Source organism: Dermacentor variabilis, chromosome 5 (genome assembly GCF_050947875.1).
Source record: "Dermacentor variabilis isolate Ectoservices chromosome 5, ASM5094787v1, whole genome shotgun sequence".
Taxonomy (NCBI): domain Eukaryota; kingdom Metazoa; phylum Arthropoda; class Arachnida; order Ixodida; family Ixodidae; genus Dermacentor; species Dermacentor variabilis.
Window position 1 is genome coordinate 59,405,933 of NC_134572.1, and position 144,179 is coordinate 59,550,111.

Consider the following 144,179-nt stretch of genomic DNA (forward strand, 5'->3'; position numbering starts at 1 on the left):
CTACTCAGAGCCCCTACAAACCGCAAATCCGACACTGCGCCATCCCCAGAAATCACTGTGCGAGCCGGAGGAGGCACGATCCCGGTGGTGACCACCATCCGTGTACTAGGCCTCTTCATGCAAGCTCACGGGCGCAACGGCAACACAATTCATAAACTGGAAGCATGCGTTCAGCAGACGATGCGACTCATTTCAAGAATTGCCAACCGACACTCTGGCATGAAAGAAGCCAACCTCATAAGGTTGGTACAAGCCTTCGTTCTCAGCCGCATCACCTACATCACCCCGTACCTCTGCCTCAAAGCGGCTGAGAGAGAGAAAATAGAGGGGATTATCCGGAGGGCCTATAAACAGGCTCTTGGGCTACCTATAAGAACGGCCAACGCTAAATTGCTAGCCCTAGGTGTGCACAACACCCTCGATGAACTAGTAGAAGCGCACCTTATATCTCAATACGAAAGGCTAGCTCAGAGTGCCGCCGGGCGAAACATCCTCCAGAATCTCGGCATCAACTACGAGTCGATGCAAAGCATTAAAGTAGACATTTCTCACGATCAGAGGCGCCATCTCAAAATTAATCCACTCCCTAAAAACATGCACCCCGAATTCCACAAGGAAAGGAGGGCCGAGCGGTCCAAAGCCCTACATCAGAAATTCCACTCCTTCAAAGACGTAGTCTATGTCGACGCAGCAGAATACATAGAACGCAACTGCATGTCCCTTGCAGTGGTGGACTCCTCAGGTCAAATACGCGCTGGTGGTTCAATTCGCACCAGAAGCTCCGAAACAGCGGAAGAGGCGGCTATCGCTCTGGCAATAGCCTCCACACATTGTCATTACATTATTAGCGATTCCAGAGCAGCAGTACGCAATTTTGCGAAAGGTCGGGTCTCGGCTCCCGTAAAACACATAATAGACACAAACCAACACCCACGACCAATCCAGATCATTTGGGCACCAGCACACTCCTCCCTACCCGGCAACGATGCCGCCCACACCGCCGCTCGAGGACTCGCCAACCGAGCACCCGGACGGCTCACGCTAGGGTCAGGGAGGGATAGCATGGTCAGTTACCAGGAAATAACTCAGCACTACAGGTTAGCCAGGGCAGAGTACCCGCCAGCACACAAATCGCTTAACAAGCGACAAGAAGTAGCTTGGAGACGACTTCAGACGAACACCTACCCCAACCCCGTAGCCTATCACTACTACTACCCGGACCAATACCCTAATACATGTAAGCATTGTAAGCAAAAAGCGGATCTATTCCATATTATGTGGTCGTGCCCAGCCGAAAATCACGCAAATCACGAAATAAGTAGTACTGAGCAGTGGGAGGCCGTGTTGCTCAGCTCCGACCCTGACCTGCAGGCCAAGGTCATCGAGAGAGCTGAAGAAGCCGCCCGGGCCCAGGGGCTCGTGGCTGCCTAACAACAAGGTCATCCGTCAATACCTTGTTTTCAAATAAAGTCTTTACTCACTCACTCACTCTCCCTCCTCGTAATGCTTACAGCCAATATTTAAGTGATGCATATTCTTTGAGACTGTGATTGGGTTCTCTTTGTGATAAACACTCAACATGTCTTAATAAGCCCATATTTAATTACTTTGTAATTACGAAGAGTTATCACAAGATGAACAAAGCAACATATCACCACTTTTGCTGTTTGTCAACTGAGTGCGCAGGACCATGAAATAAAGTTGTGTAGCATTGACATATGTATCAACAGGTCATCATACTTCGTGACTGAAGGAGATAAATGGGTTTAGCCTCTGCAGCTATGCCGACTTGACGTTCACTTCGCCTTCTGTTACTTTTATGTAACCATTGTCGTTTCCATTCGCTTTTTTTTTTCAATTAGCAACGCTTCGTGGCAACGTCGCCCCAAAAAAACATCTGATTTCTTCTCTTTTATTTTTTATTTTTGTCTTTTTGATCAAAAATTACGAGCGCCTGAAGCGAAAGCAAATGCGTGACCTCACTTGCGGGTGATTGTCGACATTCTACGTCTGTGTAATATATATATATATATATATATATATATATATATATATATATAGAGAGAGAGAGAGAGAGAGAGAGAGAGAGATGTGTGTTTGTGTGTGTGTGTGTGTGTGTGTGTGTGTGTGTGTGTGTGTGTGTGTGTGTGTGTGTGTGTGTGTGTGTGTGTGTGTGTGTGTGTGTGTGTGTGTGTGTGTGCGTGCGTGCGTGCTTGTTTGCTTGCGTGTGTGCGTGCGTGCGCGTGTCCGGTAATGACTTCTATCTGCTGATAAATTGCATATGTCCAGCCCTTACGGAGGTCCTCGGTGTCGGTCTGAATGTTTTGTGGGGGCCGTTGTTTGCCCTCGCATTGACCGAAGGCCGCTAAGTATAGGTACAGGCATATCATATCGATGCGGGGGAAACATTTCGAATGACGCTTTTGCTAGATTGGCCTTCCTTTATCTCAGTTTCTGTTTCTTCTGACTAGAAGCGTGCTAAAAAACGATTGAAGTCGCGATTTCATAGCTAAATATGTTCTGCTGAAATAGCCAATCCACTAATAAAGTTCCTTATTAGCAACAGACAATGACGGCAAGAAATATTGCCGGCACTACTTTTTTTAAGCAAGAGGTTGCAGTCTCTGTCGTTTGACTTTTGAATAAAATGTTCGAATAACAGCTTTAACAACAAGAAAACAACTTGAGCATTCGTGACCTTCCCATTGTGGACACTGCCACTAATCTTCCTTTCGTTTACTGACAGGCCAATTCAGTGCAACTGTCATATCGATTTTATGGTCACCTGCCTCTGAACCGTTGTGCTTATACGGTAAACACGTTTGTAGCCGCAGGCGTGCCCGATAGCGCTCTGTCTCAGTGCTCGCACAACACATGCTTTTACTTGAGATTTTATCAGGCTAATGATCAGAATAATTTTATCAGATTTCTAGAGACAACCAGAGTATGTCACACAAATTATGTTCGAATGGATAGACCCAAACTGCAATTGCACATGAAGATATCAGGTTTTGTGCCTTCCATTTTAGAAACAAGATGAAATTAAGTAATGCTTGGTGCTATACGTCATATACAGGGTGTGCGAGCTAACGTTAGCCAAGCTCTTAAAAAAAAATATAGAATATACGAGGACGCAACCAATGGTGTTCTGTCAATAGTTCTGTGCCGCACCAGGAGAATTTCGTTTTTCATGATAGAACTATCGATAATTATACTAGATTATTTAAAGAACTGTTTAATTAGTGAATCTAGGGCGCGAAGCTTGATACAAAAGCATTATTTGTTTTTAAACACCCAATTTAGTTGTTTGCTATGCCTCGCGAAATTATTTTTTCCACGTTATAAAGAAAACGTGCGAAATATGAAAATAGCCGCGTGATCACGCTTCCACGCGCCGGAACACCAGCGGTCCCAGGCGTTATACTTGGATCTGCTCGATGCCTGGCTCGGCTGCCCCGCGAAAGTGGCGAGCCATCGGTATCTACTCGGGTCTGCTCAATGCCTGGCTCCGCTGCCACGCAAAAGTGGCGAGGCATCGGTACCTACTCGGATCTGCTCAATGCCTGGCTCCGCTGCCACGCGAAAGTGGCGAGGCATCGGTATCTACTCGGGTCTGCTCAATGCCTGGCTCCGCTGCCACGCAAAAGTGGCGAGGCATCGGTACCTACTCGGATCTGCTCAATGCCTGGCTCCGCTGCCACGCGAAAGTGGCGAGGCATCGGTATCTACTCGGATCTGCTCAATGCCTGGCTCCGCTGCCACGCGAAAGTGGCGAGGCATCGGTATCTACTCGGGTCTGCTCAATACCTGGCTCCGCTGCCACATGAAAGTGGCGAAGCATCGGTACCTACTCGGATCTGCTCAATGCCTGGCTCCTCTGCCACGCGAAAGTGGTGAGGCATCGGTACCTACTCAGATCTGCTCAATGCCTGGCTCCGCTGCCACGCCAAAGTGGCGAGGCATCGGTACCTACTCGGATCTGCTCAATGTCTGGCTCCGCTGCCACGCGAAAGTGGCGAGGCATCGGTATCTACTCGGATCTGCTCAATGCCTGGCTCCGCTGCCACGCGAAAGTGGCGAGGCATCGGTATCTACTCGGATCTGCTCAATGCCTGGCTCCGCTGTCACGCGAAAGTGGCAAGGCATCGGTATCTACTCGGGTCTGCTCAATGCCTGACTCCGCTGCCACGCGAAAGTGGCGAGGCATCGGTATCTACTCGGGTCTGCTCAATGCCTGGCTCCGCTGCCACGCGAAAGTGGCGAGGCACCGGTATCTACTCGGGTCTGCTCAATGCCTGGCTCCGCTGCCACGCGAAAATGGCGAGGCATCGGCATCGGCGTTGGTCACGGCGAACTGCGAGCGGCCTTTTCCGCGTGACGCGCAAAGCAGATGCAGCCCACAGCGACATTGAGGAGAAGCGCGAAGCATTCAGCAGAGCTAATTCTCCCGAGTAGCGCCTTGGAACGGCTGGTGTCACAGCGCGCGGACGCTTAATCTTGCGGCTATTTTCATATTTGGAGCGTTTGCTTTGTAACGTGGAAAAAAATATTAACGCGATACTTGGCACACTGAAAACAACTGAATCGGGTGTTTCAAAACACAATGATTACTTTTCTATCAAAATACGCGTCCTCAATTTAGTAATTAATGTAATTTAATTATCGACACTTCAATTAAGCGAAAAATCCTCCTGGCGCGGTGTGTCATTGCTGACAGAATACTATTGGTTGCGTCTTCCTATATTCTATAGTTTATTTGTAAGAACTTGGCTGACGTTAGCTGGGACCCCCTGTATTTTATGGCTTCCTTGTAAAGGCGCCAAACGAAGAGTGAACTGAATGCGTATGGGTATGCCCAAGAGCTGTAAAGTAATTTCATGGCACCAATCAGTCCTTATTTTGTTTATCAAAGCACATGAAAAAATTCTTCTTGCTGCTCGTGACCTAAAGGCGGTCCACTGGATATATATGTTAGTCAATACGAGTGCAGCTTATTGCCTGGGTATGCATAATGCGAGGGAGTAAGGACACATTACGTTGTTTTGATTCAGTAAGCCAAGTTTTCTTTACAGTAATTAGCGTCATATATCGCTATCTGAGGGAAAGTTTTCTTTGCCTTGTGATTCATAACGCTATGGCACTAGCAAATTACGGCAGCGCGCAATGTTTAACCTGTGCATGTGTCTGGTAATTACGGCATTTCGGCTTTTGAATCATATTACTTAGGCACGTGTTCGAAAGCGTTAAAGAACCGTTGCAGGCAATGCTTGTTCCCCAGTATCCTGTGAGATATGCAACAGTCAACTACTTCATAATTGAGCGAATTATCTGATACCGAGTTTAATTTGACACCGAGTTTAAATTTACAGATCATCCTAGTCATGTAACGGCGTCATATGCGGGCAATTTTTCAAAGTGAATGGCATAATTACAGGCATTAAAAATTCTTAACACAGCTGCTGGAAATAAACAGCTTGACTGGAAATAGGGCTGTTATTCGGCTAGATCATTCAAGTGCACCGTGTATTTTTATTCCGAGCAGCGTACTTTAGCGACATCTGCTTATGTTCATTTCAACGTTAATTTACGCCGTTTATTAGTCTGTACACACAACCGTCGCATATGTTACTGCATGGACAGTACTGCGAAACTTTCACTTAGGGGCACGCCCCAATAAGCGTCTTAAGCTGGATGCTAGTAAACTATCCATAATGTGTCATACGCTAAGTCAGTGGCGCAGTGTACGATATCACGTGATACAGGGGCCCTTCGTAAAGAGGGCATCGGACAGCGCGTATACTCTTACGGATGTTTCCATTTATTTGAATTGCTTAATGCTTCCGAAGTCTCTGTGTCGTATGGGCGGACATCATATCAGGATCAGCGTACACAGACTCATTGTTCCAACAGCCTTGGCGACATGGTGCCAGTTAAGGCGCTCGAGTCATTATCGATACGCTGAATGGGAAACACAGTGCACGCAGGGGCGTATGCAAATAGGCGCAGGCCAGTGGACCGATGGCTCGCTAATCACTTAACTAAATGTCGTTGCTATCGGTGGCCTTTGCACACGCCCGTTCAGGCAGACAACAGCCAAACTCCGGAGGCAAATAGTGTGCGTTTCTTTGCCGCTATATCGCGTAATTCGTGCGAGCAGCATAGAACGTCTAAGCCAGCTCGTTGGCCAACGAGGAAGAATAGTCTAATAGGCTAGCGAAGGGCACAGAGTCGGCAACGGTACGACGAAACGGGAAACGAGATCGCAACGACAGACGGTGTGTAAACACACACTGCCCTGTTGGCGCTCGGAATAGGCGCTGACCTTCTCGAATACAGCGACACACGGTATCTTTAATGCGAAAGCATTATCGTACATGTGCCCCAGTACGCAAAAATCCGTCGGCGTAGCCGGCGTAACCGAGAGACGGTACAAAATATCGCCGACGGCTCAAAGAATAAAAACAAGTCGCAGAATGATCGGATTGACGTCAAATTTCTCGTGGAGGTTCCTGTAAACAAAGCAAATTAATAGCTTTGAAAATTAATTTGGTAATCTTCGGCCTGGGTGGGACTCGAACTCGGGCCTGCGGCGCGCGACAAGAGCACGCTTCCCCGACGCCACGGGGACTTTTTTTGTTTATTTTTGTGTTTTTTGCTTTGTTTATTATTTCTTACAGCTTTTTTTTATTTTTTAGATATAGCAGGTACGATGCACTGAAGCGTTCTTCTTTTACAGTTTTTCTAACACACACACACACACATACACAGAGAACTGCACATCTATATAAGTAGTCGTACTTGCTGCAGGCGCTTCTGCCATACCTGCCATCTCTTGCTAAAATCATCTTCGCCGCCCAGCAGCGAACTTGCATACGCAAAAGCATCGTAAAAGTGCGCCCACGCAGGTTTCGCGTTTTCTAGAGCTAGGACACAGTCAGTTAGTGATCTCTAAATTGCATACAAACCTAGTGATAACAGGGTTTCAACACTGCTGTTATTCTTGTCATCTTCCAGTGTCAGAAATTTTACGTCATCCAAGTTTGGGTATATCTGCACGTCAAATACAATTCGTATGTTGTACCAAAAGTGTACTGCGTTTGCACAAAACAAAAATACGTGCTGCAACAATTCTGGATTGGGGCAGAGCGGGCAGCCGTTGACCAAGGCACAAGAAGAACCATTGTTACGTAACCATGTTTTTACAGGCAAAACTTCGACATGTAACGTCAGACTCCAGCTGGCTTTCAGCTTGAGACCGATATAGTGGTGGTGGGAATAGCATATCTATAGTGTTCCAGTAGAGGCTCTTCCGTTTTACACTTTTCAGGTGCACTTGAGAAAAACGCTGCTCGAAGAAGTGAGCTGCCTGCTCTACCTCCCTGTAGAATCTTAGGGTGCGGGCTCGTGGGACTCCCTGGGCATCATCGAACCACTCGTCTAAGTACTACCCCTCCTAATTGTTTTAATGAATGACGTATAAGATGATGGGTTTGGTTTTTGAAAAAAGGTACCTGTGAACTTTGAGTTTTACCTTTGCGTTTACCAGCCCTAGGCCTCCTTTTGCCTTACTTAGGAATAAATTACTGCGTCTCATGCACTCAAACCGTGACTCCCAAATATATGTTGCGCAAAATCCATGCACTCGATTCACCTGAGCCGGCAAAAGGGAGCACCACCTACTATATATGAGTACCCTATAGCTGGAAAGAACACAGTGTTACACACAAAGGCCCTGTTCATAAGCGGGACCGTTCTCCCGTGCCACTGTTGCACTTTTGCCGCGAGAGTACCACTTCGAATTGTAGTTTGTCCATTCTGTAGGTTGGCAGTATCAAAACACACACGGAGGTAGCGGATGATTTGAGACGTCCACTTCACCTCTAGGTAGTTGGTTTTAAGTCCCATGCACCTAGCCATGCACCCGCGCACTTTTCTCGATTCACTTTAGCACCAGAAACTTTACAGAAGTCCATGAAATGCTGCACCCCTTGGCAGATTTCCTCTCTAGAGGCACCCACAAGCGTAAGGTCTTCGGAGTAGGCGTGGACTTTCAGACGAGTATCTGCGAAACTGAAGCCTGGTATTATGTCGCTGTTGTTCAGAGTTGTTCGGCACAGGAGTTCCAAGTACAGAGCAAAAAAAAAAAAGACTGGCGATATGGGGCATGCTTGCCTAACGGACCTGTTGAGCTCTATTGTGAGAGTTGTTTGCACGTTTATTACCAGTCGCGTCGTCACTTGTCTGTAGCAGACACCAATATATTTTAGAAGTCGGTCCCCAATGTTGCAGGCCTTAAGCAAGTTGAAGAGAAAGTCATGCGTTACTCCATCGAAAGCCTTGTTCAGATGCACTTGCAAAACCGCTGCCCTAGATCCATCAGCGTGGGTAGCTTCGCACAGTATCATCATGGCACGTAGGTTATCACTGATGCGACGTCCTTTGACGCCATAAGATTGATGGTTGCCTATAACTGATCCGAGAGCAAAGTCCAGCCGTCTAGCTATAATTTTAGCAAGAATTTTGCAATCGGTCGTTCAAAGGCTAATGGGGCGGAAATCGCTCACTGTCGGCACTTGCCTTGATTGCTTCTTTGGCAGTAAGACAGTAAGACCTCGTCGCATAGATGGCGACAGCAATCCTCGTTTCAAAATGTCATCGTACACGTCGCGCAATATTGGGACTAATTCCAGTGAAAACGTCTTGTAAAAGGCAGGGCTGAGTCCACCTACTCCTGGCGACTTTCTTGGTTTTAGCTTCTGTATGGCCCATTCTATTTCGCCCTTTGATATACACTCATCCGTTTGCTGTTTCGCCTCATCATCTATGCAGTTTAACGTTGAAGCATACTTTTGCAAGGGTTCGTGGTCGCATGTGTTACTTTCGTATTCGAAGATGTCCTTGTATGCTTGAGTAAAAGCAGCCTCGATGTCGTTTTGTGATTTGAGAGTGCTGTCCCCACTCTGTATTGCTTCTATTCTGTTTTTACTGCCGCGCTGTCTTTCTTTTGTCTGGAAAATCTTGAGCGGTTCCTCATCTCTCTGCTGTGATTCCGTCCTGGACCGGATCATAATGCCTTTATATTCCTTCTCCAAGATTGACAGCAGCTGGCCTTTGCACTCTTTGATATCTTCTCTGAGGGTACCCGGGTGACAGTTTTCGGCTTCGATTTTTGAGAGCTCGTATCAAGGTCAGCTTTTCGCCCTTCTTCAGTGCTGCTTTTTCCTGCCCTTTTACAACTAGAAACATCTTACATTCTTCTTTTATCTCATCCCGCAATATCGCGTCTACCTTTCCTCCTTTCGTTTTTTCTTTGATTAGATCCCTAATTCTGCCGAACATTTATTTGTCATCCAGCAGACTCTCATTCGGCTTCCACAAGTGCCACTCTTTGTGCCTCTTCCTTCTTGCATTTTCTTCAAATGTGGCCGTGACAAATGCATGATCTGAGAATGCGACAGGTTGCACCTTATAACGCACGTTGTACGATGAGAGGTCGCTAGACACGTAAAACCGATCAAGCCTTGAATGACTGTCCCCTGGCCAATGAGTAAAACCGTCATTATCTCCTGGCGCAAGTTCGGCAACATCCTGCAAGTCATAGTCTCTAAAAAGCTTCCTGAGCTCTGCAAGGCTGGTATCTGGAGATCGCTTTTTCGAACAGTCATAAGGACATAAAACACAAAGCCTCCGGCAGATATGGTACGGCATGGTGAGTCAAGATACTGCCTCAGGTCTGAGAAGAATTCTTTTCGTAGCGATGCGTCATTCGTAGCATGAATCGAAATAAGCTTGTATGGTTCATTCCGGTATAAGAAATCCACACTACATACACGGCCGTTTCGGTCCTTGCTCCACTCGGTGTATACTAGTACCGCTGAGTGTTTCTTTACCAAAACTGCCGTCCCTCCACCGTAACCACAAGCAGGCAAAAAATTAAACGAGTAATGGTTGCGAACAAAGTGGTCCATCTCTTCCAACTGCACACTCGGTAAAAGTTTTGTCTCCTGAATAAACGCAATGTCAACATTTTCTTGCAGTAGCAGATTTATAAACCACTGCTTCCTCCTGCGTGCGACCAAGCTCACGCAGTTAAAGGTTGCTAGCTTTAAGTAAGCCATAGTGATAAAACTGCCGTTACTCCAGCCAATGATGCATACCTTTGAGGCGTCATCTTTACAGGCCACATGGGGCGCTTGTGACGTTTCTTCACGGGCGGTATCCGAGGAGCCGTGGTAGCACGGTTCTTCTTCATGACCGCTTTCAACTTTTTTTTTTGCACCGTGCTTCTCATCTCTGTAATGCTCCCTGACGTGCCTTCATCCTCATCCGAACCAAGCCCAGGCATCCTTGTAGCCCCACTGCTTGAGTCGTCCGGCTCAGACTCCAGGGAATGGTACACCTCTGGCGTCTCCGCTTCCATCGGAAGGTTCGGGGCTTCAGACGCCGCTGGCCGTCTTGGGACTTTCCGCTCCTAAGTCCACAACTTCTGCTTCCATCGCAGAGATTGTGTCGTCAGACGCCATGGGTGTCTCCGGGCGTTCTAGTTTTGCTGGGTACATCACTTCAGACGCCGTCGGCGACTCCACCGGCACTGAAGGGCACGGAACTTGAAACACTACACTGCAATCTCCTTCCGGCTCCCTCGAGATTTTATCCGTTGTTACAGAAACAGGCGATACAACTACCACAGGCTTCACTGGAGAGTCGGGCTCCTTAGTTTCTTTTGCGTGGTTGGTGTTTCAGGCTCAGGCACCCACGGGGGAAGATTAATATTACGAGGCTGCAATGCTTCTACAGCTTCATCCTCGTCCATGAGCGCATCTGCATAGTTGTTCTCGCAATCTTCCCTTGTCATGGTAGCGTAAGTTTTCCTGCAGTCGTCAGCTTCATGGCCAAATTTTCAGCATGCAGAACACCGCGAGGTACGACAATCCTTTCATATATGGCCCGATTTCTTACATCTCAGACACAGGGGTGGTCGTCCAGGCACAATTACAAGAGTATTGCTGCCCTGAATACGAATCTTATGCAATGCGACAGCAAATCCGTGTTTCAGTCTCAAAATCACCGGCCTAGATGAGGTTTGCGCTCCCTTGAATTTTACTGCCAGCCACGTTTCCCTACTCATTTCTTAGATTTTCCCATATGGTTCCAACGCTTTTCGTACGGCGTCGTCACTGATATGGTAAGCAAGCCAATGAAGTTTGACTCTCACCTGACTGTTGTTGGGATCGATGACAAGGTATCTTTTACCTTTGATGCGCAGTTTCTTTGCTTCTACGAGCACTTGCTTTGCGGCCATGGAATATGTCGTTAGTGCCCAAACATGATTCATTTGGTAGGCACCGATCAACGTTATATCCTTGACTACTTGTAGGCGCACAATTTCTTCTTTGAAATCGTTGATTCGGTATGGCCTGGCATACACATCACAATGAAGAAAAACTGTGTTCAGGGAAGCGTTTCTAGTTGGCAGTTGGAGCAGAATAACCTTGTAGTTCTCAGCAGATACAGTAGAACCACGGATCCCAGCGTCGGACGCGCACGAGAGCCGACGGAGGAATAGCCCGACGCCACGGGGTCTTCACGTTTCTCCTTCACTAAAGGTATACCTAGTGCGTGCGTCATTGTACACGTGACGGCCGCAGCCAATGGGGAAGAGGTGGCGCCACGTCGTGAGTGCATAATAACGGCTCGATTACCGGCCACGGCGGCCGCATACGTAGGTGAGTGAAACGCAAAAACCCTCGCTCGTGTACTTGTACTGAGGCGCACGTTAAGGAATCGCAGTTGGTCAAAGTTAATCCCGAGACCTCCACTATACTTCTTCTTTGGTTAAAGCACGTTGACAGGCTAGTTGGTTAGAATCCATGATAGAGCGTACAAGCGCGACTGAACGCGGTCTCTGTGTATCTGTTTCTTTCTGCGTCCTCGTTCAGTCGCGTTTATACACTATATCATGGGTATACTGCCTCCCTCAGAATACGCTATGCAGTTTCGAAACGTTAAGCCCCATAATTTAAAGCGCTCGAACTCGGCCATCTGGCGTCGGACGCGGAGCATCTTCCAGAGCCCCCGCGTCCTGAACGCCGCTGAGCATTCGTCGAATGTGTGCGCATATTCAGAACTTTTGGATAAGCAATCGATTATTGTCCCATTCTATTTGAAAGCTTGAAAGTTTGAAAGTTTATTTAACATAATGAACGCATACAATTTCAATGTGTACACACTTTTGGGACCCAAAAAATTTGGGTCCGAAATTTGGTTTCCTTAATAATATAATCGCTGTTGGTAAATACGGATATTTTTCGAATAGCTTTCAAACATTTTAAAGCATCAAGTGTGCACGATCAAACATAAGATTGCATTAAAAGTGAGACACATTCTATGATAGTGTCACAGTAAACATGAAGCACGAGAAGTTACGTAGCCGGATTGGACCACGACATAGAAAAGCTAGTACAAAGCTGCCAGCAATGTGTGCAGTGTTGGCCCATGCCAACGGAACAGGTTCCTTTAGGCTGGCCGAAGAACAACAAACTTTGGTCTCGCCTGCATGTCGACTAAGCAGGACGAGTTGAAGGTCACGTGATCTTGGTGGTAGTTAATGCGGAAACGAAATGTATGGAAGTAGTACCCCTCAAAACAGCAAGCACAGAAACCCTCCTTCACAGCAAGCACAAATTCCCTCCTTAAGGGCGCTGTACGCGCCCTTAAGGAGGGAATCAAGAAAAGTAAAGCCGGAAGTCTACTCAGTCGGATTAACAAATTCTTGCTGCGTTTGCAGGACGATGTCAACTCGAGAAGGGAAATCGACCTCCGAGATGTGGCTCGGTTTTCAACCAAGGATCCGCCTAAGTGCACATTTTCCAGAGGAGGCGGTGGCACCACGGGATTCCACGGTGAGCACACGCCCGGCACCGACGCCGCAGTTGCTTCCTCCGGGAACACCTGTTTGGTCACGCCAGTACAATCAAGCCGGCCAGACATGGTTACCCGGCACGGTGACGTCAACAAGAGGTAGGCGCTTGGTTATGGTGGACACCACAGAAGGATTGCAGTGCCGTGACGTGAACCAAGTGTGACCATGAAACGCAATGACAGAGTTAAAACTGGAACTCGGCCCAACTCGGCCTTCAGATCAACACACCTCGCACAGTGATAGACCCTCAGACGACCAAGCCTCGCAGCGGGACCAACACCCAGCAGGAGAAGACACCGAACCGCCATCAAACTTGGTACAGTCTGCTTGGTACAGCCCGGTCTACCAATGGGACAACTTCAAGAGAACAGACAGTCTCGAAACTTCCCAGGCATTCTACGCGCACAAGAAGACCTCTCGCTAGACTAGGCTTCTAAGGGAAAGGAAGTGCCGTGTCGCGTTGTTGGAAGCCCATTCGTCGTACGAAATGCGCATACTCGACCAAATGCGCACTGCTTAAAAGCAGCCATGCTATCTACCGTAAAGCATTACTTGGCTTGCGCCTACTGCGTGTGTTGTCACTCGCGCTACTACACAATCACGCTACGTTGCTCAAGGAGCAATACTTTTCTGTAAACTACGATCATTTACACTGTCCTAAAGTTCTGGGTATGGAGACAAACTGTTTATTTGTGCCTAAGGCTCCATTTCTGTTTTTAATAAACAACGCTCGATAACATGCAACGTAATGGCAAGAACTTGCCTTCATTGTGGATACGAGGGTGTGTAGTACATCGCTGTATAATAATGGTGAAAACGGCTGTTCTTTATCCCAGAACTTGTATTCAGAACATACTCGATTTGATTTGATTCGATTCGCTTGTCATCGTATTCCATTCGGGCTAAATATTTTATGCATATTTCGCACATCCCTGCAGTGTTCGTTGGAGGACGCGCGCGAAGTTGTTCAAGACGCGCTCAAAGAGCGCGCGAAATACGCCGTGCGGCAGGCTCCCGAACTACTGGCGCTGCTCTCAGTTCGCTCGCTGGGCCCGGAGAGGCAGCGCAGAGCATCCGCGGCGCGGGCGACGCCGGCCGCATAGCGGGAGCCAAGGCGAGAGTGGTACCGGGTGGTACGTGTGTTCGTCCACGCCTTGGGAGGTGCTGTCGCGCCGCCGCGGCCGCCGCCGCGGCACCCACCGCTGAGCGGCAGAGCGAGCAAATTCGGTCCACTAAGCAACGTTACACGTAGAAGGAAGAAGCCACGCAGCCATTCCAACCTCGCTGTGATGGCGAGCGCTGCGTAGCACACTGCTGCGCGTACGAAGCAACGGTGTTGTGCATACGATAGCGAGCAGTAATATCGTATCGCAGGCTTCGGGCGGCCGGGAAGTGAAACTGGTGCTGTAGGATGCTGGATGGCGCACGTGCAACGATGTTACTGCTTGAAGCTTGCGTAGTGCCCGTGATGGCTTTGCTTCTCCCGGGTAGCTGATGCGTCGGGAGCAGCGGATCGACCAGCTCAGGCCTTCTTCGCCGTCGTCGGCGGCGGTGGCGTCCTCTTCCGAGCGGAGGCAGGGCATCGCCGGAGCCCGTCGTGGTGACGCCGGACTTCATGCCGCCGCTGGGCGCTTCGCAGCGAGGACGACTCAAAGGTGAGGGAATCCTGAGCACGGTTTCTGAGCGACTGGGCGGAGCGCCGCTCCAACTGAGCTGATGGCACACAAGTGTGATGGTCTTGCTTTTCCTAAAACATTTCCAAGCTGGATGCGGTGTCAAAAATAATATACAAGGCGTGCCTACGGTTTGGTTTTCGCCGCTCCTCCAACGAAAACAAACGAACCGAGGCCGGCCGGTCAGCATTCCCACGCAGTGCGAGTGGAGGCGTGCGTTTGTTTGCTGTAAGCACATGCTAGTTCGTGTCGGTTATCACTTGCGCCTCCCGTTTCCTTTTCATGCTTCTTCTCCGTTCTCTGCACACAAGCGTCACCATCGGTGCCTTCCAAGTCGTTAAATTTTAGCGCGATAGTGTTAAGGGCTCCGTGTCTCATAAGATCCGGCGTCGGCGTTCCGTGTCCAGCGTCGACCGTTCTTTCGGCAAAGATCATTTCGAAGCACGCATACCCAACCACTCTTTTTATCACCGAAATTGCTCATACCTTGTCTTTCATTCTTTAGAATGTTATTCCTCGGAATGTTGAGAATGACAGCCCACAAACAAATGTCAGGTAAAAAGAAAAGGCACCGACAGCAGATACCTTTTATCTTAGATCTTCTCAGACTGAAATATTAAATGTGCGAAACAGTAACGAGAAATTGGCCCACACAAGAGGCCGCGATTCTGCCAGAAAGTTCGCCTTCGTGCACAGCGTTCGCCTCCAGCGTTCCCCGGTGAGCATTATACGGTTACTTAAGTTACAGTTGCCGTGAAGCGTGAAAAGCAGTCAGGGACTCGGGGATGTTTGAATGCTATCGCGTTCCACTCTTAAAGGCGAAGCCTAAGCGTCCTACAAATTTTTACAACCCCTGTCTATTCTTGCAAACGTAGAGGCGTTCCTTTCTTTTCTCATTATTTTCTCTAGCAGTTATAACGTGGCATGTGCGCTCTAGATTACGTCGCTTTGCGTGTGTGCCTTCTATTTATCTGAAAAATCACCGCTACAGTGGTATACTTTCACATCAGTTCGGCGACTATCTGATCTCTTGAGTTAGACACTTTCATTTTAGCTGTCCCACATGTTCGAATGACAGGTATGTGGAACGATGTTCTGGATCACAGTGGCTATTTCACTTGAACGTATTTTCACATATTATTATGTCAATTCAAAAAGTTGGCATCATCGTCAGCTTATTTTTGTGGCCACTGCAGGACGAATGCCTCTGCCAGCGACCTCCAATCACCCTGTCTTGCACTAGCTGATTCCAACTTGCGCTTGCAAATTTCCTAATTTCATCAAATCTAATGGTCTACTGGTTATCTGCCTTACGCATTAGATGGCCTGCTAAGCTCCAATTTTTTCTCTTAATTTAAACTAGAATACTGGCTATCCCCGTTTGCTCTCTGATTCACACCACTCTCTTTTTATCTCTTAACGTTGCGTCTAACATATTTCGTTCCATCGCTTTGCGTGTTCCTTAACTCGTTCTTGAGCTTCTTTGTTAACCTTCAAGTTTCTGCCCCATATGTTAGCACCGGTAAAATGCATTGATTGTACACTATTCTCCGAAAGACAGTGGTAAGCTCCCCTAGTCACGATTTGGTAATGCCTGCGGTATGCACTGTAGCACATTTTTATTCTGCTGTAACTTTGCTTCCCATGATCAAGGTCCCCTGTGAGTAACTGACCTGCATAAATATGCTCCTGCACTGACTCTAGTGACTCACTAGTGATTATGAATTCTTGCTGCCTCCCCAAGTTATTGAACTAATATTAGCTTTGTCTTCTGCATGTTAATCTTCAACCCTACTCTGACACCTTCTATGTTGAAGTCCTCACTCATTTTTTTGCAATTCATTCCCAGTGTTACTGAACAGGCAATGTCATGTACAAACAGAAGGTTGTTGAGATATTCGTCGTTGATCCTCGCTCCTAAGCCTTCCCAGTCTAATAGCTGAATACTTCTAAGCATGCAGTGAATAGTATTGGGGATATTGTCTCCTTGCCTGACTCCTTTTCAGACAGGTAAGAAGCAAGGTTGCTGTGGAATGATTGTAGATATTTCCCAACATATTCACGTATATCTATTGTACTCCTTGATTACACAATGCCTCCATGACTTCTGGTGTCTCTACTGATTACGACGAAGGCGCCAAATAAAACGACGGATGAAGGAAGACGACATGGGACAACCACGTAAGCGCACTAACAACTGAGCGTCTTATTTCTTGACACAGGAATAAATAGCTGCTGCCAAGAGTAAAAACATCAAGAAAAAACAGTGCCGTCATCAGCATCACACATCGAAAACACGATACAGAACAGCTTCTTAAGCGCCGCTCCCAAGATACGCCAGTTCCTTTGTGGATAAAGAAACTGAGGGTTCACTGATAAGAACATCACCTCGCTTCTTGATCTCAAACGATTTCAATATCTCCCTTGTCAGTTCATCATCTGCTCTGTTCAAAACACGGGTTCTATCAAAATTTGGAGAGCCTTACAATGAGCACTAATGGGACCTGAGAGCTGGTTTTCCATCTTATATCGATGCTCATACAATCTGTCATTCAGACATCTGCCAGTTTGGCCAACATATGATGAACCACACGATAAGGGAACATAATAAGCTACTTTCTTTACACAGCCGACATGCTTCTGCCCTTATTTTTTTTGTGCACACCTGTTTATTTTCCTGATGTCCTGCGCTCACCTTGCTTAGACAGCTCAAGCAACCTAACATTGTAGACCAAGGTCGAGCAGGCCCTTCTGGAACCAGCTTTGCTATCATCCCATATGTTCACCGCACACCTCACAATTTGAAAAAAAGTAGGCAAACGAGCAGGTGTTCGGGTTTTATTTTCCACTCCCAAACGTCTTGATTTGATGTGTGCCAGGGTGAATGCAGGATATCAGGAAATTAAACAGGTATGCACAAAAATACATCGGCCGAAGCATGTAGGCTGTGTAAAAAAAATAGTTTATTCTGTTCCCTTGTCGTGTGGTTCATGATATGTTGGCCAAGTGGGCAGATGTCTGAATGACAGATTGTATCAGCATCGAGATAAGATGGAAAACCAGCTCTCAGGTCACATTAGTGCTCATTGTAAGGCTCACAAGTGCACTCCAAATTTTGATATAACCTGTGTTTTGAACAGAGCAGATGATCAACTGACAAGGTAGATATCGGAAGCGCTTGAGATCAAGAAGCGTGGTGATGCTTGTATCAGTGAACCCTTAATTTCTCTACCGACAAAGGAACTGGCGTATCTTGGGAGCGGCCCTTGAGAAGCTGTTTTGTATCGCGTTTTTGTTGCGTGATGCAAATGACGACACTGCTTTTTATTGATGTTTTTACTCTTGGCAGCAGCTATTTATTCCTGCGCCAAGAAATAAAACGCTCAGTTGTTAGTGCGCCTACGTGGTTGTCCCGGGTCGTCTTCCTTCGTCCGTCGTTTTACTTGGCGCCTGTATCATGTATGACGAACTCGCCCACCAGCACGTGCTCAGTCTCTACTGAATCAAATACATTTTCATATTCTGTAAAAGTCACATGGAGAGATTTATTGTACTCCGCAAATTTATCAATTACCTGATTGGTGACATGGACGTTATCTATTGTAGAATATCCTTTCCTGAAGCCAACCTGTTCCCTTGGCTGAATGAAAACAAGTGTTGTCTTTGATTCTGTTACAAATTAGCATGGTGAATATTGTTCCAATACTAAAAGCAAGATAAAGGGCTTATAATTCTTCAGTTATTTACCGTCTCGCTTCTTATGGATTAGTATAAGGTTGGCATTCTTCCAGCTCTGCTTCACTTGAAGTCGTGAAGCATTGCGTATAGGGGCTGCAAGCCTTTTCAAGCTTAATATCTCCGCTCTCTCTGATTAAATCGACTGTTCCATATTATCGGGCCACTTCTCCCCGGGAAATGTGCTGCAAGGCCCTTCTAACTTCGTCGTTTGTAATAAAAGGAGCCTCTGTATCCTAGTCATCACTACTTCCATTCAAGCTTGCATGACTGTTGTGTGTACTGTACAGGTCAGTATAGAATTGTTCTGCTGCTTTTACTATATCATCGAAATTGCTGATGACATTACCCTGCTTATCTTTCAGTACATACGTCTTGCCTTGTCCTGTGCCAAGCTTTCTTCTCATTGATCTCATGCTGTGGCCATTTTTTACTGCTTCCTTAATCTTTCCGACGTTATAATTTAGAATATCTCTTACTTCTCGTTTATCAGCTTTGACAGTTCAGCGAATTCTTTCTCATCTCTTGAGTTAGACACTTTCATTGTAGCCGTGCGTAAAAAGACGTATTCGGGACACAAACTCGTAACTTGGTCGCGACGCTTGTTACTACATTTTAGAGAGAGAGAGAGAGAGAAATGGTGCATAGAAAGGCAGGGAGGTTAACCAGAGGTAGTTCCGGTTGGCTACCCTTCATGGGGGTAAGGGGTGAGGGGGGATAAGAAGAAAAAGAGAGTGGCAGGGGGAAGATAGAGAGAGAGAAAGAGAGACGAGCACAAGCAAACCGCGTACACTATGGAGCGGTAGGGGCCGGCGTTCTTAAAGTCTATCGTGAAGCCCCGTAGGCGGCAGGAATCTTAGTAACGCTAATAAAGCCTTCAGCGCGAATTTTCTTTGAGAGCACTGACATGAAGCTTTTAATTCTGGTAGCGGACAATTGTACAATCGGTCCAGCACTCTGCACATCACTTCTCTTTGGGCACTATATCGCGGGCAGACATAGATAATGTGTGCGAGCATCTCATCGCTGCTGCATGTGTCGCACGTGGGGCTGTTGGCCATTGAAATAAGAAAAATCTATAAGTTTGTAAATGCAACGCCTACCTGCAGACGGTATAGCATGCTCCGTTGACGTCGTGTTAATCCAGGTGGTAGATGCATCCGTATATCCGGCAACAACGAACGCAAACGACACATGGCGTAAACGTTCGAATCCCACTGGGGCAAAGTACATTCATGTGAGATCAATCGCAGCCCAGCCGCAGTGTCTGTTCGCGAAAGCGTAACCAAGACAACTTGGCCATTTTCGTGTGCAGATCGGGCGGCTTCGTGTGCGTGGTCGTTCCCGTTGATGTTACAATGTCCTGGAAACCATTGAAAGATTATGTTGTGTCCCTTATCATGACCGCGATGATATATCTGTCGAATTTCTGTGGCCACTTGCCTATTGCGCCCGTGGCGCATTGGGCTTTGTATGCACTGAAGGGCTGCCTTGGAATCACTAAAGACTATCCATTGTTGCTGTGATTCCTGATTAATGAAATCAAATGCACCACGGAGTGCCGCATGTTCTGCACCTGGCGAGGTGGTAACATATGAAGTCTTCAACCTGATTTCTTCAGATTTTTCCGGAATGATGACTGCAGCAGCAGAGCTGTTGAGTTTTACGGACCCAGCTGTTGCCGTTGACAGCTGTTGACACATGTTGCCGGACTCTGTGCACTTTGTAAATGTGTTCTAAAGTTGCTTGCTTCAAAGCTCGCAACGGCGCTGCAGCTTTCTTTCTGATGCCCGGCATTGTCAATTGCACTTGCGGCCGGTGAAGACACCACAATTGTTCTGATAATCGTGTAGCGGGCGTGCATTGTGAGGGCAAGTAGGACTGATGTCTGACAATACTTTTGACAAATGAAGAATGTGGCCTTTTTGCTGGCAATCAAGCAATATTATGTGATGGAGTCCGAGTAAGGTTTCGGATATGTGCTCTGAGGACATGTGTAGCAATGCAGACTGCCAAAGGAGCGTCTCTGGCGATGGCCCCTGTCATAATCGATGAAGTAGTTTTTGGGAAACCAACACAAGTTCTGAGTGCGTAGGCTTGCGCACTCTGGAGTCTGCGGATGTTTATAGCGCAAGTATTTTCTAGTACAGGTATAAGCTGTACCACAGGAAGCCCCAAAATAGTGTTTTATATAGTTGCAACATCGATGGTACAGTTGCGTGCGAGGACTTCCCTCCGAAAAATGAGAGAAGATCCACAATGGTGGCCAAATGCTTTGTCATGTACGAGACGTCAGGGCTCCAAGACAAATCTCTTATCAATTATGACACCAAGAAAACAGTGCGTTCGTCTATATGGTACATTTTGGTCACTGATCCGCAAAGCATACGGGGCCATCGCTTTGCGAGTTAAAGCTATGAGTGCGCACTTCTCCGGTGAAACTTCGAGGCCTTGCGTTCTTAGGTATGTTGAAAAGGCCGTTGGAGCCTTCGGAAGTCGTGCGCGGACTTGGAGACGTGTCGCTCCTGAAGCGCATATGCAAATGTTTGTCTGCATATATGGAGAGCTGTACGGTTTGCGGTAATGAATCGGCGAGACCAACGAGCACCAGGTTGAAAAGGGTAGGGGTCCAAAAACGATAGGGAATTGTGTATAAAACCTGCCGGTTGATTCGTAATGTGCGTTCTCGTTCCCTATTCTGTGTTGTGCACAAAGCAATCCTAAATGAGACCCGTAGCAGAGCGCGCGCGTCCCACAAACTTTCTGCACGCCTCCTGAGGTCTCATCCACGTATATCCATCACGACGTAGTTCAAGCAGCCGCATTATTGGATTCAAATGCCCATTACTGTGCTTGCCATTATCGGCGATGTGGTATATTAATAAAGCACGTTGATGGGCCAGTTGTTGCATGATTAATTACCAGAACTGCGGAGCAGTGTTACTGTAACCACTATAATGAATATAACTTTCTGGGAGATTGCTTTTGATTCTTCCATTTGCGCATGTGTTGCACACCTGTATATGTTTGGTGATCATTTTTGGGTATTCCGGAATTTCTAAATCTCGCCTATGGCAGATAGCATAATTTTTGTTGTTGAGCTCGATTATTCGAAGAGGCGGACATTACTATCACGAGAAATCAAAACACATTCAAATAATTGAAAACATTCACTAATCAACTTAATTGTTTACGGCAGTTACTGCAATTTGCGAATTGTAGCCGGTGAGTTTGCAAGACGTATCCACCTCAAGTGAAGCTCCTGGAGGACACCAATTTCGATATATTTCCCCCAAAGCGTGTGGGACAAAATGGACGTTCTAATTACCTTTTTGTTTCAATACATAAAATAAGTAGAAGTAGAATAAGTAATAAGAATAGAATAGTAGTAGAATAAGTAAGTAGTACAACAGTGCATTTTTATGGCGAGTTTGATGACGCCTTTCTCCAAACAGGCGTCATTCTGGAGATTAATTCCAAGTGGATGCACCTTGGAGACTCACAGGCTACAATTCGTAAATTCCGATACGCGCCCTAAAGTAATTAATTATAAAGATAATTGGTTATCTTTCCTTTTTTACATAGCTGAATATGGGTTTCGATTCCCCGTGAAAGTAATGTCCGCCTCTGAATAATTCAGCTCAAGGACAAGGACTATGTTATCTGCGACAGGCGACTTTCAGGAAATTCCGAAAAATATAAAAATAATCACCCCGTATAGTCTGTGTTCTTTCAAAAATGAATGAGCTGGAAGTGTACGACTGTCACGTCGTCTCTAGTCTTTTTCTGTATGATAATTTTGGTAATATAGCCACGGTGTGCTATATTTTGTTTAGTGCAAATAGCGTTCTCCTAGGTGGTTTGTTTCAGTGCTTCGTGTGCAGTCAGAGCCAAAAGTTTACGCACCATGGTATCTGAGAACAAGCTGAACATTTGCCGCAACCTGTGCGTGGCGTAGCCTGGTGTTCGCGTTTTCAGGCCGTACTTGCACATGCGAACAACATGCGCTTGTACAGTTTCACTGGCTACAGTCAGACTGCTGGAAAATTCTCCGTTTTCTCAAATCGCGTGATCCCTTGAAATTCTGACGCCGTCTGTACATATAGTCTGTACTGTCCTCATACCACCATAGTGCACCGAATTTTTTCATAATTTATATTGTTTGCGAAGCGCACAAATAAAAGCTGCCTGCGTCTGCGCCAACCGACGGAATATGAAAGGAGCAAAGTGAATCGTGCTAACAGCGTCGCGGTTCAGTTAATGTACGCAATCTTTGAGTCTCTAGGCGGCGTCTCTAAACTTTAATTGCAAAAAATGTGTCATTTGTTCCATAGCATTTACAAAGTTGAGCATGCGAATAACGATGAAGATTTCGTATTGGTGTTTACAAGTCGGATCTATAGTGTAGGTGTACACGCAGCAGTATGCCACTAGGAAGAAAGGCGAAGGCACGCATTTCACTTGCTCCGGCCGCCGCAATCTGTTCCTGTTTACTGACTCGACTTATGAACGCCAGCGCAAACAGTTGGCACACGCATTGCTTCAAGACCTTCTGCCTGTGGAAAAAAAATACAAAACGCGTGGGCCGTGGAGCAAAATTAATTGCAATCGGCCCGTGTTTTCCGTATGCCATTTCTGCTCACGGCGCATACGACACGTGATTTGAATACCGCTATATTTTGATGTTTACGGTCATTTCTATTATATATATATATATATATATATATATATATATATATATATATATATATATATATATATATATATATATATATATATATATATATAGTGTGTGTGGGGGGGGGGTGCGTCTGTGTGCTATTTGAGTCTATGCTGTCGCTGTGTGCGCCATAATTATAATCCAGCCAGTGGAGTTGGGCGTTGTTTGTGCGGGCGGCTGCATGTAAGGGTCACGTGGGGTGTTCAGAAGAGACGTATGGTTCGACACCGAGACGGCGGCGGAGAGGTATAGCGATCGGGGCTGGGCGATCCGCGGTTTACGAAGAGCACGTGAGCGAATTGACTGTGAGTCGGGGCTTTCGCGGTCGGCTCGCAGAAGCAGGGCTGTGGCTTTCAAGTCAACCCCTCGCCGCTGAACCGCACCATGCCGAGACATTCCGCAAACGGACCAGATACCCCAAAGGGGCGTGCAAGTGTTTTCTGCGGTGGAGTGTGTCTTGCGAGTTTGTGAGACAAGAGACTCGTTGCACTGCAAAGGATTTGTGGCAACGGCCTTGACGTATTGGAACTCCGGATAGCGTCACCCTGGAGCCCCGTTGTGAGCACAGTACGCGCACGGCAGTTTGATTGGACGAACGATGGAGCGAGGAGGTTGTTGGGAACGCTTTTAGGTACGTGCAGGGCCGTTGGAAGGGGGTTCGGTGGAGATTCGGCTAAGAGAAAGAAGACTAAAATTCTAACTTTTGACTTGTAGTTGGATGTCCGTGTAAATAGTTTCCATTCTATCGCTTGCCTGTTTTATCTTACTAAACAGTTAACCCCTTTGCAATCAGCGTCACTGCCTTGCCTATACTGTAATGTGACTTCGCGACATCCACCAGATCTTCAAGTTTCCCTCACTAACATCGAAACGAACATCAACTCAGCCCCTGCTGCATAGTGCGCCTACAGCATGCCAGGCGATCATCTAGCACGCTAAGATCTACAAGACAATCAGTTTGCATCTCTCTTTTTCGCGTTCAGCTTGATGTTGCGGTTGTTCCTGACTTTCTCAGTGCAGTAATCTCGTGCTCCATTTAGTTATATCACGAATTTCTCAAATGGTGAAAGTTCGCAACTCTCCTTGAACCGCTGAACTTACGCAGTAGACGTTTTACGTACTGAAGCCGGGTATTCAATTATGCCTTACTAAGGATAGCGCGATGAAGAATGGACGAGAAAGGTGACGGGACACAGGCGCAGTGCGTTCGTGTAGTGTTTCTTTCTCGTTTTATTTTTTATTATTTAGAATACCTCACAGGCTCATTTCACGGAATTTAGTAAGCACTGGGCAGGAAGGGGGGAGGGGGGGGGCGCGGAGTGTTGTAACAGGAGTAATCAATATAAATAATAATACAGGCTGTCATAAGATAAGTAAAACAATAAAAAGGAACGGTATCGTGCTAGTCTTCGTCAGAACGTTTTAACCTCTCGTATAGCGGTTGTCGCGACTTCTGCACGCACCGATTCGCGTCTTCTGAGCCGGGACAGAGCGATTTGCGCGAGAGCACACCACATTTCGGTGTCCATGTGCAGGTGTCGCAAAACAGCACGCCACGCGTGCTGTCGTCTTTTGTTCGTGAAGTCATGTTCTACACTGCTATCGATCTCCATCCGTTCAAGTCCTCAAATTATCAGGTTTGCTCGGGCGACACGGACTGTCCCGCGTGCACTGAGAGGATGTGATGATATGGAGACCCCTTTATTTCGTCTTTTTTCCACTCCACTTCTGTTGTTTTGCAGCGACTGTTCGCGTAGGTGTTGCAAAAAACTGTCCGAGGTGGTGAAAATCTCTCCGGAGCCTTCAACTACGTCGTCCCTTATAACACACGTGTCTTTGGGTCATTAAGCACCGACGATTAGCTTTTTTCATCTCACTCTGTAATGTGCATTCCGTGCGAATATCGTTCGCCTAGAATACTCGGCTCGAAACGCATCAGTGTTTAATATTTGGTCCATGGACGCGTGGTATGTAAGGACCCTTTCCTCCAATTCACATTTATTTTTTTTTTATCGCCGTCGCATTCAATGGCCGATACAGGCGATAACTGAGGCTTCGCGTTACGCCAGTCAGTGATGAAGGGCGAAAAGAATTGTCACGTAATACGAGCCCCCTCCCTTTTTTATTTTCTTATTTTTAACGGGTATAAGAGAGATTTAGTCGCCTTATAAAGGTGACGACTACTCCAAATTACGTATTGGTTATAAATATATACGAATAAGTGTCAGAACTTAGGAAAATCAAGAGTGGAGTGAGCCATAGTGTGTACATGCATTACAGATTAAAGATAATTATATTCGCGCGCGCGTCAGGGCAGTTTTCTACACGCGCCAAGATACGCTCGAATAAATTGGAACCCCTGCAGCTGCAGTGAGATTTACGCTCGCTTTTCTTGCGCGGAAAACATCACGCTTGCAGAAGAGGAAAGTTGCGACGAACGTCTGTGAAGGCATCACCGACGCGCAAGCCACTCTAAGTCGCTCTAACACCAGTTCGTGCCACTCCATGTGCCTTCCCGCCGTCATCTTGGCCACTTACGGGCCCTTTTTCTTGGTAACGTGACTTTGTGCAATATTTACTTCTCGATAAAAGCGTCGCCGCTTTTTCTTTTTCTTTTCTGCCTTTTTTTTCTATTTCATCCTTTCTGTCTCTAGTGGGTGCCGCGAAGGCGGCAAAGACCTACTCGGTTTGCCTTAAATTGCGCTGTGCCCTCGCTTGGTGAGATTACCAAGGAAATGCGATAGTCGCAGTTAACGGATGCACGCGAGACTGCCGTGCGCGAGCCACTGGTGGGCCTTTCCCTGAAGCCGGTTCTCTTGCGACGACCGTTTAGCAATGGGCGCCGATTGGTCGCCGACTGTTAATGCGTGTCCGTTGCCTTTAGAACGTCAGCAGGCGTGGAAAGGAAAAATGCGCGTCAACTCGCGATTCTCCGCCGCTCTTTCTTGACCGGATTGACATGTGCTTGCCTGACCTTTCCAGCAGACGAGGAAAAGCGGCGAAGCCTTCATTTCCTTGCAACGATGCGTATGGAGGCGCATTTTCAATGCTCCTGCTTACGCTGTGCACTTCTAGGCCTTAATGGAATTTCTTGATCAACACATGTGTATGCATACGCAGGGCGCTCGCGACGATAACGTTAAATCATATCGTTGATTGTGTGGAGGCAGCATGTAGTGCATGAACTGCCATGCTCATGTGGTGTAAATACATAGGATAAACGGGACGATGCCTTAATCGCTGCTTAGCAGAATATAGTTTAAGTGTTAGGAATTAGTGCGGCGGTCATCTGTCCGCTCACAGTCAAGAATGTGGCTGGGCACCCTTTTCCTTTATTTTTTAAGATTGCGTTATTCTTGCCAGACACAGGGACAAAGAAGTGCGTTAAATTATGCAAACACAAGCTATAAGGCGGTATAGCGAAGCTTGTGTTAAGACGGTGTCAGTCGACCTGCTTGATAGAAAGATGGCCTTTTAGGAAGCAGCGGCATGAAAATTAGACCAGAAGTGGGGCTGTTGCTCATGACGCTTAAATGTGTGCACGAGACTAAGTTGTTCAAGTTAGCGCATCGTAGTGCCTACGCCTCCCTTTTGTCCTTGTCCGCTGGTGCAACCTCTTTAATAACCTGTTTAGTCTAATCAGGTTGTCGCAGGCTCTATATATATATATATATATATATAAAATGTTTGTGTTTGCTTGCGTGCTGCATTTTGAATTTACATCGACGTACGTCTAGGGCTGAGAACCTTGCACGAATGCAATGCTTGCAACGATTAAACGATTCGCTTCCGGCAGGTTATTCAGTAACCGTAGCGGTGGCTGCACTAGGCAAAGTCCACTGTGAAGTATTTGTGCTTGTTTTTGAATACGCAGCATTTTGGTCACTTCTTCAGGATGTTCAACTTTTATGAGCAAATTAATATATATTTGCAGTGAGCAAATCAGGTTCAGTTTCTGACGCTATATAGACGGGATCCTAGAGGTCTTAACCGCGTCGTCTATGATTTGAAGCTCGAGTGATCTTATGCTCGCTATTCCGTGTTGTAGCTTACGAAGGTGACTGGTCCAGCTTATGACCTGTGTCGAATGTTTAGCGCAGGAAAGGGAACAGTTTGTGTCGAGTAAGTCAGCAGCTAAAACGTTGCCTCACTTTACATGTACCCGCCGCTGTGTGCTAAAGGCTGTTTCGCATGCTGAGACTGCAACTATGAAAATCGGTGCTGTCGCACGCGTCGCAATGCGATTTTTAGAGGGTTTATTTCACATGATTGCGATTTCAACGATGCGACTGGTGCGACGCCCAGGGTTGCTTACTGCCAGGTTTCGTGGCACACGTTGCATAATTCTTTTATTGTAATCAATAAAACGTTTACACTATAATATTATTGACTTCTCTTGATTAGAAGCAAATAATATGTACGTTTACTAATTTAAAAACGTTAGTTAAGATTTGTCTTGGGAGTGCGCGACGGTGGTTTCTGCAGTTCAGTGCGACATCGCGCACGTCAAAAACAGCTGTTCGCAGGTGGTTCAGCGGTTCTTTATTCTACGGTTCAGCGCTGTGTGTTGTCTTATCTACCTTCTATGACCGTTTCGTTCTGCCTGCGCTACAACAATCTACAAGATGACCTATCGACGAGTTCATATAGCTACCCTCACCGCATATGGAGCATTCGGAATTCGGCTGCCACGAAGTCGTGTCAGCCCAACAAGATCCTCGCGCTACCCGTGCTCGGCGTCAGCTTCTGGAGAAATGATGCGTGTATATTGCCCGTGATTGCGCATATGTGGTGCCTGCTCCTAGCCATATTCTTACACCAAACGCAACGAGAAGCGCCAACCCAAACGCCCGCTTGTGCCCCTGAACGAAGCCTCAAACGATCTGTGTGATTACGACGTGGAATGAAAATTGTGTTGTGAAATTCAACCTTAGCGCTAGCCTGGTTCGTCCATCGCCGTGCTTGCGCTGCGAATATATATATGGGAGCCCTCTGTAAATATTTCTAAAGGCGCAAGAGCCGACGCATCAAATGTTTCGAGCAGTTACCGTCACTTTTGTAGAAACCTGTACGTTGTAAGATAGCATTCTAAAAGACACGCTTCTCTTCCATTTGGTGGTTCTGTGTCTCGCGCTGGTAGTATACTCGGAACTTCTAGCAAGAATACCATATCAATACGCGCTATCCATAATGCAGGATCGTAGGCCCACGGCAGGCGCATTTGCCGTAGAATTTTTCAGCTTTCTGCTCAGCCTCGCACGCGTCTCACGGTTAGCCTGTTTTGTGGAAATAAATATTATTATTATATTATTAATGTTATTAGATATTATAGTTTCTTCACTTTAATTTACAGCAATCATCCAGATTTCTTAAGCTAGTCATGCATTTGACCTGTATTAGATCAACATTGTTACGACGTGCTTATGGGAGTCATTTCAAACTAGATTGCTCAGCCAGAGAAAGTACAAATGAAAGTCTCAATCTTTATTCCAATTTGGTATTCCTAAACAGATTATATTGGCAGAATTTTATGCCTGCTTGCATTTTCTGCAATTCAATGTTCAGAGCTGGAAAAACTGATTCATTTTCCTGCTGTCGAAAGGCAACTTCAACGTCGATAGCAAGCTATAATTATTCATTTCGAAAGTGTTAACCAACGACTATATGTCTAAGCTTATCAATGCGTTTTTGTTCCACGAACACAATTAAGTTTTTCTCTCCCTCTCATTGACAGCCATGGAATGAAACCGTTCACTTTCATAAGTATCAGGATGCAAACATTCTGGAGTTTGTCCTGAGCATTTGTCTGCATCCTATAGTGTGCATGTTTGTATCAAGTTCTGGTGTTACAATCGCAGTGATCTACACATATTGTTATATTGCAACAAACAAATTTATTTAACTTTGTTTTCAAATCTACAATGTGGCCATGCAGTAACGACTACATTAATAAGCAAACAAAAAAACTGCAGATTCAGTGTACGTGTTGGAATCTATGTGAACTGAAGTTTTTGTCAAGTGGTCAATTAAATGCTGTTAAAGTAACTGCGATATATACAATTTGTCTTATTTTCAACAATCCAACATGTCATCTTTTTCAAGGTTTGCTTATGCACCGCATAGGTCACAACCTTAATGTCATGTAATCTTTATGCATTACACTGTTCACAAACCATACCGAAACGCAAACGACAGTTAATGTAGATGCACGCTGCGAGACATCAACACAGTGACGTATGTTGAGCAAGGAATGGTGCGAGGTGTATGCAGATGAATGAATGACGTGCTTATGTACTTAATTATTTATATACCTCGCAGACTGCAAGGTTGAAGTATTATGCAAGGGGGAATAAAAAAGTTGTTACAAAAGGAAGAAGGGTACAACATTAAGAAAAAAACAGCAGAAGCAGTACCAATACATTGCAACAACTAGCCCAACGTCTTTTACTGGCGCAACATTATACAATACTTAACAAACAATAACAGAAAAAATTACTGCCCATTCACCTTTTACAGACAGTAAACCAGCGAAGCTGAAATGTTTAGATATGTACAAATGTGTCTTTGTATAGCCATGTATAGTAAGTATAATGTATAGCTGCTCCACATATTGTGTATAGTTGAAATGCAGAAATTTGTTCTAAAATCCTCGGGTGATATGTTCTTGCAAGTAGAATGGTATTTCATTTCTTATGAAGAGTAATCACAACAGATATCGTTATATGGGTTTACACACTAATATATGTGATCACGAACTTATTAGAAACATGTAAGGCATAAATGCTTCTGCACACTTGATCAGCTGTGAACGTGCAAGAACTGCTTGTACTGGCTGACTTCACTGCACAGTTTTGATTTACTTTTCTTCAGCGTGTCGTTTTATACTGTTTTATCTCCACAAGAACCGGCCGTTTGCCTGCTTTTCGCATTGTCGCACAAGTTTTACATGACGGTGCAGGAGGGTACGTTGTCACGGTGCCACTATAGCAAGCAAGTAACTTACTTAATCTACTAGCTGTAGAGGTAATTACCTTTCAAAGCAAGTGTTATTACAGATGCAGTAAGGATACAAAGTCTGCAACATAGTTAATGTTTATTGGTTTCTGTGCAAGAAAAGAAAATTATCCAGAGAAGAGGTGCAACTTAACGTGCATGTAATATTTATTCAAGCCACGGATTTAATGCTATTGTAGCAAATTCATTACGATAGCCTACACTTTTTCTCTATCAAATTTAATAATAAATAATCTTTCAAGATGCACCGGGCAATTCACGCTTGAAAGGCGACAAGAAAATGCAACTGAACGGTACCGCGTTCAGCACAGCGTTGAAACTTCGGGTACTTTGTTGTCTTGTCATTTGCCCTTATCGAGGTTGAAATAATTCAAGCTGCTCCGTAAGCGCGATTTTTGCATGCTACTGAACAAAAGAAAATTGTGGCGACCTCGTCGTCTGGTGGGGATCGAACACCTCCTAGTACTGACAACTCGCAAAGGCGTACGAAGCAAACGTGAAATTGCACTTCATTTGCTGCGTAGCGTGTCAACAAACGCATAGAAACGAGAATGGAATCTGCAGGACCAGCTTTTTCTTCTCCCTTCCCGTACGTACCGAATTCGGCAATCCACCTCTCTGGCATGGCACTTGTTGTGCGAGACGCCATCTTTCAAAACAAACCGGCGAAATAGCTCCGCGATACCTCTCCGCGCAATTTCGACGGAAAATCGCAGTGATCGCTGCGACGGTGCGACTGTGCGACCAACCGGTTGGTCGCAGCCGAGAATCGGCGGGTTGGCACTGCGACTGCGATTTTCATCGCAAACGACGGAAATCGCACTTCCGGTACGACGAAAATCGCATCATGTGAAACAGGCTTAAGACGTTTTGCTGCTTAGCGCATAGGTCGCCGGTTCGATACCCAGCCGCAGCAATCGCATTTCAATGCGAGCGAAATGCAAGAACGCTCGTTTACTTAGGTGCACGTTAAGAAACCCCAGGTTGGCAAAATTAATCCGGACCACTCTACTGCGGTGGCTCTTCAAAGCGCCACCGTTGTTTTGGGACGTTCAACTCCATGAATCACAGAATCAGTCATTTCACATCTGTCCTTTCTGACGCTATATATATATATATATATATATATATATATATATATATATCGTTCGTGTGTGTGTTAAAGATACATACGCTGTACAAATTGTTAGCAAGGCGGGGGACAGGCTACGACTCAAGATGCTTGACATGCGCCGTCACCCCGGCCGGTCGACCGAGCTACAGAGCGGCGCTATTTCACGTATTTTCCACAGTATGAGAACACACTTCTCATTTCCGATAAAGTTGTGGAAATTCTGCACATATCCTAGCATATAGCGGTGATATACGAAAGAAGCTCAAGTTCAATCGATGGCACTAAGGGATGCTGGTGCGAAGCACGCATCTCACATTCGCTCGGCGCATCCGCCGACATCAGCCGTGGTGTCGCGTTCGTCATCGCACAGAAACGCAAAGAAAAAAAACAATGCTCAAAGCGACGCTCGAGGCCTCACCTACCCTGAAGGCTGCATATTTGGACCGCCGCCAGCACGGGAGCGGAGAAATCAGTCCGGTTCCGCCCGCTCAGCCATCGATGTAATCTCGTCGCACAAGAAAGGTCGGTGTGTTCTGTACGAAGCGACAAATCTTCAAAAGGATGTCAAATGACATTGATGAACGCGTTTCTTTCTTATATTTTGAGTGTTCTAGTAGAAGCGCGATACACAATTTTCTTTTTCAAATTAATTATTGCGTAAATGAATTTCATGTTGTGTGCTGTGTACATTACGCACTTTGTTCTCTATGATAGCTGTTGGCATCTTTTTGCTGTAAGCATAATACTTCGTAGTCTGTTTCATTCACTGCTCGCTGAATAATTCTCAGTGCTTTACTGCGCACGAAATATTATCTCGTAAGTGTAAGGAAGTTCACGAGTATCAAATATAGTCTCAAGTATCGCGCGTATGTAAATTCTTTTTTCCCTCTGCTTTTCTCTGTTCTGTTACGGGGGTTCGATGCCTCGTCTGTAGTGAACTAGTTCTCACTTTGTGTTTAGGCCCATTCTATATTGTGCAACGTATACAATAACAACTCATCATGGTGGCTGAGTGGTTGTGACGTTGTGCTGCTTAGCACGGGGTTGCGGGACGGATTCCTGGCCGTGGCGACCCAGATTTACGCGCACGTTAAACTCCGCGTGGTTGCGGTTGGTACGGAGCCCTACACTTAAACCTCTGGGCAGTTTGTGGACATCAAGCCCCACAAATTGTGTTTTTCAGTGGTCAAGAATGAAAACGAAATTTGTCATTTGTAATTAAACTGAGTCTGTTGAGGCATTAACAACTGAAGAAACAAAATGACCAAATAAGGCGATGAGCAAAGTATAAGATCCTAAAGCCCGAACGCTTCAGGACTCCATAAAACTTCACCGCTGCGCACGCTAAAGGAAATCGTGCCCAACAATTTTCGAAACGTTTTGTACTTGCGTGCTTCTGGGGCAGTGTTGTTCGATCATGCACTCACGCTGGTACGATCACATTCGAGGGCAATCGGGCGAGTCGGCACAAGATGCGTCGGCGTCTACGGGCGACAGCATTCCTCCCACACTGCCTATGGCACGCTGTCTCGGCATTGCCACTGTCAGGAACGCTGTCCCCCTGTAGGCACCGACACACATTCTGTGGTAATAGCGCGAAATCTCGCGTAAGTGGTTATAGCAGACGATCGACAATACTACCGCTGGAATATTTTTTTTTCCAAGTGCGAGTGACGTTTTACGCACCGAAGTTGCGCAGTCACCAGGTTACATCATGCGCTGTCATTTGCAGAGTACTTCATCCCGGCTTTCTGGGGCTTAACCTCGCTCCTCGTACTCGTAAAAAGTAAGTATTCACTGTGTATAAGTTTCCCATAAGTTTAGCTCTCAGTCGCTTAAAGATATAGCTTTCTTATAAAAGAAAAGCTGGGAGGTCGCCTCAAGAGGAAGTTTTAGCTCGAGTCCAACTACGACATCCCTTTTTGGATACATCTGCGAAACAGAAAATGTTTATGTGGCAGAACCGGCGGGCCGATCTGAATTAAATTTATGGAATTTGATAGAGAATCTAACCACTCTAGGAAGCAAATTTTTTTTAGAATTCCTGAAAATTGGTAAGCTTAAAAAGATGAAACACGTAGTTTACAAACCCGCAACTCTACACACACAAAAAAAGGACAGATATCGTATTTGTATAAACTTCATCTGCGCGAATATCAAATTGGACAAATCTTACGTATTAATTTACACCTCACATGGAATTGTTTCAATGCTTACGAGGGTGATTTGCAAAAGTCCTACGCTAACAAATCAGTTGTATATTTCAGAGCGGCGTATAATACACCAAGCTTGTCCACTTCAGATGTCTTAGTAGGCGCAGTTTAGAGATTGGTGATATCAATATCTTTTACTGCACTACGGAGTTGAAAATTTGATACTTGAGTTTTGTAATTTTCAGCAATTAAAGAAAATGCCTGCAGTTACCAGATTTCAAATTCCTTTTAAATGGGAAACACTTTATCAAATTGTTGCAGGGCCACGCCAAGTCTCAATCAATGTAGAAGGCTTGCGTAGCTTCTTTGGATGATGCCTGGTACAGCCAATTAGACGGGTCGTAGAATCGCAATACGGTTGTAGTTAACAGTTGTTTTGTGTAGCGGAGCACTGTTGAGGTGTCGACAGCCGTTCCACGTTTTTTCCAATATCCTCGTTGGTACATTGCGCTTCCATTCTCTATGAACAAATACCAGCTAGCCCCGGCTACCGGTTCTTTTGTCTTTGGTTCATAGATGGCTAGAAAAACTACTGTCTCATTGTGCTGCACCCATACACACATTGCTGAACTGAAAATTGGGAACTGAAAAATCGGGAACTGAAAATTCTGAGAGTTGGTGCTTATTAGATGGTGGGTTCTTTGTCCTCTTCGTTCAGGTTGCGCCTTTACCGAGAAATAAAGGTATTGAGAAAATACGGTGATGATTTATCGCGAGGGCACGTACAGTAGGGGTGTAGGATGTTTGGGTAGCCCCTGCACTATAGGCAGGACGGGTGACCTCGGCAGTGCCGCATAAGGTGGGTCGCGGCGTGGTTGGCCAGTGAGAGTGTTTTGAGTTTGGCATACGAAGGAAGCGTCGTGGTGGTAAAATGTACGAGGTTGTTCGGGAATGGTGCGTGTCGACTGTCGCACGTCTCTCAGTCTGTCTGCAGATTTTGATTGCTCCGGTTTGGCGGACGCCACAAAGAGAGGTTCAATAAACGCGGTGCCCCAACCGCAGACAATTTGGTCCCGCTGGCTCAGCCTATCTGACTTCGAATTAATAACGACGCGATTGCATAGGCTTCTTTTTCAGGCGTAAAACTTCAATTTTAAGTTTTAAGCTAGAAGAGCGCGCGTTCTCAATTTCATTAGTAAATTGTTGCCACGCGCGTTTAACGTCTGAAAGCGTTGGTTTGCACGTCTAAAGCTGGTAAGGGTGGTATGTGCGATTTCTAGGCGAGCGTCGACGGTCTTATGCTTGCGTATAGCATAAGGCTGCTGTGCTGAGGGAACTAGATTCGAAGTCAACCACCCGGCATGCAATTTCCTTTTTTGTTTCGCAAGTCAAAGCGACACTTCAACGGCTAGATAGCAGACTGCAGCAGCCTGCCATAGTGGGGGAAGTTGGTTGAAAATGCCAATTGCATTTCAAAACTTGGAGGACGCTTGAGCTTCGCCTTTAAGAGTGGAACATGATAGCGTTATCCGGCCCCGTTGATGTCGACACCGACAGCGGATATCCTGCGAACGGGGCCCGATTGGAAACAGTGGTTCCCCGATCCCGGCGGCAGGGCAGGGCAGAGCAATGGCTCATATCCCCGTAAGGCAGAGGCTACAAGCAGTGACTCATCAATGGCTCACATCCCCATGAGCAAGGATTGGGTTCGAGTTTCCGCGTAAGAAAAATTGTTTTCGCGTATATTCAAATTACAATCCGACGATATCATGTCTGTAGGTTGTGTGTAAGTCGTACTTTAGGAATTTCCTGACGCATCTTACTTTGAGAAATTCAATTAGTTCGTCTGCGCCACGTGGGAGGCCTGCGTGGCTGTGGTTCGGGATTATTTTTTTTCTGATGGACAACGCCGCCGACGGCAGACGCTGACACCGGATTTTCTGCTACAGGGGTTCAGACTATCGCGTTCAAACGCTGCGAAGCACGGACACGTTTTCCTCAGTTAGTTCAGCATCGGTTTGAGGGCAGCGAGCCGTTTTCCTCTGTCAGCATTGGCGCTACCGCTGAGCGGTTGTGTACAATTTTTTAGGGCGCATCAGTCTGAGCGGAGCCTACTACGAACGATTAGCTGAAATGTCTATAGTATTTCATTCCTTTAGCTATTTGATTTGGTCATATCCGCATGACTGGAATTGAAGCGGAATTCGGTAGCTACCGTATACTGTATAGTTCCCAAAGAAGGGAGTTCGCTTCCAATTCGCTCGTTTTCACCGCCACCGCGTAAGCCTGCGTTTTAAAGGGGCTTAATCTCACGGGAGGCAGATTGTTTTAACAGAATACGTGCAGGACAGGCCTTCACTCCAGTTTGGCCGTTCGAAACATGACACTGTATAGGTGCGGCTCTGTCCTGCGTACAATTGCAGTTTAATGAAATTTGCGACGCGGAAAATTTCATTGACTGCGCATCTGTGTCGGGCGGAATCTAAATTATCTTTTTATAGAAACAAGCTTTTGTCTCTAATTGATCATCTTGTACCTAAAAGTTTCGTCGGGTACTCACTCTCCATTGTTTAATAACATGTTAAAGCGCTTGCGTAACAAGAAGCGGATATTTCGACGCGGAAACTTAAAAGCCAGACAAGACCTCTGGTATTGCTATCAAAAGTTAATCGAGAATTCCGTACTGCTCTTTAAACATCCAAGAACAAATTCTTTGATGAAACTCTTCCTTTGATACTGCGTTCTAAATTTTGGAGCATTATTAACGGTACTAAAAGGACACACATTCAATTAATGCAATGTTCCAGTAGTTCAAACCGAATGCTGCGATGTTCTGAATAATGTGTTTGTTACTCATATTCATAAGAGCCCCCCCACAGTATTTTCGCATATACCAAAAAACAACTCTTACCAATGAATTCCATCGCTATTAATGCAGTTGGTGTCGAAAGGCTGATTGTCAACTTAAATGTGTATTCATCGGCCGGTCCACATTGTATCTCATCAAAAATGCTGAAGTTTAAACAAGTTTATTGTTCACTGATATTGTCAAAGCTTTTTGAACAGTCATTACCGATGTCTACACTGCCCCCTGATCGATAGGGGTGGTGGTCCCTGTGCATAAATCTGGTGATGTACGTTCCCCCAATAATTACGGTCCCATATCGTTGACATCAATTCCAGTATAAATCCTAGAACATAAAATATACTCAGACCTCATTGAATTCCTTGAGTCCAATTCCTTCTTCAGTGTTTATCAGCATGGATTCCGTAAAGCAGTTTTGTGCGAAACGCAATTGCTATGTTTTGCCAACATCTTGTTTATTAACAGGGATCATGACTTTGATACTGATTGCATATATTTAGATTGTGCAAAAGCATTTTGCTCCGTCTCACACGATCTACTTATCTTCAAGCTTAGTGAACTTAACATAGACCCCAGTGTACTTGCATGGATTAAGGAATTTCTCTCCAACCGTGGTCAGTATGTGACGGCTAATGACTGTTGTTCACTAATTCTGCAGTAACATAGGGTCCGCTTGGGCTCTCTGCTTTTCTTGATTTATATTAATCATCTTCGTACTTGTCTCTTCCTCAACTGTCCAACTGTTTGCAGATGACTGTGCAGTTTGCCAGAAAATTACTAACCATGCCGGTTATTACAATCTGCAACGCGATTTAGATAGGTTATTTGAATGGTGCAGGAAATGGCTCATGACATTTAATACAACTAAATGTAAAGGCATGCAAGTTTCTTGCCACACCACTCAATAATATACCATTACCATCTGCTGACAGTTATGAATACCTTGGTCTTCACATTTCTTCTAATCTTTCTTGAAATACGCATGTCGAATATGTAACGAACAATGCGAATCGCATGCTTGTTTACCTGCGTCGAAACTTGTTTGATGCCCCATCGTCCCTGAAGCTAACACTTTACGAAACCTTGGTGCGTTCTAAATTAGAGTACGCATGCGCCATATGGAATCCTGCTCAGACTACACACATGCAAACTCGTGGAGCCGTTCAGGATCGCGCAGCACGTTTCATCTTACCGAATTATGTACGTCATTCCAGTGTCACATCTATGGAGAGAACCCTAAACCTGCCTGTCCTTTCGTTGCGTCGAAAGTCACCGCACTTTAACCTTGTTCACAAAATCTATTATAGTAAAAACGATTTGAAGGACGTCCTGTTTCATCCACCTCATTATATATCAAGGACCGATCATCTCTTCAAGGTGGGTCTACCATCTTGCCGCAAAAAAAATGTGTAATGACAGTTTTGTTTCAAGAACAAGCGTCGCATGGAACCACCTTCCCGCCACAATCGCCAGCATAACTGATCACCATGGCTTCAAGATCGCTTTGCAAGATACCGTGTATTTTTTTTCTTTTTAGCTGCACGTCTTGTCACTATTTCCCCACTTCTTTCTGTACTGTCTTTCGGCCCTGAAATTATTTTTAATAAACAAATAAATAAATAAATAATAATTTTCTCTCGCTATTTTTGACAACTTAGGCGACATGCGGTTGTTTAACATGCACCGAATTCTCTGCGCACGAACCTTCGCATTTCGCCCGCATCGCAATTCGCCCTCCGTGGCTGGAAATGGAACTCGCGGTTTAGTGCTCAGCAGCGCAAACCCTGGGCCGAACGCCATTAAGTGGCACTATCTGTACTTTGAAGAGAAAAATGTTGTTGCTTCTTCGTCGTTAGACTGATCGTGGCCGAGTGAAACCTTTGCGATTTTTCTGCTTTTGGACATGTGTTGCTGTTCTTTGCTACTTGCAGGTAAATTATGTGTTTGATGTATTTGTGCAGTGCGCTGATACAGTGATTTGGAATATCATTCCCCAATATTTATTTGTCAAATTCGAGTTAAAATAAACATCGCATTGGTTTGCAAACTTCAGCACGCATTCTTTTGCCCCATCCTAGATATACACTCAGTAGTGGGCGTAAATTTTTGTAGGTAAAAAAAAGTAAACAAAAAAACTGCCTTTATTTGCGTTTCCATATCGCACTGCATATTCGTGAAACGTGCCCTAGAAAGGCAAGGGCGACATTGAGACAGGATGAGGCCGCTTTTGCCGGATGAGTTGTTCATTTCCGCGCATGCGTGAAACATTAAAGTAGGGGAGTAGCAACATCTTGTGTCGCCTAATGACCACAGAACGGCTGAGGCCGTCATCGTAGCTACTGCGATGCGTAATCTAGCCGGAGGCGCAACATCCGCGAAAAGCAGGGGGGCGGCTGCTCGCGTATTGTTCAACGGAAATGAATGCGGAAGGCGTTGTTTAGGACTTTAGGCTGAGCTGTATAAACAAATTCAACTCGTGTACCCATGTAGTCTGAGGACGATGAAGTGAACAGCACTCAAAATAATTTCTGAAGTAACTTTCAAGGGCATGGGGCCGGGGGGTGCAACGGGAAAACGAATATTTTTTTTTCACTTGCCAAAATCACGATATCATCATGAAGCGCGCAATTGTGGGGGTCATCAAATTGATTTTGACCACCTCGGTTTCTTTAACGTGCATCTAAATCTAAGTACACGAGAGTTTCGTTTTTCTTTCTTTTTTTCCTGCATTTCGCCTTCGTCGAAATGGGGCCACTGCGGTCGGGGTCGAACCAGTCACCTGCAGCTCAGCAACGCAACGCCATAGCTACTGAGCTACCGCGGCGCGTTTTCGTGCAACGGAGCCGCAAGAATATGTTTCTTTTTTTTTCTTTTTTTTAAGAGAATGGTGTTCTGAAGGTTTTTCCGGTCGGACAGACAGCAACGCGAATGTAAAAGGATCCAGCTCCCTGTTTCTTGCTTTATGCATTTTAATTTGCCGCTCGACTTAATCCAACGCAGCAATTGTTTGTTTGTTTGTTTGTTTGTTTGTTTGTTTGTTTGTTTGTTTGTTTGTTTGTTTGTTTGTTTGTTTGTTTGTTTGTTTGTTTGATTTGAGGGAGTTCCCCGAAATCCCTAAAAAGCAAACAGCAGGTTCTTTTGTCCATGTCGAAATACACTGCGGAACTTGAAGTGGGTCTGCAGTGTTGTGCCAAGCGCCGCTAGCCATGCAAGGAGACCAGCCAGCTGTCATATGTTAACGCACTTGTGTCTTTAGTGATTCTACTTACGCCAGCGCATTGAGCATTTCACTTACGGCCGCCATCTGGGACGTCGTCGCCTACTTGCTCGCTTTCTGGGTTTTTCCAGATCGATAATACTTGCAAATTTTGCGCCCGTCGTACCAGTTTAGCGCCCGTGTTACCAGTCTACGTTGTCTTAGCTTCCTCATTTCTTATACTCACGCATTGCGACCGCATGAAGTCAACAGAGACAGAAGCCAGGAAAACCAGAAAACGCTGTTATTTTTTTTTCTTTTATTAATCGTATAATCTATCATTGCTATATATTACAATGGTAATGTGCGCCGCACGACAACACAGGACACGGACATTTTTCCTTCATCTAACAAAGAAACCGAGGTCGTGAGTCAGAGCTCTGTCTGTCTGTCTGTCTGTCTCTCTCTCTCTCTCTCTCTCTCTCTCTCTCTCTCTCTCTCTCTCTCTCTCTAGCACATAGGTATATATATATATATATATATATATATATATATATATATATATATATATATATATATATATATATATATATATATATATATATATAGTATATAGCACATAGGTTTAATTTGCTAATATACGACAATTTAAGACCAAGTGCCCGAAGCGGCTCTTTGCAACATCACAGATTTTAGAAATAACTAGCCAGAGTATTTCATTCGTTGGATTATTAAGTGAGCATTCATCCTGACTCGCTCTTGTAGACGTTTCTAGAAAACTACAGGAAAAAAGAAAAAGGTCTATCCAGATGGGCTCAAGAACCTTAGGAAACTGTGAAGTTCCATAATCTGCCAACGAAGACGCCGTAGGGACAGTAATGAAGCGTATGCAGAGAAGGACGTTCGATTTTCTGTTGATACTTCGTCGCTCTAGTCATCTTCCTCGCGAATAAACACGGAGAGCAATAAAACAGAGTAGTAACTCATCAACTGATTTCGTTGTCATGACATGAACGCATCGGTGGGAGCAGGGTGCAAAACATGACTAAGTGCACATGTTTAGGCGTGCGTTAAAAAAATTCGGTTAGTCAAAATTCACTAAGAGCCCTGCAGTATCAGTGCTATATATCGCCAACGCAGTAGCTTTGGCAACTGAAGTGCCAATAATTGCTGCTGTAACGCTGTAATTGCTGCTGTAAGCCTGAATAATTGAATCAGTGGTTGCCTTCTGTTGCCTAATATGGGCACAAGATAGTCCGTGGAACACGCAGCGATCTCTGGAATTATGGATGCGTGGCGTGTTTCAACCGTAACACCATCTCTCGAGCAGGCCGTACTGGGCACCAGAAACCGTAGAAGCGACTCGAAGCTGAGCGTGTGGCGAAATAGATTTGGAGACCCTACGGTTGCGTCAATTTGCGCCAACCGCACGTGCGGCCCGAAACGGCAACACATTATAGAACGCATCTGCTCGATACAGCGGTACAAGACACATTTGAGTGAAACTAGATGGGGCGAAGCGAAGGGAAGAAGGGGCTGTTCGTTGTCGGGTCTTCGTCGCATGTTCACTCGCGCCAACGAACAAAAACGAAGCACTGTGGTCGTTGTATGGCTTAATGGGTGCATGCCACAGGGGAGTACATCTTTGTGGCTTGTCTCTCCCCTTTTTTTATTGCTAGAAACGACAACGACGAAGACAGAAAAAAGAGCGTTGCAGGTTGGATGGCGTGTTGGCACAGGCGCGTTGGGCTGCCGAGCGCCTGGCGTCACGCACACGGCGCTGCTCCCGCTTGTACGACGAAAACAGCGTGGTGCAAGAATGGAACGGCCTGAAATTCGCGTTCTCTGCCTTCGTTTCACGCTCGGTGTTATTGTGTTAGAAAAGGGAGAGAATAGATTAAGAGAGTAGGAGTCTTGTGAACCGTAATCGAGTCGAGTTCACTGTCGTGTTCTGAAGGAGTAGTAATATAAGAAAAAAGAATGTTAGGGAGAACTGGGGTGCAACTAATCGCACAAGTTATCCTGAGGGGGGAACCATGGAAACGCTAACTTTCATCGTGGCCTTGCGTCTGGCCGGAGAGCAGTGTGTTTGTTTTGTCAAGCAGTTCGTTTATCGACGTCTGTTGATAACTCGAGCACGGCGCGGGAACATTTCAGCGACCCGTGCAGTACGCTGTCTCTGTACTTGTCAGTTCAACTTTTTGAAAACAGCCTCGGGACTTCCCGTTCACTTTACCCTCAGCGATGACGCTAGAAAGACACAGTTGAACGCATGAATAAGAATTCAATGACACGGAATGGCAGACACGAGCAATACAAGTACACGGGTAGAACGCGAAGCAGTACACAAACGCCGAATTAACTAATTTGGAGCGATGGAACATGGATCGTCGACCGTTGGAACACGATCGTTGACCGGGAAAACACCGCATAAACTTTCGATGCAATGTCCCAATTGCAGATTTGCTGCGAAATTAGCAGAGAGTGTAGCTCTGTGCGGACACATTAAGTTCACCATGTGCCCGCCACGGCAGCTCTGTGGCTATGGCGCTGCACTGCTGCGTACGAGGTCGCGATTTCGATTCGGGCAATGGCGGCCGCATTCCGATGGGAGCGGAATGCAAAAACGCTCGTGCACCGTGCACCTGGGTGCACGTTGAAGGACTTGCGAGTAGTCAAAATTAGTCCGGAGCACTTCACTGCGGTTCCATTGTGAACCACTGTGCTGTTTCTGAACACACAATTTAATTTAAGTGCGCCTTACGGTCGAGGCGTGTCATCGATGAGAGCGATAGCGTGTGCTGGCCCTCTTATATCCATGTCTCGCACATCTGCCTTTCGGTGACATAGTGATGCTGTATGAGGCATAAGAGACGCGTTTGGAAGACAAACACGAGGAAACAAGTCTCTTCTATTTAGTTACACTTTCTCAACTGTTGCTCTGCAGTGGCATTGGTCATGTCGCGCGAGTTCACGTCGGGCTGAGCGTGCTGCGTGGCACCTGTGCGTCTCGCGAGCCTCGCAATTCGAGACGAGAACGGACGAGATCTGCAGTCCCCAGCAGGCCGTTAAGCCTTCTAGACAAATACTGCACGTACAAATGATAATATTTCAATCAGATCAAATGCAAAGATCGAGCAGAGATCGAAAAATTCGTTCACAAAGTGTGCGGCGAAGTTCGTTGGTGCCCCAGTTATTTTTCAGCAACAGTGCATAAATAGTCATGTTGTTTAAAAAGTACGTGAGACAAGAGCGCATTTCTTGCGGCCAGTTTGACAACGCTTATCTCGACACAGGTGCTAGAATCAAAATATGGAGTGTCCAAATCCACGCCCCAGCTGCGGCTCTCTATGGGTGACAGAAGCCGATCTCGAAGGTCATACTTTTTGCTAACTGCACGCGCCAAAAGTAATTCCGGAGGCGGAAACACGCCATAGACGCCATGTTTTGCGCACCACCTGTTCCTTCCAAGCTAATGTGCCTTGCAATGTTGCCTTTTTTTTTTCGAACATGTTGCTAAACTGAGGCAAGGAAATATTTTCGCTAAATATTGCTCCGAATTCGCTAAAATATTTGCTTAAGCTGGTGAGTGAACTTCAACACGTGCGTTCTTGGAACACTATATGGGATGGACACATACTAAGTTTCGTTTTCGTATCTTGTTGGGCAACTCTGTGCTCCGGTAATTGTCGTGCAGCATTGTGCACCAATATTTCCTTGTACCCTCAGTCCTTTGTGTGTTTTTGTACAGGCACTGCACGAATGCGGCAGCACCTCATTTTGCTATTGGTTGGCAAGTATAAAAAAAAAACTTTAAATCATCATGTCGTATCTATCATCTGCCCGAGGAGCGGCCGTTACTTCCTACGCGCGCCATGAAATCGGAACGCTACAATATAGGCTAAAATGGCGTAACGAATCTACAAAAACATTTACCTTCGTCTAGTGTACCGTGCGGGTGAGGAACAAACATTCAGTTTATTAGCAGTGTGTAGAGAAATTTATGTACTACAGTAATGTTTTTAAAAATTATGTTTGACGAAAGCTGAAATCCATCGTTTACCTTCAGATTTTAAGATGAAACGTTTAGCATGTTTCAAGAGATCACGGATCACCTGTTCTCCCATCAAAAAGACGCACTGCAAACTTTATAGCTTTTGGCGCTCGAGAAAGGAGGTGAAATAAATTATGCGACTCGCTCTTGCTCATAATCACACGGTCATAAAAATTACGCGATCGTTATACAGGTCAACTATTACGTTATCACATGGCAGGTCAATACTGCTACGCCCCTCGAACCACCTCAATACTCCGTGCAGTATTGATTTGTTCGGAAACGGCGAGAAACGGATTCGGTGCATTTATTGCATTGATTGCATTGATATCTGAGTCCAGACGCTCTGATATGTACGCTTTTCTACAGTTCATATGTCGTGTTAGTCACCTGCTGCGTTCCAAACTTCACCATTCGATTTGAATTTAGCGCAATGTGTCTTCATAATTTTATTTACTGCTACGCTTTCCAATGTCCACTAATCGAGCGTGCTCAGTGAAACGGCAGCACCCACCGCAGCCTTAGAACCCTTACTAATGGGTTTCCTAAAAAAGTTTTTAAAAAACGAGCATTTTGTGAGTATAATTTGAACTCCGCTTGCCTCGGTGCTATTACCCGCCGCGCATGACCTCCGTGAGTGAAGAACAACGTTAAGTCATCATGGTCACAAAGCCCACGTGCCAAACAACAATTGCGGCTGCCTTCTTCTAGGTTTTAATTTTTAGTAGGCCTTCTAGAAAATCATTTCTGAAAAAACTTTAACTTCTGTGTCGCCAAAATGTCGCCATTTGTTCTGTCGCGTCGCTAAAAAAGGTAGTTGGTCATTAAAGAGAAAATTTTGTCGCTATACAGACCAAGAAGTCGCTAAGCCTAGCGACAATATCGCTAAACTGACAACACTGGTGTCTTGTGGCATCAATAGCTTCAATTCGTAAATTGCAATATTTGTGCCAAGGTAATGCGTTAATAGTATGATTAGTGAAATTATGTTAATCAGTCAATTATGTTTTCTTTTCAAGTATAATGTCCGCCGCATCAAGTAAACCTACTCAATGAGTAGACTTGTGCTATATGCCATGGGCGATCTTTTAACGTTCTGTTAGCGTTAAAAAAGAAAACCTGCTATAGTGGTGATATATGCATACTGTTAGTTTATTTCTGGCATTTATAAAAAGATCTGTTTTAAGTTATTCAATGTTTTTATTTGCAAGCTGACATTTTCAGTTCCCTTTTTCCTCGCTAGCCGTGACAAGCCACACTTCGCATTGGCAAGTTGTTTCTAAGCGTGGTCTACTAACTTATTTATTTTGATCTTCAGCTGTTTTTCTAGCGCCCTCGAACAGGTGGCTGAGAAAAGGAATGTTAACTGACGCCTGCACTTCATCGTGGCAGATCAGGAGCCGATGCAGCAGCAGTATAGCTGGGGGCTTTGTAAGGATCTGGCGAAGACTGCATGGCAATGTGGCCGTGCGCGTTATTTCGGTGAATAACTGCTGTTGTCCACGAGATCACCCGCCAGGGATGCTATTCTTAAACAAGTCACATGCTGTCATATTGTCGGCTTCTGCCATGTTGGTGTTTAGAGCCAATCGGAGAAGCCGTAGCCGCCCTGCTGTCCAATCAGAAATGACAAAATGGTGAATTAGACAACATGGAGGTATTTATCCTAAATATCGCTTCTGTTTGGTCTCACACTCTTACTGCGCGCGAATCTGTAGAAAGCCTCCCTGATTTTCTGCATACGTGGATGGGAAATAGGTCGAGTTCCTTGCAAAAACTGCAGCTCCGTATGCTCGGCTCTGCCGATAACGTCGTGTTAAAGTTGGTCCTGCCCATCGCGATCGCCGAAATCGCTGCGTGACTGACATCCGATGACAGAGCGTGAAAAGAAAGGCGAAAAAACGCTTAGGGTACGTTCATCCGAAGGTTTAGATAGACTACATTCGGTCACAGAGGACTGTAGACTTCAGGAACTGCATTAATGCACATGTTCCCTGGGCTTTCGACTTCGATAATTAGGTCATCGTACGGGATACATAGATGAAAGTGTGGATCGTATTAGCGGACACAGATGCAGAGATGTTCTTTACGTTCCTCACACCCGCAACTGTCGCATGGAAGGTGTTACACCCATCCCAGTGATCAATGAATAGGCCTTTGTGTGATAAAAGCAACACCATTTTTCAGTGGCTGCGAGGCCACTTCGGCATTGTTGACAGTGACTTCGCTGATGGGGCCTCTGGGTCCGTTGAGAGCACACGACGGTATCTAAAAAATTCGAATAGCTGTCCAGCGCTGACCCTGCATGGCAATACAGATCACTGACTGGTAACGCCAGACTACCTGGCCAATATGCTGGGCATATGTTTACGTTGGCCAAAACAGTGGTCAATATGTTCCTCCAATTTGCACTTGATGTAGTCTTGGAGGCGTTTATAGTTACCCCAGAGCAGGAGAGTAAATTCTGTGTTATTCTTAAATGTACTTGTAATGGTATTTATTGATTTCGTACGTAATTTATTGCTAAGACCGTAACTTGTGCTCACTATGCATTTCGTCTACACATTATCCATAACCTGTCCCTCACATTAAACAAATATAAACAAAGTGTCTTTTTAGTTTACCAAGAACACCGGGGGAAGCGTACTGCTAACCTCGTATAACGCATGAAAAAAAAGGGTTCTGTAAATATTTGAAGCACTTTTAATAAAGCCTCAAATGTTAGTTTCGTCACATATTGCACTTGACACGATCCCCATTTCCATAACGTGGATATATGTCAGGAAATTGGTAAGGCATAGCTGATAACTGTCATATTACACCTTCAAAGACTTGCGTAATAATTTTTTCAAAAGGCAGTATTAATGCCATACACGTTTCTCTTCGCAAACATATTTGCCGTAGCCTTTCTCCCATTTTCTTTCAATTTTATCTTGATAGAATTTGTAGTTCTGCCAGAAAAATGAGGTTAATAACGTAGGGTTATTTCGGGACACTGGGAAACCTAGCATAAAAGGGTCATATAACGCTTTTGAGCACTTGTTAGTATTGTTTCCCATAGGCTGTATTTGATTCACACGCATATTACATAGTGTTTCCCCGTGTTCGACAAAATTTATCCCAGTGGCGTAGTTACCCCGTAGTTACTTTTGTAGTTACCCCCGGGAGGCGGGCTAAATTTTGCGCCGCTTGTGAAACAAACTCATAACGATGAGGAGTACTTTAATACGTAATTTTTTGCAAAGGTCACAATTATCTTACACACTTGGAACTTTGACTACATATTGCCCGCAACAAATGCCCTTATTTTTTTGCCAAATATAAGCAAGCTCCCTTGTTTAGCTTACCGATGACATTGGGGAAATAACTGTGAACCCCTTATGACGCGTGTATATAAAGCATGTACTCTTGTAATCACTATGCAGCTATGCCGAATCACTATCTCAAGTCATCACCCGTAAACGCTATCCCTGTTTGTTTTTGCCGCCGACGGTTCACTACCTGCTTACGAAATATGAATAAGTGAGCGGTTCAAGGCCGACGAGCCTTATCGCAAATGTTTATCGAAAGCGCCAGATATCAACTTGCAGCATATTTCTTTAAATTTTTTGCTTTGCTGTTTTTACAACTTCCATAGTTTGGTTAGGCTGCAGGCGCCTAGCAGACGGCGACGACACAAGAACACGAAAACGCTCACCCCACGTGCCCATTTTTTTTATATGTTTGTGTTTACGCTCAAAAAGCGTCCAAACAAATAGTCTGAGAACAAGCGGTATGTCTGTACTTATGCATACTTCTTATTACGCACCAGTACAGCATCCATACCTTCTTTCTTAATGATTTGCACGTGGCGACATGTGCGTGAGTCGTGAAACTTTATCCTAGTCAAATACATGTGCCCCTCCCGACACAGTAAGTAACATGCACTTGGGAATTGAAATCGGTAGACACCGCAAATGCATATTTCGAGTCTGGCAGAGCCGTTTGAGCACCAGCGTGGATGTGAGAGAGAAAGAAAAAGCTTGTTAAAAACTAAGAGAAACGCCAGATGCTGTGGTGTTTCCGGCGAGATTCCTAGATAGAGTTGACTGTTTGGCTCCTAGACAGGAACTGTAGCTAGCTGTGGGCAGGGGTCTCACTTGAACGGATCTCTTTAACGCGAGGCTGGGCTAGTTGGTAATCCACGATGATGTGCGCAGCGGACAAGGGACTGCCGCCCGCGAACTATGTCATTTCACCAAGCCCGAAGGGTGGTTCAGGGCCCCTTTAGGATGTGCTCCCCGTGCACTTTGGGCACTTTCAAATGTCAGTGTGCTACCCGCATTATCACGTCCGCCCAGTCATTCCCTCCTGCGCCCATATGACTCGGGTGTCCAGCGAATGTGTGCCTCAACTTTGTTGTTCTGAACTCCGGCTTCGTCGTTGACAGCGGTTGCCAGAAAGTGCGTGTCAATCTTTCTGCATTCGTACGGTGTCCTGGAGTCCACGTGTTTGTGTGGGGTTATGCAATGTTAGAGGCTGCCTTTCTTGTCTTTTTGTTTTTCCCTGCTTGGACAGCCTCCAGAATCACTTGCAATTATTCACCGGTAGTGCTTGATTGTGTGCCATGAGCAACTTGTTGCCTCCTTACTACCGTTGCTGTTTGTCCAGGGAGTGCTGACGTGATTACGCGTGACTGCGGCGTCCGTGTAACTGCACTGAGCTGCATTGTCGCTAAAGAATGCTCTGTGACAATGGTAACGCCGCCGACTTTGTTGATTTTTCTCCCGCGTTGGTCGGAAGGGGATGTACAATGGCCGCCATTACGGGCAGCCATGGCGCCCAAAATTAAAAAAGAGGAGCTTGCATATTGCGACCGAACTGGGCGAGGTTGCTTCGATCTGAATACATAGCGGCCAGCCGCGCAGCAGCTGGGCGCGTCGTTCGCCCTCCCCCAGTTCTTCATGTGTGTTAATCTGAGCCTCCGAGTAAAGCACGTGATGTGGAGTATGCGTCGGGCAAACCAAGCGCTATGCGTATATTTTGAGGATGAGCTGCTTCGAGGAGACGACGCATTGTTATTTTTATTTGCTATGAGAACTGGTCTTTTATTATTATTATTATTATTATTATTATTATTATTATTATTATTATTATTATTATTATTATTATTATTATTATTATTATTATTATTATTATTATTATTTGCGTCATGTCATGCTGTTTTTCCCGTTTCTCTTTCTTCTTTTTTTGTTATGGCATCTATGTGCAGCTGCAGGCCTCTGTCACCAGCGACGAGGAATACCCGTGTGACCGCGCAGCTCTCTTTTGTGGGCTCGTGTAGTTTGAAAGATAAATCGCCACTTAAGCTCTTCGCTCGAAGGCTACGGAGACGGACCATCGTCCCTAGTGTTCCATTCTTCGCTGCGACAAGCCGGCCGGAATATTGCTCTTTTGAGCTGCAGTTGGCCCCCATATAGCAGCCCTGTTCTTCCCCGAGGGGGTGAGATGGTTCTTCAATAACGGAACAGTGTCCGATGTGCCGGCGCTGAAAAGCACTGGCGAACACGTCTGCACCTTAACTACGGAACAAACACAATAGCGCGCCGCAGATTGCACTGCGGATTCCCTTCGTTGAGAAACAAATGTGCCAGCAGCGAACCAAGGTTTCAGTCATCTTGTATGCACAGCCAGTGCAATTTATCGTTTTGTTTTTATCCATCTTGAATGCATCAAACCCCACGTTTCATGCTTGGAACCGCATGCACATGATTGATTGATTTTAATTAATTAATTAATTCATTCATTCATTCATTCATGCACAGACAGACCGACAGACAGACAAACAGACAGACAGACAAAGACAGACAGACAAAGAGACAGGCAAAGAGACAGGCAAAGACAGACAGACACAGACAGACAGACAGACACAGACAGACAGACACAGACAGACAGACACAGACAGACACAGACAGACACCGACAGACAAAGACAGACAGACAGGCAGGATAAGAAGGAAGAAAGAAAAGCAAAAGAACGAAGTTCAAAATACTGATACAGTCAGTTATCGGGTCGTAACTGTCTAGCCTTCTTTCACAAGACCATCGAACTATAAGTGCTAACGTTTCCGCCTCAATATTTATTAACGCTGCATGCCGAGTACCGACTATTGTATGCAAACAGATGTATTTTTCGATTAAATACAAGAAGACTATGCTTCTACAACGCCCGAGTAAGGGTGGTGTAAGAAACAAACACGTGATCTATACTGGCCTTATTCTTATCATTATTTTTCATTTTGCGTTCATCCCTGCGTCACACCAACGCTGCTGTGTAACGACGCGTGGGTGTTCTGCTTATTTTCGTTTTCTTCTGCTTTTCGTGGATAATTCAAGGTGCGCGCACACAGTATGCATCGGACAATTCGAAGTGCTATCAGTTGCGTTTGGACGCCAAAGGCAACTAATGAAGTCGTAGCGCTTGCGTCTCATGCGATTCGCCTTTATTCGTACTGAAGAAGACTGGCACAAAGATGTTGCTAAGCAAAATAAAGGCCAACAGGCATCTCGAAGCCTTAGGCTTCCAATTGAGGCCTCAGCGTTGTATGCGTAACAGGGTTTCCCTTAAGGTCGATATTGTACTTGTATGGAAGTTAGCCGCCTGCGTGCGTCCGGCGTGCGCTAATCCGTCGGTGGGTAAAACGTTGCCATGGAAATTGACACGTGGTCACTTGTCTACGCTGTGACGTTGTTGGATATCCCGCACCGCAACAAGAAGAGGTCGCCGCTCCTCCAATACTCACAAACAGTTATTTACACAGCGCGCAGACATGAAACATATTTTGACCCCGCCGCATTTGCCTGGTAAGGAGAAATACAGATTTACGCAAGTGGGCATCTCCACGCGTACCATTCGGCGCAGCCAGTGTGGCAGACCAGGCACTACAAGTTACAAACTAGTGAGCAATCGCCCTCCGATCGTTCTTTGCTCCGGATATTTCGTCGAAAATTGTGGTAATCTAGTGGCGTTTACAAAAGAGTGGAAAATCATCTCCTCATCCTCGTATGACTGTTTTAACCTACCTTTGCTAACACAAAGAATTTCGGTAAAACTAACTACACCTACACCCAAGCGTGGTTATCTTTGACAGGACCATCCGCTTCCCCGTTTTGTGCTTTATGTCGTGAAATAGACAGTTCGACGTGCAAAGAAGGCGTTTCTTAGCGTACAGTTCCACACGCGAGCTTTCAAATCTACTCTTTTGTGTCGGTTTATTGCCTTGCTCAGATATCAATGTTTGACGTTAACCAGTTTCAACGCAGCATGAGATGCTCAAGCGGAACATTTTCCCGTTAATACTGCCACGCTATACCCCATGCAACACCACCACCAACAATACAGGTCTTTGCATATGCATTATCACGTATACGTGCAAATGGGCTTTCTTGACCGTAGTGTAGAGTTCACGCTCACCAGAACATGTGGGAAAAAGAATACTTCGCGTTTCATAATTTCTGACAATGTCCTTTGAATAAGAGGGAAAAATAAATTAAATACCGTTTTTCTTCTTTTTCTTTTGTTTTTTGGATTCCGAGTCCGAATAATCAATTTAGGTTATTTAGTTCAGGGGCTGCATAGTGGGTTATTCAAGGATACTGAAATGGATGGCGCGGGAATAATTTCCTGCACGTGGTTTGTTTCAACCTGGTCCTCAATGTAAGTGCAAGAGCGCTGCTTCATCCCGCCTTCGTCGGAATACCAGTGGAGAGGTTTAAATAATTGCAGGTTTTTCTAACATCCAGAAACATTATACCGCTCGTTATGAAGGACGCCATACTGGGAGACCCTGCATTAATTTTGGCCACCGGGGGTTCTTTAACGTGTTCCCAAAGCCAAGGCACAGGGGCGCTTTTGCATTCCCTCCCCATGACAACGAGGCCGCCGCGGCCGGGATTCGAGCCCACGACCTCGTGCTCAGCAACGCGGCGCCGCAGCCACTAGGCCATTGCGACGACTACGGGTGGCGCGACACCAGATCGAACTTGCATTTTCCCTGTGCGGTTGTATAAGCACGAGTGCGCGGTTTCTCGCTCTCGTCTGGGACGACCGCATTCTCATGAGAAAGGAATGCGAACTCCGTTATGGCGTCATTCGTGGCATGGTGTTGCTGTCGCAAGATTAATTCCCGAAGTTATTACTACTTTTCCACGGCGCAATGCTTCCCAACAGAACACCTCAATTCATTTCTTTTAGACATTTAATTGTTAGAGTTCTTAAAAGAAAAGTTTTCTTCCATTCAGCATCATCATCATTCAGCCACACAGTTCTTATTAGCCTTGACTTTGGGAGAAACAATAGTTGACTTATCCCATGATTCGTATAGCCAGTGGCAACGACCGCTGGCGATTTCCTGGGTCAAGATTTTTTTTTCGGGGTGCGGTGATAACCGGCCATACCCTGGCCGGCCAACGCGTGCCCTGTTATCTCCAGCAGTCCTGGCATATCGGCGTTGCCAGCGCGCTGACAGATCAACCGTAGCCCTCTGGCAGATTGCCGCCGTTCGTGGGACGATTCCGTCCGTGTTATTGCGCGAGAGCCCGGCTGGGTGTGTTATTTCGCCGTCGAAGAAGGCCTGTCGCTGCACTAGAGCCATTCTCCTGTCGTCGACAACGAAACAAATTGTCTTGACGTCCAGTCTCATAAAAGTAACTGTCCCGAGCGGAAATACGATAAGTGAAGCCGACGACAGCTCTAAGTAGTCGTATAGTAGGTGCGTATAGGCCGCACGGATATGAGCAATCAGATCACCTCAGTGTTTGTTTGTTTGTTTGCTTGCTTGCTTGCTTGTAATACTGATAACAGAATTATACGTCTCGCACATTTCATTCGTGTATTTGAGGCATTTTCTCATATTTCCCTTATCTACAATGTGCCTACAGTACAAGTAATGCGTTGATTTATTGCAGTGTATACGCACTCGTATAGCAGGCGCGTCGGTCACGTAGGGAAACCAGAATCAATTGAAGCAAGTGCGTTTTTTCTTTGTTTCCAATACTATGAACTCTAGGTGGTGCTACAGGGCAAGTGATAGGTGGTGCTACAGTGACAAGAGGGATAGTCTTGCTGTGCAAGATGGCCGTATTCGTAAATAGACTGGAATGACGAACCACCAATATATATATATATATATATATATATATATATATATATATATATATATATATATATATATATATATATATGTGTGTGTGTTTGATCAGTTCGTCTCACCTACTTTCAGCTGAATAATATATTTATCTTTCTTGAGCACCTCGAGATTTTCTTTTATCACATATTGGTTCTGCTAAACCCACAGAAGCGAGTTTAAGTTTATATGGATAAAATGAAATGGCATCGAGAGTTAGATGAGGCATGATAATGTTACAGTAGGCCTTGTTGGTAGGACGTTTTCGCAAATATATCGCGCCATACCACGGATACAGGTAAAAAAAATAGGATACGAAAGCCGTATAAGGGTTAAGTTAGCGCTTTGTCGTCTCCTTTCTGTCCGTCTGCGTGGTTTTGCAATACAAGGTGCGATATCACGAGTGCTCTGTACGTTGTTTTAAAGCTGTACGTATGGTCGATATAGGACGCTGTTCTCAGGGGTTGTACCCAAGTAAACAAGTAGCTGTCCTGAAATTTACGCATGCCACAGTAGCGCCGCGCGGGCGTTTTCAGTTGGGGAGTGAATATGTACGCTAGAATTGCACGTCTTTTTCGTATATGTATACGCACATAGAGCTGCCGTTTCTCACGTGCATCATAATGCAAAAAAAAAAGACATTAATTTCCCGCAGCAGCAGAACTGCCAGGAAAAATCTCCTACACCCGTCCTCATCACCATCCTGGTGAAAACGTGCCACGCGCCAGAAGGAACGTGCTCTGCGCGCAGCCGACAGCAAGACACTCGCAAGTGGAGCAACACGCCGAGCCGAAAGGTTCCATCCAGCTGCGCCTCATGGGAGGCCGCCGGCCGTTCCGTGTTGGTGGCTCTGTTGCCGCGGTCGTTGCTTGGGGTGACGGCTCGTCGCCGTGGGAGGTGGGGCGTTGGTATACTGGATGTTCTGGCGGCTCTGTGGCGAAGAGAATGCATAATGGATAGCAGAAGGCGCCCGCCGTTCGGGCGCTCATCTCCTCCTCTCATCTCGGCCTCTCGCCTCCTCTTTCTCGCCCCGTCCGCCGCTCTCCTCTACACCAGCGCCCGCGCGCAGTTCGGCTTAGTGGGCCTGATTGCTCGTCTCTCTTAACAGTATACCCTTCTGCCCTCTCTTATAACTCAGGGCATCGGACACCCACCTCTCCCCTCTTTAATTATTCAATTCCCGCTTTGGCGACGCTCGTAACAAGCTGCTGTTTGTCGGCACCGCCGATGGTTTGGCGATGCGTCGCCTCTCTTCCGGCCATAATGACACGACTCTGTCTGCTATTTTTGTGTGGGCTCTGCGATTTCGGCAAAGGCTGTTTTCTTTTTCCCCTAGGAGTAGAGGGTGGGAAAAGGCGTTAGGCACACCAAGGTATGCAGGGCAGGTACGTCGATCTCGCCGGTGTCATGCTGGCGTGCGGTGCCACGTGCTCGTGTACGTACATGCCAGAGTTAGAGGCGTTGACGAACCATGCATTAAGCGTCGCGACGCTGTTGCCTGCGGCAGCCGGCACAACACTTGTAGCGTCTCGATTTTTCGTCGCTGGTTTATAGTGGCGTATTCTTCGTTCTTGTCGCGTTCGCGTATACGGGAGTATACAGTTTGGCAAGTGCAAATTAAAGAAAGAAATTGAGGGAGTATGGAAATAGTGCGAAATCGCCTACACTGTTCTCGGAAGTAAAACTATTTTTCTTCTGAAATGTAGCGGACTATACTACGTCTATTTTTTAGTACCTAATTATGAGTGCTTTTCTCGCTCATTTGTCTTGCAATCCTTTCCGCGTGCCGTGTTCAGCGCGGCGAGCAAGGAACTTTTTTTCCCGCGCCCGAGCTTCTGTGCTGCTACCTCACGATTTTGATTGCCTTCGAAGAGTGCCATGGACTCCGCATACATCACGATAAGTGGTCTCCGTGACGACAGTGAATGCGCGACAAAAGTTATCAGTAGGAATAGCGTCAACATGTCGTATTCGTAGCATTATGGGGGACGGGGGAGGTGGATATGTTGTTGACCAGGGTGTCTACCAACCGGGAAAACCGAGAAAAACGGGAATTCTCAGTGATTTTGAATAGTCTGGAAATACTCAGGGAAAACTCAGGTAATTTGTGCTTCTATCAGAGAAAATTAGCTGTAATGTTATTGAAAGGGAACGAAATTCATGGTAATGCTGGCTGGAGTAACAAAAAGAAATCATAACGAATCACCTTCGACACCGTGTCGTCGGCTGGAGGAGTTGCCAGTGTACAGTCAACGACCAACTTTCCGGACGCCGGATAATTCGAACAGCTTCGCGGCACCGCGACGTACCCCGTAGAGTCAATGTATAAGAACTTCTGAAATTTCGGACGCAAGAACCCTTCGCGGTGCGATTTTTCGGACATTTTACCGTGACCGCAGGTTCGAAATGGCATTAATCAAACAAAGCCACCACCTCTGCCATTTTGATTACCTAGCCGCCTCGAACGGTGCTCTTGCACGCAGATCCGCTTGCAGCCGTAGGCGCCACCACCGCGGCAGCGCTAGGCCTAGCTGCTTCAACGTTCGCTGTTAAGCTTCTTGCCGTTCGGTGCCGTATTTTTCATTGAAAGAATTTGCCACCGTCAGCAACGCGACTCCGCCTTTGTGGTCCTCGCTATTAGCTTCGAAGCTCGGGAAGCACGGGGCGTTGTAATGCCGTTTTCTGAAAATGATATTCCCCTTGCTACAGTAATGTTACGTGGTGAAGCATACGCAAAAGTATTGCTGTGAAGCATAACAAGTGTGGGAAGGGGCAATTGTCACGAGACGCAGTATGTATTCCTAAATTATACACGCGTGCACTCGCCATCTCTAGTCACAGTACGAGCACTGATGTGCCTAATAAGTGTACTGGCAGGCATTCAGAGTTTTTTTCGGATGTGCTTGTTGCGATTTGAGCCCTTAAGGGTAGTAAAAGACATGCGTTTATTTTGTCGAACTGCCCGATTTTTCGGATGTTTTTCACGGCCCCCTAGGGAGTGCTAAAAATCGTACGTTGACTGTACAACCTGGTACAACTGACCAAAAGGATGGTTCAAATGGTTCGTGAAGCGAACGTGTGTCGGAAGGAAGACAGGAACAGAAAGGACATGTGCATTTAGGAATGAACGGGAAAGAAAGCGTGCTGCCGCCGTTTTGAAGGAGCTTGAGCTCAAAAAAAATTAAGTGTTGGCTAATGCCGAGATGCAGGTGTCCCTCATCCAGACCAAATAAATGTTATTTTTTAACATGCTTACTAGAGAGTGACAGCGTCGGGTGACATGGTGTCAGCCCACCTTGACATAAAACAAAGTTCTGTGTCACTCAAGTAATTTTGCAAGAGCACTCAGGGAAAACTTGGAAAACTCAGGGAATTAAAGAACAATTTGATAGACACCCTGTTGACACGGCGCCACCCTGTTGACACGAACTACCACCAGCAATCCCGTTCGGAGAACGGGATTGCTGGTTGGAGTTCGGCACTGGCGTCTTTTGTCGTTGAGGCAATCACGGCACCTCACGCTATGTTCGACGGAGTGTAGTAAATGTAGATGGAAACGGTGCTAAGATGCTAGTGTCGTATCGTATCTGTTAATCTATTCTTGCTTCTCCATTGTTTGTTAGCGTACTATTTGTGTCTGTATACAGATAGATAGGTATGCGGGCTTGATAGTGGCTTGACTTGGCAGCAGCGGGGGCAGCGAAGAGCACGCCTGAAACGTCTTTCTTGTCACCGCAGATAAGCCCATCAAACAAGCCACATCTGCTGCTTGCCTCGGATCCACGTGCCTACGTTGGGGGTGTGGCAACAGTGTCTTCTGGAATCTGCGCCACTGTACCGCCACCAGGGGCCATCGAAGCCTATATAAACCGGACATCATCGTGCGCCGGACCACTTGGCAGCAGCGGGGGCAGCGAAGAGCATGCCTGAAACGTCTTTCTTGTCACTGCAGATAAGCCCATCAAACAAGCCACATCTGCTGCTTGCCTCGGATCCACGTGCCTACGTTGGGGGTGTGGCAACAGTATCTTCTGGAATCTGCGCCACTGTACCGCCACCAGAGGCCATCGAAGCCTATATAAACCGGACATCATCGTGCGCCGGACCACTTGGCAGCAGCGGGGGCAGCGAAGAGCACGCCTGAAACGTCTTTCTTGTCACCGCAGGTTGGATATCACTCCCATATATACTTTTTCATGCTGTTTTAGTTTTTCTTTCTTTTTTTTCCTTTTTTTTTCTGCTCCCCGCTGCCATAATTGTCTACTGTTCGTTTGGTACCCTGTCTAACCATGTCTACTCGTTTCGAAGAAGATATCAGGAAAGAAATGAAAGAATTCAAATCTAAAATGGAACGTGATCTGAGGAAGGAGTTAAGAGAAGTCAAAGAAAGTCTTGAGTTCCTAAGTCTGAAATTTGAAGAAAGCAAACTGAAAAACGATATGCTGCAAAAAGAGAATGAAGCTCTGAAAAAAGAGAATCTAACGCTCAAAGAAGAATGTGATAAGGCTGTGAAAAAGCTTGCAGATCATGAATCAAGAATCGCAAATAGCGAGCAAAACTCTAGGAACCGCAATGTGGAAATCAAGGGGATAGAGGAAGATAGGAATGAAAATCTGCATGAAATACTGAATCAAGTGGGTGCAGCTCTGAATGAACCAGTAACCGTGAGCGACATTGATGTTTGCCACAGAGTGAAAACCAGGAATGATTCTTGTTCCAACATAATAGTGCAATTAAAGAGCCGCTGAAAGCGTCACGCCTTTCTGCTTAAAGCAAGAAAAACTGGGCTCTCGGCAAATGACATTGGTCGCTCAAGCAATAAGCCAATATTTGTTAATGAGCATCTCTGCCCTACTCTCAAGAAATTGCTTGGAATGGCAATCAGTAAGAAAAAGGCATGCGAATGGAAATTCGTATGGACGAGAGATGGTAAGATTTTTGCTCAAAAGGACGAGCAGTCCGCAGTGATTCGCGTAAGCACTGAAAGTGACATCGGAAAAATAGTTTAGGTGAATGGCGTCAGGCTATTGAAGATCACTCCTATTCATCATGGCATTGCAACCCGAAGACGTTCACAGTCTTGCAGCTTCCGAAAACGATATTAAACTAACATGCTTCCACCTTAACATCAGATCTGCCTACCATAAACACGACTTGCTAAACGTCTTCCTGGACCAATTTTGCTTTAAATTCGACATAATTATGCTGACCGAAACGTGGTTTAATTCGGACTGCGATGCCATACAGATTGATAATTATCAGACCTTTCGTCTAAACCGCCAAGACAAACGTGGTGGAGGAGTGTTACTGAATATCAAGAAGTGCATTACTTGTGACCTACTTCCTGAATTTTCCTTTATAACACGTGATGCAGAGTGTGTTGCTATTGTATCACAGAAATATATTGTAGCTGTAATGTACCGCCCTCCAGATGGAATTGTGGATATATTCATTGTGTATTTGGAAGCTTTATTGAATTATGCAAGTGAAAACGACCTGGTACTAATACTGGGGGGTGATTTTAACATCGACATGCTGAATTACTCAAATGCTCAAAACAAGTTACAGACAATGCTATCTTCATACTGTTCGACTAATGTAATTAGAGATTTCACACGAGTGACAAACACAACGAATACATCAATTGACCTATTTATAACAAACCTACCAGAGCACAAAGTTATTGGTGGTGTATTGGCATCAAGCATTAGCGACCACTTACCTATTTTTTTGTTGGCAAAAGTGCTTAGTAGAGACCGTACGACACTTCCACAAACGAAGAAAATTCTAGATATTTGCGAAAAGACATTGCAGAACTTTCGCAATCACCTTACAAAAATAAAATGGGATGCCGTATACATGTCTCATACATCTGACGATGCATATGACGAATTCTTGCGCCTATTTCTTGATGCGTACATGAAGTCATTTCCATATATCGTACTCAAGAAAAGTAAAAAAGCGCGCAAGCCTTGGATAAATAATGAATGCCTTAAAATGATTAAAAAGAAAGATAAGCTTTTTAACAGGTTCCTCCAAACGCGTAAAACTGATGATTGGGACATATTTCGGACACACAGAAACAAAACTAATGCCTTATTACGGAATACAAAGCGAAACTATCTCTACAGTTACTTCGATATAGGGAGAAAACAGAAATTGGACTTAATGTGGAGGGAAATTAATGAGATGCTAAATCGGGTACCCAAAAATGCAGAGGTTGGTGAACTAACGCTGAACAATCAACTTAAACAAGGAACTGAATTAGCAGAAGAATCTAATCACTACTTCACAAATCTAGTCACTAGCTCTCATTCTCCGGAGGCAGTAAATGGGATCTCGAGAAATTCTACCAGCATATATATGAATCCTACAACTGATAGTGAAATAAATAACGTGTACAAATCTCTCAAGAACAGCTTAACATGTGATATCGACAACATTCAAATCAGGCCAGTTCTTGACATCATATTGACACAGCTCACGCATATTTATAATATAGCTCTCTCGACAGGTGTTTTTCCAAAGAAAATGCAAATAGCAAAAGTTATTACAATATTCAAGGGCGGAGAAAGGAACAACTTATCAAATTACAGGCCGATATCCATACTACCCGTGTTCTCCAAAAGCTTAGAAGAAATAATGTACGCTAGAATAATTGGGTTTGCCAACAAATACAATTTGATCAGCCCCACCCAATTCGGATTCAGAAAAGGCAGCTCTACAGAACTTGCCCATGTCATGCAAAAAGAAATCATTCTGAAAGCATTCGATGAAAAACGCCTGATAGCTGGTGTATATATCGATTTCTCAAAGGCGTTCGACCGTCTAAACCACTTAACACTAACTAAAAAACTAGAAGTATACGGAATTAGAGGCACACCTCTCGCGCTTATAACGTCCTACCTGCAACATAGAATGCAATGTGTTTGCATTCAGGGAAATTTATCTACGTGCAAAGCAGTTACCTCAGGTGTCCCCCAAGGGAGCATACTTGGACCGCTTCTATTTAATTTCTATATCAATGACATTACACAACGTAACCGCGGCGCAGAGTACATAACTTATGCAGATGACACAACAATTTTTCTTCGCAGTCAACATTATGAAACTCTTGAAAGTAAAATTAATGAAGCTCTCCGCGATTTACACGAGTGGAGCATAATAAATTCACTTGAAATTAACATAAATAAAACAAAAGCTATTATCTTCACACCTCGACAGTCCCCTGCAACACCCACTTTGAACCTAATCTTAGGGAATTCACGTATAGAAATTGTTGACTCAGTAAAGTCACTTGGTGTAATTTTCCAAAAGCATATGTCTTGGGACATCCATGTTAACCACGTTGCTACGCAAATTGCAAAGGCAGTAGGAATTCTGGCGAAATTCAAGTTCCACTTACCAATAGCTGTCAAACTTCATATTTATAACTCACTACTTTTTTCACATTTGAATTATTGCTCTCTAGTATGGGGCACAACCACGTTAACAAACCTGAACCAGTTGCTTATGTTGCAAAAGAAAGCACTTCGTCACATTGCATGCATTGAATATACTGCGCACACAAGACCTCTATTTATAAAATACAATCTTGTCACTGTGCATAAATTGTACCCTCTAAATCTAGCCAGAAAATATAAATATGATTCAGACGGTCTTCTACGTACACTTTCAGAATTGACACCACTCACAAGGTCTTATAATTCACGCAGAGATGATACCCGGAAAATACCCTTTACACGCCTTATGTTAACAAAACAAATGCTTCGTCACACGCTTCCAAAGCTGTTAAACGAACTTCATAAATACGGAATAAAATTAGAAACAACTGGGAACCGTGCAATCAACGCTTATTTTGTTGCGAAAGATTGATCCATTTCTTTTGTATGAAAGCTACATATTTATGTACAATATTGTTCCAGATTTCCGAATTATTATTTTTTGCAGTGTTACAATTGTATAAAGCATCGATGAATTTATTGTCATGAATGCCTGAGGGAATTATCATTGTTCAACGTGTACACACAGTTTTTTTTGCATTTCCACTCTCTCACTGTATGCCATGTAAACGGGGGCTCGAAGCTTCTCAAGTGGATAGATCCACGTTTCTACGAGCCCTCGTCTTCCACAAAAGAACAGATTTGTGGATGGAATAAATTTTTTTTTTATTGATTGATTTGATTGATTGAAGATGCCGGTCTCAATAGTAAGGAAGTTGGCGGTGAATCTGTAGGTTCGCTGAGTTCTATCTGAATGCATTCTCATCGAAGAAATTCAATTTTCTCCCTCTTTGCCAGTGTCAGGAAGAGCACAGCCGTCTCCTGGATTTAACGTTATTTCAGTCGTTTTGCGAGAAAAACGTGTAAGCTTGTGATAAACCCGTGAAATATGACGCGTGATTTTGATTGTCCAACAGTTGTCTGTGCTATAGGCCCTCTTGAGGAAGCAACTCATATAGTTCATGTATGTGGGGCTGAAACGCAATAGATACATATAAGCCATCACATGAATTTAATTTCGCTGCTCATTTGTTTTCGAAGTTTGTCCTGTATGCATTCCAACATGTGTCCGGAACTTGTGACACTTTTTCGGTGGCGTTTGACGAAATTGGACAGAGCTTTACAAAAACTTGATGTTTGCACACTATCTTTTGATGTGTCATTCTAGCATAAGCTTACCGTGGTGTAGCTCGAAGTCTCCTCCTACAGTGCTGTTCATCTTTTCAATTTTACGTGCAACCGTACCTTTACATTACTTGGAGGATTGGGGAGGTGCTCTGCGTAGTTTAAAAAGCACCTATTGCAATACATCCCTTAACGTATATCACTTACTCTGGCCGTGCTCGCAAGCTCACATAAACTCCGAACCGGACAAGCGCAAGTTTGAAAAAGCAATCCGGAGCGAAGAACTCGCTCCCCAACTATCGGCCGACCAGCCGGTCCGCGACGCCTCCAGGAAACTCAACCTCCCGGTTCCGTCGTGGGAGACGCCCGCTCCATGAGAGCCCAAAACTCTCGTGGCCTGCAGGACATGAATAAAGTTGATTTCCTTCCTTCCTATACCATCAACATATCGCAATCACCGCGGCTCGCACGCGATGTGATCCGAAGGGCCCATTTTGCTAGAACTTGATTGATGGTGTGTTGAGCGCAGGCAAAGTTTAGAGGTCGAATAAGGCGACACAGGATCTGTATTCTTTCTGGTGCTCAACACTTTTCCTGCTCTGTGCGATCTACATTTGAGGTCTGTTCGTTCAATTGTCCTCAGCACATCGTGTGTACAAGCTCAACAGCAGCTGGGATTATACGCGCAGTTAAAGCCTTTTTTTAAGTCGTCAAGGAATCGTTACCAATAAAGAAAGTTCGTCTCGCACAAAACCGGTAACATGATAACATAGCGCAGACACAACTTCTCCTTGCAAAACAAAATTGTCAGTGGAAACATGTCGTAACGTGTTGGTAAAGATACGCAGGTCCTTTTTCTTATACCACGTATGCGACATCCGCCTAATGCGGCCGGCTGTGTAGGCACTGTATTGGAGAAGACCTTGTCTGTGAGGGAGAAAAGCCGTGCGATGAACGGCTTCTGCATCGGAGAAGCCATCTTTACGGTGTAGCTGGGCAAGGCGACGTCCGCTAAATCGCGGTCTGTGCAGTAGGGCACTGTATACGGGTTTTGCCTTACCCGAAAGTCCTGGCCCGGCCCGGCCCGCGGGCCTCGCTCGGGCACCGTAAGCAAGTTGTGATACGTGCCCGGGTCAGGCTCAGGCCTGGGAGCTTCGGGCTCGGGTACGACTTCAGTCGGACCAGTAGTAGGCCCGGGTAGGTTACTTGTAACTTCGCGAAATTGTCCGCCCTTACAGAATTTTGGGTCGGTAGTGCTTGTCGTCCAACAGGAAACCAGGAGCAGGCAAGCAACGACACAGCGGTGGCACACTCCACCAATGAGCCTCCACCAATTAGTTCATGCCGCACCGTAACGCTCGAGCATAATAGACAGGATGCGTTTTATTTTTTCCTTTCTTTTTTACCTGTTTACTTCTCTGCGACAACTGCAATGAAAAACCTGACGCAATCAAACGTCTCTAGCCATGTATCTCTGTGCGGCTGGGATCTCCACAATAACAGAAAACTGCACGATGCTTCGTTTGGCCTTGAGGGCTAACGGGCCGAACCGAGTTGGGCCGAGTTGGGTGCAACACGAACTTTTGGGGCCCTCGGGTCGGATAAGGGTCAAGCTTGAAACCTCTGAGCCGGGCTCGGGTGAGCCAGCAAACGTCACTTTTGGGCTCGGGCTGGGCCCGGGCCAGAAAACACGGCGCGTGCTGTGTGCAACTTCGACAGTGGTTTTAAGTCTATTCTATCAACACCTCATTGATGGCTTGTTTCCGAGCAGCACTTACTGAAAACCTTGTTGACATTTCTAAGAATTTCTCCACACTTTTCTTAGTCCTGAATAGACTTATTTAGAAAGCACTTTGAGTGCAAACTTTTGTAATGTAGTCTCGCTTCGATTCAGTACCCATCGATCCACCTGCGTTAGCCTGTAAACTCTTGCTGCGTGTGCTGCCAGTATTAGAAGTCGTCAAGGCATTCTGAAATGTGAAACTTGCTTGGAGCTGGCGACTAAGCTAAAGGGTAGTTTTTTTAGCACACTATTTCGCACTTCACGAGCGCATGAAGTGCCAGGGCCGCTGTGAACCCGTATATGCGGTGTGCTTGCGGTTGATTTGTTAGCTGTAACGGCTGGTCGAACAGACTCACTCGCCGTGACCGCAGCTTGCTACTGTTTCTGTGCGGGGCTAGTCCTCTCGAATTTGTACATTGCAGAGCTGAACTATGTTGTCCACTACTGTTCATGAAGCAGTCAGTCAACCATAGCTGACACAACCGGTACGTAACTCGAACCAAAAAATGTTGCGAGAAACTGCACCGAAAAGCTTGTCCTTTGACTTCGTGCTGTCGTACACGGAGTCCCCGTTCGAGTGTCGGTTTTGGTTGCAGCGCTAACGTCCGGCTCGCCAGTGCAACTGATATTATATAATACAAGCGTTAATGCAGTCTATCTACTATGACATTCGGAATTGGCCTCTGACCAGCTTAGTATTGGTCCACCTGCTTCCTTGTGGGACAGCGTGTGAAAGTCGGCGGTTGTTCGAGGCTGATTTTCGTCAGTTGAGCGAGAGTAACAGGCGGAGTTTTCTTGACCGACTGGGAATGCCCGCTGCATGATACGCGCGTGTGTGCGGGATACTGTCAAGCCGACGTTGGTGCCGTCGCCGGCCGGCGAAGGCGGAGCCCGCAATGCCTCGCTTGTTCGGAATATGTACACTCCGTGCACAATTCGGTTAATTAAAAAAGACCGCTGTAATTATCTTCAAAACTTAAATCAGGGCTATAGAAATCTGCAAGACGCCGGAGGTTGCGCATGGAATAAAATAAGATGTCTAATAATAGTTGGTGAGGAATTGTACGCCAAACATTTCAAATAAACTCAGTCGTGCACCATTAGATAGGCGCGAAATTATCTCATTGCAGTATCTACATACAGGTCGTCTACCTATCGATTGTACATGAGCTGCCTTCAGATAAAACAGCAGGACGACCTCTCTGTCTTTCCTCGAATAAACCTTCTACTCGCTCTCAGATAAAAGTAGTGCTCTCCTTGGCAATCTTGTGGATGCATTGTTCATGTGAGTACTAGTGCCTGCGAATTGTTGGGGGCTTTTTGTATTCCAACTCACTGTGATCTGTTCCATAAAAGCGTTCATTCTGAACTGACCTTTTCTAGCGTCGGCAAGTCATCAATAACAAAAAATGGTAGCATTAGCATAACGGTTGTTTAATTTCAAAACCGGCGTAGTTGCAGCCATTTGACAGCCGCCATGATCGTATTTGAGTATACGCCTGCAGCAAGCGCCAAGCAGGTTTGGTTACCAAATTTCAACAATACACTGAACATCCTCTCCGGGCACCGGAACCAGGTCACCGCGCTGAACGTTGCAAACATTAATGCGGTCGATGACAACGCAAGTCCTAGACTCTCGGGATTCGTAGATTGTGCGCGAACGTTCTTGACGCTTAGAATTTTGTTATACAGCGGGCTGCATTGTGTGCCGCGAGAATGTCATATATGCAGTCCACGTCTCTAGATAATGACACGTGTACTTGCTTGTCTTTATCGGGTGGCACGTTTCACCGCCTAACAAATGTTATTGCACAGCGCACGACGCGCCTGCATGCATCGGAAGTTTCTTGAATGTGATCGATGCTTCCATCCGCTGTCTGTGACCGAACCTTGTGTAATCTGATTGCATTTGTGCGCGAGGCTAATAATATAGAACTTTATGGAAGGAACGCTGGTCCCAGCGATTACACTAGAACATTCGACTGCTGATCTATAAAAGCCGACGCGCTTGACCCGCTGATCAGATTTTCGACGACCGCCGGTCGTGTTTGCCGCTACCGTTGTTCGTTGAGTGTAGCCTGTTTTTGAGGGCAAAACTTCGCCCAATAAAAGGCTCGTTTCGTTAATCACAGTTTTGCTGTCTTCGTAACCGTCACTACCACTTGACAATAAGAACCTTTACATACCGTAGTGGTAACGCCTGTCGTTGCGTTGAAACTGTCTGCGAGGGGTCGTTCCGTCGAGGAGAGATCGAAGAAGCCATTTAAACCGACGAAGACTGCGGCTATTATTAGGCGGGCTATGCGTTATTCCGAAGAGTGTCGCGTCTGTAGGGTGATAGGGTGCAGACTGAGACTAGAGTCACACGTTAACGTTGACGCACAATGATATTTTTTTTAAGAAACGCAGTAAAACAGGCACCGTCTTGGGTGTTCTTCATGTGTCCTTCGTGTATTAGCCCATCCGAACTGCAAATATAGGTGTCAACCAAGCCCCGAACTGGAAGATTTAGCTGTCGTTTCAACTATGCAAGGAAGTGGTTCGTTCAGAAATACTCTATTTCCTTAATGCAGGTCTATATAGGCTATATAAAGAGCGCTGCCGCAAGCAGCCCTGCGTTTCAGGCTGCATCTAGCTTCTTTCGAGTGCTCACTTTGGCGCGTTTCTTGCCCAAGCCATTAGGTATTGATGTGACAAAAGGAACGGCATGCACATCTCCAACGTTATTTTTACGCCGCATGGCTCTTGGTTTCGTTCGCAAGATCTCCGTAGCCCCTACGAAGCGTCGTGCTGGACGTGTTGGACGGATGGATGCAAAACTTTCATGAAATTCCTGAGGTACGGGACTCAGCGCGCTGCGGGCCGCTCCCACGTTGGGACAGTCAGGCCACTCCCGACCGCCCCATCGTGGGCTCTCTAGACAGCCCATAGTCGCGCCCTGGCGTCGGGGCTCTTAATTTGCCACGATAAATTGAATGTTTACCCGAATATGACCGGTGGAGAATAAAAACCACCATGATTTGCAATAGCACTCGGGGTCTTAAGGTATACAAACGGTAAACTACTTATGAGCAGTGCGTCCGGTGATACGGCGGTCGTGATAAAGTGCGAGGAAGACATTCAAAACCTGAGTTCATCAGCAGCAGCTTTTCGCCTGCAATTGGTTGTTTTCTGACACCACGGTGCACTTAGGCCACGTTGCTACGGATGAATGATTTGATTTTCTCCGCACTCGGAGAAAGGGATTAAATTTCTTACACATGAATGTAAAGTCCGCAAAAGATTAAATAGACGAGCTAAAAAGCTTTCTTGTTTATATAAAGGCGTGCTGTGATGTCGTAATGTTAAGCGAAACCCGGTATAATAATCATGTTAATAAGTTTAAGCTTCCTAAAAAGAAAACATTTTATTTGAATAGGTCGGGCACACGTAGAAGAGGTGTGTCGGTATCAGTAGATGATTCTGTCGTGGCGCCTATTACCTGAATTTTCCTGTATTACTTGAGACTATCAAATGTTGTGTGTTGATACCCATGGAATCCTTCTTGCTGTGTGGTATCGTCTACCTGACGGCAATCTATCATCGTTTTTAACTTTTTGTATCATTTTCTCACTACAGTGAGCGAGAGGAGGCAAAGGGTCATCATTGGTGGAGATTTCAATATCGATATGAGCGTGGAAACGGCTAAGAAAATGAGTTTTGAAGGAGCACTTACTCCTAATGGATGTTCAATGCTATAGAGTCAGTGACTTCTGTGACTATATTTGACCTTTTTCTGACGAATTATGACCTGTCATGCACTACAACTTGTGTTTTAAGTAGTTCGATAGGTGATCATATGTCCATTTGTTTGTTTGTTAGCATCAGATGTAGTAATCGTAATTTAAGAAGAACAGGTATCACTTTCCAATCAATAACTCGATGTTCTTTAGAAATGTTCCACTCAGAACTTAAGCAGGTGCGCTGGAACGAAATTTTTCTTGAATTTAATGCTGAAGTGGGCTTATAACATATGCTTAGAGAAATTTGTTAAAATGTGCAGAAATCACTTTGTCTCTCAAGAAACGATCTGCCACAAGAGCATTAAAAAGCTGTGGATAACTAAACAATTAACAAAAATTAAAAAGCGAGAAAGGCTCTTTGCCAGGTTCATCAATACACGAACCTGTACACTTCAAGAGCTTAAGATTTTCCGTTATAAACTGTCTAAAGAATTAAAGAGAACGAAGAATTCATATATTTTGCAACACGTTCTATGTTGTCTAGGAAATTGCGACAAACTGTGGAAGAAGATAAATGTTGTTGCTGGGCGGAAAGAAACCACTGAGCACATAGGCAAAAAATCCATAGATGGACATGTAACAATTGAACAAGAGTGGTAAATGCGTTTAATCGTTACTTCGTGCACAGAGGCCTTAAAAAATTAAATTATGGGTTTTACATGCCAAAACCACTTTCTGATTATGAGGCACGCCGTAGTGGAGGACTCCGGAAATTTCGACCACCTGGGAATCTTTAACGTGCACCTAAATCTAAGTACACGGGTGTTTTCGCATTTCGCCCCCATCGAAATGCGGCGGCCGTGGCCAGGATTCGATCCCGCGACCTCATGCTCACCACCCTAACACCATAGCCACTGAGCAACCACGGCGGGTGCATAGAGGCCTTATGCAGGCATCAGAGCCACTGGAAAGTCGTTTGCCTTTCAACCAAAACACAACTTTCTTACAGCCGTGGAACACTGCAGACGCTCGTTAAATATTCCAACACCTTCGTAACACCTCCAGCTGTGACGCCGCTTGCTTACAGAAACGACCAATCAAACATGTCATTCATGATATAGCTCCTATTTTAGTCTATATTTACAATTTGTGTGTTCCCACAGCAACATTTCTTTCTCGAACGAAGATTGCAAGAGTTGTAGCCCTGCAAGAAGGGTGATAAATTAGACATCCGAAATTACCGACCAATTTCTATTCTCCCAATGTTTTCCGGTTGCTTAGAAAAACTTTTTGCAACGCAGTTGTCCTCGTTTGTTTCGAAATACCGACTCCTCTCAAAGGCTCCGTACGGTTTTTAAAAAAGATCGGTCAATGGAGCTTGCGCTTCTTGACCAAAAGAATTCATCCTCCGTAGCTTTGAACTCAAACTTCTGACCATTGGCATATTTGTAGACTCTACCCAGGCTTTCGATTTTATTAATCACCACATATTATTTCAAAAACCTGAAAGATACGGTATGGGAGGCCTCGCACTAGAATTTTTCAAGTCTTACCTAGCAAACAGACAACACTTTGTGTGAATAACTAAAGTCACGTTTAAAGGAAATAGTTTCAAGCGTCCCTCCAGGGAGCATACTCGGCCCGTTTCTCTTCAACCTCTACGTTAATGATGTTGCATACTTCCATGAAGAGGCAAATATTATAATGTATGCTGACAACCTTAGCCTATTTATATCCTCCGTCTGTTCCAACAAGTTTGTTCGCCAAGCAAATGTATTTCTTCGAAAGCTGAGCACATGGGCAGAACTTCCTTAAAGTTAGGGCCACCGAACCAAAAGCCGTTATTTTCCACACTAAATGTACACATATTCCATCAGACTTAAGTGTAACATTCAATTCAGCACAGATTGAAATAGCTAGTACTATGAAGATATGAATGAAGATTCTTGATGTTTATTTTTCTTGCCATTGACTGTGGGATAACCAAGTTAACTTCGTCGCTCACAAGGTAACTTCGTCGCGCACTGTAGGCCTATTAAGTCGAAATAGATATACTTTTCTTGAGTCAGTAAAGCTCTTAATATACAATGCATTATTAGCCTCCCGTATACAGTGTTGCCATTTGGTATAGGATTTGACAACTGAATTGAACATTAACAAACTGTTGCTACTACAAAAATAGGTATTATTGAAAGCTTACCATATACAGAGCACATGGAGCCTGGCCTTGAGAAGTATAATCTTCCTAAAAATTCGAAATATATATACCCAATGGCTAATAAAGCAGTTTTATCTCAGTCATCGCAGACATTGCAAGACATTCGCTGAAATAGCTAATTTAGAACAGTGTCAACCTGCGGGACTTACTCGTCACACAGAGATGTGGAAAGTTCCTCGATCCCGAACTAACTATGGCGATCAAATGCTTCAGTGTCGCCTGCCAAAACTTCTGAATAGTTTCCATGATAGAGGCATAAAAATTCGCAACCTAACTTTGTCAGAATTCAAATTGCTCGTAAACCGCCATCCCTAGTAAGTATGTTCCACCACTCGCTAACACGTTTTAACACTGCATTAATTTGACCACATTGTTTGACGTATTTCTGAATTGTTTGATATTGAAGCTAGAAAATACATACAATATACAGTATACAAGCTATAATATGCAATATACAAGTTTGCATTGTATACATTTGTTTCCAGTGTGTTGCAATCCATATTGATATGTTGCTCTGTGAAAATGCCCTAGAATTCTGTATTATTTCATTTTGAAGCTCTAAGATTATCTTGAAATGTGCATTATATACATTTCTGTTTTCTCTATATTGTAATTCATATTTCATATTTATCTGCTGCCCTATAAAAGTGCTCCAGAATTAGATGACCATCTGCGTATGCCTCTTATTGTTGTTGCTTGTGTGGGGGTCGAAGGATCCTCATGCTGTTTGCATGCAGCTTTTACCTCGACCGCCTTTATCCTAGAGGATGGGAAAGAAAGAAAGAAAGAAAGAAAGAAAGAAAGAAAGAAAGAAAGAAAGAAAGAAAGAAAGAAAGAAAGAAAGAAAGAAAGAAAGAAAGAAAGAAAGAAAGAAAGAAAGAAAGAAAGAAAGAAAGAAAGAAAGAAAGAAAGAAAGAAAAAGAAAGAAAGAAAGAACAAGAAAATCTGGGCCTAAAGTCTGCGTGGGTCGCCAGTATCGTTTTTGAGCTAGGATGGCAACGATGCTGTACATAAGTTTGGCTATACTTTCTTCGAACGAGTTGGTAGATTCTTATATTAACTCTCGTGAATCTCAGTTTTTATCATAGTTTTGTTCTATAACCATAATTCCATTTGGCCTGTAACTTCTACCATACGATGCTTTCCAGAACATTAAAAATAAAAATAATAGTTTTGAAAGTAAAAAAATACGAGAGGAACTGGCGGCATGGCGAGTGTTGGCAAAAGTCATTTGTAGATTTAGCGGTATGTATATCAGTAAATGACGAGCTTTATTTTTGTCCTTAATGTTAATTAACTAAATTTGTAGTGACCGTACAACATTCATTTGTTTTAACGAAACTAAAGCTGCTATGTAGCGTGCTGAATTACATTTCTTTCTTAAAGCGTTAGTGTCCTTCCCAGAATATCAACGTTAGATGCGTTGCTCACAAGCGTTGCTGTAGCACTGTGTACTGCAAGGTCCCGTCATATTGTCCAGCCTGTTTTTGACGGTATGGCGGGTGGGAAAGGCGATCGCGGGCAACGGAGCGCGCACTACGGTCCAGCTGGCGGCCAAACAGATGACAGATGTGTTGTTGTGACAAGTTTCCTGCTTATAGGCAGCTGGCGCTGCCTCCCTGCCAGGAATGTAACGGTGTCCGCAACAGCATTTCTGTACGTCTTCCTTGAACCAGTTCTTATTGTCACGCGTATCTCTAATCGCATGTTGTACACAGTTAGAGAGAAGAGAGAGAGAAATGTGGTTCTTGTGAGAAAGGAGGAAAGGCTGGCACTATCTTCTGCAACCCATGCGGGAGCACGGCTCAGCGCTAGCAGTTAGCAAGCAAGGTAGAGATGCTTTCTGCGGTGAAGGAACGCACGGTCACGTGTTATGGGCTCCAAGATTGCTCTCGTGCCGTTCTTGTGCGGAGTTATAGGAAGGCATGACGTTGCTATAAGTTGGAAAGCGTTCTCACAACTTTACGTATAGAATTATTCACCGCATGCTAGAATTCGCGCTTAGGTTGTTGCAAGTGCGTACGTATATATATGTAAGGCTTGGCGTGGTCACCTTCGTGCTCTGCACTGGCGCGTTTAGTACCACTTTTCGGCGCCTTTACCTGTAGTTTCTCTTAGCTTAACCATAAGTTAACACTATGTAGTGGGACATTACACGCATGTCACAAAAAAACGCAAGAAGGCTAGACTCATCTCCGCGTTGAAAATTATTTAAGAGACGTATAGTCACTGAATTTACCGTGCATGCCTAGCGGGGTGTCTGTGGCGTCATTATCTTTGCTAGCATGATTTATTGATCAAAAAAGACCGGTGAAGCAGGCAGTCTTAGGTCACTTGCGTTCGTTGCAGCCTCCACCGCACCTACGTTGGGCGACTAAGGAAATGCACAAAACTGAAGCCGCCCTACCCTACAGCCCAGAGTAAGCGCAAACTCCAACGTCGCGCTGTAAAACAGAACTTAGCGCGTCGTCGTCTGGTGCGCACTGTCAAGCTCTGGGTGACATCAGAACGGGGCCCGTGTTCACAAGAAAGCTCTTACTCTGGAATTGTGTCGAAGAGAAAATTACAGCCAATCCTGATGCTGGCCGTATTAGCGAAGGCGACCGACCAATGTCAGAGTACTTACAAATTAAAATCTTTGTGGATTCACGTCCTCGTTGTTTCGTAAAAGTGCATTCGAAAATATATTTACCATTATTTGTTATAGCGTCCTGAATTTTTATTTTGAACGTAAAGAGCATCGATAGATGGACTGAAGCATAGAATGACCCCGCACACAAGCGCGAGTGACATTTTCTTCCCGCGATGATTTTGGATATTTAGGAAAGACGGGTTTCGGCTGCTCCTCGAGTTACTCCGCGATACAGTACGGCAGTGTGGATGGTGAGCTGTGTGGGTGGGCTAGCAGGACTAGGTGAGATGGATGGCGCACTGCGTATCTGGGGGTCCTAGCTAAAATTCATAGCCAGGCAGTTCAACTGAAAAAAGATCATTAAAAAACATGGTGCAAGTTATAATTATCAGACCTACGGTGTGCAGTCGTCAGACCTCTGACAATATAACACCTCAAGCTTTCTAATTTTATCTTGGACCACGTTATTTTTTATCATTTTTTTCGTTGAACACATTCGCTAACGTTAACTGGGTCACAAGGTATAGTGCATCCCGGTTGAGCTGCGTCTTCGCCGTTCTGGCTCGTCTTTTAGGGCAAGGAGTTTTGTTGATGTTGTTACACAGTAATTGACGGGAGCTGTTGGCACGTCATGGAAAGAACATGCGGGTTGCTTTTCTCGCTCATCGACCCAGTAGTAGAGGAACAGCTTGCTTTCCCACTGAGGCTGTTCGATGGCGTTGCTATCCCGTGAGCGCGGGCGCGTAGTCACATGATCTTTTTTTTTTTTCATATCTCCCGGGATTTCACTCTCTGGCGGAAAAATAAGAGACGCGATGTGTGCACCTTGCTGGAAACACCATTTTGACGTATCTTACAATTCTCTACAACTCCCTAATGGACGTATTGACGATTAAACAACAAAACTGAAAGCGACCTAATTACCTTTAAATAACTACGTAGATGTCAGACTATTCAAACAACACTGACGGCTCCTAAACTTCACTCTGAACAACATACGCGTGGTCTTATTCGGGTTGAATAATCCGCATTTTGAAAGAGCTTCCTGCATGATAGTTGGAACACCCTGTGTACAACTTGTCGTGTGCCGCTCCTCTCTTAGCATTCCAGGCAATTAAAGGGCCCACTTCGAATATTAAAATCGTAAGATAATTGCATGGTTAACCCACTCCTGATAAACGTTGATCGTCGAACGCCTTTTCGAAAACAAGACCGCCGCTAACTATCATATAGACGCTGTGTGCCGCACAATTAAGCGCCGTCGTCAGTTACTAGCACGATGCACACCAAAGCTCGCTGTGTGAAAGCCAGCCACTCAGCCATTTTCGTGTGCATCCTCTATTTGCAGCTTTGAAAAACAAAAACGCTGTGTGCCTTCTTTCACTTCTATCTCTCTTTTAATCGCAATATCCGCTTCCCCCAGTGCAGGATAGCAAACCGGACGTGCGTCTTGTTAACCTCCCTGCCTTTCCCCTATTCTGTTTCTGTAGGGTGCTTCTCTTTTACGTGACATTATACTTATAATTCAAGCCTACTTTGGCACCTTATGAGGTATAGTGCTGAATATTTTTTTTCAATGACTACTAACTGTTTTCATCAACAAATATCGACCGTTTAAATATTCCTATTTCGATCTGCAAAACAGTTTTATTCCAGAGGATACTTTTGAATACCGGTGAAACAGAATGTTTCCAGTCATCAAGTTGGCCCAGTACGAAAACCAAACAGTATAAGAGGTGTGCGGACCCCTGTATACCACAGGGCTTTTGTAATCGCCAGCATTCACTGCCATGCATAATTCATAACATAACACGCACCGGCACACTTGTACACGAACCAAATCCAAGTGATCTACTGGTTGAAATCACGCACAACTGACGTGGGGAAACGACCGCATTTCAAGCACATCCGGCTGCAGAGAGAGCCAGGTTCGACGAAACCTTTCGACTGATGGGATGTTCGACCGTGCCCCCCTTTCCTCCCATTGTGTCCGATGTCGTGCTCTCTTTGCGCCTTGATTACTGCAAGTGCACGTCAATTCACCTCACGAACCGTGCTCCTCTGCCGCTCGCAATCCGCTGCGGTGCGTCAAAGTTTCTGAGCACGTGATTTCCATTTATAGGTTGTCCTATACTGGCGATGGATTAATAGCGGCCTCTGGGCTATCGAGCGTGCCCTACGACATTAATTTTGTATTTCTTCCTTTCTTTTGCCCTGCGCCGCAGCGCAATTACGTAAAGAGCGTAGCGGAGCTGCCGTTACGCGGGTTCTACGGTAAGGTGCCACGGCTGCGCAGATGCGTTCTAGCGACTTTGCGCTGCTTCGAATCGCTGCGAATATGCCAAACCCGCCACTTCACCACCGAGCTGTCAGCGAAACAGTGCACGGCAGGGATTCTGCTTCGATGGGCTTGACAGAGTGTTGTGAAGCGAGTGCGACGAAGAATTTGGCGCGCTCTGTGATTGATATGCAGTCAGCGTACGTTGATGACCTTTCACGTAAAGTGAGTAGGTACTACTCACTTTACTAGTGAGTAGGTGTGGGCATTGTAAACACTGCGGTGAAGTACAGTGCTTTTCGCTGAGCTTTTGGTGACTCTTCAATTACGTGGCTAAGTATTTGTAGACTTTTCGTTATTTCGGCGGATTAGCGTCATGACACGTTTTGTAAATATCTTTTATTTAAATGGTATGAAATAAACGCAAGCAGACCTTTATGTTGCAGATACTTCGATAGTTTGCGAATTTGTTGTGAATTATCCGACTAGTACAGTCTTCTGTAAAATTAGGCTCGAGTCGGGGCTCCGTGGCCATATTGGGCCTAATATTCCGAGTGCCAGTGTACTTATATCGCCATGACAGGAGGTGATAGGCGTCCGCCTAGTAGCAGGAGTCGTGCAATTGGGACATGTTTTACGGGTGTCGGCTGTACATTAATGCACTCTTACTGCGTGCGCTTACACGTATTGCTGTTCACTTGAGCTCAGTTGTACCTTTTAAAGTTTTTTCGCCTTGCCGTTGCTGCTTTTTTGTCTGTTTGCCGCTGCAGAGCACTCAGCAACCAGCACTGAGCTGAGCACTGAGCCACTCAGCAACCCGCCGTGGTTGCTCAGTGGCTATGGTGTTGGGCTGCTGAGCACGAGGTCGCGGGATCGAATCCCGATCACGGCGGCCGCCTTTCGATGGGGGCGAAATGCGAAAACACCCGTGTGCTTAGATTTAGGTGCACGTTAAGGAACCCCAGGTGGTCGAAATTTCCGGAGTCCTCCACTGCGGCGTGCCTCGTAATCAGAAAGTGGTTTTGGCACGTAAAACCCCACAATTTAATTTTTTGTCTGTTTCCTTGTCCGATCATTTTGCACGTTTTGAGATACTGTTGCAAAAACATTTATTATTGAGGGAATGGCTCGAAGGCCTATCAGGCGGTAAGTTATAACATCGGTACGATGATTTATATAAAGCAGGGAGTCGAAACCCAGATGTCACATGTAAGAGTAGGTAAGAAAACTAGTATTCGTTGTTTGTGTTCACGAATGGTAATTGAAGGAACAGGCAGCCTCAAACATGCACACTAAACATATGTTATCTTCTCATAGTTCGCAGTACCGGTTGCTGATTTGTTAGACAGGTTAGCATGCACATTTCTTGTAGCAGCTGGTAAAAGGGTGTTTCCAAATACGCTGTAAACATATTTACACCCTTAAGAGTGTTTTCTTGTCGCATTGGTGCTACGCTTACCGTTAAGGATATACAAATATTTATAGAGGCCAACAACGCAGCTCTCACTGAACGAGTGACGACAAAAGACGTAGATGAAAACTACCTTATCATTCCGACAGCCCTGGGCGCACTGAAATATCCGACAAGAGAATTTCACAGGGACAGATATGAAACTCTCCTGTCGGATATTTCTGTGTGCCCAAGACTGTCAGAATGATTACGTAGTTTTCAACTACCTCTTTTGTCATCGCACGTCTAGTTAGACCTACGTTGTCGTCATCTATAAATGTTTGCAAGGCCCTAACGGTACAAGAAGCAAGGTTTGTAAGGCCCCAACGGTAGAAGTGCGGCAAGAAAACACCCTTAAGGGTGTAAACATTTTTACAATGTAGTTTACTGTCGTGCGTGTTCATCTGGGTGGATTTGCACCTAGAAAGCCTATAGAACACTCCAACAGCAGTCGCTGGCAGGATTGAATAACGTCGATTACATTCGGCTTTGTGTATATTGCGGCATGACGTATTCCAGATTCACTTGCATGTGCAGCATTAATTTCGGAACATTGCTTCAAGCATTGCGGTGAAGGCGAATTATGCCGTAGCTGGTGCCCCGTTATGGAATCGAATGCAACAACCTCGAACGATCTGATACCAATGGATATGCCTGCCGTTGCAACTGAACCATGAAGCTGCGACAGCTGGTCATGGGTTCACAACAACGCTAGCTCATCATAATTACTACAAGCTTTGCGCTGACATTCGGCCACTTTATCCTTGATTTAGTTGGAGTCATGGCAAAGAAAAGGCAAAACCAATGTAGCAGTCGTAGGAGGCGAGAAAATCTTTAAATTCCTTGCCCAGCAACTCTAAAGCCAATTTTCATTATACTGGTACTTTATTTTAAACTGTTGAGGGCACAAAGCAGTATTTCTCTTTGTGCTGTATGCATCAATTTAAAACACACACACACACACTATGGCGCAGTCAAACATTGCTGGACGATTCTAGTAGTCTAATCGTTAGCGTAACATTAAGACCTACGCAGAAGTCGGCATATAACTCCATCCATGATTCACACTGATGCTGGCAGCACAGACGTGTTGTCTGACCTGCTGTTGAAATAATGGCATGGCAAAATTTTTTTTCTCTCCATTTATTTGATAGTTTAACTGCTTGAAATTGTTGAGGTGAGCAAATTCCGACTCTTGCGTAATAATCCTTTTTGGCCAGTTAAGCGCTGTTCTACGGAGTGCGAGTTGAACGAGTACTTCTGAATGCTGTGTGCTACGCCACAGGTAATGCCTCGCAAATTCAAGAGAAAAAAAATTCACCGACGATAACGATACCCCCTAATCAAAAATTTCAGCGCAGCTCTATACGTGTCTTCATTTCGTCATATATTCGCTGGCGTGGACAATCTGTGTCGTGCGGCATGCTTCAGACGGAGCGATGTGGGGCGCGATTGCCTCGCTAATCGGGAGATCGCGAGAGGCGACACGTGGGTGACACGTGGGTGCGATTCACAGCAGCCGCCGCAGCCGTGCGTTTCCGTGCTACTCTGGCGCCATCTCTTAGCCATCATCGCCGCGAGAAAACCGTGTAGAAGGTAATTAGCAGAGTCTATAGTTTGGTAACTGTGACTGTACCTACAAGCTATCCAGTGCAGTATTCAAATTCTGCACGAGCATAAGCTGCCTCCGTCCTATCTCTATGTTTTGTGTTCTTTATTGTCCTGTATGGTTTCAACAAATGCTGTGCTCGCGTGCGATGTCTATGCATTTCGATTTTTTCGCCTCTAGCTAGCGGTTCCACGTATCTTTAGAAAGGTAGTGTAAACATATCCGCATGATAGAAACGCGGATATATCCTATTATAACAGCTCATGCCTTATAACCTCTGTATTATTTAATTCCCCTTCCAAAAAACGCCCGTGTCCCATGCATTGGGGGCACATTAAAGACTCCCAGTGAGTGAGTGAGTGAGTGAGTGAGTGAGTGAGTGAGTGAGTGAGTGAGTGAGTGAGTGAGTGAGTGAGTGAGTGAGTGAGTGAGTGAGTGAGTGAGTGAGTGAGTGAGTGAGTGAGTGAGTGAGTGAGTGAGTGAGTGAGTGAGTGAGTGAGTGAGTGAGTGAGTGAGTGAGTGAGTGAGTGAGTGAGTGAGTGAGTGAGTGAGTGAGTGAGTGAGTGAGTGAGTGAGTGAGTGAGTGAGTGAGTGAGTGAGTGAGTGAGTGAGTGAGTGAGTGAGTGAGTGAGTGAGTGAGTGAGTAGATAACTTTATTTCGGTCTAGAGAAGACGCAGGGAAGTGGTCAAAATTAATCCTGGGTCCCCTAAGGCGTGCCTCATAATCAAATCGTGGTTGTGGCACGTAAAGCCCCAGAATTCTATTCAATTCCCCTTCCCCCAATCTCCCGTGCGATTACATCGTATCCCGCATGACAGTTCGTATGTTACCATTAATCATAGGGGATTACAATATGTAAGACTTATGGTGCATATTTCTTTTTTTTTGGGGGGGGGGGTGATAATAAAAGTGGACACTTTGAGCATGAAATAGGGAAAAACGTATCTTGCATATGATACAACTAAAGGATACTTTCAACTTGGTAATATAAAGAAAGAACAATAAGACCATTAAATTCTCAAAATCGATGGCACAGGGATGTAACAAAATAAATCTTATCGTGCCGCAATTTGAAGCAAACTTCGTATTACTTGCAGTGTTTTACGGCGCAGTATTTCCATACACGGTGCATGAAGTAGTTCCCATTCTTTACACGCATTTACCATACCGTGATGCACCGTGTATACGTTTCATAAATGCTCGAGAAGAATGTAAACCGAGGGGCTCAATTTTTGTTGATGTAACATGTCAGCCTTGTCTGTTGGCTCGTTAAAGGCTCTGCTTCTTGAACTATCGATGAACTAACGCTGTTTCTTCACATTCTCATTTTTTTCCTTCCGACTCGCAGGATTCCCCGATGTGGTCCCTGAGGAAACGGCGCTTCGCACGATTCGCGGCCGCTGGCGTGACCGCTGTCATGGTGCTCGCCAGCCTGGCTCACTTCACCAGCAGCGCAACGCGGATCCATGACAATCGGGTGATCGCTACGCGGCGCCAGTCGTCGGCCCACCCACTTCCCTTTCCGCTGGCGTCCCAGGCAGCAGGCTACAGGCAGTCTCAGCAGCAGCCGCTGGCTCGGCGAACATTCTCCAGCAGCCGTGTGTACAGCCAGCCTTTTGAGTACCTCATCAACCAAGAGCGACTGTGCCGCGGCAACGGCACGGACAAGCATGGGCACCGCATCGACTATTTATTCCTCATATCGTCCGCGATGGGCAACGTCGACCGGCGCAATGCCATTCGAGACACCTGGGGCCGCGACGTCCTCGCGTCCACCGGCAACCGGCTAGCCTTCCTGCTGGGCGCCGGTAACGACTCGAGGCTCCAGTCGGCCGTCGAGAGCGAGGCCTCGGTGCACGGGGACGTCATTCAGGAGGGGTTCTTCGACTCGTACCGCAACGTTACGCTCAAGTCCATCATGATGCTCCGGTGGACGACGCAGTTCTGCCCCGGCGCTCGGTTTGTGGTCAAAGTGGATGACGACACGTACCTGAACGCAGGAAACTTCTTCGCTGCTATGCAGTCCCGCTCCGCGGACGCCATCTACGGCAAGGTGTACCAGGTGAGCCAGCCAATTCGTGACCTGACCAACAAGTGGTACGTGACCTCCGACGAGTACCCGGGCGACATCTATCCGGACTACGTCGGTGGCTCAGCCTACGTCATCGGAGGCGACGTCGTTGATGCGCTGTACCGGGCCACAGGACACGTGAGGCCATTCCCGATCGAGGACGCCTACATCACCGGTTCGTGCGCCGAGAGCATCGGCGTGCGTCGCGTCCTAGTCGAAGGGTTCAACTCGCTGCGCATCGAATCCGTGTGCGAGGTGAAGAGGGCGGTGACCGCGCACTACACGACCGCCAAGGAGATGTTCGCCTTGCATGATCAGCTACGGGGCACCGAGTTTGTGTGCCAGCGGCTCTTGTTCGACTTCGCATACTTCTGTTACTGTCGCAAGTCGTCTGCCGTCACGTGACGGCGAGGCGATGGAGACGCTGTTGTATGTTGTGTTGTTTTCGTACTGCTCTTCCCTCTTCTCGGTTTCGTTTACGTGTTCGGTGGCTGTTTCAGCGCCGCAGTTGATAGTTTCCCCATGATCACTGCTGGTTGTGTCACAATTCGCTCGTACCGAGCGACATCTCGCGAACCTGCCAAGAATTCTCGTGAAGCGCGTTGCTGCACACTCACCGGGCATCATGCTATGGACACGGCTGAGCGACATCGATTGAGTGCAGTCGTACTGCTGATTTTCTGCACCTCGTGTTTATGTGATCTTAAGAATCCATCCCCAGCGTCGGGGTTGTTTTCGCCATATTATTTTGCGCCGTCTCATGATGCTTACATGGCGCCATTTAATTTAAATTGTCCGTTTCTTCCTATTATGCTTAGGAAGTCGTTTTGTATGCAAGTGTGCGCTTCCAGATCGTTCACCGTCCGAGAAATTTGCCTGTTTTGCGTGCTGTGTTGTTTCAAAGTATACCGCCGTACACCACAACTGTGTGGCGATTTCGGCGCACTGTGCCGCTAAGTACGCAATCACTCATTTGCGTGAGACAGAACGTTATCACACCAGTATACCTAGGGACCAGAAATGTTCCGTCGATATACATCATTATTATTTTTTGTTAATGGAAACGGATACCCCGTAAGGACTTTTTGAGGTATCGACAGCACAGACCAAGACAAAAACAGTTAGCTCACAAGCACATTACATGCGAAATTTCGAACTTCACTCAAGTTCAGTGGAGTGCAAGTCGCTTCGGAAAGTGACACAGGAGATGGCCGCGTGGAGTTAGGAATTAAGGTGCATTTCGCACCCAGTACATCCAGACTGCCCGATTGTCACAATGTAATGTCTCCAGTGTTTGCTTACTTTGTGCGATGGAGTTTCGTTTTTGTCGAGCGCTTAGCCCGAACATGCCTGTAGGTTTATTTTATTTTATTGGTTATTATTTATTTTTGCGTAACTTCATATGTGCACAAATTCTGGCGGTTGAATCGCAATACGGCGACATTGTAGGTGTTATTGCGGTTGTGACAGAAGAACAGATTTTAAAAAATTGTTTGGTTGTGAAGTCGGCCTTATATTGTGATTTTATTACTGTTCCTATTTCACCGTTGCATGAGAAAATTCAACACCTCTTAGTAGGTTTAGCCAATGCTAAAATTTACGTGGTCCGTGTTAGTTTGCATATTAAATTCGTGTGGCATAACTTTCATAGAGTTATATAAGTAAACCTCAGCGCAGCCTAAGATATTGATAGTCAAGAAGCACACCACTGTATGGGTGGCTTAGTTATAGAACGCTAGCGTATATACAAAAAGTCACTAGTGAGAGCGTCTGTACAAGCAGATATAGGATTCTGTGGCCACCTTTATAGTCTTCTGATATAATGTTCATGGTAGACAGGCGGAGCTAAATAGTCTCCGAGGAATGTTGTTGGTCGAACACCGGTGTTTGCCCATGTTTCTGTCAGGTGATGAAGAGGGCCAAAGGCCATCATCTGTGTCTGTGTTATTTCTTACCACACAAGGACAGTGCTATGTGTTAGAATCTCAAAAATCGGAGAAGTTAGAAATTTTACAAGTCGTCACATCGACTTGCGCTGCTATGTGCGTCTTTTTCACAGACCAGTGCCAAAAGTTTATTTATGGCTGTGCTTCAAACCAAGAAAGAAGTGCAAGTATGTTCTTTTATTGCACCTCATGAATTCCCTGAAGAATTTTATTCCACTGAAAATAAAAAGTAATATGATGCTGTTCCAAGACCATCTTTGTCAGTTCCAAATTTCGCTTTGAAGTTCCGCCGCCGATAGTTACGGCTGTGGTGCGATTACGTAGTTCGCTTGCTCGTTTCATTAGATGGTTTGCTGCAAACCTTTTAAGCCTCGGAAGCTAGTGAGGCTATTTCTACTCCCCGCTTAAATGGCTGCATTTAGTTTCACCTAGAATATCGCTTAATTCTTTTAGCATTCTAATCTGCAAACTTCTGTTCTTATATTCGAGTTTCCCATCTCAAATTGGTTAAAGTTATCGAGCTTGCTCACCGCTTCCATTCGTTATTATCACGCACTGTGGTTGCCCCGACAGCCTGTTTAACATTACATGCTCACGCAATTCAAAACGAGCAATGCAAAACATGCCTTTTGCCACTGCTACTTCGAGTGTTCAGCTTAAGCCACTTCGTTGATGGGCAGCTGAGAGTTGGATGCGGTGACCACTTAGACATAGCGGAATTTTGTTTTCATTACGTGGGAAATAAAGAGCAATGTCAGAAAGACAAAGCAACACAAGAAATAGCAGTAACATCAAACATGCATTAAACTGAAATCAAATCGGGACGCATCCAGTCCGGTGGTTCTGCTTGAGCTGCGCACGCACTTCCAGCATAGGAGCAGATTACTGGGAAAACTACCAAGCGCTTCGCGGTGTTTTAGCATTTCAGCCGTATGATCTGCAAGCAAAGCAACATAAGCATCTCATACGGCAAGTCACAGGATCTCCTAAAGGATAGAAATCTAAGTTTGTGTGATGTGATGTCTATATCTCAAGTTGCTTGAATAACGCAACTTCTGCGCTTGGAAGCCTATGTGCAGTCTGCAGTGCGTGCGACACAGACTCGGCAAAATGGTAGCACCTGCGCAGGTATTTCGGATGAATAAGCCGCTGATGCGTTCGCGCAGCACCTCGCGCTGTCTAAATCGTCTAAAATATAGAGCTGGTTGGTGCGCAAGTTGTCGGAGCGAACGGGGGAGATAAAGGACGCGAAAAAAAATTTAGCTGAGGTTTAGCTCTTGTAAGCCTAGTTATCACGTTCGAAAGGTCTATTTGACTTGGTTTTGCAAAGACTATATATGCGCACGGTGTTTCATTAAGGTTAGGCCACAGTCTTTCACACACGTTACACACGCTGCCGAACTGGTTGTCAGTGAAGTCGCTGTAAAACCTGGCCCTAGCAGTCGAACTTGCCGCCAGCCGAAGTGTGTGGTTCGTCAAACGTTCGTTGCGGATGTCGTTGCTTGTACCCACGGCTTCGTCTCCTTCTCTTTGTTGTTGTTCGTGTTGCTGAACGACGGAGGCGGTCGCAGTAGCTTCGATCTTGTCAGGCATCCGCGCTTGGTAAGCTTCTCTATAACGTGCTAAACTGGCTTCCCTTTGCTCCGGGGTTTCAGCAGGCAACTTTGCGTTTGCTTGAGATTTCTCAGCCTGCCGTCTAGCTATATCTACTGGATTATTGGATGCAGCCTGTCGCGTGCGCTCAAGCGCACGCACAGACGGCCCATCCGGTGCGCCATCCATGGCGAGACTGAACGACCAAGCGCCGGCGAAGCAGCCGTCAAAGGCGCGTATGTGTATAGCCCGACGTTATCGGCGCACGGGCGAGCGTCGTTCAATGGTGGGTGCGTCAGAGCGCGTTGGCCGCGTGCGGTTGCGTTGGCTGCGCCAGTGGGTCGAACCATCGGTAGAGCTATAGACACTGTTGTTCTCGCCAACGTGACGTAACGTGTGCGCGCGCTCGCGCTACGGCGGACTATATTTAGCCCTTTAACCGTCTCCTTGCCACGTGGTACTGCAGCGGCGAGGCTTCGAGCGAGCGCAGCTGCGACGCCTCACCGCAGCGGACCACGTGGCGTGACGTCACAGTTGCACTCTGGTGGCTCAAGGTCATTGCGACATGATGAAGGACCTTGAGAGACATGGCGTATAAAGCTATCGCTCAAAAAAAAATGTAGATCCAACGCACATCTTGAAGTCTATGTGAAACGAAGTTTTCGTGAGGCGGTTAATCAAATGCTGTAATTTTATCCATTTCATTACGGCACCTTTGGTGTGAAGAATACTGGTGCACCTGCATGTGCTCTCACGCATTCGAGCTATGCAATGTGACACATCCAGTCATCTCTAAGAGCTAAGTGGTGTTGGAATGATAGAAGTATACGTGTATACGTATACGTGGCCTATCGTGGCATTGGGCTACTGTGCTGGGGGACCAAGGTTCAAGACCACCTTCGGGCACGTAATTCAATTTCTTTTAAGTATGAACTATTTGCCAAGAAAGCAGCGACAGCTAGCAAAGCTCGGGAGGATTCGCAAATGAAGCTTCCATTTAGTAATGGTGGCTGCCTCCCAGCTGCCCCAGTGAATAAGAGTCACTGTAATCTGTAGGAATTACCCTGTAAGGCCCACACTTCAACGTTAGACGTCACTCATCGCAAAGTCGAACAGACATACCCATTTTTCTTCTTGGCGTTAATGCACCTCATGTTCTGGTTGGCAGCTAGGTTGGCAGTAATGTTCGAATTTTTCGTCCCTAGTTTTTCGCAAAAAAGTAGAACCTCACGAATACTGTTTAATTTCGCTCTTGTCGTGAGTGTTGCAGCTTCAGCTTATCGGCATGCTCAGTGCATGGCCATATGTTAAATAGCCGTGATCCCCTTGTTCAACAACGTAACATTGATTCATTTCAAGCATATTTTAGGATTCCTTCATGTCGACCGGATCCGGAACCACAGCCAAGGACCCAGCCTGTCAACTGCTTAGTCAGAGAAGACTCAGATAAGTACATGTTTTGAAATGGCCTTTTTTGCCATTAGTGGCTCCAGTGGATGATGATGGATATCAACTATGGCGCGTACCCAATACTTGGTGATAGGGGAAAAGAGAAAGAAGAAAATCGTCTCGGCGCGAGGTGTTGCAGTGTCCTACGGTTTCCGAGGGGAACGAAAGTAGCGATGAGCAACCGTTCAACCTCGACATCGAGTACGATCAAGAGGGGAAAGAAGCACTCGCTTTCCACTAGCGGCGAGGCAGCAGGGGGCGAGCCGGAAGACGAAGTCAAGCCACGATCTCGGAACGTCTCCCGGCAGTCCGGGAAGGACAGCAGTGGGAGTGACAGCAGCAGTGACAGCGGTACGGGCGTTGTCAACCGAAAGACCACGCTGGGCGACGAGCAGTCGACGGCGGATGTGGACGTCAAGGGTGAGCTCCTGGACGCCGACATCCACGATTTGACCAGAAGCGACCGGAGCAGCAGCGCTGCCTCGAAGCGGCACAGCCGTGGCGCTCGAAAGGAAAGGTGGTGGCCTGGCAACAGCAGCCATGGTACCGATGCTGCCGGCTGGCTGAGCGAAGATTCCAACGAAGTCGACACTGAGACCCACGCTACAACGCAGGCGTTCTCGGCCAGCCCGGCGACCTCGTCCATGGCCATCCTCCTCGTCCGCGAACAGCACGAAGAGCAAGAGCCGAAGTACGAGTCGTTCCTCAAGACCGTCGCCAAAGCATCCTTCAGGTGCGGTGTTAGCATGCATCAGAACAGCTGAAGCGCTTTGCCTTTTCGATTGTTTGCTTAACATATTTCTGGATAGGATCATCCTTTGGTATTGACCATGCAGGTGAAAGGTTGTGGTCTGTAAGGATTAGGGGCTTTTAGAGATCGGGAGCAAGGCCGCTCACGCGTACATGCTCTCGAAAAATGTTTCTCGGATGTCCGGACCAGGTTGAGGGTATACTACGGGCGCATCGCTGCGGATCGGAAGGTCGCTAGTAGTATACTCGGTACTTTTGTGTCGATTCTGTTGTTGACCAGGACAGGTCCAGAGTGCGTGGTTCAGGTTAGTGCAGGCATTATTTGTGCAATTAAAGCATTTGCCACTCTCCGAAATTGAGCCAACTCCACAGTATCGAGCCAGGCCACATTGTCTCCTCGGTGGCATAAACACCTTTAGTGAAACAGAATGTTAATGCGTGTGGAAGGCAAGAGAAGCGTTGGAGTCCATTATAGGCCAGCGACAACTCTGGCTTCAATGACCTTCTTTTAAACTGAGCTTGGCTTATCGAATCTGGACTCAGAGCCCCGTTAGCTCAACCTTATATTTTCTCTCCGGTGCCTCGTCGACCCTACTGCAATTGTCCATTCTTCCAATGAAGTTCTGGCTTGAAGTGACGGCCGTGCTTGTTGTATTCGGCATTGATTAAGAACGCAAACTGGAGCTCAACAATGTCACCAGAGAGACCGTCAGTTCAGATGATGCGTGATAGTGCAACAAAACGCGTAAGGAAGTCTAGGGTTTAACGAAAACTCGTATGGCGAGGAAAGAACATGACTGAATAAACGTACACTCGCCAACTGAAAAAAATTCTAAACCACAGATTGACGTTTCGGCGCCCAATACAGGTGCCTTGTTCACAATGAACGAATGCATGATGGTCTTTATCACATATGCGTCGGAAGACGTAATGCGCTTGCGTACAACTCAGAGAGGGGTCCCCGTGTCCGGTTTATCGTGTTAGTAGTAGATTGTATGCAGAATGATTGAAAGAGCAATCGGGATGATAACTTTTTCTCTCTTTCGATTATAGAAGCCGAATGCCAGTTAATACTGTGTCCAGTCTTTTCGTGATGCTCTGCCAGGGTGCTGGAAACCGTGTGTCCTTTGGCTACATCACTGTGGTGGTGCTGCTGTAGCCTTCTTTTAAAGTTTCCCGTCTCGCCTACGTAGCACGCTTGACAGTTCTGGCAAGGAATTTTGTAGACAACGCCCGGAAATTTTTCTTTTTCGAGGTGCTTGACTCGGACGAGTTGTTCTTTTAGCTTGCTTGAAAGGAAGGGGCAAATTTGTACATCATAATCTCTGAAAATTCTTGACATTAACTCGCTCACGCCTCGCGCATAGGGGAGAGACGCCCGTTTTCTTGTTCTCATCGGCCTTACAGGGAGTTCAGCTGCATGCTTTTCTTCAGTCTTTATAAACTGGCTGGGGTAGCCATTGCTGAACAAATCTTGCGTCACTCTCTTCAACTGAGCTCTGCGTACGTCAGTAGTCGAGCACAATCGGAATGCACGGGTGAACAGTGTCGAGGCAACAGATCGTTTTTGTCCATGGGGATGGGCCGAATCAAAGTGCAGATATTTGCCTGTGTGGGTAGGCTTTCGATAAACGCTTGTGGAAAGGCCGGATGCAGTGCGCATGCCTTCAACGTCAACGAAAGGCAAGCGACCATTAACTTCTTCTTCAACGGTGAATTCTACTGTGCTTTCGAAAGAGTTCAGGTGCTGCAGAAAAGGTACGACGTCTTCGCGGCGTATAATGGAAAAACAGTCGTCGACATAGAGAGAAAGCTGCCGGAAGAAATGTTTGGTGAGTAAAAGTACAGGACAGAGGCGCCCTCAGATATTGTTTATCCCTTAATAAGCATACGGTTTTGTTGCGCGGCCATTACTTACCAGACAAAACTCGTACAAGGAAGCTGGAAAGTTACATTGTTTGTTTGTTTGTAAATTGGTCCAGCAATCACTGCAATAGACCAAAAGCTGTTGAGGTGGAAATAGAGAGGAGGATCACGTGTTTAAACATTCTTGCAGGACAGCAAAAACACCGTGGTACGCAAAGCAGACTTGCTTTAAAGTTTTGAAGCAGTGCCTTGAAGGGAGGCTTCAGAGTAGTCATGTGCATGGTCGACATTCGATGCGGTGCGTTGAACACGTGCAAGGCAAAACGTTATCAATTTGCGTTCCGCGGTCACACAAAAAATATCAACAAATATCGGATGTTCTTCCATGCACATCGTCGCGTCAAAGCTGCAGCCTAACCTCCGTCGTCTTCCTTGTCTGTCTGTCTGTCTAGCTTTCTTTCTTTTTGTTTCTTTTTGTCTCCTCAGATCCTGTACTGAGCGTTGCAACCTAACCTTTTCGTTCGTTACGCTCGAGTCCCACGTAAAGCCCTTAAGAACCCGCAACCAGCCGGGCGGGGAAAGCTACGGTTACGGGCGCTTCATCTCGCACGAGTCACCGGATTCGCGTTTCGCGCTCTGAAACTCGCCGAACGCGCCGCACCCGATACAGTTGACATGCTGCGCGAGGAACAACGAAGATGGAAGGCCTGAGCCACATTCGCTGCTTCTGGCCTGCGCAGCCAGCCGTGGCGCTTGAAAGCTGCCATGCGTGACCTGCCTTGTTATTCGAGCCTTTGTGGGGCGGCCGCCCTCGCAGCGGTGAAAGCAGACTGTATGCACAGACACCGGTCTCGGCCGCAGGCAGACGCCGCTTCCGTTCAATTTGACATCCTTGGTAAACAGTGTGCACTCCTCATTGCGAAGCAAACTTTCGCGTCTCTTTCGACGATTGAATCGTTAGCGACCACCTGTACACGCAGTGGAAAGTCATTAAAAAGGAGAGAAAAAAGAGAAAAGCGCTCAGCTTTCTTCTTTTTATGTTACAGCAGGGTTTTAAACGCGAAACATTTTCTTGGGTGGGAGGGGGGGGGGGGCACATTTTTGGAGCGGTTGCGCTAGGCGTTACGCTGCGCGTACTTGCAGATACAACAATGAGGCCTCGAAAGTGTCAAGCGGAAGAGTGCAAAAGTTCGGCAGAGACTGCAGAGGTGTATGAGACGCGTACCGAACCGGTTAGGCAGGAGGCGGAGCTACGGGCCAACGAGATACGCGCTGCCGTGGAGCGCAAGCAAGTATAGAAGCGACGTGCGACCGAAGAACAGCGTCAGCCCAAGCAGACGGTCACAGAACATGCCGCCGAGACCAAGCGGCGCCGATTGGAGGACAGTCACTTGCCGGGCGCAGACGCGTACTTCTAAAAGCACTTTGTCGAATACGAATTTGGTGAGGCGTGTAGCGTCTGGGACCGCTTGTGGTTCCGATCGTACGTCGTCAGGGCGTCGCGACCCGCGCTCGTGGCGGTCCTCGAGTGAGCCTATCCCCGGCAGGACGTGAGTCCGGTCGGGCTTTGCGCCACGTTAAGGGGAGACATGCTTCGCATTGGCTTAGATTATCGCCGAGCATTGTGTCGGCGTTATCTGTATTTTTTTTTTTAAATCGTCGTCTCCGCACAGCTGTCGTCTATTTCTGTGAATGCTTCCGCGCACGCTGTGGCAGCTTTGAGCTTGGGACCTTTAAAAACCTCCGCTCCTGTCTCGTTGCAGTCGAATTTACTGATAAATGGAAGCGTTCTCTACTGCATGCTATTGTATGTTGTTTTTCTACGTATTCATATGCGACCCAAGCGCACTTCGTACGCTCTATACAGCCTATTGAATGTTGACAAGTTTTTTTGCAGTGGTAACTGCTTGTTTCATAGTGAACTTAGTTTTCGAATTGTACTCTCTGATCAATCACTCAATAATCAATCAAGTTTTACTTTCGCCGCAGACAATACATTGCTACTGCGAAAAAGTGGGGCCGCAGAAAAAAGCTGCATCTGGGCAGCTTGGCTAAGCTCTAGCCACCCGTACAGCAGCAGTGACACGACGATTTGTTATATGGATTCGGTGATATAAACATCAGCAAATAAAGAAACGATCACAAATCACATTACAAATCCATCACAAATGGCAGTTACAAGAAGAATTACACAGCATACATATTTCAATGAACAATTAGAAGCATAAGCAGTTTCAATACAGTCAAACAAACAGGTCAAATAAGGTTTTGTTAGTACAGGCCAGAACGTCCACATTTTTCCGGTCTATTTCATTTAGTGTAGTTGCCAGTGCGTGGTCAAGTCTTTCTTTCCCATAATGGGTGTGCGAGAAGGGAACGTCGTATGGCGGTTGATATCGGAAAGGGTAGGAAATTGTACTTTTCCGGAGATTTGATAATTCTTGGAATAGCTCCGCCCTACCTAATGGTATACATACGTTTCCTCTGATTGTGCCTTATGACAAGAAAAGCTTTCCATCGGAAGTACGAGGACTCTCAAAAATGAAATAAAATTTGCGTGAAGTATGATTACACTCTGGAAACGGGTTACCAGCACCTATTTGCGAAGACAATGCACACGAAGCTTTGAGTCCTCCACGCGCCTGGACTTTGTACTCGTCACAGTTCACTTTCAAGATAGGGCCGCGCGGCAGCACCACACGCAGCAGCCGCCGGAGTAGAACCCCCCTCCCCCACTCCCCGCCCTCCCCCCGGTTCCTTGCGCGCGATATAAGACGGCGCGCAATTCGTCCCCGCTTTCACGCGCACATACAGCACACGGCGCGCGGCGACGATGTGGTAGCCCTTGGTCTTTATACGAAAAATCACGGCGACGACTACGGCAGAAATGCGCCTGGAGTTAGTCTTTAATTGCTGTCGCAATACAAGTTCTCACACTTAAAGCCTCTATATGAAATGTGGAAACCCCTTGACTGTGACTGGGAGATTTGAGAGCGTGGTCCAGGAACAACTACGTCAGCGACTGAGTAACACTCAACTTTTCCGTGTGAAACACTATACGTACACATTTCAGTAACTTTTCTTTATCATTTCTGCACTATACTAAGGAATTAGTATTATTAAATATTATTTAAATTTAAATTTTTATTGAAGTATTATTTAAATAAGGGGCCTTGTGAATTCCAGAACAATTGTGCACGAAATATGTGAAATTACTGGGCTTTTTCAGAAACGATTTAGTATGTAGCTAAGGTTGTCGTACAAGTCGCAAATGATAGAAGGCATTGGGTGCTTGACTGCTATTTTGGCGCAGCATGGCCTTGTCGATTTTGCGCCATTAAACTCGAATTAACTAACTTCACTGCCATTTCTCTCTCTCTCTCTCTCTCTCTCTCTCTCTCTCTCTCTCTCTCTCTCTCGTTATCGCAGCGTTTCCTCCTTTTCGTACAACGAGCCGCTGAGTCAGGTGACCATCGCCTTCTTCTCCATATGCCTGCTCTTCGTCATCGTCGCGTGCTCCGTGATCGCCTACTCGTGTGGCATGGGATCCTGCGCGGAGGCCGGTGACCTGGCGAGCAACGGCACGACGCTGGCGGCGGCGAGGGCGCACAGGAAAACAGACGTCTCGAAAAGCGGCCACATGTATTATGTCCTCTAGGTCAAACGGCAGCATTTGTACTGTGCGCCGGCAACGCTAAGCGCTCGTCATGATGATGGCATACGCACGTGCGGTATGCGAGGCCTGTGCGGAATTCAAGCGCGCGCATGCTTCGCGACCTGCAATACTGAGCAGTACTGAGAACTTCGCTACCATGTGACGAAACCTCGGTGGTTCCTTTGTTCTGAAGCGCTGTTAATAATAAATGATGAAACGGTTCTCTATATAGTTCTACGCGCTCCACATATCATTATGCCACACATTGTGTCTTGTGATTTGGTAGTTCACGTAGTCTGCAGTCAACGTATGCAAGCACAGGTCCGGCCTATAGCTCCCAGCTGGGCATCGCTTTGGTTATGACACAGTAGGAAACAAAATTGCCCGATGTTACAGAAACGAACGAATGTCCTTACGAGTCTCTCGACATGTATCAAAGATTATTGAAAACAGCCTGAGTGGGACTGACACCCAAGAGAGGGAGAAAAAAAGCAGACAGAATTTATATTTGAATCTGCACTTCTAGAACTCTTATCTGACGGCATAGACGCAACTGCGGGGGAGGTGCCCGAGCCCCCTCCTAAGTTTTCCTGGGGGGGGAGGGTAGAGCCGGATCCTACCCCCCTCCCCTCAAGTGTCATCACCCAAGTTCTGTCACACTTCATTTGAGGTTTCTTTTGAATTACCTCTAAGTTTCCAGATAAAATTTTATTGTGGCTAAAAGCCTATACTGCATCATTGTTGGCGTGAACGTGCATACATGCATGGCTTTAATTCATGCTTTCGTTTTATCACTGTAAATCAGGAAATAGGAGGGCAAGCGCATTAAAAGTACCAGCGGTACCTACCACATTCGTATTTCATCACTTGAACATTCTTTTTTTTATTTCCACTGTAAACACCATGGACAGACACAATATATGTAAATATAAACGAGAACAAATTTTATTATATTTCTGAAGAGAAGGAGGTAGCTAAGTAATAATTTATTTCTAATTATATGCATTATATGCCTATATACCTAGAGAATGAAGCTGTTGATGTATGTTTACCCCGCTTCGAATTGCCTTGCGTGCTTTTCTGACCCTTAAAAAGAAACTACCAGAAAAAAATATACCAAAACTACCAGAAAAAATATACCAGAAACGAATGATTGTATACACGGCACGTTCTCAAAGTGTACTTTGAGGTGAATCTGAGTGGCCGCGCCAGCTAAGTTGCGGTACCGTTAGCACAGCATGCATCGTCATTCTTGTAGGCCCTCCGCTAGCGTAAGTGCGTTATTGAACTAAATTTCTCGAAGAAAAATGTCTCATAAAATTCGTAAAGTACGACTAAAACACAACCTGCAGTCATGACAGCGCCGGTTTGTAATTCGAATGTGCGAGAAAACATAATGCTGTTGCGCGGGAACTCAATCACAAAGGCTTCCAGCTGCCGTTTGTTTTTGTGTGCAGCACCACGTGCGTGGGCGCGAAAAATCGCGACCAAGTACGCGGGTCGTTTGATAAGTATGGTAAAAATACAAGAAATGGTGCTACATTTCTCTTTTCCTCTAGGTGGCGTGTGAGAAGCACCCTTCACATGACGGAAGAACTTGTTTACGCTGGTACCGATAGTAAGCTCCTGACAGCGTTTGGCAGAGCTGTGTAGTGATTCCCGCCAAAATGGGAAAAGGTGAATTTCGAGCAGTGATCAAACATTTTTTATTTAAAATAGTGGACGGCTGCCCAAATTAAAGCCGAGTTGAGCGGAGTTCATTGAGACTGTGCACCATCACTGAAGACCATTTGCTACTGGATCAATACATTTAAACGTGGTGGAACTTCGACGCTACATGAAGCACGTCCTGGGCGTCCAGCGGAGGTCACCACGGCAGAAATGATATTGAAAATTCGTGGAATCGGCATGGAAGGCCGCCAAGTGAAGGTAACGTGAGATAGCTGAAATTGTAGGCATATAGGCAGACGGCGTTCACAATTCACGAGAAATTGCAGATGAAGAAGGTCTTTGCCCATTGGGTGCCACGACTGCTGACGATCGACCAAAGGTGCATGAGGACAGACATTTCGAAGCAGTGTTTATCGATGCTTGATCGCAATCCACAGGACCTTTGGCATCAATGTGTGACAGTTGACGAGATGTGGATACATCATTACACTCCACAATCTAAACAGCAGTCAAAGCAATGGACTGGGCCTGATACAGGTGCTCCAGAAAAGGCAGACTATTTGTTTAGCCGGAAAGATAATGGCGACTGTCTTTTGGAATTCACGAGGAATAATCTTTGTAGACTACTTACAAAATAGCAAAACGATAAGAGAACCATATTATGCGAAGCTCCTAGATCAGCTGAAAAAAGAATTACGCCCTAAAGGACCTGGGTTAGCATGGAAGAAACTCTTTCGCCAAGTCAATGCTCCGCCCCACAGATTGTGTGTCGCGATGGCCAAATTGTATTAGTTAGGCTTCGAGGTTGTGCCTCATCCACCCTATTCTCCGGATTTGGCCCCATGCGGCTTCTTCCTCTTTCCAAACCTGAACAATTGGCTGGGTGGAAAGAATTTTTCTTCAGATGAAAAGGTTAACTCAGTGGTAAATGACTACTTCAAGGGCCTTGAGCCATCCTTCTTTTTTTTTTCTGAGGGTATAAAAAAATTGGAGCGCCGCTGGAAGAAGTTTGAGGAGAGAGATAGACAGAGAGAGAAAACATTTATTTGCCGTGAGATTGGGCATCCTCCTCGCAGGGTGGAACACTTAGTTTAGGGGCACCATTGGCTAGCGCCGCTACGCGTGCCCGCCGGATCAGCTGGAAGGGAACAATGTTGAAAAATAAAATAGTGTTTTATGCAAACATGGTGTCTTTAACTGCTTTTTACCACATTTATCAAGCGACCTTCGTAGGGACTAACAGCTTCGCTGTAATAATTCACTCAGTAACCAAAATGAGGCCAATCCGCATTCACTTGAAAGCAGAATCAATAGCAGCCATGCGCAGCGGCTCTTATATCAGATTCACAGTAAAGAAATGTAAAAAAAAAAGTGAGGCTGCAGTTTCGTCGGAAAGGCGAAGCTGTATAATTATTGATAGCCAATTGTAAGACGATTACATGAAGGAATATTGCACCACCAAGAGACGCCAGATTCTTGGTGGTGCGAGAGGACTCGGAGTGTGAAATTGACCTGCCTCGTACGATGTCTGGTAAGTACTCATATAAGGCCGTTCCTTCAATGAACAATTTTTCGAGATGATACGAAGTTTCTTAAAGTGCAAACTGTTATTAAAGATTATATATATATATATATATATATATATATATATATATATATATATATATATATATATATATATGGGGATCGGAAACCTGGTCGGGCCCCAAGGTCCCCCCGCCCCCAACGGGAAAATGAAAACGTTCCGCCATGTTTGATGATGCTTTTTAAACGCACGACCGTCTATGCTAAAAATGTTGCATTTACTTTCTATCGTTCTCTGTTAAATAAAGGGTCTTCTACCCCTATCGACTTAACTTTCAGTACTGCGCATGGCTTACGAGACGGGAAAGGACAGGCATGCGCTTGCGATAGCCACATCTTTGTGCGTATTCCCTTTAACGTACTGGCACAAGCGTAGGTTGCCTGAAAAGCTTTGTTTGTTAGTTGGTTGTTGAATGTGGTTAAGCCAGCTAGCGTGCGGGCACAGAAATGTAAACACGTGACAACTGTACTTAACCTGCGCCCTCTCTGAAACGACACCCTGCTGAGGTGGCCTTGTTTTTAATAAATGCGAGAGAGGAAAAAAAAACGAAGCGAGCTGTGCTCCAAACAGCTGTTAAGAGCCATATATTACATCTGCATTGGAATGTGAAATCCAGTTTTACTTATATATTAATTGTTTCGCATCAGGTGTCCTCGCTAAAACAAAAGCGGCGCCAAGGTCCGTGTGCCACCAGGTTTTGAACATGCTGTCTTTGATGGAAACAGCTCTATTTTATGCCCTTCGGATGCTAAATCGTTAGGTTCATGGAAAATTTAATTACACCACATTTCTTACGTCTTCAGAATAGTTAAAAGCGTGCAGCTTCAGACCGGATTAAGAAGCTTTAGTTCTACAGTGAGTTTTGTCAAGTGGCCTTTATGCGAAAACTCTACAGGAACGGCAGATATGAGAACATCAACTCCTTCGTGTCTAGCATACTTGGAGAGCTCCTAACGAGCCAGGAAAAATTATTCCCGATGCGAAATATTGTGAAGAACAATGAAAGAAGTGAACCGGCCACATGACGGCATACTGACGCCAAGAGCCAACATCCCAGCCGCCCCGTGCTTTCCAACTTGTTAATATTATTCATACTTGCAGCACAGATTCAATCAGCCGTGTTTCAAGACTTGCGGGACATGTTGTAAACATCATTATTTTCATTACGTTGTTGCTTTTGATACAGTATCTTGGCGTGCATAATTGTGCGCGCAGCGCCTGAAGGGGCTATGTGCTGTATTGTCAAAAGTTTCAAGGCCACTGTGAAATTGGCATGAATAGCCGCCTGGCCCCGTGGCGGGGCTAGCGCATTGTCTGAAGAATAAAGGGTGTGCCCGTAGCTCCTCCATGACAGAGTTAGCAGCTTGTTCTATATTTAGCTCCTCTTTCGTGAATTCCCGCGATTCTTTATGGAGTACAGTGAACTACAAAAGTATGTGGGACATGGGTTCCACGACGAATGTTAGTTTCTGCTCAGTTAACGCTTTTAATTTAACGGTCACTGTGTAAATCGCACGAACTACTACAGTCCGTAGCTTTTAGTTCGAGACTATGGTCGAAGGCGTCGCGAAAATTCACTTTTTCGCAAATTTTTTGTGCTGTTAGTTCTTGTGGCAGACTGTGGATTAGTTCTGCTTGCGCCCAAAAACACTGCACTTTTGAAAAATGGGTAAGACATGAGCCAGCCAGCTGCTCCAGCAAAAGGCGTTGTCAGAATTCCTTTCGTTTAAGCAGTGTAAAACAACCGTAGCGAAGTGGACCGCAGCAACGTCCGAACCGTTATGTCTCTTGAAGAAACTGAGACTAATGAGAGCGAAAGAAAGACGAAGACGGGGTCATAATGACGTCGAAATTACAACTTTTACGTCACCGCCCGATTCATGGCCGATCCCCCAGAGTGGGTTGTGTCGTTTCACAAGGGAACAAGAACTTTTACCTTGCCGCCGCTTCACCGTTGTAGGAAAAATAATCTTTCAACTTCCAATTCGAAGACATGGCCTAGATTTAATACATCCTTTTATTATTTTGTTCTGGACCTCCACTTTGGGATTCAGCCGCAGGAATGTGTGTTCCGCCTTCCAAGAACTTCTTATCGAGTCCAACTGGCATCCCGGCTGAATTTGCATCTTTCTTCTTGTCGCTTTTCAATTAATTATTGCTGATTCTTACCGTTGTTTGTCTTCTCAATTTAAGATTTAATTTCATCTCCCCTTATCGTCTATTCTATATCATCCCTGAAAACTGATTTCCGATTATGACTTCATCCAATCTCTTGGTGTTTGCCTGTTTCCAACCCTGTCTTCGTCATCAATTCGCGCTCTCTAACTTTAATGTGAATCAATATTTTCCGAATCAACCAAGTTTTTCAAGCATATATCGACGTTTTCGTGGGCCGATTTCACAGATAGTGCCTTCTAAAAATACGTGCGACTGGGGCCACCGGGCATGCGCCACTGCGGGTATGTGCCTCTCTTCAAAGAACCCCTTTGATGCCAACTGGGGTCAGTGGTACCACAACAACAATGAACAACGCCTACGTAGCGACACCTACGTAAAACATTCTGTACATATCAACTGCAGTTCCTTTTTCGACGTATATGAACAAAATTTACCCTTCAATAAGCGCCGAAGGTTCAGCGGGATCCCGGTGTCTGACATTATTACAGCTTCGATGACGCCAGCAGGGGCTTCGAACACTGACAAAAAGTGCAGACATACCCTAGACATCTTTTGCGGCAGCCATTAAATGTATAAGAATAGGTACACACGATTCCTAAACCACATAGAGTGACCAAGGCGAATTAATTTCTGAAGTAAACAAAGGTAAAGAATGTCACTCATTGAAAAAAAAATATTTTTGCTATTCGTCACCAGCTTACTTTGCGTGCTGTACCATGCTTTTCTGAAACAAAATTCAATTGATAGTTAGGGCACGTCCTGTTGTCTTTCTTGCCCGTGTCAATCCAGCGCTATGACTTCAATAAATGCAACCTCTCTGCCTTTCGTTCATGCCGTCAGTTTGTCTTTTTTTCTCAGGAAAGGTCAACTTATAAAATGGCAAAAGAAGTCAGAAAAATTGTGAGATCAGCAGAAAAAAGCACATGAGAAGTAGTGACAAGAACAAATTGGTTAAGGAAAAGAGTGAACATGTTATCACAATTGCCTGGAGCGCGTGCTGGCATTCTCAAGAAACGCCTTCTGCGATAGGATGCTATGCTATGCCGTTTTGTGCTGACTGCTTCGACAGTGGTGCGAGTGCGATCATCTCTTGTGTTTGAAGATGAGCACTGAGTACTGAAACACGGGTGCGCAGTCACTTGCGTGGCTCTGCATTGCCGCGTGCATGAAAAACACGTATTCGGAAAACCACAGTATAGAAAACCAACTAGTTCGCTCCGACACCCTTCTAAACGTCCGTTACTATTCATTTCTTTTTTTCTTTTTTTTGCAAACAGAGGCAGGACTGCCTCAACCAAGTGCAACAGAATAAAATCAGCACTACTGCAGTCACTCTTATACGCAGTAGAGAATTAGTTCATTCAAGTTACCCCTGATAAACTGCATGTACTCTAGAAAGAGCACCGTATATGTGGCAAGCAGCCACTTCACCGATGGAGTCGTTTTCACAACTTTATGACACCCGTTGTTCTAAGAACTAGTAGGAGGTCCGGGTACAGCATTGCTGTAGCCAGTCGTCCAATGTGTCACATAAATAAAGAAGAGGTACCGTTCTGGACTATGCGACCTACTTCTGTATCGTATTTCTGCGCTTGTATTATGTAACGATTCTTTTCATTTCCAGTTTTTTTTTCTTTTTTTTTTCCTTTCACGATTGCTTCGCAAGAAGTCACGGCCCCGTTATCGCCGACGTCGGCCGCTAACCTGGACGGATGATAGGAACTGAATAAAATTTCACGATAAGAATCTGTACATATAATACAACCCCTGTTATGCACACTAATGTCCAATAAGAGTTATGCTTGTTATTTTAAGTATATCGCAACTGTTTGTCTGCTCGAAGTTCGTAGACGTCACAAACATCGCCATCAATGCATACAAAAGACTCTCCTTGAGCCACATGTGCAACATTAATGCACGTACCAAAAACATAGCGTCTGCGAAAGGCTGCCGTGAAAAATGAAGCGAAGAGTACGAGAAACACAGCGAAAATTGCGCTTATACACTGTGCCACCAGAATGCCGCCGTAAAGGTCTGCATATGCGCACCATGCGTCGGACACATGCACGCAACGTGATGAAAGCAGACTGTCTGGCTATTCTGTCCGCCGGCGTGAACGTACAAAAGCAACGTACGGACGCCTAAAGAAGTACAGAGCCACTCTTGTACGTCCGATCAACTTCGAGGACTACGCCCTTGATTAGTTATCGCCAAACACTTGAACATCGTGAACACTCCGCCGTATTAGCGAGAACGAGTGCTCGGTCGGTTAAAGCTCCCTGTAAGAATGAATCCACGTGCATCAGCTGCGTGCCGATGTACGTCGACGTATGTTCACGTCATTGGGATAAATGAGTGCACCAAGCCAGGCCTGGAAATCGGTCGCTGCAGGTTATTATCAGCGAGGGTATCGGTGTTTGTGTCACACGTAGCCTGCTCGATGGCTTTGTGCCCGTGCTTCGCGAGATAGCGGCGACATTGTTCCCGTGCTGGTGGCTCTTTCAAGAGTCCACTTCGACGAGCTCCTCCCCTGGGTAAGCTTCCGTCCTTCGATTGCTTCCAGTCGTAAGGTTGCTGGCGTAACATTTATTGCGCCTCATCGAGAAAGAACAAAACGCGATAGACCTGCTCCCATTTGACCGTGCCCTGCATGCAGGGTAATGGGATTTTGCGATCAAGCATAGACACGTAACCCGGTGCTTAACATTCTGAGGGTGACTCTGTAAGACCTTGCCCCACTGAAAGTGCGATTGCTTTGTCACTGAACAGTCAGCGTCAGAAGTTTACGGGGAGCGAGTACCACCAAAAGTATGAGTTTCCGATCTAGTAACTAAACAGGTGTTTGTAGCGCAAATGGTATAAATAGTCCTGACTTCGCTATTCTTTCTTCTTCCGTGTGTACTTGCGCTACGAACATCGTCCAGTAAGTACATACCCATAAGCCCAATTTGTAATAATGGTGCTCTCTTAAACCTTGCTTGTTGTAAATGAAAAGTTTACTCAGTGTAGGCCACACAAACTACTGCGCACTGCAACTCCAAATTCGAGGTTGTGCGTCCGGATCTCGCGAGAATACAGATTTTTCGCAATCCCGGTGTACCGTAAACTTCTGGCGCCTACAGTAGAGTGAAAGCTGTGAGTTTGATGCAATAGCTGTAACGTTTTGCTATGACGCACGCCAACTCTAACGTAGTATTGTGGCGGCCTTTTTATGTCGTTTCCCACTAAAGCATCTATAAAGTGTCTCCCTGTAGCAGATTACATTAAAAAAAAGTACTGTTCCCATGCTTATACTCATGACGCTCATCATTTCTGTCCAAAGAACAATTACATAACTTTACGTATCGCTGAAAAAATAACGTCGGGGGCGCATATCTTCTGAAGGTAATTAAATTGATTTTTGATGCAAGAAGCGTTTGCTTACATATTCATAGACGGCGCCGCTTTGAGGAGGTCGCAGTTTCTCAATGGTGTGTGCCGTCAGATGTAGTGCATCAGATATGCCGACTTGCACATATTTTTAAAAGCGTTCATTCATCGTGCCATGTATATCGAAATAGTGCAATTGTGAGACTAATGAACTATTGCGTCTTTAAATTGTTGCACGTCTTGCACAACTCTTTACACCAGCGCCCACTATAACAAGTAATTTGTTAAGTGTAAATTCGGTACCGCCGCTGCCGCCTCGTCAGTGTGCGACCGCCTCGGCCGGAAATAGTTATCCGTGATCTCACGCTCCCGGAACGCCGTAGCCATTGCGTTTTCGCTGAGGGAAATGAACTTTATTTGCTTTTAAACAAATAATTTTATGGCGTTTTAGGTATTGACGACTTCTAAAAGGGAAATAAACCTGTTCCACCTTCTTCGACTGGTTTAACTTATATATCCCCTTGTGTATCGGGTACACCTGCTCACGCACGCCCACCCGCCGTGGTGGCTATGACGTTGCGCTACACTCCGAAAATTTTTTTTTACACCCTTAAGGGTGTTTCAAGGGTGTTTTGTCGCGCCGTAGCACCCTTACCGTCAGAGCCCTAAAAAATTTAAAGAGGACAACAGCGGATCTCTGAGGAGACGTGCGATGAGAAAAGACGTAGTTGAAAACTATGTAATCATTCTGACAGCCTTGGGCGCTCAGAAATATCCGACAAGAGAATTTCATAGGGAGAGATAGGAAACTCTCCTGTCGGATATTTATATGCGCCCAAGGCTGTCAGAATGATTACATAGTTTTCAACTACGTCTTTTGTTATCGCACGTCTCGTTAGAGCTCCGCTGTCGTCCTCTATAAATGTTTGTAAGGCCCTAACGATAAGAGTGTTACAGTGCGACAAGAAAATACCCTTAAGGGTGGAAAAATGTTTAGAGTGTACTAAGCCCGAGGGCGCGGGATTGAACCCCGGCAGCGGCAGCCGCGTTTCGATGGTGTTGAAATGCAAGCACGCCCGTGTACCGTGCATTGGGTGCAGGTTAAAGAACCCCAGATGGTCAGCATTATTCTAGAGTCCCTCACCACGGCGTGCCTCGTAATCAAGTCATGGTTTTGGCACGTAAAACCCCAGAAATGGTTTTCTCACGCACGCCTATAAGGCAAGAACGACAGAAAGCTAAGCTAGTTCATGTTGCCCACTTCTCTTGTCTTGTGTCCGTGTCTGCACGCCTTACCCTTTTTTTGCATTATACGGCAAGCTTCGCAACTGCTTGAAATAGTAGCCAGAATCGTACACTATTCATATCATCTATTTTTGCAAACAGCAAATAGACGTTTTGTTTATCATGCTAAGCTGGCTTTTACTTCGTTTAATTACAGCCCTGCTAAAGAAGCACTGGTGCTGCGACAATGCGCGTCTCTGCTATCACTGGCGCGATCCTCCTGGTTAGCGCCACTCATGCTCTGACGCCTCCCGTAGTGCGAACACGAAGCGGTGACATCAAGGGACTCCGCCTCAACGTATACGGTGAGAAGGTGAACGCATTCCTCGGAATCCCTTATGCATCGCCTCCACTGGGGGACTCGCGCTTCCGCAAGCCGTTGCCAAAAGTCTCCTGGTCCATTCCACGATGGGCTAGGGCCTTCGGTAAACGGTGCATGCAAGAGCTCTCTCTGGACGGGACACCTGAGCACTACGCAGTAGCGCCGGGCATGAGCGAAGACTGCCTTTACCTCAATGTGTGGTCACCCGTCAGCGACAACAGCACCAAGCCCGTCATGGTCTGGATTCACGGCGGCAACTTCAAAGCCGGCTCCTCAGATAACCCTGCATTCGACGGTTCCGTGCTCGCCGCGACGCAGAACGTGGTCGTCGTATCGTTCAATTACAGGCTTGGATTCTTCGGCTTCCTCAACGCGGTCCACAGCAACGCGTCTGGGAACGCGGGCTTATACGATCAGGTGCTCGCGCTTGCGTGGGTTAAGGGCAACATCGCTGCCTTCAATGGAAACGGGTCGCAAGTCACCCTTTTCGGCGAAGGTGCCGGAATCGCAGCCATTCGACTTCTGATGATTTCGCCCTCTGCCAGAGGCCTTTTCCACCGTGTAATCATGCAAGGAGGCGCTGCTCACGCCGCCAAAGCGGCGGAGAGCACGAGCAGGAGTCTGCTCAAGGCGGATGCCCTGGCCGTCGAGGTGGGCTGCTCCAAAGCGGGCTACTCGATCGTCTCACACCCTGAAGACGTCATCGAATGCCTCAAGAGCCGGTCGGCTCATGAGATCCTGCTCGCGCAAATGGAACTGCGACACCACGGAATCGAGGCCCCGCTGCCCACGCACGGAACCGAGTTCCTACCGCACAACCCGGATCTCATCAACGACCTGAGGGGCTTTACGAACGTCGAGGTCTTGATGGGCCACAACCGTGAGGAAGGCCGAAAGCTGGTGTCGCGAGTCTTTGAAGGCCGCTTCGATGCGCTCAAGCAAAGCAACAACATGACGAAGGCAGATGCCGAGGTAGCGCTCCACGTTCTGCTGAACGCGCAAGGATACCGGCGACCCGTCGCTACCGAAGTAGCCGGCCACTGTCTTAAACGCGCGGCCGCCGTTTGCGACCACCCGAGGACCCTGGCTGATCTGGTGGAGGGCTGCGCGGCCGACGTGGCCGCCGGCTGTCCCGCGCTCGCGTTCGCCCGCAGACTCTCCAACGCCGGTCTGACAGTGCACTTATACGGGCTCGACTACGTCGACGAAGAAGCGGAGGGCCACTTTCACACCGATTCCGATCATTCTGCTGAGGCGACGCTCGTGTTCGGACTGCCTATGAGGTTTCCAGGCAAGTTCGGAGAGTCGGACCGGACCTTCAGCCAAGATATCATGACCGCTTGGGCTACGTTTTCGAAGCAAGGGTAAACAAATTCTGCGTGCATTTACGTAAGACCGGAAGACACGTGCGAGTCGTCTTGCCGCACAGGTGGATTGCTTAGTTTGCACGTTTCTGACACTACATTTAGCGGCTTTTAAAACAAATGTTGTCAGAAACGGTCGAAAAGGATGTCTATACTCCGTCTTAAAATCAACTTGTAGTGCAGCGAAAGCTATGAGGCATGCTAGGACATCGCCATGTGCTTCGCATGTACCGCGTAGTATGCAATGGAACGTAGTTCCGTGCTTCGGCCTCGGTTATACTGCAGATACGTAGGTTTGTTATCGTCAAGCGCTGCATAAATGTTTGTATATTTTCTAACATACTATATAAATGCCTGCAATAATTTCCTTCATTTTCTATAGAAGTGATAGTGGGGTGAAAGAGACACGTATTGATATGTCGCGGATTGAAAATAACTGCGAGCTGGCTCCTCTTACACACGCACCTCGTATATTTTGCTGCACTGCAGAGAGATTGTGAGACGCGGTATAGTTAGCTTAGCTGAACGGTTTCAAAATTTCAGTGTGGCAACTAATAACATGTATGACAGCTTGAGCTTAAAGACCGCAAAATTTTTGAGTTCTGTAATATATGCCTACAGTGAAATACATAGTTAAATACATGAATGAATAAAAGTCATTTATTTATAGAAAAGAGGCACAACTCCTCTGGGCAGAGAGATAGGGTTGTTGCCGGACCGCACTTAGGTCACTCAATCGCTTGATGTCGTGTTGCTCAAGGCTACAAGTCAGCTGACGTGCGATAAGTTGCGCCGAGAGTGTACCCGGTCAGGAGCGTGGTTGATGAGTCTCTCTGATTCCCCCTGAGATAGCCACTCTGGCTTCCATATTTGGTAAATAAAAGCTGCGTGTTGGGATTCGTAACCAATTCTTCACGCTAGTTGGTGCTTTGTAATAGCTTTATTGCCATTCTCCATCTATGGAGATCACCAATGGAAAGTATCTGTCAAACACATACTCTAGATAAGGAAGTTCCATATGCCTCCACAAGCTCAAAGAGAACCAAACAAGTATGGTTCACGGAATTCGCCCTGGTGTCGCATTCGTGAGGTGTTTACACATCTTATAGGTTGAAGTAAAACTGTTCTAAATTGCGAACATTGCAAGGTGCCAGAAGCACTTGTGCACGTGTTTTGCATTTGTCTCGCGTACCCGCGAGAAGACAGAAGCTGGTTGTAAACATGGATAAGAGACTTCTATCTGATAACCTTGTTTGAGGTAGGCCTGACGCCAACACTGCAGCCGTGACTAAAATAGCGACTGTAGCCTTCTACAAGCCACTGGGCTAGACGCACGACCGACCTTAAGGTTCCCACAACGCGATGGACTTCTCTATAAGCACTTCCTTCTCCTATCGTCATTCATCAGTTCTTTTCCTCCCCGTCTCTTTTCCACAGTACAGAGTAGTGGGCCAAAGCCAAGCTGTCGCTCAGGCCAATCTTTCTACATTTCTGTAAACAAATTCATCTCTCGTAAACTTATGGCTGTCCATTATACTGTTCGTGCTATTAAACCGGCTCTCAAATGTTCCTATCCGTCTATCGGTAATTCCAGTCTTTCGTAATTTTTTGTTCGATCTGCAACGACAAAATGTTTCATATTGGATCACATGATGAATACCACCACTGGATGTTTTTTTTTTCTATAAGAGAATGGAGATGTTCATAAGCACATTGTCAAAAAGGAAGATTAAAAACACCGTAATGATTGCGCATAGCTGAGCGTCTGTCGCGCACGAAGTTTCACTCCAGACAAAAATCTGGCGCATCTTCCCCCTCTCCCGCTCCTTCTTTAATGCCTTGTACTGCGAAAACTATGGCTTAGTGGGGTGGGGTGTGCCAACGGCGCTCCGCCTACTTAACTTCACGGTATATATATATATATATATATATATATATATATATATATATATATATATATATATATATATATATATATATATATATATATATATATATATATATATGGGCAGTTGAGAACATATTTTTTTTCGTCGCTAGCATTGGTATTTTCTGGAAGTTACTTTTCTCAATCTTGGGAAGTTAAGCACTCCAGTTACGTATTCAGGATCCCGGTACTCAATGTCAGCCGCAGGTGTGTTTGCAGAGCCGTCTATAATACACTATTTCCACGGGCAGCTTAACCGCGGTTAAACTTAGCCGTGGTTAACGCGAACCGTAGTCCGCCAGAGTTACACGGGCTATACCGATCACTGTTAATGGTCTGATGAAACGACACGTGATCTCTTACGTACGGGCTTCATTTTGAATAATTTTTCTTCGAAATTTGATTACAGTGGTATAAAAATGTTATTTTTCAGAAAAACAATTGTCATATTTGAGAGTTTTAACCTGTAAGAGTTCGTTTTACGTGTAGGTTATTTATATTCAATACTCCTGCTCTCAGTTGTGAGCATGCCTGGTCGGCATACAACTACATAGAAAGTCAGAATTAAGGGTCACAAATGGGTAAATATAAAATAAGATCTCCACAGAACGAAAAGGTAAAAAAAAATTAATGAACGAATGAATGTTTCAACTAACAAACATTGGTTACATAAATTAAAGGGAGAACATCTTCACGCGAATGCACTTTGGTACTATACGCTTGCACTTACAAAAAGAAAGAATAAAAAAGGAAGAAAAGGCAGCGCTTTCAAGTGTTAATGTATGTACACTGCGATTTCACATTGCACAAATTATCGCAAAAAAGTACATGGCAAAAATACGGAAGTTATAAGTTGAAAAGCTGCGCCATCAAACTGGACAAGAAAGTGAGACGCACACAAATACACAGCGTTTGTGTGTGTCTCACTTGTCTATAGTTTGATTGCGCTGTTCCTAAATTTCGAAATTTGTGCGTAGCCGTCACCTCCATGTAGAGGCGCGCGTTTCGACTGCTTGAGTGCAGAGCGGCCAGATTATATTTTCAAATGCGTATCAGTGCCTCAGTTGTCGCGTCAGGCCAAATGATACGCTTTTTGGAAGATATCTGGGAAGCGCCAGCGCTGCACTCGGGGGAAGTACCGTCCGCCATTTTGCCCGCCACCGAAACGTCGGTTACACTAAACAGAGGTTGCCATGCGCGGTTGACGGTCAACCGAGGTTAGCGGCCTAACTGCAGTTTCGCCTGTCGTGTAACCGCGCTAACCGCGTTTAGCGATAACCGCGGTTACGTTAACCGCGGTTAAGGTCGCCCGTGTAACAGTGTATATGTCTACTTATACACCATTAAAAAATTACCATGTTAATATTTCACTGTACTGATGACTTTCTGCCATTTCACCTTAATTTCTGTCTTCCTCCTTTCTTGTTTTATAAAGTTGGTTTGACCAGCTGCCGAGTGTGACATCACGAAGATGCGGCTCGGCGCTGCCAGTGCGGGCCCTATATATGCACCGGGTGGTTCCCGTAACCAGAGCTAAACATTAGATATGTATAGCGGTATACCTTAAACAAATGAGACCAACAGAGTATTGTTTATAGCCGTCGTGAATCACTTGACTAATTTTCTGAAGGGCACTTAGCTAGCTCATTAATTGCGCGTAGTTATGAAATATTTTATATATTCATTTTAGAGCATACGACACATATTTGGAAAGTTCTAGAGTGTGCTTAGGAATGCCTAATAAAGTTGTTTGCGCGGCGTTATCTCTTACGTTGCTCTTTTTTTTTTCGGGCTTTGCAAAGAGCCCGCGAGATATGAAAAAAAAAAAAGTTACGTCGCTGTGCGCTTGTACGTGGTTTGCGTAGCTGTAATTCTTCTTTCGAAAGAACGAAGCCCACATGCTAATTGTACATGAAAGAAAGCGATCTGCCGCGGCGTCCAGCATCGTTCTTATTTTTTGGAAAGCTTATTAAAAACAAGCGGCGTGTGCTTTCGTTTCCTTGACAACACTTGCATTCATAAAATCACTAGCAGGGCTTTTCAACTGCCTCGGTATGTGGTAAGAGTTCGTTCTTGACTTCATGGTCAGCTCTGCCGAATGACCCTTACCGGTTTGCGCACCTCGTGTCCGTCAACAATGACAGTAGTTTCATGTGGTGCCGTCATGAAAGCCACGGTGCTCCTTATGCCATAAAACGCGCTAGTAATGATGCATGCGTATCCGTAGGTCAATTATTAGTGTGACTGCTTTACTACTGTGTTTCCGATGTGCCTTGCGGAAGCCGACTAAGCAAATAGGAGCAGGATCGATGCTTGCTTCGATGAAAGAAGCTTTAGTGCGTGCTAGGAGCCTAAATTACATCTATTGAAACCTTACAATGGAAGAGCCTGGCAGTGGAGTTCAGATCCTAACTGACAAAGGCACATAAGAAATAATTTGCAATACCGTTTCTACGAGTCCGAAATTCGCTGTTCCCTCAATGACGTAAACAGTGGCGTGAAGCCTTGTATCTCACCAAGTGGCATTCAGCCAGATCCGGAATCAAATCAGAGAACTCAGGTTGGTCTTATCTCAATATGATTGTGGTAGTCGAAACGGTTACCAACAATTACGAGGGTCATTCTTGGCGCGGACAGAACAAATTTTGAATATTAGAACAGAACCACCCATCTGGCATTCTTTAACGTTCACCCGAGGCTCGCTACGCTAACAACATTGTGTTTTTCCCCCCACATCAATGCAACATGCATGGCCGGGAGTCAAAGCTGCATTCTCTTGCTGCGTGGCAAAACGCCATAGCCAGGTACACCAACTCTGTAGCAGCAGCGCTTGTCTACCGCACGCTGTAGTCAAAGCACCACCCGCTATGGGTGGCGATGCACTAAATCCTTTTCAGCGCATGATGGATGCAGCGCTGATATTATTTGGCGATTCTTTTCACTCCATTCTGTGCCTTTCTTTTACACCGCTCACGACGGGTCAATCATGTTGGCAACGTTAAGCGAAACGTAGCGCAGGCCATTGGCAAAGGGCAGGAAGAAAACGAATTGGAATAGGATAGTTACATTACGCCGACCCTGTGCTCTGGCAATGCGCTCTATTTAACGTATGCTTAATAACCAAGGACTCATGTTCAATTCGGGATACTGTCTTCGTTTTATGAAGCGGGCACGCATACCACGGTAACGTTCCTGGTTGCGCAATGTAAATACATTTCTTATATGCACTCTCGCCGGTGAAAGCAGGGTAGTTACAAAAGCAAGATCTTTCCCTACAGGACCGCCACTGAAGAAGATGCTATAGCTGTGACGAACGCACCTTCGTGAGCTCCGCACGTGCAGAGACCCTTGAAACCAGATGGAGCCTCGAATACGAGTGTCTGGCAAATCGGGCACCTACAATGTAGCCGTATTGTTTTGCTCGCAGCCAAGTAACGCTTTCTCGAAATTCTTGCCCGCACGGGCTGCCTGCTTATGGATATTATCCTGTCTGCCACAGACAAACAGGATTAGCTATGCTGCTTGTGCGGCAGTACGAGACTTTCCGCAATTTCGTCGCTGCATTTGTTGCAGAATACAGGCAGCTAGGTAGCTGTCACATTGAAAATTTACGAAGAGATATTTATCACCTAGTAAAATTATGCGCGTCTGCATATACCCAAAACTGCTTGGCACTTTGCGTTCGCTGAAGTTCCTTGATGAGAGTTCGTTATAGCGTTTAATGAAGTCAAAATAACATACCGCTTAGTGGCGCTTTGTAGAGAAGTCATACAAGTGCTCAACATGGCTCTACATGCATTCCGTGAAACGTTTCTCGCATAACTCGTTACTAAATGTACACTGACTCTACAACGTTATGAAAATGAATTACTCTTCAATTTGCACAGAAAAAGATAGTTACTTCTCGTAAAAGCTAGAATATGCTTTATGAGCAACTAATGAAATGTATTTGATCATTCACGCATACAAATTATGAAGGAATACCATTTGCCAAGCTGAAATGATTTTCAATGTATACTTCCTTCTCAGCAACTGACTTCCTCGTCTTGTTTCAGAAGGCCTCCCGTCTTCGAAGGCATCTTGTGGCCTCGCTTTAGTGAAGCTCGACCAATGTTCTTGAGCATCAACGAGGCTTCGGCGCATTTAAGAGAAGCGGACACTTCGCTTTGTGGTCTCCTAAAGAAATAAAATGGCGGGGAACCGAGCAGTCAGCCAAGCACATACATATACAGGGTGATCATTTTTTAGCGTTCTGGAAATATTAAAAATCGCCTGTAGCAGATAGCATCATTCTTGTCCTTAAGCTGGATTATTCGAAGGGGCGGACATTACCAGCTCGAGAAACCGAAACACATAATCAATTAACTAACAAGTGTACTAATTAACTTCCTAATCAATCACTTTAGGCACTTATTGCATTTTACGAAGGGCAGCCATGGAGCTTGCAAGACGTATTCATTTGAAATGCATTTCCAGGATGACACCACTTTCGAGATATTTCCCAAAGAGTGGGGCGAAATACATGGGCGTTCCAGTTACTTTTGTGCTTAAGCGCATAAAAGAGGGTTTTGTTAAAAAGGTAAGTAAGTAAAGGTTCTTCACAGCTTGGTGCGAACAGTTTCTTTCTTTTTAGTTTTTTGTTTATCTAGTTGCCTTTCTTTTTCTTTTTTTCTAGTATGGGTGTACGACATACACTGCTGTTTTTGCCGCTGTTGCCACTGCCTGTAGGGCCTCAGGCCTCGTCAAGCTGCTCAATGAGCAGCTTTTTGTCTGGGGTCTATTTTTCCTTTCCTTGAAGAAAATAAAACTGATTCTGATTCCGAACAGTGCCTTCTTGCGTCGAGTTTGGTGACGCATATCTCCAAACTGGCGTCATTCTGGAAATTCATTCCAAGTGGATACGCCTTTCAACGTCGCCGGTTATAATTCGTAAATTGCAATGTGTGCTGTAAGGTAAATTATTCAAAAGATAAGTGGATTTCTGTTAATTAGCTGAATCCTTGTTTCAATTTCGCGTGCAAGTGATGTCCAGCTCTGAATAATCCAGCTCAAGGACTATAATTATGTTATCTGCAACAATAATTTTTTTAATTCGATAAATCGTAAAAATGACAACCCTGTATGCACAGGCTGTCCCAATTATCATGCACCAAGATTTAAAAATATGCAAATGCCATGTAGCTGGACAGAACCAAGGTAATGCTGTTTGCCGTCGTTTGGAGGTACTCAGATTATTTTTTGCATTCCACCTAACTACATATTTAGCCGTAATTCATTGATCAAATTCTCAAATATTATAATTAGATTAAAACTGTCTGAGAAAATTGTATAGCAACATGAAAAAATGCCGATACAGATATTTTTAAATCTTGGTGCATGATGATTGGGACACCCTGTATATAAATGTGGACGAGAGGAAAAGAAACCGAGGGGAAAGGAAACCGAGCGTAATGCCAAGACGTGGCTTCGTATCCTACCTGCAACCATTTGTGTTATTTTTCATTCACTTTCAATTCATTTATCATTTCTTTATTTATATTAAGAACTGCAGTTAATTTGCCCTAGGCCGTCCATGGTGTCATCGTTGACTTCTTATAATGTCACCAATTATATATCCGGCTCCTCGGTTTCCTTTCTTCTCGTTCATTACATAGTGAGGGTCTCGAATCCGGCAATTTTGATGTCTTCGGGTAGGATGTGTGGGTTTATTGACGCGTTGCCTTCACCCAAAGATATCACGTAGACGTGACGCCTTCGGCAGAAAGGATGTCCCACATCCGCCGCCAAGGCCGTGAGTGGTGGCGCTGGCTAACACTCCCAAGGTTAGTTCTAGTAGATAAACATAAATACCCCAGAAAGTGGACGGGAAAACGGCGGCAAGGTAGCTCAATCGGGGAGAGCACCGCACCCGTAACGCGAAGACGTGGGTTTGTATCCCTACTGCGGCCGCTTGTTTTTTCACCCAGATTTACTTCATTTATTTATCATTTCTTTATTTCTATTGAGAACTGTAGTTAAATTGCCCCTATGCTGTCCATTGTGTATTGGCTTCTTAAGATATATATGTATAGGCGTGTCATGATTAATATACAAGCGACTGTAGTTTCCTTTATTTTTCGAGTGTCACATAAGAGCCTATGTCGGGCTGTGTATGACTGAGTACAAATAAACTACTCAGGCAAACGACATTTCTCGATGTCTGTCATCTACCAAGAACCATGCGTATATTTACGTAGTCCTCGCTGAAAGGACAGCGACATCCCTTCTGAGCTAAACGCAAATAAAGTTAAACAATTTTTTTCTGTACAGTCAGAACAAGTGCTTCTAATCATGTGACTTGAACATGTTGCCTGGGCTCGGGGTCCTATACCATTGATCTGCAATTTTTACTGTGTGTAGTACATCTCCTACATAAGGCTCTTCCAAGTACCGCTTCCCGCGCATGCGTTGATTTGTTCGGCAACTGTAGTTGTATAATATTACGAAAACTTGAAAGGAAGCGCAGCATGTGCCATAATTTATTTGCGATGCCTGGCTGAAAGTATTGTGCATGACAGCAGACAATTGTCCGCACGCGTGTACAGTACAATGTGCGTGTGTTTGGGCGTCCGCGCGTGCGTACGTGAGCGCGTATGTGTATGCATAAAGGGTGGGCTGTTTAAGTCTGTAAGGTAGCGGCTAAGCTGAAAGAAAGCAGCTGCATTAACGACGTGGCTTGAGGCACTAGACAGATTTAGCTTAACGTTAGCGTAATAACGAGCGCACATAATTGATTTTATCTATTCGCCAAGACATGCATGTGCGTCCAAAAAGTGCGAGAGGCAACGCAGTGACAGCCGGGAGCGCGTTGCATTTGTACTTTCCATGTCTGCCGATCCGCGGCGAAATCAGTAAATTCATGTCCGTGGCCTCCGAGATCTCCCAATCTCAGAGGCCGTATATGCCGTCACGCCTATTTCTCGACTTCGCCGATGGTTGAGTTGGCACAACCATCCGGGAAGTTTTTTTTTTCGCTAGGCCTCGACGCATTCGAAAAGACAAGCGATCTCGAAAAATCCGCAAGGTTATTCGTAATACTCTACCGCCGAAGCGGCCTGAGCCTAAGCGACAGCCTTTAGGCAGTCATTTGCTACGAATGGAGTGAATTCTACAGAATCAAACAGCAAATTAAGTTCGAAGCGGGCGGCCGGTACCGCCGCCATGTTTTTTCGTATACTATACCTAAGCCCGGCAAGGACGCTAACGTTAAATCTGAGAAATGGCGTGCGTACGCTAAATGCTATGGGTCGTTTAGCATTCTGCGCATGCGTATTTTGATCCCGCTTTTGCAATAAGCCTGCTATTACACTAAACACGCTAAACTAAAGCTGTTTATTTTTACCTAACACTAAATATACATGAGACGAGAACGAGCACACAGGCACGACGCCATTGTCCTGTGTGCTTCTCGTCTGACGTCTTTTTAGCGCTAGGTCAAAAGGTCTCAAATGTGCAATACGCACCAACTAGCCCAACCTTCTTTCCCACATTTGTGTTTACTATGAGAGCGACGCTAAAATGACTCGCTCGCAAACCATATACAACCATGTAATCCCTAAAATCACTAGAGAGTTTTAGAATAGGGGCCCCAATAGTTTGGGGCACCAAAGAGCTTTGCGGGTGTTAGCGTTGGGGCACCCAGGAGTGACGAGTTTTAGAAGAGAGCTTTTCATTTGTAGATAGCGTCTTGCGCTGACAGCGCCACTGCGGCGTCAAAGAAAAGCGACTAGAAATAATTAAATAAAATATCCCATTTTATGATAAGAATAGTCATTTTGACTTGCATCAATTAGCGTTTAATTACAATTTAGAGATTATTCTGTAAGCAGAATAACCTCTAAATTAGTTGCGCTTAGTTGTGAGCAAACCAACTTTACGTGCCTTCACCAGCCAAGCTTAGCCGTGTTAGGCCTACGAGCCATAATATCTACAATCGAATTCGGAATCAGCAGCGTCTAATGAATCAATCTTCATAACACACGCTAGAGGAGAGGAAGCGATAGCCGCAGTCACTTCTCCTAGCCTGCAAACTTCATGCGTTATTACGAATTCAACCAAGTTTGGTGCTAGGTTAGAGCCGTCGCTTCGATGGGTGCCGCCATGTTTGCCGACGCGAAGCTTTTGGGGCCACTATTTGGGCTCCCGCTATTTGGGCTCCCGCTAAAGTCTAAACGAAAAACTCAAACGCAGTTAGCGTTTCGCGCATGCGCAGGGGCTTCAACGCTATTTCTTTGGGGCCCCAAAACGTTTGGGGCGCCTGTTCTGAAACTTTACTCTCTCAAAGCACCTCTGCCTCTGGGAGGCGACGTCTGCTTGGTATATATATAAATATATATATATATATATATATATATATATATATATATATATATATAGCTTAGAAGAGGCAACAAACGTTTCCGTCAGACATTAACACTAGATTTCATAGCCCGAGCTTAGAGATGGACACACTTTAGCCAATGGTTCTTGTCATAGCAATCTTGCTGGCAGACAGTGCGTAGCACAAAACGAGTTCACAAAACCATAGAGAAGGCACGGACGACGTTGTCCAGCCCGGTGCATGGATTTAGTGCATGTTCTTTTTGTCGCGGCACACTCTGCAGGTTCGGATATCGTGGCCGCAGTTGCAGAGCGACGACCCACGGTTCTCGTCCCCTGCATTCCTGGAATGAGTGTTGGTTCGATTCTTGCCGGGTGACTTGGTCGGGCTTGTCGTTCCCGACTTGACCGGAGTGCGTGAGCTCGAAGTAGTCGTAGTAGTAGAGGAGGAAGTGGTGGAACTCTCATAAGCCTCGTTACACTCGTCTGGGCACACGATTCCCAACACTAAGTTGGTCGTGACGGGCATCTGACGGTACGCTGCTCCAGGGTCCCGATAAACGTCTGTGTTGCTCACCGGCAGCATTGTCTTGCTGCTGCAACAAACTATTAAGGCGGCATTCCCGTCGGCAAGCGCTCTGGCCATGCCGTCCGCTTCATACGGCTGCAGCTGCAGCTGCTGCTGCTGCTGCTGCTCGTAGGCCTGTGGAGGCGAAGGCTGTAGTGCCGGCCTCTGTGGCGCCATTTGGCCAACCATATTGACGAAGGCATTTTGCGAGGGATACCGAATGTACTCCATGACCGTCGGGGCCTTGCATTCCTTGCAAGTGGTTATCTTGTGACGACTATAGCATTCCTTGCACACCAGGTACGTTTTGCGTAGCCGACACCTATCGCAATGTATTTCCACCTGTACGAAACCAGGCTTGGAGTCACCTTTCTTGTTCCTCGAGGAGCTGCTTTTGGAGGATGTGGTACTGCTGCTGCTAGTACTGTTTCTCTTCCCCTTCTTTTTGGCTTCGCTCTTGGTGCTGTTACTGCTGGTACTGCTTTTCTTCTTTTTGTGGCTGCTATCCGTGCTGGTACTGCTTTTCTTTCCCTTCTTTTTGCTGCTGCTCTTGCTGCTGCTGCTCGTCTTTTTGCTACTGCTCTTGCTGCTGCTGCTCGTCTTTTTGCTACTGCTCTTACTGCTGCTGCTCGTCTTGTTCGTCTTGGTGCTGGTGTTTTTGCTATTGGGAGACGTGGTTGACGACGTGGTGGTACTGGAAGTGGTCGACTTTCGCCTCCCCCGGGCATGTCCGCACATGCACTGAAAGACAAGCGAGTCCACCTTACGGGGATGAGTGATCTGTATCAGTCCTCTCGGATGCTGCGCTGCTTCGTGCCGGGGCACCATCGGCATCATCGGTGGTGACGCCGCCCTGTACGGCAGCACCTCATGGCTGGAAACTTGCATCATGCCAGTCCTCGCACCGTTAGTGGAAATCTGTTGCTGTTGAAACTGTATATAGCGTCCCGCCGGCTGTTGAGACTCGTACGGCGCCACTTGGTCCTGTGGCGAGTACGTGAGCTGTTGCCGCTGAGATTGCGGGTATGTCTGTCCATAAGGCGGCTGATATGTGGGTTGAGCGCTGTACGGCTGCGGCATGTTGTCGTAGGCGCCGTTTTCGGCCGACACACCCTGGTCTTCGACCAACTTACCACGAGGACTGACACGTATGCCTTCAGGTAGGTCAACGTCTATGTTGTATTTGTAGAGGCGCTTGGTGACTGTCTCGGTAGTGACGACCTGCATGCCCAGCTTGTCGCTCGGCAGGTACCGCTGTCTTCCTCCCAGGGCCGCCGCTCCGGCTGTCTTGATCATCTCCACCTCGTACATCGGGCAACAGCAAGGCTCGGTGTCGCGATGGCGGTGCTTGCGGTGGGACTTGCGATGCTTGTGTTTCTCGCTGCTCGTGCTGCTCACGCTGCTTTTGCTCTCTGACTGCCCATCAACCTTATCCGGGACTTTCCCCGCCGGTGACGCCTTCTCTTCACCCTTGATGCTGCCCTTGTCGCTCCTCCTCGACTCGCGAGACGATGTCTTCGTGGCCGCTTGGCCAGGCTGTTCGGATCTGCGAATGACGTCGCCGATGGAGGATTTCTTCCGAGAGCAGGAACTAGGCTCTCCGGGGTCGATGGTGGCATTGAAATTTTTCGTCCTCATCGAGGTAAAGCTCGAAGCTACCCTGGACAGAGGTACGCGAAATTCACGAAAAAAAAAACTGCGGTGCGATTCAAAAACTTGTTCGCCAGACTAATTGCCAATGACCGGCGCATTTGCTATCTCGTCCGCTGTTTCCACGCATACGAACATATCTGTGAATCCTGACCCAAGGTTCTCTCTACAGAGGGTTCAAGGCAATTATCAGCGAGGCTACTGTCAGTGCGTTAGATTAATAGCAATGGCGCGCGGTGTTGATGTCTTTGGTGTCTTGGTGTCGCGTTGTGTTGGTGCATTGTAGACATGCATAAGCACTGACCAGTCCTGATTTCTTTAAATATGCGCAGTGCCACGACAGCTCGAGCTAGGGTCATCTAGTCATGGTCCGAATTCTCAAAGCCGTTCGTAAACAGGAATGATCCAGGACTCGAACGCTGCATTTTGACTGTTGTACTGCTGGCTGATTTGTTTCGCAAAAGCGTGGGATCCTTTCAGGCGCATATTAGCAAACAAGGAACCTAAACTACACTACATTGTTTCTCGCGGCTCTTGTGCTTTAAAAGATGTCGGTAAGGTGAATATTCTGAAATGTAGTATGATTATTTTTACTTACAGTTCAAAACATCTTAATAGCGAGCTTTAGTCTGAACGTATACGTCTTGGTGTTTACTAAATACCGGAGGAAGATCGCAGACGCAGGCCGCAGGAGCAGTGCTAGTAGCGACACCTCGTGGTGCATGTGTTGTGAGCCTTCACCAAATGAAAGAGGGACAATTTACGTTAATGCTTATGTTGGTGCCAACGGCTCTACAAAAGCTGCTAAGTAGTACGACAAGAAATAGTTCTGTTTGCTGTGGTTGGATTCAGTGCCACAAGATGACGCCACCAGTGCCACTGCTGGAACTTAGTGGCACATGCCACGCCCCGTTTCAAAGGGGAATTGACTCAATCATCATCATCTAATGTTTCTATCTCCGGCTTTCTTCTATGTAATAAAGGCCCCCTCACCAAGCCCCATAAGAAATTTTGGTCATACGCGTACGTTATGGAATGTAAACAACCACTCGAGGCGCGTTCTTTAGTAGCGGAGCTGAAAACAAATGAATTTCGTAAGGCAAATATGCGAGGAATGCCAGCTATCTTACCCGAGATCACAAGCAACATTCCTCTCCCGCCTTCTCACACAAAAACCCACTGACTTCTGTTTTTAAAGACAAGGTCTTCTTAGCTGACTTCACACGGCTTTGGCGTATCTGGGATCTGGGTATCTTGTAACCACTTCCTCAACAAGAACGGTCTTTTCACCCCTCCAGAGTTTCGTAGCGAGTCGCAAGAGGTATCAAATCGTAAGTCTAAACGAGACAAGGAGGGATAATTAGTCGCAAAGCATAATATTAACAGTACGGACGTAATTAGCGCCAATATAGCCAAACATTAACGATGTTGCATTATGACCCTATAATGGGCGCATCCCAGTAGATATAGGCATACTGAGGCAAAACCGCCGTACTGCAAATTTTTGGGATATCGAGTGAGTTTGCTTAGACTAAGTAGCAGTGATCGCGCGAGACAATAGGGCCTGGAAAGCGACTTCGGCGGTGTCCTCAAGAAGTCAGAATTGGTCCCACAGTAAGTAAAGGTAACGATACAGGCGTAATTAGTGCCAATATAGTGGGAGATTAACCATATTGCACCATAAATTTTACTATCTCCGGTATCGGGCCACATGACCTCTTCAAAAAGAGATGGCCGAACGCCGGCGCTAGAAAAGACAACGTCGATGTAACTGACGTGAAATACGATACGATTAAGACACGAAATGAATGACTAACTAACATGAAGAAGAGATAGAAGAGGGCGATATAATGAATATTCAAACATTAATCCTTTGAACAGTCATTTGCGTCGACCTTGTCTACTTTAGCGTCTACAGTTCGTTGACCCTTCATTCAAGACTTGCGCCCCCCAGCTTCCGCAACCTTTCTTTTCTTTCTTTTCTTGCTAGACGGCAAATTTAATAAGGCTGTTCTAAGCGTTCCACCAGAGGCCAACGATTCACGGGGATCCGCGAGTTGTACTTGTTGATGTTGTTTATTGCTACGCTACAGGCAGCATGCCTGTGACTCGGAAGCGCAATTCTGTTGGTGTCACTCGCCGCCCATCAAGCTCCTGCGATGCGAGAGCGCAAGGGCTTTTCTTTTAACTTTCTGTTGTTCTTGCGGCACATATTGGTGTGATTCTTTCCAGACACGTCCATACGTCTACGAGCGCGTGACCTAAGCGCCGCAAGTGTCTGTTTGAGACGTTCAAACCTGCTGAGGGGCCCTTAAACGGACAGTGCAAAACTTATTTTTAAAGAGTGATATTGTTTGCCGCTAACTGTATTGTCGTTACTGGACTCCTTAAACCGTGTCAGAAAGCTGCTCGTCAAGATTATCGTACAAAAAGATGTAGGCGCCATTAATGGTCATCTTGGTCGGTTCATTTAGGTATGTAGTGGCTCTCTTCAATATGTAGTGCCAAAGAACGAAACTTTTCGTTAACTAGAATTACTTGCGACATGTTCAAGTGGGGCAATCACTCGCGCGGAAGATACTTACCCGCTTTGACCTTCCAAGACCTGAAAACCGCCAGAACATATAAATCAATTGATATAACACGCACCAGTATGTTCGCTATTGTCAAATTCACAAGGCTCAATAAAATGCGACATTTTCACCCGAACTGCGAAGCAGTGGCAGCCATAGCAAAAGTTTAGCGCTTGAACTCCGGACGGTGTTCCATAGACATACGCGAGTGAAATACGTGGGCGCCACGCATCATACGAGGCAACCCCTGCAGGGCAGATGACGCTCTGGCAGCCACCAGGCGTCTAAACCGTCGGCGTTAGTTAGCGTCTAGCGCAGCATGTAGATAACGTTAGCTTGACGCTTACTGCTGATCCCAGGGCTGCAAAAAACGACGAAGTGTACGCACCGTCAACGCTCGGCTCAGTGGTGAAGCCAGGACAGCGTTCTACTTTCCGCTTCTTTCATGCGCGTTGCGCGCACGCGTAATATAAGCGCACTAGCATCCCTGCTGAGTTGCTGTATGTATGCACTGATCTGAGCGCAACGGACAGCAAACGTCAAGTGTAATGTTATCAACGTAGCACTAATCAGCTGGGCCGTACCCAGGACTTATTTTCGGGAGGGGTATGGCGGAGAGCGCGGTGGGCATTTTGAAAGATTCACTTATTTTTGGTTGTGGATCGAGAACATCGCTGTGAATGATGACATATACGTAAGGTAGGTTAAACAGTATATCGCCTCAGCGAAAATTTCGAGGGGTGTCAGAACTAGTGCCGCATTAAAATATTGTGTGGCCTGGGGCTAGATTTGGTTTGTGACGCAAGTTATTATGACGATCATGACGGCGACGATCACGGTTATTCGTTAAGATGCTAAGTCTTTAGACCAATAAGTTTCATTTGCTTTTTCGAGTTTATCCTCGGATAAAAGGCTACATGCCTATGAACCTACGTACGTAACAGAGCAGCTAGCGCCTTGATTTACCAGCCGTGGTCGCTCAGAGCCTATGGTGTTGGGCTGCTGAGCACGAGGTCGCGGGACCGAATCCCGGCCACGGCAGCCGCATTTCGATGGAGGCGAAGTGCCAAAACACCCTTGTACTTAGATTTAGGTGCACGTTAAAGAACCCCAGGTGGTCGAAATTTCCGAAGTCCTCCACTACGCCATGCCTCATAATCAGAAAGTGGTTTTACGAATACGATTTATTTCATGTTTGTTCGAAACATGGGGAGATGGAAGAAAAAGCTGCTGAACAGCAGCTTGACAAGCTCCCACCCCCCTTGTTTACATAGGCAACAGCAGCTTATACAGATATACTGATATATACAGATATTATCAGCATACACACACACGTTTTGATGGATATTTCATACATCACGTTTCGGCACGTAAAACCCCACAATTTAATTAAGCGTCTTTATTTAACGTTAGCAACACTTCTGTTACGAGAAAACGCTTCTTTTCTTCTGTGAGGGTGTTAGATAATGCTTTTTATCTAACGGGCGCGTCGCTATGATATAATCGTGAGGTTAGTCGCAAATCTGAACTGCTGCATCGCTATCACTCAGGAAAAAGATAACCGCGTGTTGTAAAACACAAGACAGTTTAGTTATACATGGACAATTGCTCTGCATATGTGGCGTACAATCTAGGCGAATACCAGAAAGCGCATTACTAGGAGGTGCACCTTCGTCTCTTATATGGGAAAAAAAGAGAGGGAGGTGGCTTGCGGGTGCTCGTCGAGCAAAGGAGAAGAACTTCTGTGCGCAAAGAGCCGGATACTTCGTCGTAAAATACGCTGTTTGCTTCTATTTCGGCTACTGCTAAACCCTTTATCAATACAATTATTATGTTAGGATGCTCCGTGAACGACGTTTTACAGCTTATTTTGTAAAGCCAAAGTTTCCGATGGCGCCCTGGTGAGGGACTTTTTAATATTGTTGAAGGGCCCGTTAAGGAAACATTTATCATGGGGCGCACTGGCAGTCGGGGGTCCTAATTATCCCATCAGATAATCTGGCCCTGGTCAGAACCACTTAACCCATTTCTGCCCCGCCACTAGGTGCTGACTACTTTCGACCGTTTCCCGTCGGTCTCATCGCATGCCACATCGTGGCACGATGTCTCCAACGCCACACAGACGACGCTCCTCATCACTGCAGCGTTCTGAGACACGCGGTAGCTATCAACAGGGTGATGTTCCCTCTGCAGAGCGGCAGCTGCCTTGCGTGCTGCGTCGCGCATACACGTTACACCCATAGCTACCAACACCGTCCGAGGACTTCGAGCGCAGTGCTAAGCAATGCAATCGCTGCCCATGCTTCGCCCTTCAGGCGAAAATGCCCCTCTCTCTCTCTTTTCCTTTTTTTTTTACTGGCTTGCCGTCACTGCACCCTTAATCTCTTAATCACCGCTTAAGGGTGCTGAAGATGCCTTGCGCGATAGCAGCCGATGAGAAATTAGTCTGCAAGAGGTAGACTAAGTAATAGAAGTCTAAAGCGCTGGTAGATAAGAGCGATAGAACAGACTGGTCAAAGCGTGAAGTAAAAATGTAGGTCGCATGAATTTCCCTCGAGGGTAAGGTGGAACCAAGCTGTAGCGAAACCGATACCAAGAGATAGCCTGTTAATATCTGTCTACGTATAGCACCTTCTTTAGTGGAGCAGGTATGTGCACGGAGTGGCAGCGCGCTAGGGGACACTGCGCTGCGCCTGGTTGTACTTACCATGTATGGCACACACCTGGCGCGGTCAAAACGTTTTCGTATTGTAGTGGAGCTATCTGGAAGACCTTGCGAAGGGTTCATATACAGGTAAGTTTGAATGTCACCGAGCTATATTTCAATGGTACTTTAACCCTACCCTATTCTTTCATCAACAAAACCAAGCCAATCTGAAACTACGCATATAGCAGCCGCAAAAACCTCGTTTGCCTAGTGGCAACGGCGATATATACAAAAGCAACATTTATAGCCAAGAACGAGCACTCATTTCCACTTGTTTGAAGCGAAGAGATCACTAAGAAAAGTCTGACCCGTTTGCCAGAGCCAAGTCTGGTAATGTACAGTGCGTATTAGTGACGTCACACTTTAGAGGGAACACCTAACTTGGGATAATGAAATACACTTACGCGTTCCAGCTGTCTCTATAGGTGATAGTGGCCGTGTTTATTCTGGCGTGCTAACAATGCTGAAGTCTGTTTGTTTCAAGTATCCCACATACTGTACTACTTTATTCTGTCCAAAAAAAAATTTTTTTTAATGTCCATCCCCTTTCTCTTTTACTACTGTGACACTTCGGCTACATTCTCAACTTGTAACTTTAAACCTGGTCACCTATCACTTAAGACCTACAGGAACGATTACTTTTGTTGCCGGCATGGTTCGTAACGTCGTTTAACAAGGTGCGGAAAGAGGCCATTCGAAACGCGGGAGCGTAGTATACGTTAAATCGATTTGAACGGTTGTTACCTCCAGGAGCTTCCAAGATAGTCAGGATTGGCATAATAATGTCGTTCCCCTTTCAAGAATCGTTTTGCGGCGCGTCTTCCTATCGATTGGATAACTAGAGCCCTTACAAGTTAAATTGAATTTCATTTCACATTTAATTTCAACTCCATCTTTATTTCGCGTCTTTTGATGCATAGTATGCTGGGTACGTGGCAGAAAAGCCAATGACAACGTTGACTTCAAGTCCACCCCTCCCCCAAACAATCTGCAGCGTCCGCATTCACTGGAACTAAAGGAAATTGTACTGCAACAGCGTTATTTCAACATTAAAGTTGAGGCGGTGATTTCTTTGCGTAACCTGTTCAGTGAGAGCAATGTTAACAAGTGACTATCCATAATATGACCGCGGTTTGTTAAAACCGAATCGTACAAGGTGTACCCGCATGCCTCATGTGCTGAGTATCACACATTCCACGCTGAAGCTGAGACGACTTGATTAGTCACCGTAATATGCCCGTTGTATTGACTATGCTTAAATTTGGAATGCGCGCTTTTTGCAAGAAGCGTCACTAATGAGCAAACCTGCGCAGCCATATACTGCACAACCTGCTAATACTAATATCCGGCGCTGCGATCGTTCTGACACATTGGGAATTTGGTCTACGTTTCGAAGCAATTCCTTTTTTAATAAAGGCATAATGCAGCACTACTGTGCGCAGATGTACAATCAATGCAAATTTATCCGTTCTTAGCGCAATATTTTGTAAAAAATTATCAAATTACAAAGCCGAAACAGTTATCTTTTCGGTAGAGCGTGCGCTGAGTACGCCTTCATGGAATAGGCCTATCGTGGCAGTCGAAGGCACTAAATGTTACTGTGACACTATCACGCGTTTAGCCGACTTTTCCTAGCTTCAGTTTTATCGCGTGAAGCTCACTCGTAGTTCGTTCCTTTTTTGATGGCTTAAACATCCAAATGCACCCCCCGAACCGATTCCACCATGCCATGGAGCCAATTTAGATAATTCTTGGAGGCGTACATACTGGACACGTCCTGCGACAGACAGCTGAGCTACATGTAGTAGCAAAGCGGAATAGTCGTCAGCACTCGGCGTTTTCGTGTGGTTCTTCATCGCACGCTGCTTAACAAAGGTGACTTCATATGAACCGGTGTATTCAGCATGATATGCAGCCGTGAAGGAAACTTCATGCATGTAGTGGTAGCATATTCGCGGCAAATATTGCTGGTCTGCAGGCCTCATTGGACGTGTGCTGCCGCTGTAGGGTGAACAGACCTTTACAGAGCGACGCACTGTCAAAAGGCAAAAGAAAGTGATCAGGGGGTGAGCCTGCTATTACCGGCCGCGGTCCCGAGAACTCCGGCACCAGCTCGCCTTCGGAAGGCGGCATGCGCATCTGTTCGGCAGACACAGGGCCGGCTGGGCCCTGCAGGCCTTGCTTGGACGGCTGCTTCTTCTTGGGCGGCGCCTTCTTCATCTCGGCCGTGCCGTCGTCGCAATCACAGAACCAAGCCATGTCGGTCCCGGCGCAGACTCAAGGGCGTCCGAAAAGCCTCTGCGACCGACACGCGAGTATCAAGGACGCAGCAAACAAAAAAAAAGGATGGCTAGCCGAACCAGCTTTGCAAAGGAGAACAGTGGTCAACACAGGCGTCTCTGACTGGTTTTCTATCGGCACAGCCAGTCTTTCCTTCACGGTGCCGGCTGCCGATGTGGCTTTTTTTTTATAAACATAACTGCACGAATATGGCCCTCAAGCACTTGCACATCCAGAGGTGGTGCCTCCGGAATAACTACTTCATAGATTTCAAACAAATCTTTCGGACATAGGGTTACGCCAAATTACATTTTAGTTGTGCACGTTTGTGCTGCCCGTGTGCGAAACACTACGTCTTAGTGGAGAGCGCAAGCGGTATGTGCACTGCGGCCACTGGTGGCAGAAACGTGTCACTCCGCTCGTAAGCCGGTAAACCGTTTCAGACCTGCGAGCCTTCTGTGTAATAATCACATCACATTTTGCGGTATAAGCGTATGAGCCCAAGTGCCCATATTTATATTACACAACGCATATAAGTATATGTCGGAGAATATGCGAAGCGGTGTACATCCGCTGAAAAAGTTAAACATGCAAGCGTAACCACCCTCCCATTATTTATTTTGATGAGACTCCCCGCCCCTTGACGGTTCTCTTGATGCGCCCATGTCTTCCAGCGTGGAACGACGCTCACAAAAGATAAGCATGCTCATGCTTTCTTTAGCAGCATCACTACAGACCTTACTATCACGGCACAGAGCACTGCACACCTATATAAATATTGAGGGAGAGGTTGTTGGGAGCGTAAAAATGCAGTGAACAACATGATTTGTGTAAAGCTGGACTCGCACGGCGGACCGAATTGCGTGAACAGGCATGAAGTGACTGAGCTCCAATAAATCACACCGCTAGCAGCTCGTCTACGAGGTGATTCGGTGGTGCTGAAGATTATACAGTCTGCACTGACGTCATCGTGTCCTATTAGTCTGAGCACGCACCGAGCCTTCGTCCGTGAGAAGCTGCGCCATGGACGCAACTTCTCACGCACGAAGCCTCACGTGAAAACTATCGCGATGGTTTGCAAAAATGTCATCATAGTCCCTATGTCTAGTTACTACAGCACGGTGAAAAGCTGTGTCCGTGAGGTCACATGAAAGCTATCCATACTCCCAAACGCAGCGGACCACACGATGTCCGTGATACTGTGGTCCATGTGCCTGGTGGAAGCACGCTGCGTGTCCATGAAAGAATGTGCTAGATCCTGTGGTCACCGCGTGCCGAGCGCCTCGTGTCAGCGGTGGTGCGTCGTCTCCATCTAAACCGCCTCCGTACTTTTATCCCCTGGGCAAGGGCGACGCTTCGAAGCAGTTCAGTTCAGCAATTCGTATTGCCGCCGGACTTTTTTTTTTTTGCTATGTCGTGCCCATATAGCGGTAAACTACGAAGCAAGTGCACTGCGAGTCAGAGTGCGGCCGAGCTAATATCTTGGTCACCGGGCGAACTTGGCGGCCAGTACTGCAGGAGGGGCGCCGCGCAATGTGCAAGCGTGAGCACTGCATTTCTTTCGCCAGGCCATTCTTCGAATTATGGAACAGTATATGCATCGAACCTTCCGAATGGCGGTTGTCAGTTCAGTGGACCTGCCCGACGTGAAAAAAAAAGGGGGTGGGACAAGGATCCATACAAAAGGACGCGACGAGCTAAATAATATCCGTCACTCTCTCCTTATTTGCTGACTTGAACTTAATTTCTTACCTCATAGCTTCTTGCTCTTCATTGCGCGATGATTATGACGCGGTCAGCACGCTAACGCCTGAAGGGCAGTCGGGTACAGTCAGTCGCTGCGCTCAATTCTGCGCTTGTCTCCACACAGCGGGCTGCTCGCGTCCGCCTCTCGCAAGCGACATCGTCTCCGCTATGCTAAAACTTTATGTTATTACCGATCTTGAGAATACGTTGGGTTTCGTGCATAGTGCGACTCTTGTTTATATTACTTTTCCTTCGTCGAGTAATCAGCCAGGAAAACAGTTGTGGCCGAGAGACGCATATCTGACTGCCACGCGGTCTTCAGCGCACACATGATCGCTCGAGAACGTCTGCATACAACACTCGTGCCAAAAGCAAACACACTCTCGCGCAATGAAGAACGAAACAGCTTTCAAGGGCGATAGCCAATGCAAGCCATGATTCGTGTAACCTTGAGACGGGCGCATACTGTGTCGCTCACCTTGACTTCAGAGCAGGACAGCTGAGACGCACACAAAGTTGGCCAATTTTTTTTCGCTGCCTCGCGGCAGCAGCGCGGCCCTTGGTCGAAAATTTTGGGTGCCCCCTCGGGCTAGTTGCCGGCCATCATTCAGTAGCTGTAACAGCCGACTGGGCCCCCGCGAGAGAGCGGAGTGCGCTTTGGTTTCCTCTTCCTCTTAACGCTGCACTAAGCGAGCGGTTGGGTCTGTAAACGGCCGCTTAAAAACTAAGTGCGGTGTGGTGATGCACATGGATTGGTGACAGAAGAGTACGTGTTCGCATATGTATGATACAAATGCTTCATTGTGGTCAAAAAGACGCGACTCTTAACAAGCTCCCCCGCCTTTCTTTCTAATCTTTTTTTATTATCATTTTCGCCCACACGGTATCTTCGTGCACTCTCCACCGTGGTCGGGATTTCTGTGATCGATTGCCTGAAGTGCTTTCTTGTGGTTCAATAAACGTCTCCTTTGGTATATATGGGCCAATCACGGAGGCAATAACTGCAGCGTCACGTGCTCTAGCATTTACGTTCTTCAGAAGTTATCAACGCCCGGCACAAATTATAGGATTAGGTGCAGAGTTGGCGACTAAACCAGCGCTTAAATGCCCGCTCACGTATCTAGGAGCAGGCAGTGGGTCACAGAACTTGAGCCTTAGTCATTTACTTCGACACTGTTATCACGGAAGGAATTTCTGTTGCTTAGTGGAGCTTACTTGAAAGCTTCAGAATAGATCAGACGGAGACTAAATTAATGTGCCTAATTAACCCTGCCCGTAAGTTCCTAATTGTTTCCTTGATTCCGAATTCAAGAACAACAGGAATACGATGCCCGACACTACAATATTCGGCACAGACCCGTCACATACAACGTCGGTGACCAGGTGTGGGTCTGGACTCCGATTCGTCGGTGGGGGCTGTCTTAGAAGCTCCTGCGAAGATACTTCCGCCCGTATACAGTTCTGCGCCGCATCAGCGATGTGAATTTTGAAGTTGTCCCCCCCACAGTCCTAACTGCTCCAAATGCCGGCGGCATCTGCCCGAGGTTGTGCACGTGCTTCGTATGAAGCCATACTTTTCCTCATGACCTCAACTTTGCACCGTCTGCGCACAGCCTTCGGACGTTGGTGCATCGGGACGATGCCTCCTTTTCAAAGGAGGGGCAAATGCCACATCCTCTATGGTCGCCGCGGGTATGTGCCAGGCAATGAAAACGATGCTGAAGTAGCGCGTGAGTAGAAAAATAGAGACGACAACGACGTCGCGTTGTCTTCGCTGATAAAGTGTTTTTACACCTCCTCGACAACGGCTTTCCCGTCTCCAACTAGGCTGTGACAATATGCATGATGCAGCTTTGATATGCGGACCCATATTGTAGGGCTCCGTTTTGATTTTTGTGCGCTTTCATGGACTCTTATATGTAAGAAATTTGGCTTTTGTGTTTTTTGCCACCATCAACAAGCAATTAGGTATCACACGCACTACCTCAGGCACAGCATCACCTATACACGTGCAATAGCATAGCTTTAGATATTGGCTTTTTGTTACTTCAAGAGAGCCATCGGTTGGAGGTGCGCATAATGATAACAATTATTATTATTATTATTATTATTATTATTATTATTATTATTATTATTATTATTATTATTATTATTATTATTATTATTATTACAAAAAAGTGGTTCATTTTCTTCTTTGCAGCCTGCCATTTGCATCCCGTTTTTGGTTATATTCAATTTCGTTTGGGCAAGCATGAAGCTCCCAATTAAAAATACCTATAATCAACCGCCTTAGAATTTTGCTCGTATATATGCCAAATCAAGTCCGCGATAGGTCCATCAGTGGATGTTTTGCTTTAATATTATCGTGAGCATGGTGCTGTGGACGTCCCCAGTACGTCCGATAAAAAGCTAATACGTTCAGGCCTTTCCGGGACACCTACGGGATGTTTTGTGCTGTCTGCATAGTTTAGGAAGTTGCCTTTCGCAGAGAAAGTCTAGTTACGCCCACCTACACGAAGCCATTTTTTATAGCGGAAATGTAGCATGAAAATACTCTTTCGACAGCGTAGTTTTGATGAGTGCCAAACAACAAACAAACACGCTGGGGTTGCAAACGCGTGGTGCCATTTTGTCTGCCTTTGTTTGCGCTGATATGGCGCTAATAGTGAAGGTTCTCTGCAGGGAGGGCAACGAAGTGCAAGCATGATTGTATCTCATAGAGGAGGGTGAGCTGATCGCTGATAAAATTATCTTACTCAGGGATAGTGCACGTTGCTTCAGACTCCGCGCTGTATTATGTGCATAGAGAACTTAGAGAAGTTGTCTTCGTGCGCTGCACATTCGCGATCTATTTAGTTGCAGTTTGTCTAGATTTGTTGCTGAAAAACAATAAACTGGCTTTTAGTGCCCAGGCAAGGGCGCATGCGCAGCCAGTGGGCGCGACGTCAGGCGAAGTGCGATGTCAGGCCCTTTTCGCCTGCTGATGCAGAAGACAACGCGCACACTGCTCTGATTGGTTACTGTCAAGTCAACCAAATGCAGCGCACGACGTCATGCCCCTCCCCAACTCTATATTCGTCTGCACGAGCCTGCACCCAAGTGCAGGTAAATAAAAAACGCCCTACCTAGTGAAGATCGCCGATCATAGCACATCGCAGGAGGATGGAGAGCCTTATCATTCGAGGCATTCAGAATTATGTGGGCAACAAACTATGTGGCCAACCAATGAACGACAATTTGTTCACGTACCAATGCGTCTGACAAGCAGAAATAATGCACTTATTTTCTTCTAACGCGCAAGACAAGAGCGTGAATGCAAAATCAAACATCGCGTGCAACGTGCCAATTGTGCCTTGAAAGGATGGAAGTGCGAGGAAGGCGAAAACATGTCATATTGTCGGAAGCCATACAAAGAGCGAGCTACCGCGCACCATCTCCTAGGCTGGAGCGCGCCGAATGTATCTGTTCTTGATGCGTGGGCGCTCTGTCCGTTATATACCTGTCGTACAGTAGGTGCTGCGACCTTAATTGACATTATGGCAAACAGCGTGCAAAAGACCCTGGCATATGTCCGCAAAATCTGCACAGCATGTCCTCACATGTCCCCACGGACATGCAAGGGATGTCCGCAGGACACGGAAAGTTTGGCCATACGCTCATGTCAGGAACATCCGCAAGACATATTCAACGCATCCCTAGGATATCAATGTACTGACAGTGGATATCCATAGGACATTCGTGGTACGTCATTTTTAGTCACTGGCTAATGTGCGGGAGCAAGATGTTGGGACGTTTTGGCACTCGCTCCGGCTCGCTCGGTCGCCTCGTATAGACCGTTTTCGAGAAGCAGTTTGTTCTAGAGAAACGAGATGGCGCTTTCGGCAGCGCGCCACACGTTGCCTCAGTGAAAGCGCACGAATACGAAACCAAATTACCGCTTCTGTCATGCTTCTGTGCGATCAACTGTCGGATATGTAACTGTGTTTTCGCTAACGCGCTGTGCTCAATTCATGCTGCCAAATGTGGAGCGGTGGAGTAAAGACGTGTGCAAAAATAATGACTGGCATATTAAGAATGGAATGAATCTGTGTCCAAGTTCGCAAGCAGCTTCTACATATTAAGACTACCTGTTTTGCGGGCCCTTCTCAATGCACGGCTTTCCTCGAAGACAAAAAATTCACTCATCCGCCAGTGTTGTATCGCTAACCTTCCAGAAAATGACTTCAATTTTGGAACGTTGGCAAGAGAGACTACCGCTTGTAACACAGTGTCAAAGGGAGTAGCGCCACTTTCTGGCATGGTAAGTTTCTCACATCATTCTCCACACGCCTGCGCCCGCACGCACACACACACACACACACACACACACACACACACACACACACACACACACAACCTTACGCCCACTCTATCGCCAATATATCAAGAGTAAGTTAACGGGCGCACACTTCAATCAATGCGCCAAAGCAAGGGCGACGGCGCGACTACAACGACAGCACACGAATGTTCGAAGCTGAACGTTTCGTGATAGTCTACAGAGTACGCGAGTGACTAGCGATAATACTACTTCGCTACAACCTATTATAAAGTACCGAATGTCTATGTTACAAGCCCTGTGCTCAGCAAGGACAAATCTACCGCAATTAGAACACCCGCGAACGATCAGGCAGCAAATAAACTATCAGACAGTGGCCGCACTGACGAACGCTACTGAGTCAGAAACGTCACAAGCCGCAGCTTCAAAGTATTTGCCAAATGAAGAACGAAGAGAAAAACACACTGATCCTGATTAATTTCATAAGCGGAAAGTTTGGACAGCTTGGAACAGATTTTTAGCCCTGCTTTTAGTACAAACACCATACCCGCTGCTGGCGCCGTTTGGACAAAGCGTAACTAACTTCGAAAGCGCATACATGTCCTCTAAAGCTATGACCAAAGCTCCATGTCTTCCACCCAGTAACCGTCTACAAGAACCGCCGAAACAGAATTCTGCACAGCCCCACCGGGGCATCACGCACAACCATTGTACATGGAGGCAAAGGAGGAAACAGAGGCCAAGCAATACACGCGTCAGCACGTGATCAAAGAAACAAAGCGAGCCGAAGCTCGTGTCAAAACATCGCAAGGTGATGTTCCCAGGAGAGCTCAGGCTATGTTGTGGCGTCACGACATAATAAGCTCCTAAGAAACGTCACCGAAACTGGCTGCCGATTATATATGAAATTATTTACGGTGCTCTGTGCGTTATCTACATCTTTACTGGGATTTGGAGCTCTAAGACTTTCATTTTATGGAAAAAAATAATAGTCGAAATTATCATGTCAGTACCCCTTTAGAAGGACCCTGAAACGATTTTGACGATATTGTACACAGGTACTTAGTCGTTCTCGTAACCATTCGAGATTACGAGAAAGCGTTTGATTCAGTCGAAACCTCAGCAGTCATGGAGGCATTACGGAATCGGGGTGTAGACGAGCCGTATCTAAAAATACTGAAAAATATCTATAGCGGCTCCACAGCCACCGTAGTCCTCCATAAAGAAAGCAACAAAATCTCAATAAAGAAAGGCGTCAGGCAGGGAGATACGATCTCTCCAATGCTATTCACAGCGTGTTTACAGGAGGTATTCAGAGACCTGGATTGGGAAGAATTGGGGATAAGAGTTAATGGAGAATACCTTAGTAACTTGCGATTCGCTGATGATATTGCCTTGCTTAGTAACTCAGGGGACCAACTGCAATGCATGCTCACTGACCTGGAGAGGCAAAGAAGAAGGGTGGGTCTAAAAATGAATCTGCAGAAAATTGAAGTAATGTTTAACAGTCTCGGAAGAGAACAGCAGTTTACGATAGGTAGTGAGGCACTGGAAGTGGTAAAGGAATACATATAGTTAGGACAGGTAGTGACTGCGGATCCGGATCATGAGACTGAAATAATCCGAAGAATAATGGGCTGGGCTGCGTTTGGCAGGCATTCCCAGATCATGAACAGCAGGTTGCCATTATGCCTCAAGAGAAAAGTGTATAACAGCTGTGTCTCACCAGTACTCACGTGCGGGGCAGAAACCTGGAGACTTACGAAAAGGGTTCTACTTCAATTGAGGACGACGCAAAGAGCTATGGAAAGAAGATGATAGGCGTAACGTTAAGGGATAAGAAAAGAGCAGATTGGGTGGGGGAACAAACGCGAGTTAATGACATCTTAGTTGAAATCAAGAAAAAGAAATGGGCATGGGCAGGACATGTAATGAGGAGGGAAGATAACCGATGGTCATTAAGGGTTACGGACTGGATTCCAAGGAAAGGGAAGCGTAGCAGGGGGCGGCAGAAAGTTAGGTGGGCAGATGAGATTAAGAAGTTTGCAGGGACAACATGGCCACAATTGGTACGTGACCAGGGTAGTTGGAGAAGTATGGGAGAGACTTCTGCCCTGCAGTGGGCGTAACCAGGATGATGATGATGATGACATAGTCGTTAGGGTAGGTCCTTCTGATCATAAATCGACGCAACCAAGGCAACCAGTAGGTAAGCTCTCCCAAGTAACAAAGGACCTAACAAAGAAACGATAAAGAATGAAAGTGTCCAACTCAAGGCACCAGATAAAATTTGCGGAACTGTCAAAGCTGATCAACAAGGAGGAAAGGGATATTCGAAATTATAACGTGAGGAAGAGTGAGGAAGCAGTAAACAAAGGACGCAGCATGACATCAGTGAGAAGGAAACTTGGCATAGGACAAAACAAGATGTATGCACTGAAAGATAAGCAGGGTAATATCAGCAATCTAGAAGATGTAGTAAAAGAAGAGGAAGAATTCTGTACTGACCTGGACATTACCAAAACCAGTCACGATACCACCATTCGAAATAGTAATGAACAGGTTACAGAGGCTTCTTCTGTAACTAGCGATGAAGTTAAAAGGGTCTTGCAAGACATGAAACGGGGTGAAGCAACAGGATAAGATGGAATAACAGTCGATTTAATCAAAGATGGAGGAGACATAATGCTTGCAAAACTGGCGGCCCTTTATACGAACTGTCTATTGACTGCAAAGGTCCCAGATAACTAGAAGAATGCCAACATTACACTATCCACAAAAAGGGAGACGTTAAAGAATTGAAAACTTATCGGCCCATTAGCTTACTTCCAGTATTACATAAAATATTCTACAAGATAATCTCCAATAGAATGAGGGCAACACTGGACTGTAGTCAACCAAGAGAACAGGCGGATCTCAGGAAGGGATACTCTACAATGGATCACATCCATGGTAATCAGGTAATCGAGAAATCCGAAGAGTACAATCAGCCTTTCTATATGGCTTTCATAAATTACGAAAAGTCATTTGATTCAGTAGAGATACTAGCAGTCATAGAGGCATTACGTAATCAAGGAGTACAGGACGCTTACGTAAATATCTTACAAAATACCTACAGAGATTCCACAGCTACCTTACTTCTCCGCCAAAAAAAGAAGGAAGACACCTATAATCAAAGAGGTCAGACAACTAGACACAATCTCTTCAATGCTATTCACTGCGTGCTTGGAAGAAGTATTCAGGCTATTAAATTTGGAAGACTTAGGAGTGAAGATCAATGGCCAATATCTCAGCAACCTTCGATTTACAGATGACATTGTCCTGCTCAGCAAAACTAGGGAGGAGTTGCAACAAGTGATTTCAACTCCGGCGACTTTTTGGCCATGTCAAGGTAGTGGAATATTTAGGTTCCCGAGATCCCCCTGTCATCAGTCTGATAGTGGAATTGTTCAGCAAATTCGAAAATATATTTAAATAAGCAAGAAAGTGCAAATACTAAACCGATACCTGACCAAGCAGCCGAGCTAACCTTTTCGTGTGACGTCACGAGCGTCCCCAGAGGGGAAGGCACGCAAGTCATGCCGGTCTCGCCCGGTGGTCGAACGAAACCAGCGAAAAGCATACGCTCGGCTTATTCGTGACCACGCCGGAACTTCGGGTGACAATGTCAGCTGCACCAGCTCTTCGGATTTGTCAAATATTAACAGTTATGATTACGAATTCAATAGCCACGAATCGCCCTTCACATTCGACCCGCCACCACGAGAGCCAGCGCCCATGCACTACATACTACAATATCGTGCTGCAACATAAGCCCAAGGGTAGCCCTAACCACTGATCATGCTTCTTGCTATTTTAGGTGTATTGCCCCTTCTCAGGGAAGCGCTTCGCATGCTCACCGTAAGATGTGGTTGATTTAGGAATAACTGGCCTCCTTGATGTCCTTGGGTTCAGCGAGAGCAAGGGGAAATGTAAGCATGTCGGCAATAGAGATTAGTAAAAGGCGATTGGAAGATTGGTGGAAGAAAAGTAGGGAAACGGCAAACAACGGAGGCGTACAAGGACAAAGTTCACAATTGGGGTTCAAAAAGATTGGTTATGGGGATTCATCGTGGGTTTTCCTTTTCGTTTTTTTTTCTTTTTAGCATAGGTAAGAATTTAGGCAATAAATTAACAAGCGTTTGGTGGCGCAACCCACCGCCACGTTCCAAAGGGGACTCTCATAACATTAATTCGTCCATCCGTGTAAGGACAAGCAGCAGCGCGGTCCTTGCCTATATGGGCACTACGGAGGAAGTTTCTTAGCGCGTGTTGTAGGCGTTTGTCCCTGGGCGTGCTGGCATTGCGAGTGGGGTCGACTTTGTTTACGCTCGGACGCTGCTGAAAGGCCGCCGGTGACGGGGACCGACTCAGCGCCGTAGGCGCGAGAAAGTCTGTCCGACGTACCTTCAGAGGCAAAGTTCTGGCTGGTGTTGCACAAGTCGCAAGGCGCGGTATTGCTGAACTTAGCGTCACAAGTTGGCGGTTGGACGTAATTATATTTGTTAAATCGTGTTCATTACTAATTAAAACAACGTGTCATTGTTTTACATTATTGGTTGCGCCTCCAGGACACCGAAGCGGCAACGGGGACACCAAAGCTAGAACCCGGACTGGTCCGTGCGTTGGGGCTCGCCGAGGCCTGCGCTTGCTAGGGGTATATAAGATCGGCTGTCTGCGATAGTGGACAGCCACTTTTTTATGCGAACACCCCCGGCACGCTTCGGCCTCCGTGGCATCAACCCACGGGACACCCTGCTTCCAGCATTGATCTCCCCGCTACCCCTTGGGTGCCCTGGAGATCCTGCGCCGCCTGCTTTATTATAACCTCAGGTGATATCCTGAAGCCTCCGCTTACCGGCTACATGTGCCCTCCTGGAGCAGTGCTTGTAAAAAATGCAATCTATCGTCGCGAAGAAAAAAGCGACCCGCGACTTATACAACAGCAGTCAGAACCTTGCCCCTTCAGATACAGCGATCACCAAATGGGCGTCCGTGCCCACTGCCTCACCGCGCGGGCGGCAAGCCGCGGAGCGTAAAAAAACTCGACCACACGCCGCAATGCTAGCGTGTCTAGGGGACAAACGCACACAACACGCGCTAAGAAGCCTCCTCCGTAGTGCCTATGCAGAGTCATACATTCAATGCGCAAAAGCCCCCACATTTTCTTTCTCGCGCCTGCTCTTAGTCTCGGTCTCGCACAAACGGCTGGCGATCCCTCAAATGAACGTCTCGTGAACTATTGAACCATGTTTTGAAGTACTCCTTTTTTCGTTCGGAAAGAGGAAAAACACTCATTTTAGCAGTTATCAGGGTGTCTACCCAGTCGACATATTCAAATTCCCTGAGCTTTCCAGGTTTTCCCTAAGTGGCTTTGCAAGGTTTTCTGAGTGACACAGAACTTTGTTTTATGTCAAGACTGGCTGGCACCATGTCGCCCGGTGCTCTCACTCTCTAGTAAGCATGTCAAAAATTAAAAACTACTTAATCCAGTTTGAATAGTAAGGATCGAGCAGTCTATTTTATTCAAAATAGAAAACTGAAGGGAGGGTTAGTAATATGCACAGCGAATATGTTTGAAAAAAAAATGGTAAAGCACATTTTTAAATACGAATGAAATTTGAAATGAAAATACGAATGAAATATTTTCAAATTTTCAAATACGAATGAAAAGAGATGTATACAAACGCAAATATTTTCGAAAATGACCTTATTTTATCAACTCATAGCAAGCTCATTGGTGTTATGCCCGAGCTTTGTCACAAGTGAGATTTTCTCAGCACCTGCAAAGTCAACCTCAACTGTCCTGACATACTCTCAGCCCACGCACGATGCCTCTGTGTTGCGTTTCAGTGCTTTAGAGAGTTTGTGTTGATTTGGATGAGGGTCACCTGCGTCTCGGTGTCAGCCAACACTTTGCTTTTTGAGCTCAAGCTCCTTCAAAGAAGAGGCGGCACAGTTCCTTTCCCGATCATTCCTTAATGCGACGGTCCTTTCTCGACCGACAAATTACGCTTCCTGCCTGTCATTCAGTGTTGGCCTGAGACATAGCCAGAAACTTCGTACTCAAAATTGAAACTCGGCAAAAGAAAAAGAAAACGTTTTTGTTTCATCTTAAAACTCTTTGTGCGCAAACAAACAGGGACGAAGAATAGGAGCAACACAAGGACGAGCGCTTTCCAACAACTGGTTTTATTTTTGAAGAGCCACCTGCCTAAACACCCACAGATCTGCGCGATCTATAGTCAACAGAGCACGTCTATAGTACGTATAACACTTGTGATAAAAAGACGTGGACCAAAGCCACCCGGTCAACATAAAAACAGCAGAGCGCATGAAACAACCACTTACGATAAGATGACTTAAAGATGTCATGATAGAAGCGAACTTTTTTTATCCAACAATGAAACAGAAGGATGGCTGATGCATTTTCTTTTTGTTTAACAATCCAGTGTGCTTCCACAATTTCCCTCGCGGTTTGATTCCTATGCTTTTACAACATGTCGGTGCTGCTAAGACAAGGTGAGCAATCATGTTCTTGGCAATGCACTGCCAAATGCGCACTAGGGCGACCTTTCAGGCGTTCCCTTAACCTCGTGTTAATGCATCTCACAGTCTGCTTTACGTACACATGACCACACGTCATACAATAAATAGACAAAACACACGCACGCGCAATTTCACAATACGAACCAGCGTCAGCGTGAGAGAGAGAGAGAGAGAGAAGGGAAGAAAGAAAGGCAGGGAGGTTAACCAGACTGAGTCCAGTTTTCTACCCTACACGTGGAGAGGGGAATTGGGAGTGAAAGAGAAAACATGAGTCTTTACCGCACTTTCACGTGCAATAAGTTAGGCGTAGGATGCCTATAGTCGGGCACTCAAGTCTGTTGCCTTCAGGTAGTGAAAAAGCGCTCGAATTGCTTTCTGGGCTAATGAACTGTGAGGCCAGGCTCCTAAGATCTTTGCTTCTGTAAATGGCCTGTCATCCAGTCTATTCAACGCACGCTGGAGAGTCTGACGTTGATTATCAAAGCGTGAACCGTGGCACAGAAGTTGCCTGATGGTCTCTTCACACTTGCACTTAGGGCACATTGGAGAGTCCGTAATTCCAATACGATAGCTGAAGGAGTTGGTGAATACTACTCCTACCCACAGCCGACACAGTAGCATTGCGTCTCGTCGTGAAAGGTTTGCTGGTAATTTAGGTTTCAGTGATGGGTCGAGGCTGTATAAACGACACTTAGAGTTCTGTGGTGTATGCCAATAACCTAACGTGGTGGTACGAGTGAGACTGCGAAGCTCTTGCAGCGTCTACTCTTGATAAAGGTATAAGGCCTGTCGGTGCGCCAGCCTCGGCACGGCGGGCAGCGTCATCGGCGAGGTGATTACCAACGACGCCACAATGTCCCGGCAGCCACTGAAGGGTGATGTCATGTCCTCGTTCAGAAGCGCAATGGCAAGTTTCGTTGATTTGCGACACCAGCTCTTCATAATTGCCACGTCGTAAACCTCGAAAGCTCTCTCTGGAGGGCTGCTTTCGAATTACAAAATATTGCCCATTTGTTGGGCGGTTCTTTTTCAATGTATTCGACAGCAGCGCGAAGAGCGGCCAGTTCGAAACGTGCAGATGTCGTTACGTGTGAAGTGTTAAACTTGATGACCGATTGAGATGGTATAGCAATGGCGCCTGTCGAATTTTCCGAGACGGAACCGTCCGTGTAAACATGAATTCTGCTCGCGTATGAACAATGCAAAAGTTCCAATGTGATCTGCTTGAGAGCCGCGGTGGTCAGGCTAGCTTTCTTCACTATTCCTGGAACAGCAAGGTACACAGGAGGCTTTTTCAAGCACCACAGAGGGGATGGCGTTCTTGTTGCGGGTGAGTGCCTCAATGATGGAGTACTCGTTAGCCGCAACTGATCTGGAGAACGCTGCCTTGGGTCTTTTCTCAGGCAAGCGAGCGAGATGGTGGTCAGGGAATCTGGATATATGGCGAACATGCGCCCGGAGTGCGTCGATAGCTATGTAGGTCATTATCGAATGGTCTCTCGCGGTGGCAATTGTCGCTACGGTTGAAGCATTTCGAGGTAGCCCCAGACATCTTCGAAGGGCTTGGCCTTGAATGCTCTGCAGGACATGTATGTTAGTTTTGTTAGCATTGGACAGCACTGGTGTGCTTTATCGCAAGCATCCTAGGAATATCGTCTTGTATAGTTGAAGCATAGATGCCACGGATGTGCCCCACATTTTACCGGCAAGAAACCTTAGTATATGGGCGATAGAAGTAAGCCTCTTTTTCAAATTTAAGATGGGGGGCTCCGTGAAAGGTCTGTCCATAACGCCTAGGAATCGGTGAGATTTTGCGTATGAAATTGTTTGGTGGTCAATAGAAATGGGGTACCAGGTGATGGGCTTGTGGGTAAAAGCGACTAAGGCGCACTTCTCGGTCTAAATGCTGAGGCCTTGAGCACGCAGGTACGATGATGTTAGGGTCACTGCTTTTTGGAGCAGTGCACGCACCTGGAGACGTAACTGCCGAGGCCCATCTGCGTATGTCGTCAGCATATATGGAAAGGTTTACTGCATGTGGTGGAACCTCGTCAATTCCAAGGAGTGCAAGGTTGTACAAAGTAGGGCTAAGAACCCCACCGTGCGGGACGCCACCGCCAGTGTAAGGGTCAGCGGTTTGGACATCTGCACTATGCATAAAAAAGGATCTTTTGAATAGATAGCTCCCAATCCACCGCAACATGCGTCCACCAATTCCTTTATTTTCCAGGGCATCAAGGATGGCTTCACGCGTTGTATTATCATGGGCGCTTTGCACATCGAGGAAAAGTGCAACCGATATACGCTTGCGGTGTTTTTCTTGTAGACGTCACGAGCTCGATGACGTTGTCAATAGAGGAACAGCCTCTTCTGAACCCAGCCATGGCCTCGAGGTATACGTTGTGGCACTCGATACCACTCTAGGCGTGTGAGAATCATTATTTTCATGACCTTCCCAACACAGCTGGACAGCGCAATGGGTCGGTAGGACGCTAGGTCAAGTGGAGACTTTCCAGGCTTCAGGAGTGGTATCAAGCGGCTGGACTTCCACCGCTCCGGAACGACGCCATCATTCCATGACTGGTTGTAACATTCCAGAAGTCTACCTCGGCCATCTTTGCCTAGGTGGCATAAAGCAGCGTATGTGATGCCGCCTGGTCCTGGCGGCGATGAGCGCCTGCATGTGGCCAGAGCAGCGTCCAATTCCTTATGTGAGAAGGACACATTCAATTCTGGGAAGTATGTCGCAGGAACCTCACCCAGAATTTCGCTATTGATGGTGACCACACTGCCCGTAATCTTCACACAGAAATCTTCGGCTATATCAACCTGCGAGCCGCCTTGATGGAGGGCTAGGGCTGAGAATGGGTGTCGTTGCTGTGGAGACGAGCCAAGGCCGGGCACCGTCCTCCATAGGATAGACAGTGGCTTGCGGGGGTCAAGTGATTCGCAGAACGTCTTCCACCATTCTTCCTCCAGCCTGTCCATACGACGTTGGATTTTCTGCATACGTCGAGCGACTCTAAAATCATGAATTGACTTGGTGCGCCTGTATCGCCTGTCGGCCCTTCTGCGAATCATTCGAAGTCGCCCAAGTTCTATGTCGAAATCCGTACGTTTTTAGCGGATTTAAAGGTGTACTTCGACGATTCCAGTACACTTGTAGTAAGGTTCTCAATGGTGCAGGTAAATTCTTCTTTGCATGCCTCTTCCACCTTTCTCGTATATCTTGGCCACCTTACTTATCGGCAAGTAGAAAAGCAGAAGCATCCAAATCCAGTGATTCTTAAGTAGGTGGGAATATGGTCACTGCCATGAGTCTCCATGTCAGAACCATCGAACATTTTGACCAAGTTGCCGTGACACCAAAGTCAAATCTAAGCAACTGCTATAGTTTGAACCACGCAAGTACGTTGGACTACCGTCATTCATAATGCTGAGTTCATGGTCGGAAGCAAATTCCACAGGTTCCCGGCCCCTGGAATCTATTCTGGAGCTTCCCCAAGCCAAGTGATGAGCATTGAAGTCTCCCATGGTAATCCAGGGTCCAGAAGTCGCCGTCAGGATGTCTCGCAGTTGTTCACCGTCGAACCGACTATATATATATATATATATATATATATATATATATGGGAAGATGTAGGCGCCGATAACGGTGAATCGATAACGATAACGGTTTCCGACAACGGAAACCACGTATAGGTTTCCATCATGAGGCTGCACCGAGCGGGGAATGTAAGTTAGTTCTTACGGATGTAAACAATTACTTTGTTGGATTGCCCGCAGGTCGACGCCATAAAGGCTTCATATCCGGAGAGTCTTAGCGCTTTTGACACGTTCGGTTCACATATTACCAGTATAGGAAATCAGTTCGTAAAAACGTATTGGCGGAAACATGAAATGCGTGATTTAAATCCTCTGGAATTCCACTGGAAAATCGTCGCACGAGGCTCTTCATCACGGAGTGAAGGCAGTGGAAGAGCCATTGTGCTTACGCAAGATTTGCAAGCACTGGTCTCAGGGCACCCAACACTTGCACTGCGCTTCGAGCTGTTGGGCGTATTCGAGTTGCCCCAAGCGGGCGAATCGCATTTATCAAAGACTGCAGCATTGTTACAATTCGGCTGACATGCTCTGTCAGCTCATCTGAGTGAGGGGTGGAGCATTATGGTGCCACTCCCTGTTGGGGTTTTTCCACAGGATTTATCCTTGGCAGTGGTGGTCATGCTTTATGCACCGCATTCTTTTCAGCTACTCTATTATCTATACGCGGTTTGGACACATTCTGCACTGGGGTGGGAGCGGATTGAACAGCAAGAGGCTTTGCGGCACGCGTATTCTGTGTGCGGAGAGCAGAATTCCTTGATGAGCGTCTGCGACGAGAACGACGCCGCTTGACGCCAGCAGCTGCTTCACGATGAGTCGACTGGTCGCTCAACATTTTCTTCAAGACGGAGAATTCTCTCACGTAACCGAATTTCTGGCGGTTTCTGCACTGAAGCGGCTTGGGAACAAAGGACCGGACTGCATGTCAGAAATTACCTACCTTCACATGCGACGGAAGGCAGTCACCTTTAAAGACAGTTTGACGCACCTGAAATTTCCGAGAGGGGCCACCTGCAGTATTTGGGTCCCATGATTGGCAGGCTTTATCAAAAGTGGTAAATCCTCGCCTGTGAGGACCGCATTAATGTCATATCACGCCTGTAGTATATAGCCTCTTTTCCCATGGGGATGATGGTACGAACGTTCATGTCACCGAGGAGAGTGACAGCTCGCAGAGAATCTAACGCCGATGCTTGAGCGACATCTACCGCAACATTCTTCCGATGGTTGACTCTGACGTCCTCAATGCCATTTGGCAACGGTCTCTCGAGTTCAACCGATGCAACTTGCCTGTTGAGGAACTTCATGTTGTCGGAAGGTAGCACAGGTAAGAAAAGGATGGCGTACTTCGGCGAGCTCTGCGGAGTCCTCATAGTAGATGTGTCCACAGAGGCCTTAAGCATCCGCGGCTTTGCTTTCTGACTCAGGACAGTCACGTAGTCGTCGTCGGAGCTGTCGTCGCTCTCTCTCGAGTCTATCAAGGTAGCCTCGCTGTCGTTCGAGAGGCAGTTCCGTTTCCTTGAGACTGCCGACGCGGGTGCCGCTACATGAGGTAGGAGTGCGAGTGGCTCCAATTCCATTCCCTTCGAGCAGGGAACAGTGTTCCCCGAAAGAAAGCGAGAATTACCAGACAATACTGGTGACGGAGAACAAACACTTAGCAATAGGATGTGAATTAACGCGCACCAACCTCCACACTGACTGAGCAGTGTACCACAGATGAGCCAGCATGTTACCTGGAATTGTTTTGGTCCACTCGTCGAACAGTCAGGGACCCTCAATACGAGTCTGTATCGAACGGCCATGATACAGCTATCGGGCGGAAACAACTCTCACAGGGATGTTGTGATCGATGTTCGCGTCACGAATCCGTAGTTGTGCAGCGTCATCGAGGCAGCACGGAGCAGGCAGAGAGGGACTTTTCCTGCAGCTCAACGTCAGCGGGTGTAGCAATGTGACGAACTGTCTCGTGAGCAAGGCTTGCCACACTACGGTGAGCACTGGACGTCATGGCCTACTACGCAGGCGGAACAAATCTTGAGGGGCGGCGGATGTCAAAACAAGGGTTGCAGACTTAAACGACAAAAAAAGCATGCTAATTAGCCGTGAGCACACCGCCGCAGCACGGGTCGGAAGAATTCCGATTTACCTACGCGCAGTCGACGTACTGCAGGGCGGATCGTGCAGGGTTCTTCATTTGCCAGGAAACCAGTAGCTGTGTAGCTGGAGGAGAAGTGCACAGACGGTCAGCCACGGGACCGCAAGCACTGAAGGTCAACGGTCCGGGACACTGCTGGGCGCAGGGACGTTGATGGAGTGCGCTGGAAGCGGAGGCCTAGGGTGCGTACCTGAAACTAAAAAAACCGGGCAGCTTTTCAAATTCGGAATGTAGCCAGAAAGTAGGTACTCACCATGACAAGCGGCATCGCACCAGCCGGAGGAGATGAACTCGTCAAACATGGTCCGCGTGTCGAGCAACAAAAAGCACGGCGTGGCACAAAAGAAAAAGAAAAGTGGCCACGTACTTTGGCCTCAACGCGCCGCGCTGCGGACCGAAGGAAACGTCCGTGATTCAGCGTAGCTAGATGAACTGGAACTAATGTACGCCACTGGTTAGCCTGACACTAATTCCGGATGCCACCGACTTCCGCGATTCCACATTTTGCGTCCTTTCTCGCGCGTGGACGCGAAGTTGTGGTCGGGAAGCGACAGCACTCGGAATGGGCCGATGGCCGTGTCGCAAACGAGCCAGGGAGGACCCCTGCCAGCTGTGACCTGCGCAGTGTCAGCTACCTGCCTAGTGTTAACTAAGCCTGAAGCTAGAATCGCCCCACCCTGTCCTCTCCGCTTCCGTCACGGCGACGACCCGATGTGGCTGCGGCCGTCCAAGAAAGCTCGGGCCTAATTAAGCACTACAGTTAACCGCACACAATTTGCCAATGTTGTCAATCAGTTTTGATGAGGAAGTTAATGGCCGCGCCGACCTCGCAAGCTAAACACTCCCACCTCGGCGGTTAGATGCCGAAGCTACGCTGTGGCGACAGTTGCAGCGTTGTCCCTCAAGGCAGTGCCACGGTCAATTGGTTGCACGAGCTCTACCTACGGTTGGGAAGATAAAGACAAGTCATGCAAGCACGGCCGTTTGGAAACCTAGCGTACTTGCACGTAAATAATGCAAGCACTAATACAACGCGATGGCGTAGGACTTACGGTTCGAGAACACACACGCACACAGTTTCAACTAACACTTTCAAAAATCTTTAACTTGCCTATAGCAGATATCACAATTCTAGTTCATGAGCTGGTCTACTCGAAGCGGCGGACAATACTTGCACAAAAAATTGATGCAAAAAGGACGAATAAAAATTGACTAATTAAGATCTTAATTACCTTATGGCCCATATTGCAATTTACAAATTCTAGCAGTAGACTTCGAAAGGCGGGTCCACATGGAACGAATTCTCAGGACGGCACCAGTTTCGAGATATAAATTACCGAACTTTGGCGAGAAATGCATTTTCGTTCTAATTAATTTGCTCACGAAACGTCGTTTCATGCACTGAAGCACACAAGTAACTGTAACGCCAATGCACTTCTCCGCAAAGTTCGGGAATTAGTTCGGGAAGTTCGCCGCTTCGCTCAGATCGGGTCATAAAATAGAATTGAACTATCTGCCACAGGCAACCTTTAAAAATATGCTGAAAGTATTTGCTGAAACACCTTGTATATATGCATGTTATGAATATAACGCGATCTCTGTCGAAAAAGAAAAACGCATGCATCGCAGGGCTTTTTTATACATCGTTACTGCGAAACGCGGTCTCAAAACAAAGTAAAAGTACGGGCTCGGACGTCTCACTGTCGGCGAGAGCGACGTCATGCGTTGCTCTAACTAAAGTTACTGGACAAACAGCACCTCAACTATATTACAGCGACGCAATCGAACGGGGCAATGCCTTTCGCGGACTGTGCGGAGATTCACCGCACGCCTTCGAAGTCGCGCGGTGAATGGCCGCACAGTCCGCGAAAGGACTTGTCCCGTTCGATTGTGTCACTGTAATATATTTGAGGTGCTGTTTGTCCAGTAACTTTAGTTAGAGCAACGCAGCTGACTTTAGCCAAGGTGTTACGTTACAGAAAAAAGCATGGTGCAAAACAGCCTTAACGCTACGGTGTTCGGTTGCCAGAATTCTGACCGTAGAAAACCGTAGGTTTTATCGTATCTTACATTGTGAATTTTTACGCTTTTCTTTTGATCAGCTTCGATAACTTGAGCTGCGACATACAGTATTGGGGGCGAGCGCCACCACTGGAAAACCTGGCGCCACCATCGGCGTGACGTGGCATGAGGGATCACGTGGACACAGCGGCCGCGTCGGATGTTTCAGAAGCGCCGAAGCGAGCTGAAAACGAAAGTTTAAAGTCTCACCTGCGCCGCGGTTCTGATTAAGTGGTGGGGCTTTACCGCCTTCGGTGTCTGTTTGACAACATATGAAAGTACTATAATAGGTAGTGGCTGCCTTTGGAGTCGTGCAGCATGGTAGGCTACTGCTCGGTGCCGCAGTGCCGGTCGTACGCAACGGAGCCCGCTGTCAGCCTTTATCACACGTAGCCGCAGAGCAAGTAGCTGCGTGATGCTTGGCTGGCGATACTTGGAACTGGCAGAGAGCCATCGGCTGCAACTCGGGTATGCAGCAAGCACAGACGCGAGGAAGATTTCTGCTACGGCGCCGGGACTGCGCGATGTTCGGCGAGTAGCAGAAAACGCACACTGAGACGCTCGCCCGCTGCCCGGCTAATGTCATGACGCTGTATTAGGTCTATGAACTTGTTGATGCTAGATTCTGGCACGTTCACTGGAATGGAAAGGGAGCGGTAAGAAGCGCATTAAAAAAAGGCATGGCATATATGGTCATGTTTGTGTTATGAATTAATGCACTGGGTTACGGAAAGGAAGCAGAGGGAAATCGCACGCTGAGAAAACCGATAAACATACAGGGCGACGCAACTTGAGAAATAATATTGAAATCTCAAAGAAATTAGTAGACGAAAAAGATTGAATCGTCGCGACGGCACATCACAGTCGCCGTAGCTATGCGTCAAAGTCTCTACAACGAAATTATTTTTGAACAGTTCTGATAGTGTCCAGGCAACAATGGTTGCTAGTATGCTGTGCAGTGCTCACATGCTGCGGCCTAAAGCTCACAGCGAAAGCAAAATATTGTGCGCGGACATGCATGCAGACGCGCAGTCGGTCGCTGCGAACCCGTGCGATCACTGCATTGAGGCTTCACTCTGTTATACCCCATTTGGTTATACAGACAGCCCACTAGAAGAACATATTTCATATAGCTTACTCTCAGCGTTTGCCTATCTTTCACGCAAGAAGCCGGTTCGGGAGACTCCGTCACGGCGACCGCTCACAGTGGCGCTCACTGTACGTATTCGGTAAAGAGAACTCAAAGAAGAATCCCGGGGAAAACTGGAGTAACGGGGCAGTTAGTCCTAAAAAGGGCGCTTTCGTCCCTCAAGGGAGTAACTGCATGAATGTGCGTGTCGTGTGCAAATTTCGGAGAGTAAGTGTTTAGTCCCTGGCCGGAAAAAGAGCAACGGGAGGACGAACGGCAACAGTTACTCCCCATGCGCTCCGCTGTTTTCGTCCGTGTCGTGGCGTCATGCGGCAAAAACGGCATTATCTATAAATCGTGAATAGTTCGAAGTTCGTGCACTGTCTATTGAACTACATGCAAAGCAGCATATTGCCTCTTCGTGAGAAAATTGCTTGAAATTGAAAAGCTGGAATGTGTAGAGTCATGCCCTTCGTGCGC

General features: G+C 46.2%; 3 protein-coding genes across 6 annotated transcripts; all 3 read left to right on the plus strand.

Annotated features, from left to right (window-relative positions):
* The first annotated feature begins 13,901 nt into the window (after positions 1 to 13,901).
* LOC142582640 (beta-1,3-galactosyltransferase 1-like) lies at positions 13,902 to 81,199 on the plus strand. Of its 3 annotated transcripts, XM_075692554.1 has the most exons (3): positions 13,902 to 14,577; positions 56,349 to 56,776; positions 78,279 to 81,199. In XM_075692554.1, exon 3 carries the CDS (start codon positions 78,288 to 78,290, stop codon positions 79,404 to 79,406), a length of 1,119 nt encoding a protein of 372 aa, XP_075548669.1. In that variant the 5' UTR covers positions 13,902 to 14,577; positions 56,349 to 56,776; positions 78,279 to 78,287; the 3' UTR covers positions 79,407 to 81,199. The 3 variants fall into 3 exon arrangements, with proteins under 3 accessions (XP_075548669.1, XP_075548668.1, XP_075548667.1); XM_075692553.1 differs by lacking the exon at positions 56,349 to 56,776 and having other exon boundaries at positions 13,904 to 14,577; XM_075692552.1 differs by lacking the exons at positions 13,902 to 14,577; positions 56,349 to 56,776 and adding an exon at positions 65,817 to 65,858.
* Positions 81,200 to 83,733: 2,534 nt separating this feature from the next.
* LOC142582641 (uncharacterized) lies at positions 83,734 to 91,406 on the plus strand. The gene is made up of 2 exons (XM_075692555.1): positions 83,734 to 84,722; positions 90,035 to 91,406. Exons 1-2 carry the CDS (start codon positions 84,037 to 84,039, stop codon positions 90,261 to 90,263), a joined length of 915 nt encoding a protein of 304 aa, XP_075548670.1. The 5' UTR covers positions 83,734 to 84,036; the 3' UTR covers positions 90,264 to 91,406.
* A 6,714-nt stretch (positions 91,407 to 98,120) lies between these two features.
* LOC142582639 (cholinesterase-like) lies at positions 98,121 to 110,148 on the plus strand. Of its 2 annotated transcripts, none has more exons than XM_075692549.1 (3): positions 98,121 to 98,228; positions 100,505 to 102,033; positions 108,016 to 110,148. In XM_075692549.1, exons 2-3 carry the CDS (start codon positions 100,535 to 100,537, stop codon positions 108,146 to 108,148), a joined length of 1,632 nt encoding a protein of 543 aa, XP_075548664.1. In that variant the 5' UTR covers positions 98,121 to 98,228; positions 100,505 to 100,534; the 3' UTR covers positions 108,149 to 110,148. The 2 variants fall into 2 exon arrangements, with proteins under 2 accessions (XP_075548664.1, XP_075548665.1); XM_075692550.1 differs by having other exon boundaries at positions 108,019 to 110,148.
* Positions 110,149 to 144,179: the final 34,031 nt, after the last annotated feature.

Bases quoted from the DNA above. Each gene is read 5' to 3' on its own strand.
- LOC142582641 (XM_075692555.1), top strand. From the start codon at position 84,037: ATGATGATGGATATCAACTATGGCGCGTACCCAATACTTGGTGATAGG. The intron at 84,723-90,034 runs GTGCGGTGTTAG...TCGTTATCGCAG, and splicing joins GTCGCCAAAGCATCCTTCAG to CGTTTCCTCCTTTTCGTACA.
- LOC142582639 (XM_075692549.1), top strand. From the start codon at position 100,535: ATGCGCGTCTCTGCTATCACTGGCGCGATCCTCCTGGTTAGCGCCACT. The intron at 102,034-108,015 runs GTAAACAAATTC...GTCTTGTTTCAG, and splicing joins GCTACGTTTTCGAAGCAAGG to AAGGCCTCCCGTCTTCGAAG.
- LOC142582640 (XM_075692552.1), top strand. From the start codon at position 65,832: ATGCAAAACTTTCATGAAATTCCTGAG. The intron at 65,859-78,278 runs GTACGGGACTCA...TCCGACTCGCAG, and splicing joins ACTTTCATGAAATTCCTGAG to GATTCCCCGATGTGGTCCCT.